Genomic DNA, 144179 nt, shown 5'->3' on the forward strand with positions numbered 1-144179 from the left:
TTCCTTGCACCTTGAATACACGTGAGTGAACACAACTTAATTTATTATTATTAATTACATTTATTAATTTCAATAATTTTTTGTCATGAATCATGTCATGAATTTTTGAGTTACGAATATCAAGACGTTTTCTGAGAGTTACTCCAGTTGACATGAACGAAGTGTGCCTTTTCATAAAAATATCAGATATATTTTTTTCTGGAGACAAGAAAAAGTCATGAGGTTGTTGTTGTTTTTATTTTTTTAATTTTTTTGGGTCACTTGGCATAACAGAATAGCTACCAGTTTTTTGGTTATAAACACTTTGGAAAAACATAAGTTTTAATTGATTTCTTTTTTTTATTAATAATAGTTTTAAATAAAATTATTTCACTGCTTATTTTTTTTAAGAAATAATAAAATATTTTTCCAAACTACTTATGCTAACATTTCTTTCTTTTTTTCAGCTTTTAATGAGACTTTTATTTATTGTATTTATGTATTTATTATTATTATTATTATTATTATTATTATTATTATTATTATACATTTTTTACTGTTTTTGGACTATTACACCACTTCAACTTTTTATTTTAAGCCCCACAAAAAAATGTAAACATGACTTTGATCCCAGAAATTGAAAGCATGTTCAAAGGTGTATTCAAGTAATTGTTTTGTGTGAATTTTAATGTGTTTTTAATCATGTAATATCCAGACAAAAAAATAAAAATGAGCATCACGTCATTGGCCCATATATTTTTCACCAGGATGAAATTTGTGCATTTGTCATTTAGTTTAGCTTTGTTTTTATCTAACATAACATGTTTACATAAGCAATATAATAAACAATATCAGGGAGCCATCTCATACATTTCCTAACCTTTGGATAGTGTTATGGCTGCACTGTTGACAGCAATAAATGAACAAAATAATTGAGTCAGGCAAAGCTAAAAGACCTATTACTGATTAACTAAACAATGCTCATGTTTATAACCTGTGGCAGGTTGTATTGCAAAAAGATATGTTATTACTCTGAACATTATGACATGTCCTGTATAAAGTGAATTCACTTCCCAGTGTAATTACAAAATTTGCATATCATTAAAGACTTGACTTTCAATGTGCATCTGAGACATAATGATTGTTGAGCCTCACCTCTTTCTCATTGCATGCAAACTCTTGAAAGTCATAAACCAAAGTCTAAGCAGATAAGATAAATGGTGGCCAGGACAGATCTGAGTTCAGGGAATGATTTTAGATTTATGACAGATTTATGACAGTGTCATTTTATGTACTGTTTTAACACACCCATTTACATTGTGTTTAATACATTTACTGAATGTTTTGGGGAGGCCCCTCTCTCTCTCTCTTATCCATCCATCCAAATTGAAATATTTTTATAAAGAAGGTAAATTAACAGTCAATTTAGGGTTAATGGCATCACGTTATAATAGCAATGAAGTTGTAAAATCTTATATATCCTTACACAGAAAATGTTAGTAAGTGATTGTATCACACTATAATCATATTATGTTTTGTGGCTATGCTTTTGAAAGTGAATATTTTGACGACTACAGATTGGCCCCATTCATTCCAGAATTTTGCTTATTTTAAAGAAAAGGAGGGGCAAGTCAATATAATTTTTTGTGGTAATCAATATTATGCCACAAGTGCTGTCGACTGAGCTTAACTGGTATTGAACCCAAAACATTCCTTAAAGTAAATTAATATATTTAAATCGTAATCTGTTTCAAATCCAGGGCTGGACTGGTAATCTGGCATACCGGGCATTTTCCCGGTGGGCCAACGCACTTTGGGGTCGATCAGGGGCGGACTGGCCATAGGGAGAACCGAGCGGGCCAGTGGGTCGGCCGCGAAACGTGCCGAATGGGCCGTAACAAGGACAGTGAACCTCAACAGTTGGGCCAGTTGCCATGTAAAATCCCAGGCTAATTTCTCTTCCCAGTCCAGCCCTTGGCAAGTCTTTAATAATATAAAGTCAAAACAGAGTACATCGTGCTTTTATAGCTGCTTAACAGTATTTATAATGGGATTAGTTGATCTTTAGGTGTGCGGTGGGTTTAGTTTGATCCCTCATCCCACAGCATGGTCGTTGTAGTACACACCAAACAATTCTAGACAAACAAACATGAGTTCTTTCTGTCTCAGGATGAAATTCAACCATTATTTTTGTTTGGTGGCAGTAAAGATTCACCCCAGGGCAGCAAAATCCTTTGTCCCTCATTAATTATGAAGGCCTTTGGGTGGAAGTGGACTTAATGTGTAAGAGCTCATTAGAGTCGAGCCGAGGGTAGGTGGGATTTTGAATGGCAAAAGAATTCATTTGCTCTATGGAATCTCTCCCTCCACATTATGTCCACCTCACTGGGGTGATGTCAGAAAAGAAACTCTTGAACTATTATGAAATGCAGGACACATGGTTCTATAGTAGAAAGTAGAAGTCTTTGTCCTTTGTTTTCTCGATTGATTTTCTGATCTCATAATATCAGGTGTAATTAACTTTATTTGTTTAAACTTTGATTGTTTTCTATTTCCTTAGTTCTTTCCATGTCATTTCCCCTTTTCCTATTTTAGTCCCTATTAATCTTAAATCTCAGCAGTTGTTGAATCAATCTGTGAATGGGTTTGATTCATTTTGACATAATTTGTTGAGACATTTGTTTGCCTACCTAGATTACATAAACCATTCTCTGAACACTGTTTTAGAATCTACTTTCGTGGTGCCACTAAGCAGCTTGGTCATGTGTCTACAGGGCGAGAAGAAAGCATCAAGCACGCAGCCTTTTCTCCCCTGCGATATTAATGATTTACATTTACAACCGAGGGACCATAATTGTGAGTGATGCACAAGCCAAAGGTCTCGTCTATTACATATTGTCATCTCATTTGAAGAACAACACCTGTTGGAGTAGCATTGAGGGCAGATCTGACACGGTAAGTCTTGTAACTCATTTTTAATTATGCTTTAAATTGTTTTCTCCAAGAATTCCCTAGGAGGCATAAAAATAAATGAGACAATTTGTAACAAACAAAAAGAGTATCATAAAACTGATGTTGATTGCGAAGCTCAGATAACTTGGTCTTCGAAGAATTGGAAAATAAATGTTTGAGATCATATTTAAATCTTTAAAACTTTGCTCAGATTAGCCGAAATACCAATCAAAAGTCAGAGATTCTTGAGATCTCTTCTGAAACTCCTGAAAAAAGTTCTGTGTCCTTTTTCTCAGGAGAAAAGTATGAGAACTCATATTTTAGGACTCATTGCGCAATTCAATCTTATTTGTGATTTTATTTCTTGTTTTATGTGGGTATTTTGAATAAAAAATTAAAAATCACAAATAAGATTGAATTGCGCAATGAGTTCTCATACCTTTTTCCTGAGAAAAAGACCCAGATTCTCAATGGATGTGATTCAACCATCCCAGTCAAGTAACCATCCTGGAGAATCCAAAAAGCAAGAATATTTGTTTTTACTTAAGTAAAAGTACTGCTACTGAAGAAATAATTCACTTGAGTACAAGTAGAAGTACTGAGAAATATTATGACTCAAGTAAGAGTAAATAAGTAGTTTGCCAAAAAACTACTCAAGTAATTACGTTACAAGTTACTTAATGAAAACTATATTATATATACGCTTAAATGTTTTAGAATACAAAGACGAGGATTCCTTTCACCCTGAACACATTAAATTGATAAAATACTGCCAAAATCATTCATTACAAATTATTATTACGGTTTGAAATAATTATTTTAAGTGGTATTAATTCCATTTTTTCTTAACCTGTGATGGCAAACATATACTGTCAGCTATTCCTTACAAATTCTAAAGTGCTAATTTGGTACTCAAAATGTTTTTCTTTTAATTAGAAGAATTGAAAATGGTTGCACTACCATAATCACAATACAGTGTTTTTTTCCCCCTCCATTTGCTGAGATATTGAGTTCTTACAAGTTGCTTTACACTTCCAAGTCAAATGTTGTTTTTAAAAATAGGTCAAAATAAATTTTCTCATGAAGTTTATTTTTTTAGAGAGATCAAGGTTATTCCATGCTTTACTGTTTTGAAAAATGAATCTCTAACCAGGATAGAGAGGGTAGTGGACGGCCCATATGCACAATAAAAAGACAAGTAAATCACAGTCTCTAGTATGAGAAACAGACTCCTCACAGGTCCTAAACTAGCAGCTTCGAAATGCCAAAGACCTGCATTGCTGCAAGAGGATTATTGGACAAACAGAACAATTTAAGAATACAACATTACTTAGGGGGGCCTGGGAAGCTCAGCATATTGATGCTGACTACCACCCCTGGAGTCGTGAGTTCGAATCCAGGGTGTGCTGAGAGACTCCAGCAAGGTCTCCTAAGCAGCCAAATTGGCCCGTTGCTAGGGAGGGTAGAGTCACATGGGGTAACCTCCTTGTGGTCGTGATTAGGGGTTCTCGTTCTCAATGGGGCACATGGTAAGTTGTGCGTGGATTGAGGAGAGTAGCATGAGTCTCCACGGTGTCATGCACAACGAGCCACGTGATAAGATGCACGGATTGATGGTCTTAGAAGCGAAGGCAACTGAGACTTGTCCTCTTCCACCGGTATTGAGGTGAGTAACTGCACCACCACGAGGACCTACTAAGTAGTGGGAATTGGGCATTACAATTTTGGGAGCAAAGGGGATACATTTTTTTTTTTTTTAAAGAATACAACATTACAATATTTATTTTAATTAGAAATTGCCATTTGTAACATTCTAAATGACTCTAAATCGTCTCTAAACTACATAATGTGCATTGTGACTGAAACACATTCATATTTCAGGTTTATTCTCATTCACGTAGTCCAAGTATGTCTGAGTATTTTGGCTAAGTTAACCTACTGTATAAAACTAATGTAATGCAATATCACAGAGAAGGAAATGTATCCACTATATTGCAGCAATTATCCAGATATGGAATGAGATTATTATGCAAACTGTTATCAACTCCTTCATGCCAAATGAATAAGGCAAAAATAAACATTTCGCACAGTGTTTAGCGAGAGATATGATTGATTTAAACACTAAAAGTGGTTGTTCTGTGTATGTATTATTTTTATAAAAAAAAATGTCCTCCCCTTTTTCTCCCCAATTTGGAATACCCAATTCCCATTGCACTCTAAGTGCTTGTGGTGGCATAGTGGATGAATCACAGTTGCCTTCACGTCATCCACCGCGGCATCGGACCATATTATATCGACCACAAGCAGGTTACCCCATGTGACTCAACCCTCCCTAGCAACCGGGACAATTTGGTTGCTTAGGAGACCTGGCTGAAGTCACTCAGCACACCCTGGATTTTAACTTGTGAACTCCAGGGGTGGTAGTCAGCATCAATACTCACTGAGCTACCCAGGCTCCCCTGTATATGTATTATTGTATTACAGTTGTGGTAATAAAGTCTTAATTAACATTATGGTTTTGTAACATATTGAGATATTACTATTAAGTAAACTGTAGCATTTGGTTACATTGTTTTTGATTTCTCATACCTTCTTATATAACTTCCATCCCTTGCACACTTTCGGTCTCAAGCGAGGCTTTTCAGACAGATAAACAACAGCACAGGGTAGGGAAGTACAGTACAGTACCGTGAGTGAGAGTGTTACCTGCTTGGACAGTTTTGTTTGAACAAGAGGGGGAAACGGTTACAGAATTTAACGTGGGAGTACAATACTGAACTGTGCGTGTGATGATGCAAGGAACCAGATGGTGGGGGAAAAAAATTATGTTCAATAAAAAGGTCACATGTTATGCCCTGTGGACTATCATGCTGCGCACAGCACGTTTTAGTTTATAAAATCATTTAGCGCTTATGACTTTCTTCTTCCCCAAAATTCAGAAATATTATGCATTTATTTTTGTACTTTGTAATTGTGGTGAAAAACCATCGTGAAGTTGAGTACTTCATTTTTAATCAACTCAAGTAAAAGTACAATTATTTATTTATACTTATAGTAGAAAAATATGAAAAATTTACTCAATTACTGTAACGAGAGTAGTTGTAATTTGTTACTTTCCACCTTTGGTTACAACTAATGTCACACAATGTTATTGGCTTGGATGGTAACACTGAACACATCATTTTTCATTTCAAGAATTTATTTTCTGATATTGTTTTGGACACACTTTACAATACAATTGTATTCGTTAACATTAGTTAACTAATTTACATTAGTTATTATGAATTGACAAATAACATAACTTTTAAAGCATTTATTCGTGTTGGTCAATGTAAATTTCTACATATAGCCTACTAATGCATTTTTACATTCAAAGTAATTCACAGTACATTGACATAAGTTAATGCATTATGAACTAACATGAATAAACAGTGAACAACAGTATTTTAAAAAATTAACATTGATTTTAATACTGTCAAATGTCATTGTTCGCTGTTAGTTCACGTTAACAAATGCATTTACTAATGTTAACAAAAAGAGCCTTATTGTAAAGTGTTAACATTTGGACATATTTGCTGCTATAGCAAATGTATAAATCTGCTTTCTGGAGTTGGTGAACAGAATGGTGTGACATCTGTTTCTTTTTGTCTTACATTACAGCCTTAAAGACAGACATGGGGAGGATGGAGAAATCTTTACTTCTCCTTTTTGCCTTCATAGCTTCTTGTGAGTATCTCACCAATTAGTCAGTGTTACACTGCACTAGCACAAAGTCCGAATGCAATTCATTATAATGTGATGTCCAAGTTTTATTGTCATTTACAGAAGTAATTAACAATTATTGTTCTTTTCAATAAATTATGCTTCTGTTTTCATTTTAACTCAAATACTGGGTTCTGTATGTGTTTTCTTCAGTTTACTGTCAATCTGTACCTGTGATTGACATGAATGTGGTAGAGGTGAGAGAGGATGTTCCAGTAGGTCTGTACATTTTGTGTCCTAACAGTTCTGCTTTGCAAAATATCAGTTTGCATTTACTTATTGTGAAAATAACATTTCATAAATGTTTATTTGACAGGTGAATTTGCGTTTCAAATCATTGCGAATGATGCAGACAATGACCCCCTAACATATGATATCACAGGACCAAATGCTATTTATTTTGATGTCAACAAAGTGACGGGGGAAGTCAAGATCAAGAGACAGCTGGACAGAGAGGTAGTTGGTTAAGACTGCTTAACCTTCTATTCCTGTATTATGATTAAGATGAAGGACAAGATTTGGTGGGAATTCTGAATTCTACATAATTTCTACAAAATTTTCCTTACAGTATTTTTTATTTTCTTTCATCAGGCAAATGATCTCGTGAGCATTAATGTTGTAGTGAATGATGGCGTTTATGCAGATGTAAGTTGAATCCACTAAAAGTGTTTCATATGACAGTTGTATAATGTTCCGAAATGTCCCTTTCCTGAGTCCCAGTGTGTCCTTTTGCCCTTTCAGGAGACAAAACTTGTATATGTTACTGTTAAAGATGCAAATGACAACGCACCAGTTTTCCTTGATCTGCCATACAACAGGGAGGTTGCAGAGGTGAGGTTATCATGCAATTGTAATTGTAATTGGCCGTGGCTGCTCAACATTTGACGTTACTTGAGGCATTAAGATCTACAAGCTCTGATGGTGTTAATCCAGTGTGAATGTGAACTTGGCTAATTCAGTCAGTAATCTGCTCTGATTTAACCTTACTCTCTCAGTCTGTGAGGCTGCAAGAAGTTATATCGTGAACTTCACAATACCTGTCAAGAATACGTATGGGTCATATTTCATCCCAAAATCGAAAGAAAGAAATTAGAAATTGTATTTAGCTTGAAGAAAATTAAGCATGATCTTTATATATTGTGACATTATTTTCATGACAATAAAGCCCCCAATTTCTCATTGCCGTATTGAAAATATTATTTAAAAATGTTTGTTGTACTGTCTCATTTTGCCATAATTTAAAACTCTATTGATAATCTACTGTGAATCATAATGTAGAATTGAGAATTACAGGAATGACAAAAAAAAAATACAAATAGAAAATAACATTACACATTACGGTAATGAGAATCAGGGGGAAAATGTGCTGAATTGCCAGAAAAATATTGTCACAAACAGTGTTGGGTGTAATCGGATTACAAAGTAGTTATTTACTGTAATAGAATGAGTTTTAGGTATAAAAAGTAGTGTAATACATTCAATTTAAAATGTTTGTAATCAGATTACAGTTTAGGGGCGGCTGTGGCTCAGGTGGTCTTGCTCAAGTGTCCTTGGGCAAGACAATGAACCCCAGGTTGCTCCCAATGGCAGGCTAGCACCTAGCATAGCAGATCTGCCGCCAGTGTGTGAATGGGTGAATGGGACGCAGTGTAAAGCGCTTTGGTAACCTCTAAGGTTAAAAAAAGGTGCTACATAAGTGCAGACCATTTACAAATTACCAATTACCATTTACAGTTACTGACTCTCAATGAAAGTAATTTCTTTTAAGTACACTACTTGAGTTACAAATATTTCCAAAAAACAAATATTTATGTGTAATACAGTTAAAATGTGAATTTATATGTTCATATGTACATCCATCCATAATTTTTGAGCAGTAGTTAGTAATTTGTAGTGGATTACTTTTTAAGTAACTTACCCCACACTGGTCAGAGTGGAAAAAAAAACCTTTATGGTGCTAAAAATAGGCTTTTATTTATTTTGCCCTTTTCATATTGTGGTGAAATGTGATTTTAAGATGTTTTTGTGAGATTGACCCTATAAAGTGTTTCTGTATGGTGTTTTTTCAGGGTATTTTAAAGGATATTTCATCATTTGAACACAGTTTATATTGTGTCTTTCATATTTAGGATTCACCTGTGGGCAGTACACTTTTTACAGCAAAGGCCATAGATGCTGATTCTGGCACGGCTTCCATTGTGTCCTACAATATTGATGAAGTATGTTTCCACTCCATGCCATGAATTGTCTTTTCATCCACGCATCTCACTTCAGTTGTATTCACAGTGTGTTTGTCTCAGGTAGTGCCGAATGACGGGGCTAGTCTATTTTCAGTATCTACGAAGGATGGACATGTTGTCTTGCAAGATTCTTTGAGCTATACTGATAAAAGTCCTTTCTATCAAATACGAATCAGTGCATCTGTGAGTAGGCCTATTCATTCTCATAAAATAATCATATTCAGATAAACCATAAACATTACTTAATGAGTTACCTCTTTTCATTAATAAGGAAATATGGACATAAATCTGTGTATAAAGTCCCTTGTCTTTTATACTGTATATATATATATATATATATATATATATATATATATATATACGTATAAATATAAAAAATCTATTTAAAATGATTTTCTGTCTTATATATACTGACTGATTTTTTTTTTTTTGTCAGGATGGTGGTGGGGATCTTGGTGATGAATATGTGTTTCAGTCCTCCACTGCAATTGCATTCATAACAATTAAAGATATGCCAGACCTCGACCCACAGTTTCTGAATTTACCTAACATCGCCACTATTGATGAGAATTCTAATGTGGTGAGCAATATACTTTATTTTCTTGTCAAGAAATGTATTTATTTATGTATTGGTTCTCAACTGGTTTTAGACTCAGGACCCAGATTTTAGATTGAACATCAAGTAATGTTGGCTATCATACAAAAGTATGCAAAAATGCCTTTAAAATCAAACATTAATTTTTTTTAAGATTACTATGAACTGCATATGCCCAGCAATGTGCAAAATGATTAACATTGCATATGCTTATGAGCTTCTGATAGCTAGCAGTCAATAATTCACGGCTCAAAAATATATTGAGGTTGACGCAAACATTTATATCCTTGTTGTAAATATGTCTTTTGCCTTGAATAGTTTTGTTCATGGTTTTCAAGGTTGAAAGGATGTCCTGTCCATGTCGGCATCTGCGTAATTTGGCTAACTTACATTAAAAATACTGTTGAGTTTGTCTGGATGCATTGCAGTTTTTTTTAAATCAACAACATGAAACATGAAATATGGAAAGTGTCCTCTTTTTAAAAGTTAATTAAAAAAATGTCTTTCCTAATTATGCACAATTATATTGTTAGTGGCATTTTTTATTTGCCTTTAGCATTATTTTTTCCTTGTTTTCCATGACTCTATCTGAAAATTCACTTTGAAATCTCTCACCACATCATCTATTTCAGGGCATGTCAGTCTTTACTGTGAGAGCAAGAGATCCTGATACTGGAGTCAATGATGCCATCCTCTACAGCATTGAAAGTGAGTGAGATGGAGATCTTTTAAAGGAGTAATTTGTGTTATGTGTTGTTGGCTCTCATTCATCCTCCTAAACAACTGACGAATCAGTGGTTGAGGACCTGGATACAGTATCACACAAAAGCAAACGTTTTCGGTTACTGATGTCATTAAAATGGCTTATTCACTATTTGTAACTCAGGAATAATTTATTTGGCAACTGAAAGTGTCTAGAAAATTCTAAGAAACTGTCTTATGAGTGGTTTGCATCTCCCATTTTAATTACAACTGTTCTTGTTTTTATTTACAGATACAAATGCTCCAGACTTGTTCCAAATCAATGAGAATGATGGTCAAATAACTGTCAAAACGGTATTTGACCGTGAGGAGTTATTAGATATAGGTGCTGTTGTAGAACTGCAAATAAAGGTCAGTTTTTTTTTTTAATCTTTTTAAAATGAGAAGTTAAATTCAGTACAAATGTGTATCTATTGTTATGCTTGTAGATTGATTAGAGGAATTTAACTGGATGACATTAAATTTGAACAATGCCACAACATACAATGGCCACAAAAATTGTATGCACATGCCACACTTCATGTCATTACATTAGATAACAACATATCAAAACAAGTGGCATCGAAAGAATGACTTTTCAAAAGACTTTTCAAGCAAAATTCTTCACACCTTTTGTGCGTTTGAGGGGAAATTTCTTCATGCATCCACTAAAAATCACCTTGACACCAGTTTGGAAAAAGTCTTTGCATGAATTGCTCAGAATAAGTTACTTCTGAAAACAGTGTCCAAATAATTTTTGGGGCCATAAGTAATATTGATTCATTATCCATGATACATTCTTTTTAACATGAATATATATTACAATATGTGATTTCTCTGAACAACGCTTGATTTGCCTTAAATGTCTACATATTTTTTAGGCAAGAGAAACAAAAGTTAATGTCCATGGAGTTATAGCCAGCACGGTACAAGATCTACAGATTGCTATTGGAGATGTGAATGACAATGGGCCTGATTTTTATGAATGTAAAGATGGTACCTGCTCGATGAAAACCAGTTTCAATGGTGATGTCGATGAGAACTCATCCACGGGAGTTGCTGTAACTGGTCTGAATATCAGAGTCAAAGATCCAGACCAGGTCTGTAATAATAATGTTTGCATGGAATTCTTTTAGACAGGAATCAGAATTAACCTTTTGCCACACCTACCACTCACCGGTGAATTGAGAAAATGTACTGGCCATTATTGGCCATGAAACTTTTATGTTTGTTTAATTTTTCCATTATTTTTATTTAAATATAAAGGCCTATCTTTGACGCTATGACAGTGTGATTAATTAGCTTTTTTTCTTGTGACAAGAGGTCAGACTCATTTTTACAATCCAATTCAAGTCATGAACACAGTTGTATTATGTTGCAGTTCCTAATGAAGTTACAGCCAACTGGTGTTTAATTTACTTACTGAATCCCATTTTTATTTGCATTTGGTGCTTTTGCAAGTGTTGATGTTTGACCCTGTTTTTAGGAGATTCTGTCCTTTTCAAGTTTTCACTAAAACGATGACAATGATGATGATTGGTGTTGTCTCATGGACTGATGGTGAGTTTTTTCTGTTACAGGGAGCAAACAGTAGTTTCAATCTCCATGTTGAGGGTCCAGATAAGGAGGCATTCTCTGTCATTCCCAGCTCTGGGGTGGGAGACGCTGTTGTACAACTGACAATAAAAAATCCCACTGCTGTTGATTTTGAGGAAAAGACTGTAATGTCTGTGGAGGTACTGTATGAGTGTCTCTTGAGATTAGCTGCGTAAGCTAACAGGTCTGGGACTTTGTCCGATGCCAGAAATATCCCTGGTTTTAGAGTGAATGGACTTTGGGTGGATAGGGCAGGTTAGAGTTTGCCGTGATTTCTCGACACAATTAACATTTATAACCTAAACAATAGGTTACTAATGAGTCATCATCACCTGGAGCAAACATTCGCGCCAAATTACCTTTTTCAAGTCAAGTGTTTTTATTGTCGTTCAACCATATACAGTTAGTACAGTACACAGTGAAACGAGACAATGTTCCTCCAGGACCATGGTGCTACATAAAACAACATAGGACACACCCAGAATCACATGAGACTACACAGACTAAATAACATACCTAATAATGTGCACGTGCAAACGTGTGCAAAAAGTACGGAACAGTACAATAAATTACTAACAATGAACAGGACAATAGACACAGTGAGAGACAGTGCAGCGCTGACCAGTACACAGTAGTGCAAAAAGATGACAGTTTCTAAAAATGCCAAATGTAAACATAACATACTAAGAGATAGTGTTCAATGCACATAGCAGTTATTGAGGTAGCAGCCAGTTATAAAGTGACAATAATTTAATAATTTGCACACAAAACAGCTTTAAGAACAATTTCATTTAAATTGAGGAAAGAGCATGCCAAGCACAAAACACAGGATTTATTTGTCCCTTACGGTCCAATTTTGGGTATGACGTTTATAACCACCCATAAAAATAACAACAATGCACTTTATACAAGCAATATGATGTATTGTATAAAAATGTTTTTTATTTCATCAAAACATGCAACAAGTCTTCCAAAAGTAAGAAGATTGGACTACTTATATTATATTATATTATTTATTTATTTATTGAACTGTTGTATAAAGGCAATATCACACTGGCAGAATACATATATGCAATAAAGTTAAACTATACTGTTTTTATATACACAATCACTACAATCAGTGTTGGTCAAAAAAGTAATTATTTACTAACTACTAATTACATATTCAACAGTGTAATTAGATTACTGTACTAATTACTCTGTCTGAAAATTAACTGCATTACTTATTACTAATTACTTTCTAACACCCTTATCAACCACGACCAGATGAAAAATACAAGGATAGACATGAAATTGTTATTTAATTCTTTCAAATAAATAATATAAAATCAAATAAATTATTAATGAACTGGCCAAAGAATTTAACATATATTTTAACATTAGACGTTAAATTTCGATTTTAAATTCACTATTGTTTTATATAGAATTATTCTATAGTCTATACAGTATTTAACACAATTACATCAGAAGTAACTGTAATTAAATTACAGAAAAATTAAGAGTAATCCCTTACTTTTCTTTTCTCAATGAAAAAGTATTTTATTTACAGTAATTAATTAATTAGTAATGCATTACACCCAACACTGACTATAATTTAATAATGTAGCCCCTACAGTAAACTCTGAATAAATTACATCATTCAAAATAGTTCATAGGAGTGAAACAAAGTGCCAAATCAAAGTTTGTACTTTGGTTTGGTTCATGGTTTTAAACTCTTTACTGAAGTTTTTTCTCCCTATGGAGTAAAAATTAATTGGAAAAATATTTCTGCAAAGAAGGTTGCTGAAATAGTTGTCTCTACATGTATCTGTCATTGTTGTGCTCTCTATCTGAAGAACTGCAGTATCAAAATGTGATGTGCACTTACATTTTAAAGCTTTATTTAATCTACCCAGATTGTTGCTACAGATGCCAGTGCTGGCTTCTCTTCTACAGCCACTATCACCATTAACATCAATGATGTAAACGACAACTTCCCTGAGTTTGAGAAGGAATTTTTTGACATCGATGTGTATGAGCACTGTAAAGATGGAACTGCTGTGGCTACCATTACAGTAATTACATCTTCTTCGCTTTACAGTGAAGTTTCAGTTTTTCCATGTTGTGGTGGCTTAGACTGATTGATCATACCCTCTTTTATGTTTCTGTTTGACAGGCAATAGATAAAGATGCCTTGGATGATGGCAAGATCACTTACAAACTGGTGCCGGACAGCATGTATGTTGCTGAACACTTTGCTGAATAATTTAGCTTGTTATAATTTGGTTAGGCTTGGTTAATTTGAATATCTAGCAACTGCATTGCACAAAGCACAAAGCACAAAGCAGCTGTTAAGACCATCTCCAGATGCAAAATGTTTGTATCTGATCTGAGCTTCGGCTGCATTTAAATATTTCAACTTGTGCGACAAGACAATCAGCGCGATGTCAACTGCACTAGTGTCAAATAACATTCGTGCATGATGTTTCCCGCAACTGTTGCTGTGAAAATCCATTTATACATTTATTATATAGTTGGAGTAAATAAGGACAGCTCTCAATAAGCATTTGAGTCATGTCCACATCAGACAAATAAAGAACTGTTGAGAAACAGCAGTTATTATCATCGATAATATTATGAATATGTACAATATGGGAGAAAGTACCGCAAAGACTGAAAGAGTGGAAAAGACGAAGTAGATCATTATCCAAAAGATGACAGAAAAACCTTGTATAAATAACTACTTTAAAATGTGTGATTTATAGATGTATGGGAGGCTAGTTCATTGTGAAATGTATTGTAACATTCTGGCATAATAATATTTATATCTTTAAAAAAACATCTCATAAAAATATAAAACAACAATATAACAAAACATAACATAACAAAATGAAACATAACATAAAAAACAAAACAAAGCAGAACATAACATAACATATAACATATAACACATAACATAACATAAAAAACAAAGTAAAGCAAAACTTAACATAACATATAACACATAACATAACATAACACGTAACACAACACATAACATAACACATAACATATAACACATAACATAACATAACACGTAACACAACACATAACATAACACATAACATAACACATAACATAACATAACATAACACATAACATATAACACATAACATAACACAACACATAACATAACACATAACATATAACACATAACATATAACACATAACATAACACATAACATAACACATAACATAACACATAACATAACATAACACATAACATAACATAACACATGACATAACATAACATAACATAACATAACACATAAACATAACATAACATATAACATATAACACTTAACATAACACATAACACAACACAACATAACACATGACATATAACACATAACACATAACATAACACATAACATAACATAACACATAACATAACATACAAAAACAAAACAAAGCAAAACATAACATAACATATAACACATAACATATAACATAACATAACACATAACATAACATACAAAGCAAAACATAACATAACATATAACACATAACATAACATAACATAACATAACATAACATAACATAACATAACATAACACATAACACATAACACATAGCATAACACATAACATAACATAACATATAACATATAACACTTAACATAACACATAACACAACACAACATAACACATGACATATAACACATAACACATAACATAACACATAACATAACATAACACATAACATAACATACAAAAACAAAACAAAGCAAAACATAACATAACATATAACACATAACATATAACATAACATAACACATAACATAACATACAAAGCAAAACATAACATAACATATAACACATAACATAACATACAAAAACAAAACAAAGCAAAACATAATATAACATATAACACATAACATAACACATAACATAACATACAAAGCAAAACATAACATAACATATAACACATAACATAACATAACATAACATAACATAACATAACATAACACATAACACATAGCATAACACATAACATAACATAACATAACACATAACATAACATACAAAAACAAAACAAAGCAAAACATAATATAACATATAACACATAACATAACACATAACATAACATACAAAAACAAAACAAAGCAAAACATAATATAACATATAACACATAACATAACACAAAAAAACCAAAGCAAAATAAAACAAAACAAAGGATGAGTAAAATAATAAAAATCACCCAAAAATAAGTGTTGGTAAAAAAAAGAGATAGAACATAAAAATAATATATAGGCCTTAATATGGAAATATGCAAGCCAAGCCTAGTTATAATCATTAATCTACTGCATTGTTGTCACATGATTTTATTTAATTTCTCCACATAGCATCCAGTTATCATCTTGAAAATAAATATGGTTTATTTGCATTTCTGATTTATCTACATAAATCTAATTTAGTGTCAAAATGAATTATTCTTTGTCAGTCCAATCATATAATGGGTTAAGAAAAAGATTAACATGTTGTTAAATTATTACAATATTGTAGTTGACCACAAACTGCCTTCTGTTTGTCTTCTGCCTCCCATATTAACTTTAAAGAAAGCTTTTCAGATTCACTTAGATTATTTAAAAGTGGATATGTAGCAGTTCAGGTAAAGATAATAATGACAAATCACACGTAATTCTTCCAATTGCGCCTTGCCTTTAAAAAACATATTCTAAAGTATTCTTGTATTCTGAATACTTAAATGAATACATTTAAGAAAGAGTATTTAGTAATCATCCCAGAATTCTTTTTAAAAATAATCCTCCCAACCCTGGATGTCACACTGTGGTAGACATTTGCATCTGACCACCTTCACAACAACATATCAATGCATGCTATACCTTCCGTAGCACGCCCAATAGAGGTGAACAGTGAGGTGGCAAGTAGAGATTGCAGGTCAGTCAAGAGCAGAGAAACAATCATGAAAGTGGCTGTTTACTGTCAAGTATAAAAGGAGAAGCAGCACCAAAACTGAGCTTTCTGACAGAGGGTCAAAATTAGGGTGGAAAATGATCATGTGTTACAAACATGTGACTGCTTTTGTGCATAAAACTTTACTAAAATTATAAGTGAACCTCAAGGAACACCTTCAAATACTTTAAATTGTCAGTTTTCAGTTATGCTTTCTTCAAGTATCAACTTTGTCTCAGATGTTTCTCCTAAAATATCTTGGGAGGAATAAAAATAGACACAAATGAGACTTGTTGACATACAGTAAGAGAGCTATACAATTATTGTTGATTGCACAGCTCAGATCATTTGATCTCAGAAGATTTTTATTGGAGATGTTCTAACTGACTTTTGATTGCAGACTTTGATATCTTGACAAATTAGAGCACAGTTTGAGACACTGTTGAGATGACTTCTATACAGATGTTTTGAGTGCATTTTAATCATACAAGCCATAACAAGAGATGCTGACAGCTTCAGATAATATTTTCTTTCATTTCTCAAATGTTTAATTTTCCAGCCTGACACTCTTTGACGTCTATGAGAAAAACGGAAGTGTCTATGTTAAAAATGGATCTCTTCTTGACTGGGAGGGCATCAATTCCTACTCGCCAACACTGCAAGCCAGAGATTCAGATGGCAAGATTGGTTCCACTGTTTTGGTGATCAACATTAAGGACATTAATGACCAGAAACCAGAGATAAACAGAGAAGTTTACAATGAATTTGTGCAAGAAGATCAAAACCTGGAGCTTCAAATTCAGGTGATTTGATAGGTGTAAAAATTGTGAGTGACTGAGAATGTGGGTCAGATATCTCAAGTGATGAGCTGAGATTGTGTGAATGTCTTTCAATGTTTTGGAATGGATGTGATATTTATTCTTTAGCTTCTGTATCTCTTCTGGAGCTAGTAGAGCATTGGACTTGAAACACCAAGGTCAAGGGTTCGATTCCCAGTGAAGAGATAAAATGTATACCTTAGATGCACTGATAATTGCTTTAGAGTAAAGTGTCTACCAAGTGAATACATTTAATTTGTAGTTCTATTGAGCTGTTCAGACTGAATGGCATTCCTCTGCTAAAAAAAGCTAGACACAAAGCATCAAATATAACATAACTCAGGTGTCTGAAGTCGTACTTTTAAAAGTTGATGCTCTTTTTAACTTGACCCGGCATCTAAAAAACGTACCTCTCCTGTGCTAGACACTGAAAAGACAGCTGGATGCAGCACAGTGGCCAAAGACATCCATCTAGCATAAGTTTACATAGAAATAAATATTGAAAAACAGCTTAGATGGATTCAAAGACACATTTGGTGTGAATGGCCCATAAGTCATCATGGAAGACTTGCTCTAAGACCTGGTTTCAGAATGCATGATTTCATTTTTCATAGGCTAGAGATGGAGATGAACCAGGAACACCAAACAGCCAAATCCAGTATCGCATTGAGGACAACCCTTTGAGAAGCAACTTCACCATAGACCTGGAATCAGGGTTGCTTAAGAACAATGGCCCATTGGACCGTGAAGCCATTGACCCTGAGATGAATGGTGTGATTGAGTTGAAAGTGATCGCTTTAGACATGGGCACGCCATCCCTGTCATCATCAGCCACAGTCAGCATCAACGTTGGGGTGAGAATGCCGCATATATGTGTTATTTTTAATGTTCTATACAAGTTAAGCTTAATCGACAGCATTTTTAAAATAATGTTTATAGCAACAAAAATTAATCACTACTTGTCCCTCCTTTAAAAAAAAAAAAAGCAAAAATCTGTGTGCCTGGGTACAACTACAAATGAGAAAACACAACAACAAATCAGAAAACCCAACTGCAATTTAGAAAACACAACAGTTCTTTTTTATACACAACAGCAGTCATAGTCAGCAATCACACCTTCACTTTACAATAGCTTTATTTGATGACCAAACATTCTAATTGTTATTCACTGAAAATCAGTTGGAGGTCAGTGACCTCATCAAGGTCATTGGTTCTCACTTGTGTTGTGACCAAACATCACTGACCTCAAACCAGCCACCATATTTTGTTTGAGCACTATGCCGCAGGAGACAATTTTCAGTGAATAACAACTCAAATTGAGAAAATGACTTTCATAGTTTTAAACTTTTATTTTTTTTCAGGATGTCAATGACAACTCTCCAGGATACCTTGATCCTGACTATACTTTTAAAGTGAAGGAAAATGAAACCGGCAAGTATCTTGTGCTTTTCATGTACTGAAATTAGTTTAATTTTGACATTAAACAATTACAAGAGCCTACATGATATCACTGACATCATTTCATCATCCCCTCTTCAGGCATATTGGTTGGCTCTGTCCACGCTCACGATGCCGACCAAACAGACTTCAATAACCGCATCGTCTTCAACATCGTTGATGGTAGTTTTGGAAGCTTCATATTATTTTCTGAGCCTTTCAGTGAAGGCTACAGGGGTAACATAACGGTGGATCCCTCCATAGTGCTGGATTATGATAAGGGCTACAAGACTTATACTTTAAAGGTTGAGGCCTCAGATTTAGGTCAGAAAAAAGCTGTGACCACAGTGGAAGTGGTGGTGGAGGATGTTAACGACACTCCGCCTGATTTCCCAACCGACATGATGCTGAATGTTAATGAGAATACCAGCCTTCCAGATGCACTGAGCACAATCACTGGCACTGATGTAGACACTAACTTTTCTCTTCAATATGAGCTCATTTCTTCTGAATGCCAATGCAGTGCCACCAGAGGGCCGTGTCCCGAAGAGTGGTTTAAAGTTGAGAAAAATGGTGAGGTGAAAGCAAATCCTGACTACGTTATCGACTACGAGAAATGCGATCAAGTGTTCTTGACTGCTATTGTGGTAGATATTTACACTGAGAAGGGAAGAAACAGCAGTGAAGGTAAGTTCTGTTGCTCCTTATGGTCCAGCGTTAAAAAGGTATGTTTCAGGTTTACTGCAACTTAAGATCAATCGAAAGCATTTTTGGCATAATGTTGATTACCATAAAAAATCATTTCAACTCGTCCCTTGATTATTTTACAAGACAATTGCGGTTACAGTAAGGCACTTATAATTGAAGTGAAGGGCTAGTCAGTAAACAATAAAATACACTTTCAAAAGTATAGCCACAAGACATAAACATTACACTTGTTAACATCATTTTAGTGTGATAAAATCAGGGATTTACCAGTTTACAGAGTTTACCACCATTACATCCTCATGGTAACAGAGTTGTACTATTGGATATAACTTTGCACTGATAATGTTAGTAAGTGATGTTTCACACTAAAATCATGTTACAATGTATAATGTTTATGTTTTGTGGCTTTTTGTGGTTTAGGTTTTGTGTGTTGTGATTAAGGATCAACCCCATTCACATTCACAATTTATTATAATTATTTTTTTTTTTTCAATAAATGAGGGTTAGGAAAGTCAAAAATATTTTTGGTGGCAGGCTAATTAATATAATGGCACAAATGTTGTTGATTAAGCTTAACTTGTATTGAACCTGGAACATTCCTCAAATTAATTGTGCTGCAGCTTGATTTTCTTGAGTATGTTTTGTTGTAAAAAGTGAAGAGTGTAAAATCTGCACTATTCACCAAACAGAATTGCCAAAATAATGTCAAAAACATTCCCAAAACTCTCCCTTTTCTATCACTGGCTGAGCAAACCGATTGTCCCGGCTCATACTCATGCCATTGTTTGAGCCAATGTTGCTATGTTGGGCTAGGGTGCATTTCCCAAAACCATCGTTAGTGAACTATAGTTGCAAGTTTCATCATTACCAACATAGTTTAACGATTTGGTGTTTCCCGAAACTGTAGTTCCAATGAACATTGGTAAACAGCATCGTAAAGTTGTGTGTTTAGAACTACAGCACTTTTACCTGTCTTTAGAAGCATAGTTCTAGTTAGTGTGCTGTGTGGACATCTTTTCACTTCACCGAGGATTCTTTGTCTTGTATTCCATAAATATATTTTATTCTGTCAAGACTTTGACCACATTTACATGCACTTTAGTAAACGGCTTATCTGAGATTTTGCAGAAAGCGGCATTCTGAAACACCACAAACGTGTATGCAGTCGTTTAAGGGATTAAAAGGCTGTTAAGAGAAAGCACGTTAACACTCATGGTTTCTTTGTAGACGGTGTCTGTGAAGACAGCTTATGTGTCCATGTATACGCATAAGTGGCGTTCTTCTACGTTTTTAAAGAGTGAGTGTGCGTATGTGCTCGAGTTCGTGGGGGGAATCCAGAAGTCTGGTGTAAAGGGAAACCCCACTATTGCACTGCAATTTGTCTGTAGAATAACACAGTGTACGCCACTTTCTTCTCTTCAGCAACTTTTGCACATTAAACAGCTTTGTGGTGTACATGCAAATTAACTATTATAATTAAATTTATGCACAAATGATTAATTCTCCCACTGTATAACGCCATAAATGACAGCTCTATATTGGCAATTGAACATCGGATGTGCGACATAGTTACTTCGATTTCGGGAAACAGTCGTGATTAGCTAGTTAATTATTGTTAAATAGTGACTACCTAATGCTGTATCATACAGTGAGTTACATTGTTGTACGGAAGCACACCCCTGGTTGGGATGCTCAAACCATCTGAGCAATGTTCTGTTAATGCCACAGAGCTACTGTGTTTACACTATTCAGTGGAATCAATCTACAAATGACTTACAGTTGCCTTATATATTAAACTGGGATAGTAGAAAGTATTTTAACATTAAAAAAATGACACACTTCACCTTTAAGAGTAGGGTTTCACAAAATTATTTTACATATTTTCATATAGACTGGTTCAGTTACGTTCCTTTAGTCATTGAGGTCTGTGTTAATGAAGTGCATTCAAATATTGTTTACCCTTTTGTAGGAGTTGTCTCTATTATTATTGAGGATATCAATGACAACGCACCAGAGTTCATCACACTTCAGGAATTCTATGGTAAACAAAAATAGGATTTTTTTTTTTTTATTTAATCAATGAGATCCCTGAAAATGTTAAATGTTTTTTAAATAGATTTATATTACATGCTTTTTAAATCAACAAACTTTAATTGCACTTAAACTACTGCACACATCAGTACGCATATTTCTGTTTCTCTAGTTGTACTACTTGAAAGGGTTGAGAAGGGCTCATCAGTCGCCAAAGTTTATGTGAGTATAAAAGTTTATTTTCTGAAAATTGTGAAGGTAATTTAACTGTTTATGTACACTTTGTACTGTAATATAATTTTTTTCCACTATGAAGTACTTATCAGAATGCTCATATTCTCATTGGGTTTGTTTCCATGTATCCTTTTAAGGCCACAGACAGAGACAAAGGAGTTAACAGAAAAACTGACTTTAAAGTTTTAAAGGTGGAGTATGTCAGCGGTGATCAGACCGTCCCACAGGATTTGTTTTTCACCGCTGACTCTGAAGTTCAGGAAGATTCTACAGGAATGTTTATTACAGATATACGGTGAGAAATGTATATACAGTATTAAAGCTGATGTGTGTAATTTCAAACAGCCTTTTCGAACACTCCCTTGTCTTCCCTTGATCAAACAAACAGATAGTACCGGCCCAAACTCACACAATTGGTTGAGTCATTGTTGTTGTGTGGGGCTGGATGGGTCGCTCAAAACAGATGGAGGATTTTTGTAGCAAAACAAAGACACAGTGTTTACAGTTTTTGAGAAAACTAACCTACAAATGGCTTACTGATAGTTGACTCTGCATATTAAGCTGGGATAGGAGAAAATATTTTAACACCTTTATAATATTCAGATCCCAGAAGTCACTGGCCAGTATCCAGGAGGGAAAGTATTTGGTGGAGGTGCAAGCATGTAACCCTAATGCTGAGGTGAAGCTCTGTTCCACTTCTGTGATTGAGGTAGGACCTTTCATTCATTCATTCATTCATTCATTCCACGTTTCATTTGTTAATTTTCTCCTTTCTAATATCCTTATTTTGCAGCTTCTCACAGTTGACAGATCCTTCAGAGTGAGTCTCAGGTTCAGGTCATCAGTATCAGAAGTCAATGACAATTTACCCCAGATCAGAGGGTAAGAAACACTTTAAGATTCATTTTAATGTGTCCTTATATTCAGAAATGAAAATACATTAAAAAAAGCAGTGTCCTTTTCAAAAGAAAGTTATTAAGTGTACTTATCTAATTCAGGGTTCTGGCAGGTGCTACAAAAGCAACGGTTCACATCTTTAATGTGTTTAGTGAGTCGGAAAATCAAAGGTAAGCATCACAAACACACATGCATATACACACATACTCTCACAAGTAAACATATAATATCTGGATTTTCCATAGAATTGGAAAAGAAAAGCATTGTTGAATATTCATTCATTGTTGTGAGTTGTATGATCCAGCAGGTGGCGTGTACATCATAATGTAGGATCCATGTCAGTCTGTATTCTCTCACTCATGAATCTTGTTTCTTTTCAGTGCTGGAGTGATTAGACAAATTGCTTCCATATTATGGCACAATTATAGAAATTTCCCTTCCATCTGAGATAGACTTGATTTTGAGACAGATAGCAAAGGGTCAACAAAGGCCACGATGTTCTGATTGGGGTCTTAAAAATTAAGGCCATTGAATAGTTCGAAAAACAGACTTTATATTGAAGTGTCACATTGATGCTTTGATTACTCTTTCTATTCAACAGTCCTCCATGATAAGTGCTACATTATATCATGTTTTTGGTCTCATAGACCACAGATATAAAACATGTATTAATGTGTTTAATTTCCAGTTACAGCTATAGCTTTTATAATATCTGTCTACTGGGGTTTTATAAGTTCAGAACAACATATTACAATTATTTGAAGGAAAAATGGAGGTTAAGTTCAAAATGGCTTTCATTTTATTATTATTTTACCCTTTAATCATTGGGGTCTCTGGGACTCCAAACATAAAAAGTAAATCTTGACAGAACTTAACTTGTGTTTAACCATAATTATTATTACTTTATTTTGTCAACAGTTACTCACCCTCCTGTTATTCCAAACCTGTATATCTTTCTTTCTTCCTTGGAACATGAAGATTTTAGGCAGAATATTCCCTATTCACTCAATGCATTTTTTTTTTCCATACAGTGAATTTAAAAGGTTAAAGAGTGTCATCTTCCCTAACGTCTCATTTTGTGTACCTCTGAAGTAAACATGTCATTTTGAGTGAACTGTGCCTTTAAGTAGCATCAGTTCAATGTTTTTAAATGTTTTGGATTTTTTTCCAGAGCTGATGAGATTACAGTTTTGGAGGCTTACTTTGTATTTTCAAATGGCACAGCTCTTGGATATGATGAAGTAAATAAAATTCTGAATTCAGAGGAGGTTTATTCGGAATATGGAGTCATGCTATCTCAGTTTGGATTTACTGGCATTGTAAGTCCTTAACAAATGTGTCCTTTTCAAAGAATTTGATTATTTTGTTCCAAAAAGTAGGCATGAAGATCTTTGTATTCATTCTGTTTCGAAACAGTCAACAACCGGTGGCGATCAAAAAGAGGTCAAGATTGAAGTATTCATCATGATTGGTTTGGTGGCCGCACTGGGGATCGTTCTGGTCGTAACAACCACATCACTTGTGTGCATCAGAAGAAAGTAAGAACTATTAAAATACAGAGTAAAATCATCTGGTTTCTGTCAGGGTAAACAAATACTTGCCATTTGGTTTTTATTGGTTTCCATGGTGCTGTTGGTTTGCCATTTTAATCTCTGTTATTGTACCGCTCATTATACAAGACCTGTTGAGTCATTATTAAGGCAGATTGTGATATTTGAATGGCTTAACATTGTTATCAGGCCTCTGCGGAGTAAAGCTGGGCTCGGATTGAGTGGGAAGGTGAAGCAGATCTTGTGAATGTGGTGTAAGGAAATATATATACAGAATACTCCATTCAGTGCAGCAGTGTTTGAGAAGCTACTTTAAAACTGTTCTTTGCCAAGCTACGAGCTACTCATGATTTAAAGTAGTTCACCTATACTCTTTTAAAAAACTATTTAGCTACACTACAAGCTGCTAACTAAATGATGACAGCATTAAACTTAAACAGATATATTTACACTAAATAAAACTATTTCATAGTAGTATCACTAAATAAAAATAATTCATACTATTGATTACTACATTTGTCCAATATCTGCCAAAAATGTTAAACATCATCTGCAGCCTGAAACTGAACTTTTGGTCAGATTTTAGGAGTGAATGCATTTAGCTGCATAGAGAGTTATAGGATGCTCCCTTGTTTCCTATTTATCAAGTGGCATAACCTCCAGTGTGCTGTCTATCTGCACTGGTCTGAGAACAGTTAGAAATTCACCTTATTTGCCTTTGACTCCACATAAAGCCTTTGGAAGCAACATGTCAGCTTTTGGATTCTCAATGTGATAATGTACAATAAATGCAGAATTTCTAAGGAAAAATACGCTAAAATACACAATAGTGTACATTGTGTTTAGAAGTGTGGCGTTTCGCGATAAATCAGTCAAATTGTAAAAATGGCATATTGGATGAAACTAGAAACTCTAGTAATTTGACTCAAACAGGTTTCAATGTAAAAACGTAATTAAGTTTCTTGCCAGATGCAGTTTTGTTGCCATTTTTCCCAAATACAATCTCCGCTGTGGTCGGCGCCATGTTGTTTTGTCTCATGACTCCATTCATCTAAAGTTTAACCATTTACTGACAGCACAGAGTCTCTTGAACTGAGATCAGTCTGTTTAAATTAATTTAAATTAAGCGTTGCATATTGCAAAGACAAAAAACGATGTACACATGTATGCGAGGTTGCACAAGGTTAAAGCAGAACCTCTCAGCTCTGTTTGGATCCCAAACACACACAACACAAATATTTGCAGAAGATTCAACAGATTTAAAATAAATGTTCTTGATGTGCACCCAAACACTAATGCGTACATACAAGTTACTCCATCCTGTTTGCAATGGTGATGGATTTACAAGTAAACACCATCTGAAAAGGTTAGTTTAGGATGAAAGAAAATCAGGATTTTAACGATGCAATGATGAATAAATGATGACAGAATTTTCATTTTTGTGTGAACTATCCCTATATAACTGTTGGTTTCTTTCATTCTCAAGCTACAAGAGGAAACTCAAGGCATCCAAAGCCATGAACTCTGCATCCGCAGTGGTGATAGAGAACCAGAAGGGTGGGCCTGTTGTACCTGGAACCAACAAATACACCAAAGAAGGGTGAGATAGACATTGCTAGTTAACTTAGTGCCACAACAAAAATGCTGGCCAAATCTCAGATCATTCTGGATAGGTATTCTGTCTCACTTCTGGTGTGTAATATTCTATGATATGTATTCCACAGAGCAAACCCAGTGCTGAATATGAATATTGACACAGCCACAGACCTTGGCTTTGATGAAGATGACTCCAGCACAGACAGAGAGAGGTACAGTGCACCATTTTATTTTATTCTAGACATCGACATAAAATTTGATATTCATAATAAAAAGCTTTGAGTTGGAACTGAAATGCATTTAACATGAAATAGAGTATGACAAATGATTTTCACAGTTCTTTCATACCGCTGTAATGAAGTCTTTGTCAGTGGTTCTTAGCTGGTTTTGCTTAAGGTCATTATTTTTCAGTGGTGACCCAATACAGTTCCAAATTTGAAAAATGTTGTATAAAATTTTACTTTAGTCTTAAAAATCAATTTTATAGTTTATTATTATTAATTTATTATATTTGCCAAGCCAGTAATACTCAAAACACAAACTATGTTAAAACTTGTTTGCTAAAGTGAGGTCATATTTGATGTGGTCTAGGCCATATTTCTGTATAGATTTGTTCATGGTTTTCAGGGATGAGGGCACATAACACAGCCTGTATATGTTGCCATTTGTCTAATTTAGCTATACCAAGACAGATAAAGTGCACCAGTAGAGTTTGATTAAACATGCAGACTTTGACGTCAACAAAAAAAGATATCTCTGTATATGAAGTGTTTTCTCCCTTTTAAAACTCCATACATTAGGCAACTAAATAATGTATGATTATATAGATTGTTAAATTTCATTATTTGCATTTAGCATAGTTTTTTCCCCGTTCTGTCTGAGGCTGTATCACAACCCACCAGTTAAACACTGATCTATGCTATACTGTATCAAAAGCTATTCATTTTATCTCTGTGTTATTCGGTTGTCAGTTTGCTGCATTAGCTAAAACAGTCAGGCTCATGTCAGTTATTTATTACGTAACGTATCATAATTGTCTGGTCTCTCAGCAGTGTGTGATTGCACATAATTACAGCCTGTGGACAATGAGAAATAACAATTGATCTTCCATGAGCACCTGCTCTGAACTGCTCTGAACAATGCAATATAATATCATATATTAAAAAACGGACTCGCCGTCTGATCCAGGATTGTTTATCAGATTTCAGTGGTAAACAGCGGTAAAAGAGGGAAATGTGGCGACTATACATCTGAGTACAGTTCTGTGGTCATCCATTACAGTTGTTTATGTTGTCTTGTGAATAATAGCATCTAGATTATTGGTTTTACATTAAGCATTAGTTTTAGATGAACATATTGTTCCTGTGATATGGGTGAACCCATGTTTCTCAGAATTACACTAAGCTATACTGCATGCTAAATGGAGCATATATTTTGATGTTCTTTCAAGCAAGCAAACTTGTCCAAAATGTCTCTTTTGGTAATGTTTTTTTTTATATAATGACCTCTTGTCATTATACAGAAGATGTTTTTGAAAGATTGCTTTGTGAGATTCTGATTTTGTGTGTGTTCTGTTTTAGCCTTAATTCCCTGGACTACAACATTGATATGACAGAAAAAGACACTATGCCAATGAAGGTAAATGTTTTATAAAAATCTATACTATATTTCAAGCATATTTTCATGCCCACTTTAAATGCAAAAGCACGCTTGTTTAGACACTGCAAAAACGTTCTTAATCAGTATTTCTGTTTTGTTTATCAGTAGCCTATGAATATCTAAACATACTTAAAACAAGATACATTTTCATGAGAAGTAAGTAAACATTAAGTAGGAATGTCCTGGTATCTGGTATCAGAATCCGGTTAGATACCACCCTCATGTACTCGGACTCGTAAAAATGCTCAAATACCAAAAACCAATACCATCTGACCTACGAAATTCATTATGTAAACAATCAGCACATCAATTCTATTCACATTATGTCTTAGTGAGATTCTTTTTTGTGATGCAGATGACAGCGAACAGAGCGCAGATTCACTTTGTAGCACGAGGCACATACAGAGTACATACTTATTTTGTTAAATAGCAGGCTTTTATCAGTTTAATATTCACTTTGAGTCACAAAGCACTTTTTCGGACTGAAAAGCTACGGTGATCACACAGAAACACTTCAAAATAAAAGCTCTGTCAAAATAAAAGCTCAATTTAAATGAAAAAAATAAATAAATTGTATGACAGAAATATATACTACTACTACTACTACTTATAATAATAATAATAATAATACTGACTAAGTCAATGGTAATTGTATTATATTTCATCAATATCTCACATCTGTGATGCTCTATTATGCTCTTTATTTGACAAAATATAGTATTTTATAATAATGCTGTATTTTGGATTGTGCTGTGAAGTTCTGAATATAAGTACTTCATTTAATAAAAAAACAATACAACATTATTTTAAATTGTATTGTTATATTTTCATTTGATTAAAGTTTAAAAAAATATGTTTATTTGAAATTGAAATAATCTGTTGAAAAAACAAGTATCAAACTCGGTATCAACGAATATCAAAAATATTGTATCATTACTCTTACTCATTCTAAAAAAATGTTTCGGGACATGAAAATTTTTTCGAAGAGAAATAGAACAAAATGTATTTTACTTACTTCAATATGCCAAAGGGGTGAAAAAATAAATAAACCTATTTTCCCTTAGAATTACGTTTATTTTTCTTACCAATTGGCACTTACTGTAGTTTTTTAAGATTAAACCTTTCTAAATTGTGTTAGAATTTTCTGAAAACAATATTTTAATATCTTATGTCATTATGCTTCTCAAAGTGGATGTGTCTTAAATGAATATTCCAGGTTCAATACAAGAAAAGTTCAATCAACATAATTTATGACATAATATTGATTATCACAAAAAATAATTTTGACGCATGCCTCCTTTTCATAAAAAAAAAAGCAAAAATCTGGGTTACAATGATGCACTTACAATGGAAGTTAATGGGGGCCAATCCATAAACGTTAAAATACTCACTTTTTCAAAAGTATAGCCACAATACATAAACAATATGCACAATACATTAACAATATAAGTTGAAATTATTTTTGCGGTAATCATAATTATGCCGCATATGCTGTCGTTTGAGCTTAAATTGTATTGAACCTGGAATATTCCTTCAAGGAAATTGTTTTATTTTTCCTGATAAATAAGATGAAAATACTGGTAAAATGATTTTCTGCCATGCAAATGTTGAGGACTTTGTTCACATCTGCATTTGCATAACTTTAAGCTTATAACATTAATTGGTTAATTTGTGTTATTGAGTGATGTTTTTGTTGCTTTGGTAGGCAATTGAAGAAGAAGATGAGGAATATGAGAATGAATCTCTTTACATTGAGCCTCTGGGTGCTGCATTAGCCCAGCGAGAGAGAAAGAGAGATTCAGAGAGCCCCAGTCTTACTTTTGAAAACCCTTCTGTGAGCACCACAGACCTCTAACATGCACCTGCATGCCATTTGTTTATTTGGCCTGTCAAAAAGAAAAAAGACTCCATTAACTTTCACAAATTACCTCAATACCTTTAGAGTTGACCAATGACTTTAATCAATCAATCAATAAATATAAATGTGGTTGATCAATTCCAATGTGCTTTGGAGAGCCAATAATGCACTTTGAATTATACAAGTTTTGTAAAGAAACAAAAAAAAAAAGACAGGGAAAAAATATTGTGATGGAAAATGTATTATTTTCATGGCACTCACTACTAGAAGCTGTAATTCAAACATGTTTGAAGACCAATGTTTACTTTGCTTTATTCTTTTTCATTTTCTATCATATCTTTTTCATATTAATGATGGAAATCTTTGAATCTTCAATAAATGAAACCCAATCCTTCTCACATACAGAAGAATGGAACTCAAGTTGCCACCCTTAAATTTTCTGTCATTGAACAAAATGACACAAGCAGAAACAGTTAGGCAAAACATGAATTGCATCAACAGAAACCAATTTACAGCAAATCTACAGCATGACACTGCTTGTGAACCCTGCCAAATATTACCTGGGGCTATCCTGGTAGGCTTAGTTTTGAGACAAATCAAAGCAAGCAAATAAAGACCTCAGATCTTGCTAAGCCTGTTTGGTGGCCAGGTTGTAGATATCGTATATTGTCTGTATATGGTATATTGTTATGAATATGTGGTAATTGTAATCATTTGATAGAATGTTCTCTACATTTTGCTAAATTATTAAAATAAAGTCATGTCATCTGATGGCCAACGTCAGTGTCCATTTTCTCAATAACAGCCGAGTGGTTGCTTTAGCCTTTTAGATGTGGTTTAATTTAAAAACTTTTCACTTTACATCCATCACAGTAGTCACAAAACATCACAAGGAATGTAAGGCTTAAAAGGTATGTTTGTTACTGGTGTGCTGAGATTACTTTACAATACAAGACAGATCCATTGAAAATTACAGGATTGTACAAAAGCAATTAGAAAAGGAATGCTTTTAAATGTAAGAAAAACATCAAATATTTCAGTGTCTCAGAATCAGAGACCTCATCATTTTCTTGTTGATTGAAACACAAGGAATTGTTTAGGGTAATTTTTGCAAATCATAGTACTTGTTACAAATCTACTCTACTGCTCCAATATATATATATATTATGAATTTATATTTACATGTTGAATACTAGAAATGTTAAAGGTATAATTACCTGTGTGTAACTTTTGTATGTAAAAGGGCACTTTAAAAGTGATCCTTGCTGACCATAACATCTGTGTAACATCTTGACAGAAGAGAGGAGAAAAACACTCAAAGCAACAAAGCTGGTTATTGCCATTTCAAAATAACCTTCTGCTTGCTTTTAAAAAAAGCAAGCAGAAATCAAAATATCTATACTGTATTTGTTCTAAGTGTTTGAAACCAAACCTAACTAAAATGATAAATATGGGTGATCATCATTATCCATATGGAGAGCTTTCTGTGGTGCAATGTCCATTTGAGTCATTACAGAGGCCTTAAAGTGCTCTGTAAAGAAAAAAACTCCTAGTTTGGAATGTTAAAGGGCCTTATCATTGAACAAAACCCAACCATGCAATGGGCCATCACTGAAGCCAAATCTGGGAAAGACTGTCTGATTAGGGCCATCATCATGGTTTGGTCATATTCAGCCTTGCATGGCGAAATATCATTGGCGAAGAAGGCATTTGCGAAGGAGAAGTGCTTGTGAAACCTGAATTTGCTTTATAAGAGGACTGACCATAGAGCTCATTAGCAACTTTCTATTGTTCAATATTGCAAATTTGCTTGCCAAAGTCCACCAAATTTGAACCACACACAAAATATGCATTGAAAAATTTATTTGCCACTGAAAGTCTATCAGGTGAAATTCCTGATTGTGCAGAATCCCCTTGACACTATTTCTTCTGCAGAATTTCACTGTGCGAGGGTGAATGTGACTGAGCCTTTTGAATGTGTGTCATGTGTTCCTTAGTTTTCCTCATCTTGACGGGGTCTGGAGCAACAGCTTGGCCGCCGGACATTCCTAAACCACTGTTGAACAAAATTCTGTTGACGCCTGCCCCTTGGACCTTTCTTGACCTCTTTATTATTGCTCTGTTCTTTTGCTGGGCTTGTTTCGTTGGGTTCTGATGTAGGGGGAGGACTAGAAGGCGGCGGCACAGGTGTTTCTGTTGGGTCCATGTGTGGAGCATCTGTCGGAGTTGGCAAGTCTGAAGGTTGATTCTTCTGTTTTTTCACTTGTTTCTCCAGGTGTTTCTGGATGGCTGTACCCAACACTGCCCCCTCAACCACTGCACCATACACCTCCCAAGTCATCCCCTTTTCATCCCAGCTCAGTTCCTGCACAGGTTCTGGCACTTCATCTAGGGCCACCCCTGGTCGTGGCTCTGGCTCTGGGATCACCTCAGGTGCAGTCAGAATGATTGGGCTCATAGGAGCTGTGGCAACTGAACGAAATTCCACCTTCAAGCCCACCTGCAACTCAGCATCTTTTGTCTCTATGGTCTGTGGTCTGTATGTACTGCACTTCTTGGCCAGTTTCCCGAACGAAGAGGGAAAAAGGAACACAGCAGAACCCACAGGAGGGGTCATTGGGCTAGTGGCCACGGACTGATACATAACCTCCAGACTAACCTGGGTTTGCACGTGCTCTTGGCGTCCAGGCGAGCGACTCAAGGCCGCCTCTTGTGAAAGCAGTCCAGCATCCCTGGATTCTGAAGATTCCGTTTTCTTCAATCTTGTGTTGACCTCTACTGCCTCAGACTGCGTAGGCTGACTATTCAGACCAGCAACACTCACATTTACAGAAGTCCTCGGTTCAGCATTTGTGTTAGCTTGTGTGCTGCTTGAGTCTGTGTTTGGTGGGGGACTTGAGCCTGTGCTTTGCTTGTTTTCCTGCTGAGTTTGTTCCATGTTTATCCCATTGCTGCTCTCACTCTTACAGTTATTATTCTCCTCTTGTCCCTGACCTCCTGGAAAATTTGTCTCATCAACATTACTGTTACTAAGACTAATACTAGTCTTCTGGACTTGGCTGACCTCAATCATATTCACCAGTATGATGGAACCATCCAGACTCTCATCCTCAGTTTGTCCTCCTCCCTCAATTGATGTCTTAAATTCAGTAGGGGAGCTGGAAGTCTTCTGTTCCACAAAATCTTCATCTTCCTCGGATTCCAAAGTAGAGTCATGATTGGTTACCAGTATGGTGATTTCCTGGTTAATCTCCAGCTTGAGGTCTTGTTGGTCAGTCTTAGCTGCAGGTTTTTCTCCTTGGTTAGCACAATTCTCTTGTTGCGACGTTGGTTCCAGTGGTTCATCGCTCTTGACTGCTGTTTGAGTGGAGGATAAATCCTCTTCTAATCGTAGCTCATGTGAAATTACTGTCTTAATCTGATCTGGTGTAACCTCTGGTTCGGACTGCTCCTGGACGGTGCTGCTTATATCCTCTTGAACCATGATCCCAGGGTTTCCAGATGCTTTTGTCAGGTTTTTATCACTAACTATGTCACTCATGAGGGGTGAACAGTCTGTACGTCTGTCATCAGTGTTTAAACTTGAGTTGGTCCCTGAACCAACTTTCCAAACTTCACATTCTGTCAGAACAGGACCCTCCATGGGTTGCGATATGGGCTTGTGTTGATTTGGGAGAGGGGTTGGAAAATATCAGAGCTTGACTGTCTCACACCAGTGATGGTTTTGCTAAAAGATGAGAAAAAATAGGGGGGAAATCCCATAAATGCATTTTGTTAATTAATTTAAGTGCAATATGAAAATGAACATTTGTCATGCATTAATAATGACACAAAAATGGCTTTAACAGAAGATAATGGGTTAGAAAACATGTTACAGATCAAATTGCCACCATAGTGAGTGCTATGAGATAAATTAAGCACATGATGGATGTTTTGCAAGAATCACAGACACTCACAAAATTCATCCATTCTATTCTTGAAATAAAAATAAATAAAACTTCAGCCTCATAATACTTAAAATTACAGTAGTTGTCAATACGTTGATTCATTTTGAGAGAGATCAAATTATGTCCCTGTTTTTGGAAATCAGCTATCTGATTCGATTAATAAAAAAAACTAAAAAAAACTTGCACAGTAAACAGTAAACAGTGACAAACAAAAAACAAAAAAAAAAAAAATAATATGATGATCCACATTGAGACTGTCGTAGTAAAAATAAGCCCCAATAACACATACCTCAACTGTAAGACCAACCGAGAACTGTATCCATATTTTCAAAGATTTCACAGCTAAGTCATATTTTCAGATTCCAAGCTCCTCTTTTAGTTGCTCATGATGATAAGAAGCAGACTGTAGATTGTTTGTTTTCCAGAAGAATCTTATTGGATGGTGGTCTTTGGATTTCACTGTGGCTGAGAGTACTGAAAGCTTCTGATTTTTAGTTTCCCTGGAAACCAGACTCAACCTGGCAGAGTGAGTGGTAATGAAATAACAAGTCTCTCTAGCTCTTTAATCAGAAAAAACCCAATTATGATTAATGTTCTGTTATGTTTTAGAAAAAGAAAGACAAGGCTCTTTTGTAATAAAAACCTCAAATTAAATGCATTTACATTGACAGACAAGACACTAAATGGATAAACCAGTAATTAATGGCTCTGTGATCACTGCTTTTTCCCTTCTAAAGTACAATGAAAATAAAAATGTCATAAGAGACACTTACTGTGTGTCATTTGGTTTACTACAAGACAATGAAAGTCACTAGATTGCTTATATGTACAATACATCATCTGGATATTTGCCATAATAACTGTGCCTGAATGTCAACTACAGGATCATTTGCATATCAATAAACAACCGATGCAAGATTCTTTTTGTATGTGCGCAAGTGTGCACTTGCATACTGGCCATGGAAGTGCGTACTGGAGAGGTGTGTTTTATGTTCTCACCACTGAAATGAAGGCTTTTGCCAATCACACGATCCCACAGAATACCTGTTGCCTAGTAACCAGCCATGTACATGGGGGGCTGTGCTTATGGAACACATGCCATATTCAAAAAACAAGATGATCCAGCCTGTCATTGCAGAAAAACAAGGAGGAAGTAAATAGGGATGTAAAAATTATGGGGATGTGGAGGACAATAGAAAGATCAACTGTGAATTTAGTCACAGTGAGAAGCATTTCCTAAGGTCGGAACTGTTTGACATTTGTGTCTACTGTAGACATGAACACTAATTGTTTCATTTGCCTGCTAGTGGAATTAATTATTTATAACATATTTAATAAACAATTCAGGATAGTTTATTTTGCTGTAATAGCTGATATACAGCTGTACAATCTTCATATTTCTGCATTTCCCAACCTTTGTAGGAGCACAACCTTTGCCCCATCAGTAAGGCTAAATTGCCCCTTCATTGACACCAAACCTGAAATGTGTTCCCTAAACTGGAAATAATTTATTATTTTCAGTAAAATAATTATTAGGCCTGTTGTTAAAATATTATTGTTATTACCATTAAAATGTACTTTGTATGACTTTTAAACTAAACATAACTTAACTAAAAACAATTGATTCTGTGGGGAAAATACAGACTTACTGTAACAATCTTTAAGGGTTTGGGTATGGAAGGAGGAGATGAGGAGCAGTGACACACTTCAGGTAGGCTTTTATTAGAGTAGATTAATGTACAGTAGCAAACATTTTTTATAATAAATATTAATTTATATACATATTTTACAGCCGCTAATCCCACACCTACTCCTAAACCTAATCACAACCACTCATTAAGTATAAAAAACACATAACATTTAATAAAAAATAATTCTCTGAAAAATAGCAAAAGTAGCCCAAAGGTCCATGCGCTGCATCTGATGTGCTCCCTGATGGCATTCAATAGCTTTGTGCGAGTTAAAGAGTGGAATTTAAATTATGAATTGCTGTAAATCTTCTCCTGATGCACTCCATACCGGTGCTGTGATACCTCATTCAAACATATACATCGCAGAATACAGCATTTCGCAAACATTCATGAGACACTTCAGAAACAATAAGCATTCGACATCACTGCCATAAAACTGCTGATCGTAAAGCTTGAGTTGGCAATTTTTTCATTTAGAAAACAAAGGGGCCTGAGTAGCTCAGCGAGAATTGATGCAGACTACCACCCCTGGAGTTGCAAGTTCAAATGCAGGATGTGCTGAGAGACTCCAGCCAGGTCTCCTAAGCAATCAAATTTGCCCGGTTGCTAGGGAGGGTAGAGTCACATGGGGTAACCTCCTAGTGGTTGTGATTAGGGGTTCTCGCTCTCAATGGGGTGCGTGGTAAATTGTGTGTGGATTGTGAAGAGTAAAATAAGCCTTCACATGCTGCAAGTCTCCACGGTGTCATTCACAGTGAGCCACGTGATCAGATGTGTGGATTGACTGTCTCAGAAGCGGAGGCAAATGAGACTTGTCCTCCGCCACATGGATTGAGGTGAGTAACCGCACCACCATGAGGACCAACTAAGTAGTGGGAATTGGGCATTCCAAAATTGGGAGAAAAGGGATTAAAAAATGTAATTAAAATACATTTAAAACAAAACCAACGGGTTGACGGTTACAGTAGGTGCAACGGCACAGCAGTGGATGGAGTTGGATATCATTGAATAAAAGGCTTGAATTTGGGTCTGTTCTTTACAGAAAACAGTCTGAAGATTTGGATTATAGCTAACAAATGTATGGATACATTTTATTATTGTTTAATGGTGCTTTTTGTGGTTTATATATATATTTTACATATTATGAAAAGTCTTTTGTGTCCCACGACAAACAAAAATAAAATTATATGCTTTATGAATGATTAAATGATTACAGAGTTTTTATTCATTTGAATTACATTTTAATATTTTGACGTGTAGTCTTGGTTAAAGTGATGTAATCCTTTAAAACTTTGTATAGGGCAGCAGAAATCACACAGAACTGAATGAAATTATAATGTCAACTGCATTAAATAAATGTGACAGCATTTAACTAATATCATTGATTATAAATTAAACTGAATTAACTGATTAAATCTATGAATTATTCAATGTTAATCATTTCAAACAGTACCTGTAAACATTTGTACGTTTCTAAAGGTGTTAATACGTAAACTGATGACGTTTAGATGCTGTCAATACCAGTAGTGATTTCTCATGCCTAGCAAAGCCTTCTCTGCTGGCCTAACATGCCGAATAAATACATATTGTATTTTTGATCGGCTGTCATCACTGCTGCTATCACCATTGAGAAAGAGATTCTTATGGATTTAAAAACACAAGAGGTTCTGGGTGACCATGTGATTGCTTAATTTATTAAACAGGAAAGGAGGACTGATTTTCTCTTCAAGTAAATTGGTAAGTGCTTTTTGTATTTTTATAGCAACATCAGTAGTTTTCTAAGTGTAATTTAGGCTGCTTGAGCATTTGGTGTCGGATCAAGTTTTGAAAAGTAGAGCTGTGTTCCATTCAACTTTTTACAATATATTTTACTTTTTAACAATTAGGAAAAGTGCAATGATATGCATCTTGATGTCAGAACTACAACTTGTAGGCTCGTGCAGAAATTCTCAACTCTGATTTCGCCGAGATACAGGTGCATGATGTCACACAAACATGTCGACACACACATCATCCCGTCCACACCTGCACTCAGCAATCAAAACTTGTCCAGCACCACACTGTTGTGGGATGCGTGCTGCTGTTCCATCCATCCATCCATCCATCCATCCATCCATCCATCCATCCATCCATCCATCCATCCATCCATCCAAATACCGGTGTTCTTAAAATGACTTTACACATAGTTTCACTGGTAAAAATATAACGTCTAGGTTACGTATGTAACCTCCGTTCCCTGATGGAGGGAACGAGACGTTGTGTCAGAGAAGGGACACTAGGGGTCGAGAAGGGACACAGAGAAGGGACACCAATGAGAGTTGGCAACCAGTATTTGCATGTCCCGCCCCCGGACATACGGGTATTTAAGCGGCGCAAATACGGGAGTTCATTCAGGATTTTTCTGAGGAGCCAGAAATGGTCCGGCCACAACAGTGGCTCGGCTCAGCGACGTGGCAGGGGAGACACAACGTCTCGTTCCCTCCATCAGGGAACGGAGGTTACATACGTAACCTAGACGTTCCCCTTCTGTCGCTCTCTCCACGTTGTGTCAGAGAAGCGACACTAGGGGTCCACTTATAAAAGCGCCACGGCTGAGCCGTGTCACGTGAACTGCTGATACAGGAGCGAGCAGGTATTCTTACGTGCAGGACGACCAACTGTATCAGGCTGCACGTACCCTTCCCCAATGCCCCATTTAAGCCATCAGGATTCCTTATCATTACCCTGGAGGGGGGAACAAGGTGCTGGCCGCCAACCTGGGAACGGGCCAAGCCTGGCCGGGCCTCTTTTCTCTCTATGTTTCTCGCACAGAGCAACTTAGGCCGGGGCCCTTACACGCATCGAGGGAAGGGGGTCTTAGCCCTTATTCAGGGCGGAGAAGACCCTGTGGAGGCCACGCCTACCCGAGAGGGGAGGCAAGTTTAAGTGGCAAAACCATCAGAGGCCTGCCTTTGTGGAAAAGTCGGTGCGGTGGTGGATCCAGCCTATAGAGGGGGGAACATACAGCACGGCAACCGAGGCAGCCGTGACTGCCTAAGGGAAGCACAGGAGTCCGCTCGCCAGAGGGGAAAGAACCGTGGCGTTACACACAGGGGGAGTCCGAAGGAGGCCTTACCTTTGGAGCACCTATACCAGTGCAGGGTAGCTTGCGGTACCTGCAGTGGCTTGGGTCGGTGAGTTCCTCCACTGAACTGCGACCCACGAGGGCTAGGGAGGAATCAACCAGTGTCCCAAACCTGAGATCTCCTGGGAATGAAGGCGCACTGTTTCCCCTGGTTAGGGGGAAGGGCGCTAGATGCAAGCGATTCACCCGGTCAGATTGTGGGCGTGCCACCGAGTTCTACGGACTCGGTACCTGAGAGAACACGGGACGATACTGACTCAACTCGGAGATTGTAGAATCTCGCGAAAGTGTTTGGTGTTGCCCAGCCCGCTGCTCTACAAATGTCTGCTAGGGCAGTGCCCCTAGCCAGTGCCCATGAGGACGCAACACTCCTGGTGGAGTGGGCTCGGACCCGCAAAGGGGGGGGGCACGGCCTGGGTGTGATAAGCCAGGGAAATGGCGTCGACAACCCAGTGGGCGAGTCTCTGCTTGGAGACAGCATTCCCTTTCTGCTGTCCCCCAAAGCAGACGAAGAGCTGCTCAGAGCGTCTAGTGCTCTGTGTGCGGTCCAGGTAGATACGTAAGGCACGTACTGGACACAGCAGTGAAAGGGCTGGATCTGCCTCCTCCCTCTACCTGATCCCTGAAGGGTGTGGTAGGAACCTTGGGCACATAGCCCGGTCGCGGTCTTAGGATCACGAAAGTGTCTGCCGGACCGAACTCCAGGCAAGCGTCGCTAACAGAGAATGCATGCAGGTCCCCGACCCTCTTGATGGAAGCGAGCGCAATCAGCAGGGTGGTCTTGAGAGAGAGGGCCCTGAGTCCAACTGAGTCAAGCGGCTCGAAGGGGGGTCTCTGGAGTCCCGTAAGGATGACCGAGAGATCCCAGGAGGGGAACAGGTTAGGCCGGGAGGGAGCTATCCTCCGGGCACCTTTTAGGAACCTGACAATTAAGTCGTGCTTACCAAGAGACTTTCTTTCTACCGTGTCATGGTGGGCCATAAACCTTGAGGGTGGAGGGGGACAGCCTCCTCTCCAGCCTCTCCTGAAGAAACACGAGCACTGACCTAACTGCGCACTTCTGTGGGTCTTCGGCTCGGGAAGAACACCAGTCCGCGAACAGACGCCACTTTAGGGCGTAAAGATGCCTGGTAGAGGGGGCTCTGGCTTGATTGATTACATCTACGACGGCAGATGGTAGACTGGCTAGATCTTCCGAATCCCGTCCAGGGGCCAGACATGGAGGTTCCAGAGGTCCGGGTGCGGGTGCCAGAGCGTGCCCCGTCCCTGAGAAAGAAGGTCCTTCCTCAGGGGAATTCGCCAGGGAGGGGCTGTCGTGAGGAGTGTGAGGTCCGAAAACCAAGTCCGTGTAGGCCAGTAGGGGGCTACCAGAGTGACTTGCTCCTCGTCCTCCCTGACCTTGCATAGCACCTGTGCAAGAAGGCTCACTGGGGGAAATGCGTACTTGCGCAGCCCCGTGGGCCAGCTGTGTGCCAGCGCATCTGCCCCGAGGGGAGCCTCTGTCCGGGCATACCAGAGCGGGCAGTGGGAGGTTTCTTGGGAGGCAAACAGGGCTACCTGGGCCTTGCCGAACCGGTCCCAAATCAGCTGGACCGACTGGGGGTGGAGTCTCCACTCTCTGCCGGGCAAGCTTTGTCTGGACAGCGCGTCCGCCATCACATTGAGGTTGCCGGGGATGTGAGTGGCGCGCAGTGACTCCAGTCGCTGCTGACTCCATAGGAGGAGACGACGGGCAAGCTGTGACATGTGGAGGGAGCGTACTCCGCCTTGGCGGTTTATGTAGGCTACGACCGTGGTGCTGTCTGTCCTGACTAAGACGTGTTTGTGCCGAATTAACGGAAGAAACTTCTGCAGGGCCAGAAAAACAGCCAGCAGCTCTGTGCCAGCGCAGCGGGCCTCGGTTCCACCGGCCTGCAGCTGCGCTGCCCGTTACACGGCGCCCCAACCCAATTTGAGGCGTCGGTTGTGACCAGAACGCCGGGACACCTGCTGCAAGGGTACTCCATCCCTTAGAAAGCAAAGGTCTGTCCAGGGTTTGAAGGTCTGGCGGCAGGCAGAAGTAACTTTACGCTAGCGTGCCGCGGCACCATGCTCGTCTCGGGACTCGAGTCCGGAGCCAGTGCTGAAGTGGTCTCATATGCATCAACCCCAGCGGCGTGGCCGCCGTGGAGGATGCCATATGCCCCAGGAGCTGTTGGAAACGTTTTAGCGGGACCACGGCGCCTGGCTTGAAGGAAGCGAGGCATTTCAGCACTGACTGAGCAAGCTCGTTGGAGAGACGTGCTGTCATCGAGACTGAGTCTAACTCCAGACCGAGAAAAGAGATGCTCTGGACCGGGGAGAGCTTGCTCTTTTCCCAGTTGACCTGAGACCCCAAACGGCTGAGGTGGCTGAGCACCTGGTCTCTGTGTGCGCATAGTAGCTCTCGGGAGTGGGCCAGTATGAGCCAGTCGTCGAGGTAATTGAGTATGCGTATGCCGGAGTGGGGCAAGAGCTGCCTCTGCGACTTTCGTGAAGACGCGAGGGGACAGAGACAGGCCGAAGGGGAGGACTTTGTACTGATACACCTGGCCGTCGAACGCGAACCGTAGGAAGGGGCAGTGTCGAGGGCGAATTGAGACGTGGAAGTACGCGTCCTTCAGGTCTACCGCTGTGAACCAATCTAGATGCCGGACGCCAGATATAATTTGTTTCTGGGTGAGCATTTTGAACGGGAGTTTGGACAAGGTCCGATTGAAAACTCGCAGGTCCAAGATCGGTCGTAAGCCGCCGCCTTTCTTGGGTACAACAAAGTAAGGGCTGTAGAAACCCTTCTTCGTTTCGGTTGGAGGGACAGGCTCTATCGCGTCCTTTAATAGAAGGGAGGCCATTTCTTTGCTCAGGGAATGGTCAAGTTGGCCGTGTACTGCGGAAAAATGTACGCCCACGAAGGGGGGCGGAGACCTGGCAAACTGAATTGCATAACCGAGTCGAATGGTCCGGTGCAGCCAGCGTGACGGGTTGGGCAGTGAAAGCCACGCCTCTAAACTCCGTGCTAGGGGCACCAAAGGGACGGGTTTTTTGGACGTACCCAGCGGGGCTTTGCAGCGGTGCGGAACAGGTAACGTGGCGTCGGGAGGCAACGTGGCGTCCCGAGGCTCTGGTGCTGAGAATAAACTCAAAGCACTTACCTTGCTCCGTGCACCCGGCAGGGGGCGGGTTCGTGACTGAGGAGGAGGTCTGATGTTGGCGTCCTCTGGACTCGTCTGAACCGGCCGGCCGGGGAACAGTCGTGGGGCTGAAGGCAGGGACACCGCGTCCATGGAGCCGGGACTGTTGAGGCCTGAAAGCAGAGAGCCGTGAGAACGGCACATGCGGGCCATATGCTCCAGAGACAAAGGAAATAGCTCTTTTATTGAGAATTTGGGTACCGCAGCCCCCGTTAAGGGGAGCGGCAAATGAAAAAACAAAGGATTCTCCTCCCGGCCCTCCACCGGGGGACGGAGCGGTCTTACCGCCTCCGGAGCTAACTTCTTGGACTCTGGGTGCGTTGTCTCAGGAGTGCCTGGGAGCCTTCCGGGTCCTCGAGGGGGTCCGTGAGACAGGGGGCGTGCGCTTCCCGCGGTTTGCTCGATGCTGGGGCTGAGAGCTGGGCCCGGGTTGAGGCGGAGCAGGAGCTTGTCTTCTGGCCGCAGGAGGAGGCCCTCGGCAAGCAGACGGGGCATGGGTTGTGGCGGCAGGCTTGCGGCGAGGCATGATGTGAGAGATGGCCTCCGTCTGCTTCTTTACCATGGAGAACTGCTGGGCAAAGTCCTTGACGGTGTCGCCGAAGAGGCCGAACTGAGAGACAGGGGCGTTGAGGAAGCGAGTCTTGTCGGTTTCACGCATCTCGACCATGTTCAGCCACAGTTGACGTTCCTGGACCACTAGCGTGGCCATCGCCTGCCCGAGCGCTTGCGCTGTGACCTTCGTCGCTCTTAGGGCGAGGTCGGTCGCTGAGCGCAGTTCCTGCAGGATCAGGGCCACCCCCGTGCATGTTGCGAAGTGCCTTGGCTTGGTGGACCTGCAGGAGAGCCATGGCATGCAGGGCGGAAGCGGCGCGTCCGGTGGCGCTGTAGGCCTTCGCTGTCAGCGAGGAGGTTGCTCTACAGGTCCGGGAAGGGAGTACGGGGCGACCTCGCCAGGTGGTAGGGGTACCGGGCATAGATGGATCGCAACCGCCCTATCCACCTGGGGAATCGCCAGCGTACTGCGTGGCGCTCCGCCGTTGAGGGTGGCGAGGGCGGACGAGCCTGTGGCGGTGTGACGAGTGGAGAGGGGTGCTCTCCACGAAGACGTCAGCTCGTCATGCACTTCCGGAAAAACGGAACCGGGGCGAGGCTGTGAGCGGCGCCAGAGACCCCAGGAACCAGTCATCCAGCTGTGATGGCTGTGGGGAGGATGGAGGGTTCCAATCCAAGCCCACGCTGTTGGCTGCCCGGGAAAGCATGTCGGACATCTGTGCGTCAGCCTCAGCCTGGGCGTGCAAGCCCGAAGGCGGCAGCCCAGGGTAGTCCTCTGCATCAGATGCCGCGCCCTCCGATGTCGATATGATTTAAATATTTATGTTTCTTCTTATTTTTTATATCAGTTACTGTATGTACATTGGGGTGTTTTATGTTACATAAATGTCGTTTAGTTGATGTTTGTTGCATTATTTTAGTGTTGTGTGTTTTCTTGATCTTGTTTTGTGTTTGTGTCTTTACATAATGGCCATAGAATGATATATACAGTAGAGAACTGAAAAATGCACAGGCATCAAAATGACATGCCTGAAACATTGTCACTGTATTCTTAACTGTGAATTTCTGGCAACCACAGCTGCCAGTTTTTTACTTAAAATATTTAACAGGATTCAGTGCATTAGTTATACAATTTGTAAATCAAAACATAGTTCAGTAAAACAAAATAAAAGCAAATGATGTGCATTTTAAAAGGAATGACCCTGAAATACATTCCTCCCTCCATCTTTCTAAAATCATGCTGTCTAAAGTCTTTTCAGCACCGTGGACAGCACATGTAATAAGATATTATGGGCTAAGTAGCTGGCCCTCATGGCAGGTTTAACATAAAGAACATGATCCTTACCACCTACTCAACTCTGCAAGAACATTCTCCACATTATTTTTAAAGGTGAGTGCTCCAGATCTTTTGACAACTCAGCTTGATATAGAGCTGACTGCTAGCATTGCCCTTTGATGAGGAAGTTAATCTTTATGGCGAATGCATGCATAATGAATATGTTAGCTATGTTCTTCAGATCCTTAGTTTGTGTAATTCTACATTTCAACAATATGACTGATGAATGGGAAATGGTAACCAAAAAGCATCCGAATAATGTCAGCAATGTTACAAAATCGGTACTATGCTGCTACATTTATTAAAATTGATTTGATGAACATTATTAGATTCAAGGTGTCCTGTGTAACACATTTGAATAAAAATGCTAAAGAGATTACTCAATCTTATGTTGTTCCACACCCATATGACTTTTATTTTCCATCGAATACAAAATGATATGGTATGCCAGATGTTAGTGTCTGACAGCCTCAGTCACAATTAACTTTCATTAAATTATTTTTCCAAACAAAGAAAGTGAATGGTGACTTAGGCTTAGTTTATTCTGCCTAACATCTCCTTTTGTGTTCAATGAAGTAAATGAAAGAGTAAATGACATTTTTTTCACTATCCCTTTAAGGGATTATTATTCATAATCAAAAGGATCATCTCTTGACATCCACAGCAGGGATACTAAATAGCAGGATCTGCCATAAGTTTCTTTTGAAAGAAATGTCTTTCACTCTGTGTTATGTTGCTATAGCAACATGTCATCACCCCCTCCTCAGACACTTCCTCTAGTGATGTGGGAACAGAGACAAAAAATAAAGGGGTTTGGTAGTGGACATTGTATATATCCTCAGTGAATATCTCATTTCACTGAAATTATTTTGTTATTAGTCTTCAAATGAGTCTTTATTAATTTCATGTATTTCATGAAGAAATGGATGAATGAATATGCTGATCACAGCAGCTAGAATAGCGTCCAACTCCAGAAGAACAGGAATGTACTTGAAGGATGTATATAAGGAGACAAAGTGACAGAGAAATGGAATGTAAATTGTATTTTCAAAGCATTTGCATCTTTTAACAGCTGTCGGAATTTATAAATATGAACACTTATACTAAAATTAAATCTTAATGTAATAACCTGCAAAGCAACTGCATAAAGTGTAAACATTTTGTATACATGTGTATACAAGTTTTTGCCATTTTGTTAAAAAAAAAAATACATTAAAAAAAAGTAATGTCGGATTGTTCGGGCAGTGCAGAATTTATTTAGAACTCATTTTGTGTCCAAACTCCTTTATGGTGTCTGAAGCTTTGTCTGCAGTTGTGCCTATTGCAGACTGCGTTTGTCTGGACGCCTCCTCAGCAACTGTGTATATATACAAACGCCCACACACAGACACACACAGAAGGAGAGAGATATTTTAAGGTATCATTTGCATATTAGTGTGCAAAACATGGTACAAAAACATATATATTAATAAATATATGTTTTAAAATTAATTTTTTTAATTTGAATTCAAAATCTAAATTCAAATGTTTTATTTTTCATTATGGAAATGTATGAAATATGAAACATGCAGATGTTTATCTTTATCTGTACATATTCACAGTATATACAACACAGACACAGTTAGCAGCTTTTTCTTACCTTTACTGGTAGTTTCTTTGGAGGATTCTGCCACCTGGTGCACAGCATCTTGTGCTGCCTGCACTAAAATAACATGATCAAACATGTTGTTTTCCCACACACATTGACAAAGGTCTCTAAATTACAGCAACAAAATCCCCCCAAAATTCTAAAATAATCAAAACTTAATGCATCATGGTAAAATTGCAAACATACAGTCATCTTTTAAATATTTTCTTAATAATAATATAAAACATTCTGTATATATGCTGTTATTATTTTGCTACATGAAAAAAAAAAAAAAAATCTTTCTTCTATTCCAATATCTAATTTGTTTGTACTTATAACCATTTGCATTAAACATTTATGATTAAATAATTAAATCTCTTAAAATCCCTTTTGATGTTCAAATTTCTTCTCAATCACTCAGTAGCACTATAAAACCACATACGAGGTAAAAACTGCTTTTCTTTCCTAAACTGGAAATAAAAGTTACCAAATATTTAAGTCACAGTCCAAATGGACCTTGTATAATCATCAGTACCTGCACTGTCAGTGACGCCTTTAGTGGCTGACTGTGTGGTGCTCTTCAGACCCTCCAGAGACTTCTTAAAGGAAGCCATGACACTGACCACATATAATTACAGTCCTTCTGGCTTGGCGTAAGTGGGACATTGGCAGTGGGGGCCCTTAAATACCCTCTGCTGCCAGAGGGCACCACATTCCTCTGTGATTACACATGATACTCCATCAATGGTGCCCGGCTTATGCAGGTATTCCAGCTATGAGAGAACTGCCATGGCACAACACCCATTCTGCTTGGCTCAGCATGAGTTTTGAACACTATGTTCTGTTCTGGAGACACAGCCAGACATCCTGTTGATAAGGGAGGGAAAAGAGGGGAGGAATGGGGTGACGCTCCTTCTGTTTGTCTCTCTGGGTCTAATGTCTGTCCGCAAGCCTAACAACTCATTAAATCTATTATACTACCAGTCAAAAGATTCTCATGACCTTTTGACCTATAGACATATGCTGACATGCTTAGAATTATTTTGGAAACAAAACTAAATTTAGCAGATGTGTAAATTGTTTAGTTGTTATAGCAATGTCGACAACATCATATATGATGATATGTGAAGGAAACAGGCTTTACATTTGGTGGAAGAAATAAAAAGAATAAAGTGGATGGAGGCTTTTTTTTTTTCTTTTTTTTATTTACAGAGGATTCACTTGTCTTGAATGACACAGAAATCTTAATATTGACATTTCCAGCATTGTAAAGCACATATTGACCTGACATCCATAAACATTTCAAGACACATTTACACTTACTTCTCCAGTAGGCAAACGCATACATACACAAACAGATGCAAATTGCCCAATTCGAACAAATAATCCACTGGAATGATATCACAAGCAACTCTAAAGTTACTACGTATAAAACTCTTACTTCAAAAACTTTAAATAACTTGCTTCATATTAAATAAAATATAAGAAAATAAAATCCCACAAACAGGCATTGCACAGAGCTATATATAATATCATATTTACCCGAAGACTTTTTAACCCCCAATTTGCTATTGGAAGATTTGAAACATCTATAATACATATAGAAATGCAGGTACACAAATACAAAGAGTCACGATGGGGGGCAGGTCTCGTTTCATTGGGAGGGAGTCAAGGAAACGAGACGGAGTTCCCCCCGGCAGTCAGCATAGAGCTACATCCAACACATTACAGTCAGAACGTGACATTTACAATATATCATAATAAAAGTATATATCTGATAGGAAGAACATTTTTCGGCAGGATAAACTGGAATATATATTTGTGTTTTAGTACTTTTTTTTCTTTTTGCAACAGGGGTTATTGTGATTTTAGGGTTAGTACTTGTTATTGATAGAAACTTTTTGTGCTGCTGGCTGGTCTTGGGCTTGGAATGTGATGTTTATGCCTCTGGCTCATAATCTTGGTTCTCCTGTAAGCAGAAAGAGAAATATTACATTTTTGAAGAGGTCATAACATGCAGGAAAATCTTCCTGGATGCAGCTATAATGCTTTTTAAATCCTTGGACTTATAACAACATGCATAACAAGGGTGACTTTTATGCAATACCTGCCAATTATTAAGCCATTTTACAACATGCATTTCGTTACTGCTGTTATAACTGCATATAAATCATTTATAATGCATTTGTAAATGAATTAATAGTGGACTTAATGAACCTCTTTAAAGACCCTTAACAAAGGGAGCATATATGTAAAGGGTAACATTTTACAATAAGGTTCAATTTGTTAACATTAGTTAATGCATTAGTTATCATGAACTAACAATTAACTATATATATTTTACAACATTTATTAGGCTTTGTTAATGCTAGTTAATAAAATTATATTTTTTTATATATATATATCATATTAGTTCAAAGTGCAGTGGTCTTGATTTTGTGGTCTTGGTCTCAAGATGTCTTGAGACCATATAAATGCGGTCTTGGTCTGGATCTGGGTCTCGTTACTCAGGGTCTAGGTCCCAACACTTAAATCTTAAGATGAACACAAATTAAGATTTTTAGAAGAATATTTCAGCTCTGTAGGTCCATACAATGCAAGTGAATGGGTGCCAAATTTCTCAAGCTCGAAAAAGCACATATAGCCATCATAAAAGTAATCCATTTGACTCCAGTGGATTTATTAATGTCTTCTGAAGTAAAACGCTAAGTGTGTGTAAGAAACAGATAAATATTTTAAACTTTTTTACTAAAGAATTTAGCTTTCGTCCAGCTCATTGAAGAGGGTTCAAACTGCCTCTCGCGTGACACAAACACATAAGCCTCCTCTGCATAGACATTCATACATAGATACCTTATTAGCAACTGTTCCTACGGACTGTGATACTGTTTCCACACAAAAGCAGTTTATGCAGCGATATGAGCAAGGAGCTCGGTCTGAGGCATATCCTCTATTCATTTGAATTTAAACCAATTCAAACAGTTCTCCTTGTTGACCATTCCAAAATGGCGCCACAGTTGGCATATCCAAACCAGCTGAATGAGGCATCTATGTATGAATATTAGTTTAGATTATTACTTTTATGATGGCTATATGAGCTTTTTGGAGCTTAAAAAAGTTGCAAACCATTCTCGTGCATTTTATGGACCTACAGAGTTGAAAATTCTTCCGAAAACCTTTGTTTGTGTTCTGCTGAAGAAAGACACATGGGATGGCATGAGGTAAATGATGAGAGAATCTTTTTTTGGGTGAACTAATCCTTTAAATTTAAACACCTCTGATTGACTGTTACTGTCATGCGCTCAACAGACATGTCTGTGATTTTGAAAAATAAATGTTATTTTTTTATATTAATAATGCATATGAAACACAATTCTCAGTTACCCATGGCTTTAGGATGTTCGAATTAACTCTTTCAAACTGTTCTTTTCAATTACTGCCATTGTTTTACATCAGCATTTGTCTTTATTTTGATCAGAGATGGTCAGTGTTATTGTCATTAAGAACATTCTGTTTATGCATTGTTGTTATAATAGTTTACTTTTACAACAATAGTTTTCAATTATGTTTACATCTCTCTGTTTAACTTAGATTGAATAGCAAAAATGAATTAGGCATTTAACGTTACATGTGAAGCAGCCATCTGTGTTTTGAGTGTTCATTTATGATGCAAAAAGAATTAATTTTTTACATAATTTTAAACCAACCCTAAAGGAATCAGATACTGTAAGTATCTACTAAGAATACATTACGATCAATAAATAACTATTTAATTAACAATCTATTAGAATTCCTTCAGGATTTTTTCTTCTTTTTAAAAATGATGCCTGCAATAAAGAGCCATACATACATTTGTATTATTACAGTAGAAGAATAAACAGCTTTGTGACACCTAGGGGGTGGTGGGGAAATAAAAAGAATGGGTGGACAACTACAGCAGAAGAAGAAGATTCTTTAAATATAAATTCAGCATCTTGGTTCATTAAAATGTATTGTATGGACCGAAAGGTCTGGGTCTTTGTCTGGATCTGGGTCTCGAGGGGTCTAGTCTTGTTCTGGGTCTGGGTCTTGGTGGGTCTGGTATTGGTCTGGGTCTCGAGGGGTCTAGTCTTGTTCTGGGTCTGGGTCTTGGTGGGTCTGGTATTGGTCTGGGTCTCGAGGGGTCTAGTCTTGTTCTGGGTCTGGGTCTTGGTCTTGGTGGGTCTGGTATTGGTCTGGGTCTCGAGGGGTCTAGTCTTGTTCTGGGTCTTGGAGGGTCTGGTCTTGACAACACCTCTGGCATTAACTAATGTTAACAACTTTTGTTTTTAAAAATGTATTACTAGATCTTGAAAATATCATGAACTAAAATTAATAACTGCTGTAAAAGTATTGTTCATTGTTAGTTCATGTTAACTAATGTTGATAAATAATGTTAACAAACGGAACCTTATTTTAAAGTGTCATCATGTAAATTGTTTAATTTGCTTTTGTGCCTTTTTTCATTTCATAGGATTTTACAAGCTAGAATAATTAAAATCTTTAGATCATAAGCTTTTTTTCTAATTAAAATATATTTTGTGTTTGAAAAGTGAAAAGCAATTATATAGATTTTTTATATTGATATAATGTCAATAAAAATATGATAGAAATTATATATTTATATATCAAGTCTTTTATAATTTGATTCAGTGTAGTTGACTATTATTTGTCTTCCTTTATAAACGATTTGTCTTTTTTGACACATCTAAAGCAAAGGTTTTCCATTACTGCTGCCACTGATGCCATTCATAAATTAATCAGTCAACCATGATTAATTTATTCAGAAACTCAAACTATCCAATAATAGCAGTGGTTACCGAGACAAAGTCAGTAGTATTCAGATGCTGATGGGGGGGCCACCCTTATTTAGAATAAAATACACTTTTCTCTGCCACTAAAATTACTGGGGTCTTTCATATGAGTGTTCATTGTTTTAAACATGTCTGTCAAGATTACTAGTCATTTATTTGGGAGTAAAACTTTTTTAAGCCCACCTATTAATTAGTGCACCTTAAACTGCATCACATGACACTTCCTACATCAAATAATGCTCAAATATATTTTTGTCCTCTGCTGCAGTATCTTTCTTCCCCAGCAGAGGACAGCTGATTCAGATCAATTTATTCAATGAATATAATAATCACAATATGCTGGACTTCTATTCGTTAAGCCTTTACTAAAATCTCATAATACTCTATGCTTTAATGTCAGTATAATTATCAGATTGCCCTGTTTCCCTGTGTACTAGATTGCAGACTTTGATAATTATCTGGAAGAGCTCATCTCCTCAACAGGGCAGGGGGAGCCACCATCAATACCCATTGTGACGTAGGCAGGCAGAGGTTGTGGATCTATGTGCAGCTTTATTAACAAAACAGGGGAAAACTCAGGACAAAGGGGAAAAAAACAAGGAAACCTAGTACAGAGCATAACACATGCAAGAACTAACAAGGAAACAAAGAAACTAAAAGGGCTTATATACAAAAAGGAACAAACAAGGGAATAAGGAACACCTGGGGAAATAATCAGGGAAGGAGAACTAATCAGGGGAAAACCAATCATAAAATGAAACTACAAAGGACTACAAAAACCAAACAGGAAACAGGAACTAAACTAAACTTCAAAATAACAGCACAAAAACAAAAGACAGAGAACATGACACCCATAGTGCAACGGTGTTTATGACATCACAACCACTCCCATGCAGGCAGATCCATCATGAGAGTGAGGTAATGAACAGGCAAAAAGAAGGGGGCTTAACAGAAAGACACCACACAGGGAATCCCACCATATCTGTGTGCACCGATAACACATTTAAGTAATAAATGTCTGGGGTTATAGTTGATATTATAATGCTGGGGGGAATATACATAATTGAAAATTGTATCAAAATAATTTCAAATGTATATTAATTATTATGAAAGGAATAATGTTACACAGCTGTGGAATTAACATAAAATGACCTCTATATCACCCTAATGGGGTGTATTATTTGATAATAACTGGCTGACTGTGCATTATCCTGTTTATTACATGACTACTTGAAATATTGATTTGAGTTGAAATTATTATATTATGTTAGTATATAGTAAAGAGACTGTGGAGTGATACAAGAAATATGAAACTAGCACTTTTATGTAGAAATTAATTTGCCTGGGATAATGGTCAGTTATACAGTCAACTGGTCCTTATCTGAAAAAATTTACCATATAATGCTGCAATTTACAAATCAGAATGAAGTATTTTAGAGAGCAGCGGACTAAAATATATATAAAATGCTGCTAATATTAAATACAAATATTGCAAATATTTAATAATGAGTCTGAGCTCCTCCCCATCAGGTCTTCAGAATTTATACTGAATCCCACAACAGTGCAAGTGAATAGGCATCTAATGTCAGATTGTCAGATTTATCAGCCAATCAGACTGATTTATTAGTTCTTGGTGGGTGTGGTCTTTAGGACATGTCCCGGTCGAGGACTTCTTGCTGGCCTTGAGTGACGCAATCACGCTTTAATTGATGTACATAATTCGAAATCGAAGATTGCTAGATCTTGCTGACGAGATGGCTGTCATCACTGCCACATCACCACTGAGAAAGAGATCCTTAATGATTTAAAAACACGAGATGTTCTGAATCAACGTGTGATTGCTTAATTTATTAATCAGGAAAGGAGGACTTTACTTAAATTGGTAAGTGCTTTTTGCATTGTTATAGCAACATCAGGAGTTTTATAAGTGTAAATTAGGATGCTGGAGCGTTCAGTGTCGGATCAAGTTTTGAAAAGTAACCTTGTACCCCGACGAAACAAAATTTATTGCAAATTTAAATTGCAAATATTATTGATAGATTTTTCCAGGTATTATAGACCTACCTGGTAGATTCAGATGAAAACTTATGATTGTGGAATGTTTGGTTTCACAAAACAGTCATGTTGTAGTTCAAATTAGGCTTGATTGAGCATTAAGTGTCATTTCAGGTTCTGGCTTTCGTGCGTGGACGTGTTTTTAAAATGTTAATTGGTATTATAAGTTAACTGCAACATAGTGTATGATGCCCAAAGGCATAGAGAGTCTTATTCATTGTGAAACTGTGTTTTCTTAATGGCATGAATCACACTGAAGGCCTAGACTGTAAATGAATGAGCCGCCACTGAGTATTAGTATATAGTATAGTATGGTATAGTATAGTTATAATATAGTATGGTATAGTATAGTAATTATATAGTATAGTGTGGTATAGCATAGTTATAATATAGTATAGTATGGTATAGCACAGTTATAATATATTATGGTATAGTATAGTCATTATATAGTATAGTATGGTATGGTATAGTTATAATATAGTATAGTATAGTTATAATATAGTATGGTATAGTATAGTCATTATATAGTATAGTGTGGTATAGTATAGTTATAATATAATATGGTATAGTATAGTCATTATAGTATAGTGTGGTATAACATAGTTATAATATAGTATAGTGTGGTATAGTATAGTTATAATATAATATGGTATAGTATAGTCATTATATAGTATAGTGTGGTATAGCATCAGTGGCGGCTGCTGGTCTTTCAAAGAGGGGAAGCTCATTTTCGGCCTACATTATAAACTTATTTACCCTATTTTTTGCACTAAATCAATCTTAGGTGTTGATCTGCCCTGCTGTTTAATTCTAATTTTTTCCTCGTAAGGAAGACTTTCAAATGGCTTCGCCAAAATCAGGTCGACAATATTAGCACCGTCTGCCATCGTAGCGCAGTTTCACCCGTACGACGCTAGCCTAGCCTACTGTATGAATGAATGAATGAACGAACGAACGAACGAACGCTCTAAAACAAAATATATTAAACTTGGTAAAACTGAAACAAGGAATGTGGTGTATAATTGTGTGAAATGTATTATGCAAATTGACCAGAAATTTCGCCAAACAAATATAAAGAAATAGGTTGCAGCAGTTTGTCTTTCGACTACACTTGAGAAATCCGCGATGGGACTGAGCCTGAAATAGCTTCAGTGACTTCTTATAGTACAGATTCGCTGTCAATCAAAAGGAGATGCAGTCTTTCGACAGATCCTCCAATCATCACGCTGAAGCCCGGAGTCCGGGCCAGCCCACTCTCATTCACTCCCCAGAGACGCTGAGCGTCCGTGGGAGGGACATAATCGCAGCATTTATCCAATGACCGCCTATTTTCGAGCACTGAAAAAAACTGTTCAGAGCAGCCCCATTGAAGTCAATGGACGCTCGGCTTCAACAGGGAAATGCACTGACGCTACGGGAATGTATGAGAAATAAATCAAGTCAGCCGACCTGCTATATGTAATGTAGCTGATTCTGAACGAACTCGTCTTCGAGATGAACGTGTTCTAACGCATTTTTAGTCAATAAATTGTTTACACAATAGTACATATTTGACCATTATTTTTTTGACATTATAGGGGAAGCTGAGCTTCCCTTGCAGTCTTAAAGAAATCCCCACTGTATAGCATAGTTATAATATAGTGTAGTATGGTATAGTATAGTTATAATATAGTATGGTATAGTATAGTCATTATATAGTATAGTATGGTATAGTATAGTTATAGTATAGTGTAGTATGGTATAGTATAGTTATAATATAGTATGGTATAGTATAGTCATTATATAGTATAGTATGGTATAGTATAGTTATAATATAGTATAGTATGGTATAGTATAGTTATAATATAGTATGGTATAGTATAGTCATTATATAGTATAGTATGGTATAGTATAGTTATAATATAGTGTAGTATGGTATAGTATAGTTATAATATAGTATGGTATAGTATAGTCATTATATAGTATAGTATGGTATAGCATAGTTATAATATAGTATAGTATGGTATAGTATAGTTATAATATAGTATGGTATAGTATAGTCATTATAAAGTATAGTATGGTATAGTATAGTTATAATATAGTATGGTATAGTATAGTTATAATATAGTATAGTATGGTATAGTATAGTCATTATATAGTATAGTATGGTATAGTATAGTTATAATATAGTATGGTATAGTATAGTTATAATATAGTATGGTATAGTATAGTCATTATATAGTATAGTATGTTATAGTATAGTTATAATATAGTATGGTATAGTATAGTCATTATATAGTATAGTATGGTATAGCATAGTTATAATATAGTATAGTATGGTATAGTATAGTTATAATATAGTATGGTATAGTATAGTCATTATATAGTATAGTATGGTATAGTATAGTTATAATATAGTATGGTATAATATAGTTATAATATAGTATGGTATAGTATAGTCATTATATAGTATAGTATGTTATAGTATAGTTATAATATAGTATGGTATAGTATAGTCATTATATAGTATAGTATGGTATAGTATATTTATAATATAGTATAGTATGGTATAGTATAGTTATAATATAGTATGGTATAGTATAGTCATTATAAAGTATAGTATGGTATAGTATAGTTATAATATAGTATGGTATAGTATAGTCATTATATAGTATAGTATGGTATAGTATAGTTATAATATAGTATGGTATAGTATAGTCATTATATAGTATAGTATGGTATAGTATAGTTATAATATAGTATAGTATGGTATAGTATAGTCATTATATAGTATAGTATGGTATAGTATAGTTATAATATAGTATGGTATAGTATAGTTATAATATAGTATGGTATAGTATAGTCATTATATAGTATAGTATGTTATAGTATAGTTATAATATAGTATGGTATAGTATAGTCATTATATAGTATAGTATGGTATAGTATAGTTATAATATAGTATAGTATGGTATAGTATAGTTATAATATAGTATGGTATAGTATAGTCATTATAAAGTATAGTATGGAATAGTATAGTTATAATATAGTATGGTATAGTATAGTCATTATATAGTATAGTATGGTATAGTATAGTTATAATATAGTATGGTATAGTATAGTTATAATATAGTATAGTATGGTATAGTATAGTTATAATATAGTATGGTATAGTATAGTTATAGTATAGTATGGTATAGTATAGTTATAATATAGTATGGTACAGTATAGTTTAGTTTTAATATTGGGTGTCTGTGTTTTTGTATCTTGTAGATGGTTACTGTTAGTCTGATCAATTTAATTAATTTGACCATTTTGAGATTATCGTATTGGCCTATAAAATGTTATTATAACTAATGCATTGTTAGACTTTATAGTCACTAATAAACCCCTTTATAAATACATAATAAAGGGAACATTCATGTAAAGTGTTTTATTTGCTTTTTCACCTTTTTCTAGTTTTATAGGATCTTATCATCTATACTAATAAAAATCTTCTGATCATAAAATTCTGCCATCATTCTACAATGGCACTTATTTAAGTTTTAAAATGTAAGTTTAGTGACGTAAACAAAAATGTATTAAATGCAATTAAAAATAAGCTGTCACAAAAACTAATAGAGGAGACAATTTCATTACACATGAAAGGTCATGGCTAAAAGTACATTTCCAAGGCACTTCAATTTCTGATAGACAAAGTTGGCAGCACCATGCATACATTTTTTTAATATGGTGGTGGGTCAGTCCTGTTATGGGGGTGTTTTGCAACTGCAGGTAATGGCTATCCTGATTATGTGACCGGCGCCATGGATTCTATCATGTATCAGGCCAATTTGGCAAAAATGTGATGACTTTAGTGTGTAAACTGAAGCTCTGTGATCACTGGACTTTGGGTAAACTCCTGAAAGGTGGCATTAATGGTAAATAGTACAGTATTGTTATAATAGAGTTGTAGTATTGGACATGTTCTGTCAAAAAATAATGGGTGTTGGGTGTGTATGCGTGTGTGTGTGTGTGTTTGCATCTTGTAGATAGTGACTGTTAGGCTTATTTATTTAATCAATTTGATCATTTTGGGATTTCGGCATTGGCCAAAAGAAGTCTACTCGGCCAATTAACAGAAGAGATAAATATATAATCGGTATGCTTTATGTAAAGTGACAAAAGCATTGTCTTTTTTTAAACATCTATAAGATATTTTTAAGTGGTTATAAGACATAACAAATCATACAAATCATAAGACATTACAAATCATACTGCTCAAATCAGTTACATACATTACATATGCACAAAATACAAAATAACACCCATTCAATGTCAATTTTGAGATATTGCAAAAAACACTTGTAAAGCTACATAGTTCAAATATATCAGAATGAAAAAAAAATGATGTATGTTGATCACACTTTAATGTTTGTGCATCTTATTTGAAGACTTATTTTCTAAATAATTCAGTTTGACTTGTTATGTTTTGTATGTTGTACATTTATGTTATGACTGTTAATAAGAAGATATTGCTTTTGTAACTTTACTTAAAGCAGGTAAAGACCACTTATAATATGATCATGTCTTAAAGCCTTACATCACTTTTAAACATATGATTATCTTAACATCAGCTGCGTTAAAAATGAATGTTGCTTGTGTTATAATGCATTATCCTCTAAAGTATAACTATGAATAGGGGAAGTCTTGTAATGTGTTATAACTGTAGTTATATTATTATTTATGAGAAGTAATAACTTATTATAATGTGTATTATGAGACATTGTAAATGCAGTATAATGCATTTATAATGCCTTTACAATACATTGTACATATGGGCTTCATAGAAAGTGTTACCCCAATTTTTTATTTCAAATTTGTAATGAATTTTGAGCAAATATTGTGTACAAATAACTGTTTTAATTTGTTTCAAATTTCAATTCACGAGTTTTGTGCACGTTTATTTTTCTGTTTCAGTATTATAGGCATTACATAAGCGACCTTGCACTCTTGTTATGAGAATTAGCATTGACCATTAAAAACCCATATGGGTTGACCACTTTCATAAAGCGCTGTTTGCTGTGAGCGGTGATGATCTCACCTGCTGAGTTTCATCATATGTGTGTCCCTCTTGATCCATCAGAGCTTCTCCCATCTGCTCCTCAGTGGCCTCCTGACCAAACTCAGGCTGTGGGTGCACAAATGAAAGCACATATTGTTGAAACAATGTAGAAACATTTTGCCACCTGCATAAATACTACAAAACAAAATTAAGCATGAATTGCACTGAAAGCATCACAATTATTTAGATCAGATCATGGAGAGGGTAAATATTGGCACCTGTCTGGTTATGCTGTTTACTGTCTATACAGTACATTAGTAATGCATCTGCTAGTGCGCTTCTGTTACACGTTATATGGTCATATGTGCATTCTAAATATTTTATCAACCTCCATTGTATGTCATGCCACAGAGAGAGAGAGAGAGAGAGAGAGAGAGAGAGAGAGAGAGAGAGAGAGAGAGAGGTTCTCATTACCTACATAGATTTTCTTTACAGTTCTGGGTCACTGAAATTGAAATTTTTAAACTGGGCTATCAGAGTCAATTAGGTCATATTTCAATGATCTATAATTGTAATATCACAACCCTTCATGTTAATCAAACCCTACTAACAGCCACATAGGACATTTTTAAGAAACTGTGCCATTTGTGCCTGAACATTGTGTAATTGTTTTTATCTTTTTAAGGGGGGCACACCAATTGCACCCCTATGCATCGCATATATTGCATACATGGTTTATATATACACTGATCAGCCACAACATTAAAACCACCTGCCTAATATTGTGTAGGTCCCCCTCGTGCTGCCAAAACAATCTTATTGTCGTTTCAACCATATACAGTTAGTACAGTACACAACGAAACGAGACAATGTTCCTTCAGGACCATGGTGCTACATAAAACAACATAGGACAAACACAGAACCACATGAGACTACACAGACTAAATAACATACCTAATAAAGTGCACGTGCAAACGTGTGCAAAAAGTACGGAACAGTACAATAAATTACTAACAATGAACAGGACAATAGACAAAGTAAGGGACAGTGCAGCGCCGACCTGTACACAGTAGTGCAAAAAGATGACAGTTTCTAAAAACGGCAAATGTAAACATAACATACTAAGAGATAGTGTTCAATGCACATAGCAGTTGTTGAGGTAGCAGCCAGTTATAAAGTGACAAAAATTAAAGTGCAACTCATCTCTGACCCGTCGAGCCATGGACTCCATAAGACCTCTGAATGTGTCCTGTGGTATCTGGCACCAAGACATTAGCAGCAAATCCTTCAAGTCTAATAGATGCTCAATCAGATTGAGATCTGGGGAATTTGGAGGCCAAGTCAACACCTTGAACTATTTGTCATGTTCCTCAAACAATTGCTGAACAATTTCTGCAGTATGTCAGGGTGCATTATCCTGCTAAAAGAGGCCAATGCCATCAGAGCATACCGTTGCCATGAAGGTGTGTACCTGGTCTGCAACAATATTTAGGTAGGTGGTACATGCCAAAGTAACATCCAGATGTATGCCAGGACCCAAGGTTTCCCAGCAGAACATTGCCCATAGCCTCCACCGGCCTGCCTTCTTCCCATAGTGCATTCTGCTGCCATCTCTTTCCCTGGTTAATGACACACATGCACCCGGCCGTCCACATAATCTAAAAGAAAACATGATTCATCAGACTAGGCCACCTTCATCCATTGCTATATGGTCTAGTTCTGATGCTCACATGCTCATTGTAGGTGCTTTCGGCAGTGGACAGTGGTCAACATGGGCACTCTGACCAGTATGCGACTACGCAGCCCTATATTTAGCAAGCTGCGATGCACGGCGTGTCCTGACACCTTTCTATCATGGCCAGCATTACGTTTTTTAGCAATTTGTGCTACATTAGCTCTTCTGTGGGATCGGAATAGACAGGCTAGCTTTCGCTCCCCATGCACATCAATGAGCCTTGGGTGCCCATAACTCTATTGCCGTTTCATTGGTTGTCCTTCCTTGGACCTCTTTGTTAGGAACTAACCACTGCATACAGGGAACACCCCACAAGACCTGCCATATTGGAGATGCACTGACCCAGTGGTCAAGACATCACAATTTGACCCATGCCAAAGTCGCTCAGATCCTTACGCTTGCCCACTTTTCCTGCTTCCAACACATGAAATTCAAGAACTGACTGTTCAATTTCTGCCTAATATATATCCCACCCCTGGGAGATGGGAAGTCTGGGAAGTTTGTCGTTTGGGGGATTCGTGAGCTACCTGTCTCATAGGGTTAATTGGATCAAGCCTGACTATGGGCAGCCCACCAAGAGAGACCATTCCAGCATACCCCCATCCAGTCAAACTCACAGATCTCTAATGACTCCGAAGTGGAGGGGGAGAAGGAAGAATTGTTCAGCTGCAGCCCCCCTTGTTGAGCCTGTTCCTAGCCGCCGGGAGGCAGAGGAGGGCCCCTGCTCTTGGCCGCGGAGGTCGTTCCCCAGTCACTGCCAGCGTCCCTGGCCGTGGAGGCCATTCCCCAGTCTTTGCCAGCACACCTGACCATGGAGGCCATTCCCTGACCACGATCCTGACCACGGTGGTCGCCGCACAGCCTGTCCAGTTCCCTGTGGTAATTGAGTCTGTCCAGTTCCCTGTGGTCATTGAGGATGTCCAGTTCATATGGCCGTCAACGAGTCTGTCCAATTCCTGTGGCCGTCAACGAGTCTGTCCAATTCCTGTGGCCATCAACGAGTCTGTCCAGGTCTCAGTGGCCGTCAACGAGACTGTCCAGTTGTCTGTGGCTGTTGACGAGACTGTCCAGTTGTCTGTGGCTGTTGACGAGACTGTCCAGTTCCCTGTGTCCATCGACAAGTCTATCCTGTTCCCTGTGGTCGTCAAGAGCCTGACCAGTTCCCTGTGGCCGTAGACGAGTTTTTCCAGCCCCCAATGACTGTCGAAAAGCCTGTTTAGCCCCTGAGACGGGGCTCACACGTGAGGCTGTAGTGTGTATGCGTCTCAACCCCCATAGATGTAAAAGAAAAGATCTGGAAAAGTGGAAAAGGTCAAATGTGTGGCTACATTTCACCAGGCTCGATGCCAACAGCGATGCAATATTTGCGACAAGATAATTGCTGCTAAGACCAGCAACACCACAAAGCTGATGAAGCACTTGACAGTGCACGGAATAAACTTAAGTGCAGAAAGTTGCTCCATCTTCGACTTCAGATCTGCGCTCATGTGCAGAAAATAACTCACGCATGTGTTCAGATCTGCGCACGCATGTGGGACCAGTCATGACTCACGGTTTTGTTATTTCTGCTCGCGACTTTTGTGTGCACAATCATATTTGTTTGTGCTTGAGTTTGGGATTTGCATGTTCTGCAGGTTTACATTTTATGTTTGAGCTTTGTCATGGTGCTAACACTGTTGTATGTGTTTGCGCTGTTTTGTCCAACATTAAACGGCATAAGAAATGCTCCGTCTTCGACTGCAAGAAGACCGAGGCGATGCAGTCATCCTCTCAGTGTCCTGCCACAGAGCTTCCTTGAACATGCCATCACACGAGTCCTCCTCCAAAACTACTGATGAATGAAGCAGCGCTATGACTGGCACACCAACAGGTAAGATTAACGTTTAGCAAACAAACCAACAAACAAAATCGGCTAACTTGTAGTGGTACATGCTTGTGTACATGTTAAATTAAAGTTTCTGTGCACAGTGACATAGTCCTATAAACTGGGACCTACGTAATGTTAGATATTGTTTGGATGTATGGATTAATCGATGCTAAAAATGCTTTAAGGTTGATAGTAACTGATCAAGTTTAATGTACATTAACGTTATCTTATTAAACCGTACTTATCCTTAGGGTTGGCTGAATAAACAGTTTAGCTCTCTTGTTTTTTGTTTTTTTCCTCTTCACATTAATGTTACAGCCTCTGCCCCTGCTGACCCTGGCATGAGGAGACGAGAAGGCTCAGGAGTCTTTGAGTCTCTAAAAAACAAACTGAAAAAAATAAAACCAAAGTTTTTTTGATGTAATATGTAATGTTTGTAGTCTTGTTAAAATGGATTTCATAAAATTGGTATCGAAAATCAAGGTATCGATGTCAAAATTTTTGAACGATACCCAGCCCTACCCATCAGACACCAGTGGCCAGTCTGTTGCTCAGTTCAGTGGCCAGCACCCATCAGATACCAATTACTTATCTGTTACTCATCTTAGTAACCAGCACCCACCAGACACCAGTGACCAGTCTGTTGCTCAACCCAGTGGCCAGCATATATCAGACACAATCGACCAGTCTGTTGTTTAGTCCAGTGGCCAACACTCATCAGATACAGCTACCAGTCTTTTGCTCAGTCTAATGGCCAGCACCTGTCTGACACAAACTACCAGTCTGTAGCTCAGCCCAATAGCCAGCACTTGTCAAGGCATCAGACACCAGTCTGTTACTCAGCCCAGTAACCAGCACCCATCAGACCTCAGTTACCAATCTCTTGCTCAGTCTGTTCAGTGCCCAGTGGCTGCCCACTTCCAGTCTGACCACTGCCCAACGGACACCCATGTCCAATCTGATCCCATTCCTGCAGACATGTCTGACCTCACCCTCTGTCCTATGGCCATGTCTGACCTCACCCTCTGTCCTGCTGCCATATCTGACCTCACCCTCTGTCCTGCTGCCTAATCTGACCTCACCCTATGTCCTAGTGTCCATCAACCAGCCCTTTGCCCATTTCAGTGGCCAGCACCCATCACACATCAGTTACCAGTCTGTTACTCATTCCAGTAACCAGCACCCATCAGACACCAGCTACCAGTCTGTTACACAGCCCAGTAACCAGCACCCATCAGACACCAGTGACCAGTCTGTTGCTCAGCCCAGTGGCCAGCATCTGTCAGACACAATCGACCAGTCTGTTGCTCAGTTCAGTGACCAGCATTCATCAGACACTTGCTACCAGTCTGTTGCTTAGCTCAATAACCATCACCTGTCAGACACCAGCCACCAGTCTGTTTCTTAGCCCAGTAACCAGCACCAGTCAGACACCAGACTGTTTCTCAGCCCAGTAACCAGCACCTGTCAGTCTATTACCAATCTATTGCTCAGTTTGTTCAGTGCCAAGTGGCTGCCCACTTCCAGTCTGACCCCTGCCCAGCGGACACCCACATCCAGTCTGATGCCAGTTCTGCAGCCATGTCTGATCTCACCCTCTATCCTGCAGCCATGTCTGACCTCACCCTCTGTCCTGCGGCCATGTCTGACCTTACCCTCTGCACAGATATTTACCTCTGCCCAGCAGCCATCACTGATATCTCCCACTACTCAGTTACCACCCAGGCTCTACCTGCCTTCATCACCCTAAATACCACCCTCATCATCTCCCAAGTTCCCACTTGCCCAGCCACTTTCCCTGACCTAAGCACCATTATAGTTCCATCCTGGACCAAACTCCTTTCTGGTCCTTTTGTCATCCCTGGGTCTGATTCCTTGTCTGTTCCCATTTCCTCACACAATCTGTCCTGTTTCCCTTGTCATCTGTCAAAACTATCCTGGTTCCCAAAGTTTCTATCCAGTCTTTCCTGTTTCCCGGGCCATCCTCCTGACCTGTCCTGGCTCTTCAATTGTCCACCCTGTCTGCCCTGGTTCCTTGGTCATCTGCCTATTCTATCCTGTCTCTCTAAGAGTCCACCTAGTCTGTCCAGGTACCCTGGCGACCATCCTAGTGCCCCCACCCTCCCACCTGGTTGTTCCATCTTGTCTGGGCTTGACAGTCCCTCCTGGCTGTCTGTCTTGCCGTGTGTTGGTGTGTCTGTCTGTGTTTCTCTCTCTCTCCCTTTTGTGTTTTGCAGCTGCCATGTGGAGAACATAAGCTCTGTTGCCAGGACGACTGATTATTTCTACACCCAGCTTGTCAGCAGCGGCACCTGTTTCCAATGACCAGCTCCTATATATTCTCTTAATTATTCTGTCTTTGTTGGATTGTCTTGCTGTGTTGCAACTCTGTTAGCTTGTTCTGGTCTGTTTCCTGTCTCCAGTTTCAGTTGGTCTAATTTTTTTTCCCGGTTGTTTATTCCTCTCCCTCGTGAGAGTTTTGATTTGCATTTTATTTGTTTATTTAATAAAAGCCATATTCTGCCTTCCTGCATTTGGGTCCTTCTCTCAGCACCACACACCCTGACATTATATATATTTATGGATGTTAATATAAAGTATTTTTTATATCTTATATGATTGTGGTGATCAATGGAGAGCAAAAGGTCTAATATTCAGATGAAAACAAAAATGTGAAATAAAGTTAAACCTTTAAATACTTTCAGTATTCTGTTAATTATATCTTAATAGTATGTCATAGGGACATGCATAACATGAACAAACCATTTCCTCATAGAAATTACCCACATAGAAATCTGACTATAGACCATGTTCTGAAACAAAAACACACAAACAAATCACACAGTGCAGGCAGCAACACACTAGCACTGACCACCCACACACTGTTTAGTCACATACTCCAAAACCACTAAACCCCACACCTCAGCTGGACATCTACACTCACTGATAGCTTAACTGAATGACTAGAGCTTTCAAATTGATGACAGTGATGTCACGTTTCTTAGCTCAAAATGTACAACAGACTACATACATACAACTGTAAACACTGCAAGCACATATGCCTCAAGCGTCTTATGCTGATATTCTCTCTAAGTGATTAATGAGATTATTGAGTAGCCACGAGGTACTCATTTTTAAGCCTGGTGGAGAAAATCAGAGAAAGACCACACCTGAAAATCTGTCACTACTACTATAACAACTACTGATCAAATTGTACTAACTCCAAGTGCTCAATCTCAAAGGGAAAGTCCACTCAAAAATGAAAATTCTGCATCATTTTCGTGTTGCATATGTAAATGATGACAGATTTTTTTTTGGGGGGCAAATTATCATTTTAGCTAGAACTGCCTAAGTTTGAAGACTGCCTGACTTCTCATCCCATAGTTCCTTTTTAAGTACTGTGCAAAGTGTGACCTTAGGGAAGGTCGAGAGAGCGCTACAGAGAGTGAGAGAGGGATGGGGTATGCTTAGCAGATAGAAATATAAACTAAGACATGATATTCCATCTGGGATGAGCAGCTCTCCATTATATGAGATTTAACTTCAATGTAAAAGTGCTTTTAAATTACAGGTAACTGTTTAAGTCAAGTCAGATACATTTTGTATATGATTGAATCAGCCTGGTTTGGTTAGACCATCAAAAGAAACTTAAAAGAGTCAGATCATGTAGAAATACCTCCTTAAGGTAACAAAAGCATGTGGACACTTTTACAGATATTTTAACAAGCTTTTGAAAAAAGTCAAATAAAATTATTATTTTCAGATAAAAGGACATACGTTCATGTCACTGGGGAACTCGTCCTTTTTCATCAGGCCAGTGGCTGCAGCGATATTTCCTGCCCCAGACATCACAGCTCCACCCAGCTGAGAGGCCTGTTCCTTTGTCCTCTCCGCCACTTACCAGAGATAAATCATGACACATTTTAAACACTGACACAACCAATTTCAACACAGACACATCAATCATGGATTCAATGTTTAAAAAAGAAACAAGAACTTCATGCTTTACATGGTGATTATATACTGTATACAATGCATTATTAAGCTATTCTTGTTGTAGTATAATGCATTCACAGCCTTATAATATACATTGCAATTTATTGTAATTGTGTATTTTTTGGATGGTTAAATCAATTAGAAATAGATCCTTGAGGTATCAATTGCAGGTTACCACTTTCTTCAGTGTATTGTAAATGTGGTTACATTTATTTCCAGTGCTGGGTGTAATTTGATTACAAAGTAATTCTTTACTGTAATCTAAATACTTTTAGGTAACTAAAAGTAGTGTAACACATTAGATTTTAAATTCATGCAATCAGATTATAGTTACTGATTATAGTTAATTATTTTTAACTGCATGACCTAGGATAAAAATATTTCAAAAACAATTAAATGTTAATAAACATGTTAAAATGTGCATCTGTTTGCATTTCTATGACAGCTGAAAATTGTACAGCGATGAACAAAGAGAAAATAGACATTATTTAGTGTTTTAGAAAGTAACATAAAAGTAATTAGTAATGTGAATACTTTTCAATAAATTAATCAGTGAAGTAATTACAATTTTAGATAAGTATTCATAGTCATTTGTAGTGGATTACTATTTTTTAGTAACTTACCCAACACTATTTATTTATAAGAAAAATGTATTATAAGTAGGGTAGTCGTAAAACATCGATATAATGATTATTGATCTGCACATTATTTAATAATATATTTAAGGAATCTATACATTAAAATTAGACACCATTTAAATTAGAAGCCACATTTGCATGCTTTCCAATTTACTAATTTGGCCTCTGTTTAAAAGTCTGGAGAAATAGTGTTGGGAGACCACAAGGGGGTGATATAACATTTACTGAAGCCGGTCATAGATGTTGCATACACACACACAGTATGCTGATGTACTTCTTGAAAAATTTACAAAGTGACATTGTTGAGTTTGCAGGTTAGTTTATGAAACTGGTGTATCTGCGCAAACTGTACAATTAGAAATTGTGACGTTTATGCAATATCTCTGTATGTAGCCTTGAATAGGTCTTTCATTCAAGCTGTCAAACCACAAAATGACATACTTGTGACTGAAAATACATTGTATAGGCTATATAAAAGATACATATATACAATATATCATCCAGCAATGCTAGAGTAAATAATATTTGTCCTTTGAGAATTAGTTGGGTCGAATTTAATGGAAAACTATGCGAGTTGCGCTCCGTAGGACTTTTTGATGCAGAGCATTGGTAGTGTGTGGCCCTTTGTAGAAAATAATTGTTTCTAATTTCGACCATTGTGTGACCCCCTTTTCATTTTCTCAAGATGTATTGAGAAATATGTTTAAAATATGTTTGAAAAGACAGACTATGTGCAACAAACAGCCTTTTTATATAGAAAACAGCTTTGATCCCAAGCCTAATTATAAGCCATTATGAATGCATTAAAGCACATTAAGAATCTCTTTACAATGCATTAAACAGTATATACAGTCTTCAAGTACAATGTTACTGAATTTGGTATTGTGATCATAATACAGCAGGGCAGCAGCAGAAATATGCTCTATGAATTTTACATTTTCCTGTTTCACATTACAGCAAATGATAGGGTGGCCAGACATCCTATTTTTCCCGGGACAGTTTCGTAATTAAGCACTTTTTCCTAGTGTCCTGACTTATTCTGAAAAAATTGTTTTTGTCATGTATTTCCCCTCTCCTAAAATGTCTCTATCATCTATGTGGCTTTCTCAGTCACGTGAGTATTCTAATCAAAGGTAGTCAAGGATGCGGCTTGTCAAACCAATAAAATCACATTATTGTTATTTGAAGAACATGATTGGATTAAACCATCCAATCACAATCCCCTATCAATAGACGTCCAGTTAGTGAACTGATTAAAGAGTAAGTTTGAAAGAGCACACAGATGAAATTGCGGCTGGACAAATGGCAAGGAAGCGTGCATGTACATTTAATGAGGATCTTCAAAAAGTGTTTACATTTTTAAAAAGTAGTCACAGACAGAGCCTAGTAAAGTGAGGTGTAAGAATTGTGGAGCTTGCCTTTCCATCGCCCATGGAGGACGCACCGACATCGTGCAGCATGTTCATACAAAAAAGCATGTGGATGCTGCTAGAAGTGAGTGTACCACACCAAGTGTTAGTGAATTTTTTGTGAAGCAAAATTCTGAATCTGACAAGGTGCACACAAGTGAAGGACCTTTTGCTTATCATTCTGTTGTGCACGACCATAGCTTTGCACATTTATGACCTAAGAAATGTCTTGCAGGCCAGGCTGGACGAATCATTCATATCCTCTGACATTTAAAAGCAGTTGGATGCCGTGATTGAAGCTGGTGACATGTGAGCAGATGATTTATTTTGTGCAGAAGCTAAACTTTTATTCAGCATCGGTGGATTACCTCCAAAATTGGAGCTGCTCATTGAAGAACACTTGAGTGGGCCCTACTGAGAGACATCCCAGAGTAGAAAAACATTCAGAGCAGCCTCAAACACTTCTACTCCAGAATCCCCACTCTCAGTTTGATTGACAAAACTATGCTCTTTGATGAGTGGGCTTGCATGAAAGCATTGTCACTCATCGCATAACTGAGTGTAACATGTACAAGACGACCGTGTCTGAGAGATGGAGAGATGTTTTTCGTGAGCTGGAGAGCAAGACCATCAACATCTGAGTTTTTTTTTATGCCTACCTGGGACATCTGCATCTGTGGAGCGTGTGTTCTCATTAATGAATGCAGTATGGACACCGGATAAATCTCAAATCAGTGTAACAGTTATGAAGGCAATGCTGTTCGTACGTCTTAATTTTGGACTGCTCTGCATTTTATGATAAACTCTTGAAAGATAAGCACATACTAATAAAAATGTCTGCCAGTGAAAAGTACAAGGTGACAACAGTTACAGATGCGGATGCACCCTCTACTTCACATTGATCTGCGCCTATGTAGGATAGGTCAATATTATTTTTGCTGGGAGAGGGCTGTCCCATTTTCTACAAGCTGGAATCTGGTCACCCTAGCAAATGAAGACACATGATATTACACATGAACTTGGGTGATGATCATGTGTTTAACGCTTACACTATAATGCTAACATATACAAAGGTATAACTATGAACAGAACAAGGCAATGTGAATGCATTAAAGTGCATTAATAAGCTCCTTACAATGCATTACATGGGTCTACACATAATTAAAGAACAGTGATAAAGAATTGAGTAATAATTGTGACAATGTTTAGAGATATTGAGATGAAAGGACAGGAGCTAATCCTAGAGAAATACACTCTATTCATTTTCTAGCTTTCCATCTGTTCAAAACAGTTTATTTTTATTTTTTATGTCCTACTGAAATATCAGCTAGCCTCAGAACTATTTGTCTCGGTTCCACTTTGTGGATGACCACATGCCCTTAGAACACTTTAAATGAGACGTTTTTATTATTTACAAGACAAGACTGAAGTCCTTTAGTAGAATCACCTTACCGTTTGCAACACTGTCTTTGGTCTTGTTGCCTGAAAGCAAAATAAAGAATAAAGTAAAATCATTTGCACAGCCTAAGACAATACTGAAACACACATTAAATGTCTTCTGAAGGAATCTTGACAAAGCAGGTACATGATACAGACAGGGAGAAAGAGTAAAGACAATGTGAAATTCAAGTAGCTTCATTTAAAGGTTCACTGAGAAATCATTAGAGCTAATAGAAACAGAAACCGTAGCTCAGACCTGTCACTGTAACCGCTCTGCATAAGTGAATTAAAACTCACAAGTTTCTACAAGGATGAGGGTTACTATCAGTCTGTGTATGCTTGTCTTCTTAGAAGAGAAAAGAATGATTGAACGTGTGTGCAGATGTTTTAACTAGAGTCATTCATCTATGGCTCATTTATTACTGGTGATGTTTGTTATCTACAATACTTGAGTCATTAAATCACAAAGTTACTTTTTGAAAGCAGTACGGATTGGTAAATCACGCACAATGTACCAGAAGAATATTTTTTATTAAAATGGGTGATTACATTTGCTTTATTTGGTTATAGCAACTACTGCCCAACCGATATATCGGTCGGCCGATATTAGCCTGTCACCAATATAACGTATCGGCGTATATGTTTGCCAATATGCGCAGATATGACAACTTGTTTTCAGAACATATAATGCAGAAAACAATGCTTGAATTGTTGTCATTACATAGTTTGTCCAGCAGAGCATGCTCCAACTCTGAAGTGATGGTGGCTCTGCAGACAGGGTGGAGTTAAGCGGTGCATAGTTAAGTGGTGTCTTCTTGGTAAGTTGCTAACTAGTTTGTGAAATACATACTAGAAAGTTAATAAACAATGACCCCATCATTTTCTCTTTTAAATATAACTAATTAACCCTCTCCCTGACAACCATGTCACTCATGTTTATCACATCTGTTTGCTATGTTAGCCAGCTATATTTTATCAGAGCAGTAATGTAGCAGATTGAAAGGTAAACATCAGAGCATCATTTTGCAGCTCAGCAGACAACGGTGCAGTGGTGGATTGTGTCTGTTCAGTGTTGATTTCAAGCTACGTTGTTACCTAGTTGGTGAGACACAATGCTGGAAAGTAAATAAAGTCCATAATTTACCCTCCGTGACAACAAGCTCATAGCTAACTAGCAAACAACATAGCTACATTCATAAAGCTAATGTGTAAACATGTATTCACCAAACTGATTTGTTCAGGATTCACAGTTTGGTACCCCCTTCAACCGAACAATTCTAGTCATTGAATTTATAAAATGTAATATTTAAAAGTGTGGTTTTCCACCGTTGAAAGTTTCCCCATAACTTGTAAAGCAGAATATGGTGTTTCAACGCTGCCGCTGTTTATCTCTTGACTCAGAAGGTGTAAATGCTTCTTGTTTTACAACCAGCCCCTAACTGACTGGAAGTATTAATATAGTCAGCATTTGACTGATACTAAACTGTACTGATGTTTATTTATCTATTTATTTTATTTATTCTTTATTTTAATGGGCAGCACTTGACTGATAATAAACATACAGTCCTGATGTTTATTTAGCTATTTATTTATTTATTTTTTATTTATTCTTTATTTTATTGGTCAGCAATTGACTGATACTAAACATACTGTACTGATTTTTATTTAGCTATTTATTGTATTTTTATTTATTCTTTATTTAAATGGTCAGCAACTGACTTATACTAAACAAACAGTACTGATGTTTTTTAAGCTATTTATTGTGTTTTTATTTATTCTTTATTTTCTCAGTGTTCATTTCTAGAATTTGTTGACAAAGTATAATAATAATAATAATGTCAAATATTCTTTGATAAAAATATTTGTTTAAGAAAGCAGCCTTCTGAGTACCTTTTTATAGTCATATCGGTGCAAAATCCACTCAGAAAAGGTCTGTTTTCATTCCATCTAAAAAATGTACTATATCAGCCACCATATTGGTAATCTGTGAAATTCCCCCTCTAAAATAAGTAGCGGTTGGGCTCTAATAGCAACATGATCATGCAGGAAATTGACATGGTGATTCTGATTTTCAAGTACTCTGAAATCAACAACATTCTCCCAAATTACTGACAAGCCTCAACCCCATAAGACATTTTTGCATGAATTCAAATGTGTTCACCTCACTCCATGGTGCTACTTATAGCTTGTTGTGCACAACCCTGTGTATCACCCTGGGATGCTTTTTAAACAGTATTGCAGGAGTTCCCATCTATGTTGGACACTTTTTTGGCAGCTTTTCTATATTATTTGGTCCAAGTCATCCATTTCAAAAACTTTTATAATGTTTTATAATGAAATTAATATGGTGGCACAATTATATTTGTATCTACAAAACTAATTTCAAACATTTAAGCATATGCCTTCAGATCATAAGATTTTTAAGATCACAAGAAACATTTCAGTCAAGTTTTTCAAAACTTTTGACTGGTAGCATAGGTTCTGGTCCCATGGAAACCCGGAAGTAAATTACGTTCACATGAATAATGGTAACCACAATTCTGTGGTTTCCTTTTTGATCTAAGATTACATTTTAACTCCACTGATGGTTAGGTTTAGGTTTGGGGTTTGAGTGTAGGGTTAATAAAATATGCATTTGTGTGCACACACCTGAAGACGTTTTGAAAACTGTTTTGAAATCTGTTATAGCGTCTGGGACTTGTCTTGGCCTGTCGTAGGAGTGTGCACACATCCAAACCATTCGTCGTGAGATTCGAGACTTCTCGTCGCACACCCAGTCGCTGACTCAAAACATCAATGGAGACGAGCTTGAGTCATGTAGTGTAAACTAGGCTTTACTAGCACAATTTACTGGCCCCAAGTCTCTTTGATATTCTGATCCCCAAATAAATCTTGGGCCCCTTCTTCATTGTAAGTCTTTAGAATATTTTTCAGCCTGATTTCATAAAAAAAAAATGTCACTGAAATGTTCTCTTAAACAGATGAGGTTTTTAAGGTTAATGCCTAACCTAACCTTAACCCTAACCGATAGTGTTATAAAAAGCAAATTTGACATGTAAAATGCAATTGCTGAAGCAACCACTTCATTTAGTTGTGCTTTTATGACACTTTTGTTTCACATTTTGACTTGTGTGCTTTTCTGGACTTCCTTCATTTTGCAAGTGCAATGCTCCACTAGTTAAGCTACCATGCAACTTGATCGTGCCGAAATAAGTTCATAAATATAACTGGTTGTGAAATGTGAATGATAAAATTAATTTACTTCCAAGTCATGCATTTTAGTAAAACTGTTCTGAATTTGTATAAAATTTTAGAAACGAATTAATCGCACTATTTTCTGTGATTAATCATAGTACATTAAAATAAACATTAAAATGTAATTATAAATATATTAACTTTAAAGAACTTGCAAGAAATTGGTTATTCAACATATATTTTAATTATTTTTTAATTTAAAACATTTTTGTGTGTATATTTAAATTAAATACTTTTTACAGGTATAAATCTTTGATTAAAGGTATTTTTACATGCCATTAAATGAGTGGAATCAAATGGACAGATTTAATTTATGTATATCAAGCTTTATTGACAAGAGAAACTTAAGTGTACACTGCCAATGCATTATTAGATACTATATAAACTAATTCAATGATGAAGTTTAAAATCTTAAAACAATTTTTTACTCTGGCTGCCATTCAGTCTCATGTACACACTGGGCCTCTCTCATTCGGTTTTGCTTCTGACAGAGTTTGACAGTGAGTGAGAGTTTTTTTGCCCAGCCTGGCAATATATCTCCCACACCTTGCTCACTGCTTGTGGGTACAGTCTCCATTTTCTGTACAGTAAATCAGCTCTGGTGTTTGCCGGCAACATGCGTTGCACCTAATAAGCATGCACCGCTTCACAAAATCTGTTTTCTGTTTCTGTGTAAGGATGTGCAGTCGCGTGTGTACCTCATGGAAATGTATATATGGTAGTTTTAGCCACATGAAGAGGGGAAAAACATTAGAGAATTTTTTAGGAAGTGAAAAAAAGATCCTGTCAACTATTAATTGCAGAAATTATTTAGCTACATTACATTTTCCAGCTCTAGACATAAGATTTAAGCAAAAATTAAGAGTTTATGAACTGCTAATCTGATTTTTTTTACTCGTGATTTGTGTGAAAGTAAAAAAAAGTAATTGTTGTTGTAGTACCTCTAGTGTTAATTTCACCAGGAACAGCGGCAATATGTAGAGTGAGCATGTAAAAATATTTTTTCAAAAATCTAGGTATAGATTTTATGAAACCAGGTTGTATTTTTTGGCCCATGTTATTGTTCGCCACATATTTTTTTTTAAGTCCAATTGCTTAGAAATGTATTAGGAAACCTTTCCTCAACAAGCTGCACAACTCAAAGTATCATTAATGTCATGTAAATGTTATTTATCAACACTTTTGACATCGTTTCAAAGCAGCTTTGCATAAAATTATGGTGTTACAGAAAATTAAGTTGTAGTATATGTCTATTAATCCCATATCGAGCAGTCTAAATTAAAAACCTGATTAAAAAATCATGCTTTAAAATATATTTGCCTTTAGGCCCCCAGTGAGCAAGCCAAGAGTCTATAACACAAACAGTGCTGGGCGAGGAAAGCGCCAAAATGTTACACTTATGATTAGGGGTTTGTTCAAATGAGCAATAGTATGTATAGGTGGGAATATTTAGCTAAATATATTGATGAGACCACACAAATTGGAAACCATTTAGGAAATAAACATGAATTGGACCGGAAATGAGAGGGATTTAACAGTGATGGGACAGAAAAGCCCCTGTGACAACTTCTGAGAGGTGTGTCTTCCTCTATCCTCAGCTGGGTTGGTGGCACATGTGCATTTCAGTGTGTGATGGAGCAGCTGCTGTACAAGGTGGAAGGAGAACCTATCAGAAAACTGTCACCCCTCCTCCACACACTAACAAACACTCTCAAGGCCATTCACCTAGCAGTGAACATGAGGTTGCTGTGCTTACGCTGGACAACCACGTCCAGCGTAAGCACAGCAACCTCGTGTTCACTGCAAGAAAACAACAGCAACTGTACAAAGCACAAATACCACAGACAGGAAGATCTGCTATGTGTTTGTAAAGCAACCACAGATGGGCTAGAGATATCTGGGCTAATTGTCTCTCCCTGGGATGCTGGTGGCACAGACGTGAGATTTTTTGTGTGGAGGGATTCTATTATTCATTCATTTCAACACCAAAACAGAAGAGAATGAGTGAATGAATGTTGTTGCTGGGGATGATGTGCGGGGCAGAATGCATGAGCACTTAAAGGGTAAGTTCATTCAAACATTTTTTCATTTTTTATTCACTCTCATGTTGCTTTAAACCTGTAGAACTTTACTTTCCAGTATACACATTTGAAGAATGTTGTCACTGCTTTTTCTCCTAAATAAAAGTGAATGGGGACTGAGGATGTCCCAACATCTTTTGTGTTCCATGAAAGAAAGTATATCAAGTGTGTTTGAAATGACAAGAGATTGAGTAAATGATAACAGAATTTGTATTTTTGAGTAGACTATCCCTTTAAAATCAAGTGACCTCTGAGTCGGCAAAGGCTCAAATATGGTCAACAAACAATATCAACTTCTCATCTTATTGATGAGAAGTTGATATCGCGCGGACATCAAGAAGACCTACCAACAATCATTTCAGATTTCACATCTGTAAGCTCCACAATGAAAGAATTTGGTCTGTCATTGTTTTCGGTTTACATTCTGAGAGCTCTTTGTCATCTGCACTATACACATAGAGTTCTGTGAGCTCATGGAATTGTGTGACGTGGTCTGTAAGGCTTTTTTCCAGCCTGACAGGAGATCAGAGAGATGTTGGATCTGCTCCAGAAGTCAATGATGTCATGGTGGTGCTATAGTTTCTCTTTTAAATAACGAGTACATTAAAAAGATAAAGTTACATTAGGTGTATTTTCTCTATGTATAATTCCCAGTACAGTATCTTGAATTATTTTAATTTTGCAGATGTAAAATCCATAGATGAATAAGCAGTGTTGGGACATGTATTGATAAGAGTTAAAAGGCAGTATATTTCATTAGGTCTGCTATGATCATATGTATTGTACTGTGAAAATATTGGCAATAACGTCCAGTGATTGAGAGCGATCGTACACCACATAAATGTGCCCAATAGATCACTGCCAATGGTGCTAATGATATGAGTAGATGGCAAATAACATGGACATGAACTTTTTTTACAACATCAAGATTTTAAAGGAAAATTTATATGAATGTACAAGGGAAAGCGTACATTTTTGGTGCTGTGACTAGTCCTTAAAGGGATAGTTTACCCAAAAATAAAAATGCGTGAACTATCCCTTTAAGCTTTTTACAGTTAATACGGTGTTGTTTTGAAATAAATTCTGTTTGAGGTCATGAAAACTGCATGGCTAAGAATTAAACAAGCAATAGAAAAATGTGTTTAAAATAGCTCTTGATGAAGTATAGTATGTCACATAACTTTGCGATTAATTATGTAGTATAGTATATCACCTCACTTTATTGTGATTATTTATATGAAAAATAACAAGTTAAAAAATCAACGCAATTAATCATGCCCATGACCCTTAAGTAAATTCCATAATAAGGTATATTCCTACCATTTAAATAATTCTTGCTTATGTACCACCTTGATGTTTTTGCTAATCTGTGGCAGTTGGGGGCAGTTAGCTCAACTCCAGCTGTACAGGCAATATGCCTAATCAAACCAGCAAGAGCTTTTGTGTTGTCTTGGACTGGGCTCAACAGATTTATTCAATCTTTGAAACCATGTTTAACTTGACACATCGTCCTAAAAACACAGCACTTATGACTAGAGATGCTGAAAACTAGTGAGGCATGAGTACATGTACAACTGAGTACATAGTCCAACAATTAAAAATAGTGCAGACTGAATAGGCCAATAATAGGGAACAAATCAATGATATGGAAAAAACAAACAAAAAAACAACCTTTAGATTTTAAAACCACTTTTTGTATTGTCTAAATGCTGGATACTGGATACCCCAACCGCTTGGAGCGAGGGAGCCGCTGCCGGGAGCGGAGGAGTGCCCTGCCGTCCCCAGAGACACGGAGGGGTCGAGGGAGACCGCCGTCCATGAGGGGAGGAGGGAAGAAATTCCCCGACCGCCCGGAGCGGTAGGGCCGCTGCCAGGGGCGGAGGAGTGTCCCCATTTGCCCCGTATCTGGGCGGTCGGGCTACTCCGTCACCCGGCAGATGGCAGTGGCGCTCCCCTGGGTGGACGGCAGTGTCGAGGGCTCCTGCAACGGGCCCCGCCCCCCTCCGCTCCACAGTATATTAGGGATGCACCAGTACCGATACTTTTATTATTATCAGTTTCGATACCGCACACATGTACTTGTACTCGTACTCGTAAAAATGCACCGATACCAAAAACCGATACCATCTGATATAAGAATGTCATTAAGTAAACATTCAGCGCACAGATTAAAATCACATCATGTCCTAGTAAGATTATTAACAGCAAAAGCTGTGATTTAATTAAATAAATATAAAGTTTGCACAGCATTGTAAATGTGAGTGCTTGTGAATGTGCAGAGCCGGTGTTGTGCAGGCAGAGAGACACAAACTGCACATACCTTTAGAGATCCTTGGCTCATCCATGGAAAACACTATTATGAGCATCGCACACTCTGTTTGTAGCAGATGACAGCATGCAGAGTGCAAATTAATTTTTTAGCATGAGTCATAAAGCGACTACATATTAAATAGTAGCCTTTTGCGGTTTAATAATCAATGTGATTCACCTAGTGACCTGCTTTCCCGGATTGTGAATCTGCCATGATTATAACAGAGCTCCTTGGTCTAACAACACAGAAACACTTCAATATAAAGCTCTGCCAAAATAAAAGCTCAATTTAATGGAAAAAAAGTATGACAGAAATAAATCACTACTGTAAAGTTATGTAATATTCACTGTTATACTACAAAAACTACAACATCTACTACTACTACTAATAATAAATCAATAGTAACTGTATTATATTTAGCAATATCTAACATCTGTGATGCTCTATTATGCAGCACTTTATTTGACAAAATATAACTCCTATATTGTATTTAGGATTGTGGTGTGAGGTTCTGTATAAAACCATTCCATTTGATAAATATAATACAATTTCCTGTTGATGATAAAATTTAAATAAACGGCCGATATTGAGTTCAGAAAAAAAATACAGGTTTCAGACACTGTACTAAAAACAAAAAAGTATCGGTACTCGTGCTCGTTCTAAAAAAAAATTATATACACTGTATAATTATTATTTATATAGTAAAATATTTTTATTCAATGGCCTTTATCTGTAAATATTGACATGTGATTTATTGTGATTAATATTTTTTTTCAATTGACAGACCTAGTTTAAATAACTAAAGAAATACTGAATAAAAAGAGCCAACACTAAACTAAAGCAGGCTTTCAAAGTAAATTCAAGATCAGTGGTTCTCAACTGGTGGGTTGCAGGTCTGTTTTGATCAGTTCAAGGACAGCAGGGGAAATTAATGTGAATAATAAAATGCAACTATACGTATAATTTTGCATAGCTATGATAACAAAATAAATTGGATTTATTTACTCAGCTCAAATAACACTCATTATGTTGTATATTGTTGGGCCTATGCAGTTCATGGTAATTACCGATTAATATGTCAATTTAAGGACATTTTGATTTACTTTTGTACAGTTTTGGTGCTGTGTTGGTTGCCCCTTGATGTACAATCCTGAAGCAAAACCAGCTGAGAACTACTGCTCAAGATTCAATGACTCTGGGAAAATATGATGAAAGTAAGAGGCCTTGAAAGCCCCACCCAGTTTCTCAGCCAGTCACAAAATTACACATTAGTGCCTGAACCTATAGCGATGCTCTAAGGAAAACTAGTGAAACAGAGAGCAACCCCCCTGCTGGCCCGCAGGCTTTAAGATTTGTGGTCCCCTCCCACTCGCACCGAACCTGCGCTTGAATCGTGATATGCATGCATTAAAAAAAAAGAGTATTATATGCTCCGTGTCTTACCCATAAACATCACGCCTTCCTTGGTCTTCTCAGCAGCGACCGCAACGCCTTCCTTGGTTTTCTCTGCGGCCGCTGCCATGCCCTCTTTAGCTTTAGAAAGCCCCTTCATAAAAACATCCATCTTGACCCCTCTGCGTCCAAGAGAGCAGTGTGAAAGCAAATAAAAAATGGTGTTACACTATACAATAAATGTGGAATAAAATGAAATTGAAAGCAATATAGAGACGTTGTGTGTGCGCGCTTGTGTGTGTGTGTGCACGCGCTGAGTGTGTTCTTACCAGCCTGTCAGTGGAACAATAAGGAGTCTAATTTCCCTGAAGATAAAACCCGTTATTCGTCCATACATGCACAGAACGAGACGAGAGCATTTACATCATTTCTGTCTGTTAACAACACGGTTTCGAATGTGTTCATGATCAAAAACTCATTATTCATTACTTAACTCAAAATAGTGAAAATGCTTATTTCATGGAAAGTATTTGATAGTAGTAGTCGCGAGAGACATATTTTAGTAAATTAAAAAAGGCACATTACTTTTTGGATTTATAGTAGGCCTACTGTTAATTAAAACACAAACTAACAAACGCATTTATGCATTAAAAGCACTACAATGTGTGCCGACACATCACTGACAATGTTTAAGAAGAAAACACAGATCATGCACTTCTCACATGCAATATGGTGTCACCTCTCCTATGTCCTCACACAGGAGAATTGCTCGACACGACTTGGTTTAATTAAATCACAAAAACGCAACAATTGCCTGTTTAAGCATCAGGTTGTATATACATTTATCAAGCAATGTTTTAATTTTATCACACCAGTACGAAAATGCTCATTTCCATCGACAGATCGCGTATAGTTTTTTTTCTGATGTCCTAACACGAGCTCTACGTCAGTATTTTCACACGTCGTGAGGAGATATCATAGCACGTACACACTGAACGCATTCTTAGATGTATTGATAATTAAAAACGTACCTTTAAAAGCACCTTCTTCGTCCTCAATTGCGTAGTAGATTGCAATATCGCTGAAGGAAATGTTACACTACGATCTGAAGGTGGGCCTTCCTCTATATGTGCTCAGCCAATCAGGAGGAGAGGATGAGACTATATCGACGCAGGTCATGGTATTGATCATGATGGGGGTGTCAGACCCCAGCCATAATGGCAACGACCAGTGCCATAGAAATACTAATACTGCATCCTCGTATAATGTCTTTAACTTTGTTTAAAACTGTAAATTTGAGAACGCCAATAGGGAAAATCTGATTCATACTGTAGGCTACTCTCTCAAGTATATATATTATATATATTTTTTCTAAACACCATAAGTGACAGAAGAACATATCTGTCTTGTCTGCCTGCCTGTCTGTCTGTCTATCTATGAAATCATAGAAGACAGCAGTGTGTAATGTGAGACACTACAAATATATGGATTGGCATTAAGAACATGAATATTATCAATCCATATGTTTTTGCGATCATGTCCATTTACTCTGGTGTCAACAATCGGAGCTTCATATCATCCACAGATATTATTGGAAATGTTTAAGAACTGACAAGCCTAACGCTTAACCTTGGATTGTAGCTATTGTATAATTCATGACTGAATGCTGTCAGTTTAATGTAGATCATGAAGGGAGAGTGAACATTTAAGCTTGATGCTCCATGCATATCTTGTGCTGATTTACTGCAGGCGATTCCAGTTGTCTGCCCTGTCAATCAGGTTGAAGTGGGCGCATTTAGACATCTGTCACTGCAAGGCAATCGAATGGCTCCTCTGACCAATTGATTTTGTCCTAAAAGACAAGCATGCCTGATGCTGAAAGCTGGCAATTCAAAAGTTCCCATTATCAATAATTGCTGTTGTCAAGGATTATATATTCTATCTCTTTTAAGTAAAAGTATATCGAAAAAATGAAAACACAGACCCGTGATTGTTATTGTCTATAGGTGAGTGCTCCAATTTCACATGATTATAGCTCTCACACCAATAATATTATCTACAGACCAGCACTTGACATCATAAAGGTTATTAAGAATAATTCAGGTTTCTAAGTCTCTTGTGCCATCTGCTGTTTTAATACTAGTATAGCATCATTTTGGTTATTCAAGCGTTTTTCATCGGTAGGACAAAAGGCGACCGCAACAAACAGCATCAGCGGCAGACTGAAGCGGAGGCAAAAAAAAAAAAAAAAAAAGTTCAGCACCATGGACAGCAACAGCCAAACACATACCAGGTTAAATGACATGAAGCTCTTTTTTATACGGATCAAAACACCTTTACTATGATGAACACGTTTTCATGAGTTCAAAGTTTTTTTTCTTTTTTTTTTTTCTTTCTGGGGCTCAATATAAAAATATGAAAAATATTAAAGTAAAAATATATTTTATTAATTTTTCCCAAAAAATAAATAAAAATGAAACAATTTGAAAGTATTATTCATATTTGAAAAGAGATAGTCCACCAAACCATAGTCAAGTGCTGCATCCGATATGCAGATTGTATTGTCATTTGTTTCATTTAATATTTAGTCTATTCAGTTAGAAAACATCCATATAAATGATATGATCCAAAGAGGCGAAACCCTTAAGATGCGTTACTTACGAGAAGACAGAGAAGTTTGAATTAAGTTTAGGGCAGCAGAAATAGAAATAAACCTTGTGTATATTGTCATGTGAACATTTAGCTTTATGCTAAGCTAAAATGCTATTTCTAGACATTGTACAGTACATGCACCTGCTACCAGGCACGATCAGATAATAATAATAATAAAAAACACATTAGATTAATTTTTCTCTAGTAAGACCTTTGATATTATGGCAAAAATCCTATTCTTTTTATATTTGGGGGGATATTCTCCCTTTCCTCTTCAATTTTGGCATGCCCAATTCCCGATGCGCTCCAAGTCCTCATGGTGGTGTAGTGACTCACCTCAATCTGCGTGGTGGAGGATGAATCTCAGTCCGTCCATGCATCTTATCACTTGGCTTGTTGAGTGCATTACCACGGAGACTTAGTGCATGTGGAGGCTTCACGCTATTCTCCGCAGCATCCACACACAATTCACCACATGCCCCACCGAGAGTGAGAACCAAATTATAGCGACCATGAGGAATTTAACACAATGTGACTCTACCCTGGGTCTTTTTAAGCTAATACCAACTATATGATAAGGGGGATCTATAGAACTTTATGTAAGAAAAAACAAACATGCAAGAAATAGGAATGCCAAATGAATGAATGACCAGATCTTTTATGTAGAATTTGAATAAGAAAAATAAACAAAATAAACATAAAAATCAATGGTATAAACAATACATCTCAACGCAAACAAAGCGTACATGAAATCAAAACCTGACAAAATTCAAAAATTCAAATGTCCAGCCTATTGAATCAGTATGAAACAGTTCAGTGATAGCAGATAGTGAATGATGAGTGATTCAGTGAGTGCTATAGTCTTATTTGATGCCAATTGAAGTATTGAAATGATGTAATGTCCCAAGTGGCAGATATCCTCAAACAAAAATGAATCCTCTTAATCCAGATGATTCCATGCATCTTAACCAAAGCTCAGGTCAGTATGGAACTCAAGACATGAGTAGCAGTAGAAGGCAAATTTTATGCAGTTTGTACATAACTTGAAAACATACATTGAAAAGTCATTTTACAAAAAAAAAATACAAAACAATCCATACTAAATAAACAATCCAAGTACAAATCATAATGTGCACTACAAACAAACACTTCACACAATAAACTCAACAAACTTAGACATATCAACATCCACAGTATACATTTCGAGAATTCTTTATATTTTTTTATTTTGAGCATAAAACAGTTGTTTCTCAACAAGGACTCCTGAAGTATTTGAGCACAGCAAGCAAGCCATGCTTCCAACACCACAGGACATATCTTAAAGATCACACCCACCATGAACAAATAAATCAATCTGATTAGTTGATGAATCTGACAATCTGACTTCAGTTGCTCATTCATTTGCACTGTTGAGGGATTCTGTGTAAATTCTGAAGGCCTGAGGGGTGGAGCTCAGACTCATGAGACTTCATTGCTTGGCTTTCATGGGCAGCTTACCATGGTGTCATATATACCTGCAAAAGGAAAAGCGGTACTGGCGCTGTCCTCCATGCACCATGATACGAAGGTTGAAGGCAAGAAGCAGAAACCAGAGGTCATACTACACTACAATGCAACTGTGGCAGGTTACAGACATGTCCGTCAACTATTTCTCTCTCCCGCACAATCCTCCGCAGTCGGCCTTAATCCCTCTCGGAGGCTTGATTAGCCTGATAAGGGACCGCCTCCGCCATGCCACAGCAACCAAAAGTGGTGTGGATAAACTGGATCATCTAGACAAAATGTTCACAACCAGAAGAAAAATAAACAGATGGCTGATGCTGTTTATGAACATGGTGGATGTTGCTGCCATCGCTGCCTTCATCATCTGGATGGGGATCTTCCCAGATTGGAAGTTTTTAGAATGTGGCCTACATCAACAAATCTACCTGAGACAGGTGGGGCATGTCCTGGCCATGCCACACATGAAGAGGAGAGCTGATACTGCCATGCTCCAAGCGCCAATCCAAACAGCAATGACCATCATGGGAGTGAGGAAAACTCCACCTGCTGCTGTGGACGTCCAATGATCGGCTGGAAAATCTGCTCGAAAAAGGTTAAGCCTTTGCTCCCGAAACACAGACAGGAAGGTAGCAAATGTTTGCTCCTCCTGTCACATGCCAGTATGCCCTGAGCATAGCATTAGCCAAATAGTGTGCTATAACTGCCTGTAGCATGTGGTGTTCATAGTTTATTTTACATTATGTACAAATTTAAAAATCTAAATTTGAATTACATTTATTCAACCTTTATTTTGACAAGGTGTCATACTGAGACCAAGGCCTCTATCTACATTTGTATTGAAAGACAAATAAAATAAAAAAACTGTTGAAGTTTGAATGACTGTGGGTTTATTTCAATTATTTTATGTTGGGGTCAAAATGTCCCCGGTTTGTATCACCATATAAATATAACACAAATAATGTTTACTTGAAAATACTGAAAACTAAATTATATCAGAATCAAAGGATGGAAAATAAGATTTAAGTACTAATGTGGATTGTACTTGGTATACAATCTGCAATTTATATTAAAGAAAAGTATATATTTTCGTTTTACACAATATGCAAATTAACTGTAACTTTCCTAAAATAGTAATAATCTGTTTATTTTTCCTTCGGATAACATTAATTACATAACTAATAATGTTTTAAGAAGAAGCAAGTTAACATTTTGCTATGATGGTTGTTTTTTAAAGTTTTTGTTTATTTTTGGGGTCTTTTATGTTAAATATGTTGGTAGGATAAGGGTTAACCATTATGTTGAAAAGCAATGGACTAATGACACCACCTTGAGCCATGAAACTACCTGTACCACAAATGTTCTATCAAATAAAAACTGTAATAACCAATTATAAATGTTTCCTTCTATTCCTAGTCTTTATGCTTTAATTAGCAGGCCATCTCTCCATATCAAATCAAATGCCTTCTCAATATCAAAATAAACCACTGCCATAACTTCTTTCATAATAATAAACTTGATATCATTACAAATCTTAATTAGCACAACCATTGTTGATCTTCTGCATCTGAATCAATGTTGATATTAAGAATATTTACCCTTTCTTTCTAGATCACAACATCTTCTCTGAACTATCCTTTTTCCATTAATTTACATACATTTGAAGTTAATGCTGTTGGATGGTAACGTCCTAACTTGTTTGGATCTTTCCCTGGTTTCACAAAAGGAAGTATTACTGCCTGCTTCCAGACATTTCTTCCTCCCATATCTTCCCCCCCATATCTTATTAAGTAATTTTAGTATCAGTGATAACACATTGTTTGATAAATGTTTAAACATTGTATCGCTTAAACTATCTAGACCAGGAGCATTATTTGAACAGTTTTGCAATGCATTTTTCTATTATGTAATTGTATATTCCATATCTACAAAACTATTATTACTTTTTTTTCTTCATAATATCTGATTTTTTTTTCCTGAGTTGTTTAAATGCTCTGTTCCATTCTCTAATTGCTCGGTTACACTCTTCTGTTCACCATGTTCTTTGAGGTATATATATAATGTTGCTGCTTCTAATATAATTTTAGAAAGAGATCTGCAGAAGGTTTCCACAGAGTCTTTTATCACTTTATCTCTATTTATCTCACAATAATTATTAAATGAAGACCAGTCCACTTTATCATACATCCATTTTCGGGCTGCGAGCTGCTGAGCGCTTACGGCCACACCCCCCACTGGTTCCTTTCTTTCTGGAGGTGTATGATGAACTCACAAGGTCATGGAGGGCACATTTCTCTGCCCGAAACAGACTTCTGGGTTTGTTCGCTCTCACTACATTCGACGGCGGGGTAGCCCATGGGTACACGGAGGTCACGGAGGTGGCGGGATCATCCACCGCTCCCCTACAGTGCCTATAGGGCTATGCCTCGCCCTCCGGGTGGCAAAGGTCACGGCGTGTGCACTCGGACAGGCGATGTCCATCTTGGTGGTCCAGGAGTGCCACCTGTGGCTGAATCTGGTCGAGATGAGGGACGCTGACAAAGCCCCTACAAGTCCCTACACTTCCGTGTTTGTTATTGTTCATCGTGAAAAGAGACTGAAAGAGCCTTTTGTTAAAAAACATTTTTATAAAGTTGATGTTTTGAAAATGTTTCTACAAGAGCATGAAAAAAAAATCAGCAATACATCCCTCTGTCTGAAGGACACTAGCACTATTTAATATAAGCAGTGCTCACTGAGACTGAATGTGTTCTCTGTGAACGCATACTCATGGCACTCTGCTCTCAGCTCTGAAATCCGAAGCCATTCCTCTCTCTGCCCGCTATACTCCTCCTGCGTCTTCAAAGAACCACACAAGAGAGGCCATGAGGAAGAGGAATAAAGCACAGATATTTGAGGAATTTTTGATGCCAGCCCAGACTTGCGTGCCTCCTCTTCTCCATATCAAGCACCTTCACCCATTCCGTATGAGCACTGTTATTGTCTGGGTTGATCCCATGCTGACACAGTGCTGACGGAGATTGATTGTGTTCTTTGTGAGCTCATGAAACTCTAAATGCTTCGCTCTTCGCTCACTTTCGTTCTGAAAGCCAAAGCTATTCTTCTTCTTTGGCACTCGAGGGACCACATGAGGGAGGCATAAAAGGTTGGGATGTAGAGCAAGGAGAGGAGATTATGATGAGGGGGGTACTATATTCCTTATGTTTATCCTTGTAAGGCACGCAGTGCTTGTTGAGATTGATTGTGTTCATTGTGAATGCATGACATTTAAAGTCACCACAAGTTTGTGGCATGACACAGGTCGCTTTCAGTGCCTTTTTTACTGTTGTTGGCAATGTGACAGAACACTGCTTTGTCACAACAATAGGATTTAAGGTGTATGCAGTGCATTTTTTCTAGCCTCAAGAAGGTCCGGTTAACACCTAAATCTGTGATTTAATGGGGGGGCCCTCTCACTTCCCCACCAACGATGAGAGAGTAGTGAGTTGTGGAAAAGCCGTACAGCCGCAATTTGTCTGGTTGCCATAGGGATTTAAGTGCTTTCTTCCAGCCTCAAGAAGGCCAGGTTAACCTCTTAATCTGTGATTTCATGGGGGAGGCCCCGCTCTGCCTCAGTGACCACATCAGCTCAAGGGAAATACTTAAAAAGCGCACAGCCCCTATTTATAGGGGCCCTCTCACTTACCCGCCAACGATGAACCAGGAATGTGTTGTGGAAAGTCTTCAACAGCAAATATTTTTCTGGTCACATTTCTTTTCTCATGTTAGTCCTCCAGACTGGTTTGTGTCGATCGACCTGAAGGACACATACTTTCATGTTCTTTTCAAGTCTTTCCCTTAAGCTTGTCCTTAGCTCCTCGCACATTCACTAAATGAGATAATGTGGCCATTGAGGTGGAGCGGCGTCTGTGTTTTGATTGATTTCAATGACTTGTTGCTTTTAGTGCAGTCAGAGCACAAGCATACGAGCACAGGGACCTGTTGCTCAAAAAAATGTAACATTTTGGTCTCAAAATCAATTCGGTGAAGAATGTGTTGGTGCCCAGTCTGCAAGTTTCCTTTTTGGGAAAGAACCTCGACTCAGTGACCATGTTGGGAAGAGTTGGACCTGTTTACACCAAACTGTTGCATCTGGTACTCCATGACTCAGGATTCCACTGGTCTTAGATACTCTAGCCCGCTAATTGCCAGCGTTCATTTGCTTCACCAAGTGTTGTGCAAAATTCTGGAAAACAGAGACACCATGCTGTTGCTTGCACCAGAGTCGCCCCTTTCCGCCTTGGTTCCCAGAGCTGGTAGAGCTATTAGATGCCCACCCCCAGTGAGGATTCCACAGGGGAGAGATCTGCTCTTGCAGGTGCGAGGCATAATCTGGAATCAGTGGCAGGAGCTGTGAAAATTTCATGTCTGGCCCCTAAATGGGGCTCATCTGACACAGATGAATTCGCAGCCAGTGCTTGACAACATATTACAGGCCAGAATCCCCTACAAGAGGTGGTTGTATGTCTTGAAATGGCAAGTGTTCACTGACTGGTGTTCTTCACAAGGTACTGACCCAGCGAATTGCCCTGTGCAGACAGTGGTATACTTTTTGCAGGACTCAATCTATCCAAGCTTAAAGTGTATAGCCACTTTTCCACCATCAGGCTGAATGGTTATTATTTAGAAACTGTGTCATTCTGTGCTGATCTGGGCCAGTTGTCATCAGGGCTGGACTGGACTTCGCTGTCCTTTTCTGCAAATCGTGGCCCATTCAGTTTTTAGGACTGCTATCTCCCTTGGTTTTATTATGCTAAAGCACAAGAAAGACATGTCCCATGTCACAAAAAGGAAAGCAAAAAAAAAAAAGGTGAGAGGTTAAGCATCATTTGCTGTTGGGTTGTGCATTCCACCAGACCCGAACCGATAGAAAGATAAAAGTTCCCAGACTAGCTAAAAAGGACATTTGTTGATGAAATATTATACAAGTAATATGATTAAATATTATATGATTATTAATGAGCAAACTAGCGTATTCTACCAAACATAAAAAGTGTGTACAAAAATAATGCTCTACACTAGTTAAACCATCATAATAAAATCATGAAGATACACCAAACAAAAATTATATATATAAAAAAAGTTTTACTCAATCATAGCAAACTTTGCCAGATATCTAGACAATCGTGAGTTGCCACATACTAAAGCCAAGATGGATCAGGCACTCTTGCCCTGCTACTGTCTAGTCTGGGACTTAGCGCTTATACTGAATGCCCATTCGAGTCCCTTGTTTTAGACACTTGAGTAAGCTTGCACATACTCTCTACTAAGACCACGCTCTTACTCACTTTTTCTTTGGTTAAACATAGGGTGGAGGATTGTGGTAGGGTGGACGGCAGGGCCAGGTCGTGATTCCGCACACGCTGACCGAAGACGGCAGTGCGACAGAGAGAGAGATTTACGGGCAGCTGTCCAACACCTGTGTGTGTGTTTGTCTTTTTGGTTCAGTTTTATATTAAAATATTATTTAAATTGTCACGCCGGTTCTCGCCCCCTCCTTTCCATTAATCCCTTTACACTGGTGCCGAAACCCAGGAAGGAGAAGTGATGCGCCATAGTAGAGTCCTTGCCACTACCATCCACCCCAATGGAGCAGCCGTGGCCACCTGCCAGGGGACGGAGGAGCCTGGCCGTCTGAGAGTGGATGAATGGCCACTGACCGTGGAACGGTCAGGGCCACTGTCAGGGGCAGGGGGAGACCCCTTCTATTTCCAGAGAACACAGCAGGGCGTTCTATCCGCCAGGGGCTGGAAGACTGCCTTCGATCCACCTGGGGAGGCGTGGCTGTTTAGAGGGTGGAGGAGTGGCCGGGGACTTTGGAGAACTGGCAAGTAAGTGGTTTTTCTTTCTCTCTCTCTCCTCGCTCTCTCCCACTGCTGCGCCGTGCTGGCCTTTCCCTCTCTTTTAAAAAAAAAAAGTTTTATTAATTTGGCATGACCGCCGTTACGGCGTGTAGGTGCCAAATGTTTTGGTTTCCCTCCCCTTGTCCCCTACCCTGATCCAGGTAGACAGAGATGACCTACCAGAAGATGGGGCAGAAGGCACACCCCCACCAGGGAAAGGGGGTGGGATGTACGTCATGCCGGGGGCAATGGGGGAGGAATGTGGCAGGGTGGAGGGCATGCCTGGTTGTGATTCCGCACTCACGGTCCCTAATCAGGCTAATTAGCCCTCGAGAGGGATAAAGGCCAACCGAAGATGGCAGTACGACAGAGAGAGAGAGATTTACGAGCAGCTGTCCGACACCTGTGTGTGTGTGTGTGTTTGTGTATATTAAACTATTATAAACTATTATATTTTCAAGCTGGTTCTCGCCTCCTCCTTTCCATTAATCCCTTTACAAGGATCTTCAGGACTTGTCGGTCCATGTTTTCTTGTTTAGAATTCGAACTGGGCTTGTCTAAAGACATTCTCTTTGACTCTTTCCAGTTTTCCAGTCTTTCTTTGGTTATTGGAATTCTGTTTATTTGTTGGTTATTGACCATTCTGATATTTTTCTCCACCATAGTGTATATGGCTGTGGTTGAACAGTGCTTAACTACCTGGCATGGCTAGTGTCACAGTTACAGAAAATTATCTTCCTTGAATGGTTTTAGTTTTCTCTCTCTTTTCCTTCTTTTGTCAATACGAAGCGGAGACTTTAAGTTAAATGTTCTGTCCACAGTTAATGCATTTAATGTTCATTTAAAGGTAATTTTGGCAACATCACCAGTCTTAGATTTGCATTATTATGGGTTAAATTTTAACTATAGCAGCAATTAGTGATACGACAATTAAGCTTTCTGAAGATATGCACTGAAACTTTGGGTCACTGCTCTTTGGTACATGATTCAATTTACTGCCATCTGCTGGTCAAAAACATAAAATGGCTCCTAATGAATGTTTCTACAACGTGTGCTTTGACAATTTGATAATAGTTAAGAAAAAGGCATTTGTGTTACTGTATTAGCATCAAACATGTGCTGGGATTAGCAATTCTTTTGAATCAGATACTGGAACAAAGCTTCAGATGTCATGGATCATGTGTTTTGACAAAACTAATCATGCTCTGATATGTGCTGCAATACGAAATATGTTATTTGTTTTTGACACAAGATTTGAAGCTTTGGTCTAAAACATTGCGTTACTACTTGAATTCATATGACTGACCTCTTGATCTGTATCTTGTTGCATTCATAAAATTTGATAGATTCCTCATTTCAGAAGGTATCATACAATCTATGCTCACCTTTTTAAAAGGCTCAAATACATTGCAAGGCATTATTTATCTTTGTAGGGGTATTGCACGAACAATGCTCACCCTTCTCAAGGGTTCATACAAGTGACAAAGCATTGTTTATCCTTCCCAAGGGTTCTGTATGAACAATGCTCACCCTTCTCAAGGGTTCATTCAAGTCTCAAATCATTATTTATTAACATTGCTGAAGAGGTAATCTCCTCTCTCTTGCCATCAGGGGCTTACATCAAAGGAAACTATTCTATTACAAACTATTCTTATTTATTAAGAGCCTTTTTGGTAGAATTATTGTTATATGTTAGTTAAAATACATGTAATGGAATGATGAACTGGTAAAACATAACAGAATACATTATAGTATTGAGAATCTAAAAGTGACTATGTATGTATGTGTTCTGTTGCAAATATCCATTTACACAAGAAAAATTTGGGAAAATGTAAATGTTTTGTTATTCAAGAACAGAAACAGACTCTAACCCACACAGAAATTACGTTTCACAATAAAAATGTTCTTCTGTGGTTTCTACAATAAACCTGTTGTTTAGATTTTAAAAAGATAAGCTCAGAGCTTGATAAAAGTGCAATATCATGGCAACAGGAAATGACAACATTCACCTAAAATTGTTGGTTATGACAAAACTATATTGAAGTGTCTCCCTGCCAATACATTAAAAATGTAATTTAGGGCTTTAAATTTAGTTTTTCCTTCCATTAGTACTGTGTTGGATCGCAACTAGATGCACAATGCAGCAAAACCAGTTAAGAACCACTGCTGTACATACTGTAACAGAGTTCTGGCACACAAGGTCACTAATAATGCAAGTTTGCCTTCTGAGTCATTAGCATTAGCATAATAAATGTTTGTTACCATGGTGAAACACTACACTTCGATGATTCTCTCTCACTACACTGAAAAAAATCATACTGTTCTTGTCTGCAATGACGCCAAAGGTCTTATATTTGTAATCCTTGCAACCGATTTACACAGCTTGCGCAAGCAATCTTTGTTTCCATTCTAAACTGAAATCTGAACCAAATGACCAGCACAAACAGTTGTTTGGAGTAGTTGGAGCTGTTGCATGATGTTCACTGATGTGATTTTGACTGAAAGATTAGCAAAATTAGCATTAGCTCATTTGATTAAAAAAATAAATAAATAGGACTTTTTTATAGAATAATTCTTATTGTAATAATGCTAAGGTAAATATATTTAGCCAAGTACTTTTGAACAGAACGTGGCTTTATTGTATAAGATCCATGCATCCAATTTCTATATTTGATAGCAGGGTTGCAGGTGGTGTGGAGCCTATCCCAGCTACCTCAGGCTAAATGCAGGGAAACTCACTGGGTGTCCAAGATGATTCAAGAGACATTTTAAATATCTCCATTACATGGTGTTTTTTTAGAACGTTGCATGGCTATTTTAAGTTGAGTTCATTCTACTGAACAATTTTTAACTATTTTAACTATTTAACTGTTTTAAGTAAATGTCTTGACTAAACTTAAATTGCCATGACTTCTTTCCTTTATTTACATAACTTAAAACCTCTTAAACTATTGACAGTAGCTCATTACTCGCCACAGAAAACTCACAAGACACAAATTAACCATAAAAAAACCAGCCAAATGCCCCACACACACTGAAGAAAAGAACCTGCAATGTTTACCTCAAGGATCAATTTCTACTTGATCTATCAATTTCTACTTGATCTATCACTGAAAATTAGTTTTGTTTGGTGAAACCCAGTGTATTCGGGTTGATTTATTTGCATGAAATATTTTTTTTTTTTACTTTAATTAAACCAGTTAATTTAGATGTTACCACATGAAGCACATTTTTAGGTGACCACACATTTCTTTTCTTCAGTGCAGAGATCTTGCTAGATGAAAAATTACAACAAGGGTAACAATAAACAAACTGATCATTTTAAAAGAGAAACAAATTCATCCTTAAATCAAGTATATTTGACATCAAGACAACAAGTAACTAAATGTGACCACAAAATCATCATCATCAACAACAATGTAAATAAAACTGATAAATGCTACAACAATGCAACCATATTATTTATGCCCCAGGCTATGCTGGAAAAGAGTGAATGGAACAGAACCACAAAGCCAATTCTTTCAGCCTATTTAAAAAAATCAATGCCATAGTCCAACTCACCTGCTATGGTTGTTGGTAGGTTTGACTTGAACAAACAATATCCTAACAGAAAACCTACCTCTAGATGACTACTTCCTGTTTAAATGGCTAGAACTTCGGAATAGTTTTGCTGTGCATATGATAAAATGAGTATTTCAGCATTATCACCACTGGATGGTGGCAGAGACCAAGTTTTTAATGCAATAATGACCAATTTTCTCTTTTTTTCAGCTGTTACAAATGTGAAATGCAAACCCTGAAAAATGCATAATATTAAACAGAAAAATAACAATATTTTTTGTACAATTTAGTTTCAAGGTTACAATTCAGGCTAGACTTTATTCATACCAGTTTCATTAGAATGTAAATTAAAATCTGCCAACCAAATAGGCAGCATAAACTGCTGTTTTTGAACAAGAGGTATTCATCATTGTAATTATTGCACCCAAGTACAAAATATGTTTTATTTCACTAATCTTTTCGGTTATGTAAACTCATTACTGTTGGCTGGGAGCCAAAGCAATTGGCCACTATTAATGTTAATATTAGTCCACAATTATCTTACATAATATGCTTATGGAATGGCATAAAGGGGGAGCAAACACAATTATCCCAGTTTGCTCTCACTCTTTTTGTCTACTTCCTTGCAAAGCAAAACAAATAGTCTTTAAATGCTTGTGACTTGGCACTGCAGCATTATCATTGTACACCACCTCCTGGCATTCCATTATCTCTTTCACTATAAATATAGGTAAATATACAGAACAGCTGCCATTTATCTGGGGACCTTGGGCGGCAGTAAACTGAAAAGCTATAAACTGCCATCAGTCAACAGTGTATCACTATTAGTGTGCACATGTTATGCATACGTGCTCGATTGACAGCTCTGCCTCGGTGAAGCACTTCTTATGAACTTGGGATGCATCGAGAGATGAGCTTCCCAAGGATTTCAACAGACTGCGGTTGACAAATTGGAGCTACTTAAGACATCTGCTTGCAGTGATTGAGACTTCGACTCTGTGTTCAGAAACAAGGCTGCATAATGAATGCAAACTCGGGACTCCAAGTGAGAAAGTGTTCGCTATTTGTGAATTCTGTTACCATGCTAATCACAAACTGACCTTTTTCCTTGAGGAAAAATTACCGTACCAAAAAAATGACTTTGCACTGGTTTATGAAATTACTGGTGCCTCTTCACATCCCTTGGACTTTAACAGGAAGTGCCACTTGAGGGCACTCTATCTACTCATTGTTATTCTGAGGCAGTATAACGCAAGATCATAGCTGCCAAATGTATTAATGCAGAATCCATGTTTTTATCTAAAGGGAAAGTATTTAACACGGAGATGCTTTGTGATCACTGCTGCAAATCAACAACTCAACCAATAGCTTAGCTGTATAACTGTGAGAAATGGTGAAGAGGAGTAAAAGAGATAATAAATAGATGGAGTGGGAGGTTTAAGCAGACACAGGCAGCTGTCGTCGCAAATAATTAGTGAAGTAATTTTCACTAACAGATTAGACATCCTCTGTGTGGTCACAGTTAAGTTGAAAACTAGCAAAAGCGCACTAGGTTGGAGTAAGAGGACAATCTGTTCTGCTGTGATAAGTCAAAAGGGAATTTGTGAACAAGGGCATAATTTGCACTACAAAGAATATTTTCTCCCTAGAAAGCATGTATGCATAAGTCACTTTGTGGTAATAGGTCTTCAAAAAATTTTCTCAGGACTTTTTTTTGGAGTGATCAAAAGCATACTGGGCCTTTTTCCGGCTAAATGCACCAAAACCAATCAAACCCAATTATGAAACAAGTAAAAAGTTCAAAGCGTCACATCTTTCTGTTCTGTAATGTAGAATAACCCTGTCATTTGCTTTGCAGTGCTCAATAGGTGAATGCTTTCTTGGGGTCATGACTGCATGTATCAAACTCCCAGTCAGTATTCATGCATATATTTTGGGCTCTCTCATAACTACTTTTCACAAGAAAACTCACAAGACACAAATGAATCATAAAAAACCCACCAAATGCCACACTGAAGAAAATAACCTGCAATTGTTACCTCAAGGAAAATTAGTTTTGTTTGGTGAAATCCAGTTTATTCAGGTGGATTTAGTCACATTTTGCACTTCTGCACTTGTTTGGGTGAGTTGAGCCACAATTCATGATTTTCAAGTAGAGGGAGTACTTTAAACAAGCGATATCTCTTCAGCCAGCAGGACGTAGTATTTAGAATGACTCCTGGAGACAGCTGTGGCTTTGAAGTATGACAAATAAGTGCTATCAGGCGACCGGTGAGCAGAGAATTGCTCACCATATTATGTTCCTCGACTGGGGGCCGCTAAGCTAATGAGTTTGTGAGTCTATCTTCTTAGGCTTGTTCCCTCTTCTGTGTCGAGGCCTTTGAGGATCTAGTGTGCTAAGCATTGTAATACTGTTCTCATTGCCATTTCTTCCTTCCCTATTTTCTTCTCATATTTAGGGAATCCTAACACATAATTTTTCACATGGGAAAGACAGTCAGGCCTGAAAGAAGCTAATTATGGCTATTACTGTTTAAAAAGCGGATAGAAAATAGCACATTTTACAATTTTTACACTTAGCAATATTAAGTCAACACTGAAATTCTGGGAGATTTTTTAATTCAAACCTGAAAGTTAACAGAAATTATGTTGTGACAAAAATTGTTGACTTAAAATGCAGAAGAAATCTTCAAGATTCTGTACAGTAAGACTTCTTGCACATTTATTAGGTGTAATAAAATTTGGCACATGTTGCTCCCGAGTGTTCTAGTACCCTGATATCGACCCTATTATTACAAGTTACTGAAAAGTGCCATCTCTTATCAGACATATTTGCAATATTTAAAACATATTTGCCTTTTCCTTTAGTGCTACTGATAGCAAGTTGTGTGAACAACCTCCAAGACACAGGTTCTGGTCCTGCAGCAACCAGGAAGTAATCATGTTCACAATATCAATGAAGAGTGCAATTCTCAGGTTGCATTATTCCTCTAAGATTACATTTTTACTGACCCTCCACTGATGGTTAGGTTTAGGGTTGGGGTTTATGTTTGGGTGTATGGTTAACATATGCATTTCTGTTGACAGTATTACACAATTTACAACTAAAAAAAAAACTTGCTTTAGCTTCACTCTGTGGACATTTCACCTGGAAACTGAAGTGCAGACATGCTGAACTTAAGTTCAGCAACACTTCCAGCTTCAGCCACTGGGGGCAGTGGTTTGAATTTCCATAAGCACAGACTGATTTCAGATGAAGAAATTTTGACATACTGCTTCTACTGAATTATCAGTGAGATCAGTCTGGTTACTGCAGATTTTCTTACTTCCTTTCATGCACTCAAGATGCTGTTTGGAACATCCTCAAATCATGCTGGTATAACATAGATCATTAGGATTTGCATAAACTTGTGGAGTTCATGCCAGCTTGAGCACATGCTATGATTAAAAGAAAAGGGGGATGTATCAAATATTTAAAACATCTGAAATCCTTTTCACTCAAATTGTTCTGTTGATAATAAGTAATTTGTAATGCCCTGAAAATTGGCCGCACTGTGCCTGTGACGTCACATCCCTTCGAACATTTGCAAAGTAGTAAGTGAAATATCATTATAGTTCTGTTAGAGTTAGGTTTGGAGTTAGAAGTATATGAATGTAATTACTACTGAAATGTTCATTTGAATAATGTTTGTTCATGTCTTGCGCTGTGTGCCAAGCTAAGATGTGTGTGTGTTCAACTGTAGTTCTAACTTCATCCACAGGGGGGCAGTTTGTAAATTTAGATATAAGAGACCAGTTTTAGCAGACAAAAGATTCAACATCCTGTTGCTGATTACCTTCAAGATAACAAGGGTTTAACATTTAGCTCCAAAAGCACTTTTCCACTATCGGGCCGAACGGTTGTGAGCACAGTGAGTAACGGTTCACATAGCATTTCCACTTAAGCATGGTTCAGTACGGTTCAATTAAAAACTGTTTCTGGCCTGTAATTCTCAGCATGGTTAGTTAACTGTACTCAAAACAGAGAAATATTCTAGTGAAATGCCTGAAGAGGCTTGGCGACTCATGATTGGTCACTTGCACAGTCAGTCTATGCTAATCCTGATTTTGCAGGACCACAGTGGAAAAAGAAACCATAACTATACAAATGAGCCTGATTTGGTATGGAATGGCATGGTTCTGCAACGAGGACCATTCGGCCCGATGATGGAAAAGTGCTACAAGTCATGAAACTTGCAGAGAATCGTACACAAACAAACAGAAAAAAACACTTTGCTCCTACAATTACTCTCCAATGCTAACTCTGTGCCGAACTCTGTGCCTCCTTACCTTGTCCTAAACTCCTTTATTAGTTTATTATGCCTTTCTGCATCCATGGTATCATAATCCTGAAAATGACAGCTATTTTCAAAGCTGCCTTGCTAAAGCAATGCACTCAAAATCACTTAATGTGATCAGATACATCTGAAGGGATTTAGTGGAGTGATCACAGAATGTTGAAGGACTCGAGAGGAGATCTTCTGGCAGCGTGAACCTTCAGGCACAATGGTTACACTGATTCAGTTTTTACAAAATGAGAAACTATGTTTTTTTCTCTATGAGATTGCATTACTTTCTTGTTTACATTTGTGTCTGTATACTGTACATGTGTGTGATTTAGATATGCCACAGAATGATTTTCGCACAATTTACAGTAACTGTTTGACCGAACTCCATCTGGGCCATTTTACTATATGATGTACAGTGGGTGCCAAAAGTCTGAGATCAGTAGTAAAATGCTTCTATTTAGCATTTTTGTGACTTAATGCAAACTATTTCTTCCCAAATTACAATGAGCATGTTTACATGCTTGTTCTTAAACCAGTTATGTTTAAAAATCCGACAACGGTCGTGTTGCAGCACTTGAGCCTGAGCCCAAAATTCTGAAAATTCCATTCTCTGCCATAATATGATATTCATATGCATTTTCATATTACATTCATATTCATATAACATTACACACCTGAAATGTATATACCATATTGAAGAGAAGAACTAGGGCTTTCAAATGATATAAATATATGTATGATTATTTAAGGCTAATCATCCTTTATCAATAAGATTTCACACAGCAATTTTTACAAAAATCTTCATATTTCACATGACCACTCCTCAAATATTACTTTTGAGCACCTGTAATAATAAATTGAGATTGCATCTGAAATTGAAGGACATAAACACTGAAATATATATTTTATGTGTTCAATAAAACACGCTTTGTTTAATTTGAACATTTTCAGCGAATTACACACGAATTACACAGCAAAACATGCAAAATCAAACTTACAAACTATCTACAGTAAATCATTTTTAATAAAGAGTGCAGGAACAGAATATATATAAATTCATAAATACTCAACAACTGCAATACCTGTGGAGAGAAAAGAGGGAGAAAAGAGGGGAGGGGGAGAACAACACCAGTAAACATAGCCCAACCTAGGCCTCTTCGCGAAACTGGTCACACTCAGCTGAGTGCCAAGACTGAAAACGGTTCCTATCGTGAACCAAGCAAAGTCTTTTGCCATTACATTCCTGTGCACAACAAGCTACTTTAGTTTAATATTCATTTCTACTTTTCCAATAGCAAAACCAACATCACTTAGCGGACTCTTCAAATTTAGGGTCATGGGCTGTGTGGAGTAATGAGGAAGGAGGGACTACAGTCTTTAGGCAAAGGAAAACTTGCGTGAATATCGATACCTCCCAGTTGACGAGCCAGGTTTCTGACCTATCAACACCATCCATGTTTTTGTTATAATCGCAGATGACAGTGAGCTGGAGTTCTATATCTTTTGTCCAGTCTCCATAATTTTTTAAAAATCTAATAATTTCAGTTGAGCCATTCACATTGTGGAAATTGGAAAGGCATGTAACGGCACGTGTGTCCTTCCACTGAATTACAAGTATATTCCCCTCAGTCCCACACCACCTCACTGGACTCAAGATGGCACCTAGTATAGCTGCTGCGGCGTTGCTAGCTCCGACACAACACTACAGTTTATTGTTTATTTTGTTTACAGTTTTTAGTTTTTTTGTCTTGGATGTTGTCTGCCTTATTGTATTCGACAGACAAATGCTTATGGACATTGTTTCTGCAATTACACACCGAAAACCGGACTTCAAATTCCTCAGTGCCGACCCAATGTTTACAAACGCGTCAGCGGAGCCCTTTGTCTGGGCAGTCTGGCCACGGAAACGCAGAAGGAAAAGGGGAAAAAGAGCCAGCATTCTCATCAGAGTAAGACGTCAGGCAAATCGACCCCCGCTACCTAGTATTCTACTGGCAAATGTTCCTTCTCTGACAACAAGCTCTGCGAGTTGAGAGGAGGGATCTCTTTCCAACGAGAGACGAGGGACTGCTGCATTATCTGCCTTACAGAAACTTGGATGTCTGCGGAGATTCCAGACTCGAACCCGCAGGGTTCTCCATGCACCGAGCGGACAGAGCGAAAGACGTCTCAGGTAAAAGCAGAGTTGGTGGTGTATGTTTTATGACCAACAAATCATGGTGTGATCAGAGGAACGTACATTTTATCAAGTCTTTCTGCTCTCCTGATCAGGAATTTGTCATGCTTCTGTGTCGACCATTCTGGCTACCAAGGGAATTCACAGCGGTCATTATCACAGCTGTGTACATGCCGACAAAGAACGGGCACTCAAGGAACTGTATGGGAGTATAAGTGAGGAGGAAACCGCGTACCCTGAGGGCGCGTTCATTGTGACCGGGGACTTTAACAAAGCCAATTTTAAAACAATCACACCAAAATACCAACAACATATCAGCTTCAACACACGAGGGGACGGGGTTTTGGACCATAACTATTCTCCTTTCCGGGATGGCTACAAATCCCTCCCCTGCCCACCATTTGGCAAAACAGACCACTCTTCCATTCTGCTTCTGTCCACTTACAGGCAGAAACTGAAACAGGAATCACCCACCCTCAGAATGATCCAGTGCTGGTCGGACCAATCAGACTCTATGCTACAAGACTGTTTTGATCACGTGGACTGAGATATGTTCCGGTCTGCCTCTGATGACGACATCGAGGTTTATGCTGATAGCGTAACGTGTTTCATCAGGAAGTGCGTAGAGCACATTGTTCTGACCAAAACAATACGGATCTTCCCCAACCAGAAACCATGGATTAACAGCGATGTTAACGCAGACCTCCGCTTTTAATTCCAGGAATGTGGAGGAGCATAAACAAGCCAGTTATGCCCTCCGTAAAAATCAGATCAGCCAAACGCCAGTACAGGCACAAAATTGAAGGACAGTTGAACACCACCGACTCTAGAAGTATGTGGTGGGGTGGTACGGTGTATGATCATTGACAATGATGAAACAGCCTACAGAGAGGAGGTGCACACTCTGACACACTGGTGTCAGGAGCACAACCTCTCCGTCAACGTCAGTAAGACCAAGGAGCTTGTAGTGGACTTCAGGAGGAAAGACAGAGGACACAGCCCCATCACCATTAATGGAGCACCAGTGGAGAGATTCAGCAGCTTCAAGTTCCTCTGTGTCCACATTACTGAGGAACTTACATGGTCCGTCCACACTGAGGCCGTTGTGAAGAAGGCTCACCAGCACCTCTTCTTCCAGAGACGGCTGAGGAAGTTTGGAATGAACCACCACATCCTCATACGGTTCTACACCAGTACTGTAGAGAGCATCATGACTGGCTGCATCATCGCCTGGTAAGGAAATAGCATCGCCCACAACTGCAAAACCCTGCAAAGGATGGTGCGAACTGCCAGACACATCTTGAGCTTCCCTCCCTCCAGCACATCTATATCAGGCAGTGTGTGAAAAAAGCTTGGGGGATCAACAGAGACTCCAGCCACCAGAGCCAGGTGCTGCTCTCACTGCTACCATCAGGCAGGCAGTATCACAGCATCAGGACCCGCACCAGGCAACTACATGACAGCTTCTTCCCCCAAGCAATCAGACTTTTGAACACTTAATCTCTCACGATCAATATATCAGCACTGCACTTTATTAATCTTATTATCTCACACTGGACTGTCATAGTTATATTCTCCACAATAAAACTACTGTATACATATTTTTTATATACTTTTTATTTCTATTGTATGTGTATTCTATATTGTGTGCATTGTTTACTGTACATTGTATATTATTTTTGTGTTGTGTAAATATGTGTACATTTGATATGTAAATTGTGTTGTGTAAATATGTTGTTTATTGTAAATTGGTATATGTCTCATCACTGTCATGACTGCTATGTTGCTCGGAACTGCACACAAGACTTTCACCACTGTTGCACTTGTGTATATGGTCGTGTTACAATAAAGTGATTTGATTTGATTTGATTTGATTTTGACCTCATATCCCCACGAGCTGTCTTGTGTTCCCATCTTTTGATGCCTTTAAATTCTGAAGGAAACTGTTTACGATTCACTCTGGATATTCCACAGGAATTAGTTCCCATTTCTAACAACTTAACCATAAGAGCTGGGGACGTGTAAGAGGTTTTGGTGCCTGTGAATCAATGTCAGAGTACAAGGGATAAGAAACAGAGTCAGGGAAGTATTTACGCTTTCTAGCTGACTTGGGACCTGTGCGAGAATGGCTAGCCACACCCAAAATAATAAGAGTAACAGTGTTTGTGTTACTGTGAGTATCAGTTATATGAGAAATAGAAACAAACAATACATACACATTCATACATATCCAGTTGATGGTCAAGGCTGGGGATCAGGTTCCATCTCATCCTCCATCTCCTTATGGTCCGGGTCTTCCTGCAGTAGTTCATGGTCCAGCAGATCTTCCTTTTGTTTGCTCATGCCCTCATGAGCCACGTCCTCCTTTGCTATGAACCTAAGCTCATCAACAGTCAGCTGCATCCTCCTCTTGAGGGTGCTGAGCAGGGAGCTATAGTCTCTATCCATCTCTAAAACAGAAAAAAGTACAACAATTGGTAGCCAGCAGTGTGTTCTTCACAAATCTGTACACTGAATAGTCTAACCAGAATGTCCAACTGCAGACAACCCTCTCACACATTCCTTGTGAACAGGAAGCTACACACAATCTAAAACCATGTCTGTATGATGGATGGGTAAGGCTATCTGCAAAATGATAGAAAGATATCTACCATTTTCTTTATTACATCAGAAAATCAACAAGCTAGATCACTTATCTAACTAGCAGGCCAGTTTCCAGGCAGGTCTGAACAGCAAACTGCTCTCTGCCTCACATTACTTCAGGCTGATTTTTCACATGCGACAAAATTGGCCAAAAAAGATATTAATATTTAGCTACAATGTAACATAGTATTGCTAGCTAATGTTTATTTAGCAAGTTTCACAGACACTGCCAAAAAAGTTTGATATAAAAAGAATAGGCTCACTGATGATGGTCACATACATTTTTCCAGAAAAAAACTAGCTACAAATAAATCTTTCGTAACTAAAAAGGTTTGACTATCATCCAGAAGTGACAAAATTGACCAAAAAAGTTAGTGATATTTAGCTAAAATGTAACATAGTATTGCTAGCTAATGGTTATTTAGAAAGTTTCACAGAAACTGCCAAAAAAAGGTTTATAGAAAAAGAAGAGGCTCACTGATGATGGTCACATAAATGTTTCCAGAAAAAAACTAGCTACAATAAATATGTACTAAAGGTTGACTATCATCCAGAGTGACAAACTGCAAAATATTGACATTTAGCTAAAATGTACATAGTATTGCTAGCTAGCTAATGTTAATTTAGCAAGTTTCACAGACATTTGCTTAAAAATAGAGGCTAGCAGTCTGTCCGATGAACTTTTGAATTTTTTCCAGAAATTACTAGCGTTACTCATTCAAATAAATGCTTCATAACTAAAAGGTTTTGACTTTCAATTGACAATATTGACAACACATGTTAAATAATTTGTCTTACCTTGAAAGATCACCTCTGTTTTCTATTTGAAGCAGTAAATCCATCACTTGATGTAATTTACCGGGGCATCCTCTCTGGGTCCGTCCAGGCAAATGGCTTATTGTCATAAGTATCTGACAGCTTTCAGAAATAAAATTGGTGATTGGATGGTGAAGATATTGAGACAGGAACCATGGGAATAATTGTTCCCAAATTTAGGTGCAGTTTAAGATAAAAACAATCAGCACACATATGTTTTTGTACATTACCCATTACGCTCAGCATGCTTACACCTTTACTGATATTTACTGACTTTTCTTATGTGTGCAGGTTTTTCTGTTAATTTTTAGCCATGAAATGGAGGTAATAATTTGATCATTTCAAATCTCATGTTAACACAGGTTTCTTAAACTGCTGGTAGTTTTGAATAAGCTGTGGATTCAAAAGCACTCAATTTGAGTTAAAAGTTGGCTTGCAAATGTATACGATTTCCTAAAATTCATACCCTTTCTCTTTTTTTTTGCTTTAATGACAGCATGTACACGAGATGGCATGAACTAATAAGCCATGCTATTCCAGTATGATTTTATCTTGTGTGCTTGAATGGAAGCAGAGATATCTGACCTTTCTACATGGTCAGTGTCTTAAATTTGATTAGTGACCTAGAAATAGTGCAGAAACTTTTTTTCTGTTAATTTTATTCTATTTATTTGTTATTTGAAATTTGGTAAAACTATTTTATATATGTCCAGGTTTGAAAATCACAGATTCATCCAATGTAGTCTTTCAAAAGCTGCTGTATGTGCTTGTTAATGACAATCCTAACAAACATGGTTGTGTAAATATGTTTGGCTCACATATCAGAGCTTTTCCGTTTTCATTTTCCTCCATTCACGTGTATCCACAGAGATTGTGGAACTGCACACAGATGCTTCTGCACAGCCTCCCCTCTATGCATGCAGCACAGCTGTTTGATGAGTTTGTGCTTGATGATAAGAGGGTATTACACTTACAGCTGTAACAAAAGCTTTTACCACCATGCATCAGCAAAAGCAGAGATGGTCAACATGAGTGAGGCGATGCAGCGTGCTTCGCTTGCGGCTGCATCCTGGTTTAAACTTCAGTCTTGTCCATTCCTATTTATTTAACCATTAATGCTTTAGAAGGGACCACAGGGAAATAAAATAAAAACTTCAATCTACATAGTCATGTTGGGGCTTTTTGTGTCTTTTTGCTGCACTGATCAGCAGTATTTACACAACCTCAGTGCAACCTCGAGATTAGACCCACCAAAAACAAATTTGCCTGTTTTCCTCTACTTTAACTCATGTATCACTGACATTTTAAAGGCTCTTGAGACTACTTCTACTTTCGCTGACACTGGTACTAGTGTGCTAGCACATTTTTTGCTATTCTATATGGCAGTACAATAATAGATTTTTTATAACTGAAATGTATCATTCAAGCATAATTTTAGGGTTATTTTAGGTGAACGAGAAAAGTATGGCCCTGCTTTGGATAGGAAACCAAGCAAATCTTCTGTCCTAGTGTACACAGACACACACTCTCCCACACACAACACGTCAGACAATACATATGCAATCAAGGTCCAAGGTGGCCTGGCTTATCAAACATATCAAGTTAACCACTGATGTCATTGATCAGAAAGTCAATTCCCGTTCTATAATTGTGACAGAGAAGAGAAAGATTGCAAAATGACTTTGAGAGGTTTACCCACTTGGTAAACATACATATGATCCATTAGGCTGAGAGGAGATTATCAAGACTGAATGCAACAATTTCGGGGGATTATTCAAAACGACCTTGTGCTGCACTTGAAAGACAATGGGAAACATGGCAATGAGCCATTTCGCTCACATTCACTTTGATTATACCCCTGAATATGCTGGAAGTACCTTGTTCCATGTGACAGTGTCTTAAAGAATAATTTATCCTTATCCATATAAGGTCGTCTGATAAAGTCCAGCTGTAGCACAACACTAATGGCCCCCCAGACATTGCTCCCAGCTCTTAATCATGCCATCTCCACTCCATTAAAGAGATGCAGTACCATGCCCCATCCTCATCAATAATAAGAGGGAAGATTTGACAAAGTTCCCTTATTCTGTCTGCCAGAGTAGGGCCTCAAGAGGATTGGTGACCTCTGTTGAAATATTCACAGATTTTTCAATGCTCATCCAAAAGCCCAGAGCATATTGGCTAATGAGCTCATCTCTGTGGTTCAAATATTAATGTTGTTTAGTTACATATGAACAGATATATGTTGGTTAAAGAAAAGCACAAATAATTGAAATAACAGACAGGGTTATTAATGCCTACAATTTTATATTTTGCCATTATCTAGTTGAGTGTCAAGACAGTGTCAAACTTGCAATAAGGGCATTTAACTAATATGTGATATTATAACATGGTGCTCATGACTATTAAACTGTATTGTTGATCATTGTCCAAGGTAACCGATTTTCTACATAGCTTTGCTTGTTTAATGTGTTTCATATCAGTTCATAGTCTATTTCTTCTCACATAAAACAATAATTTATCAAATCAATATTTCGTGCCCATTTATTTATTTATTTAATGACAATTAGCAATGTAGCCATATAAAAGGTTATCTGTAGTCTTTGATTTAATTTATTAAAAAATTAAGTAAAGCAGTGTAGCCATCAAGTAAAAGTACTTTCCTTGCACCTTGAATACATGTGAGTCTATACAAACTTTAAATGCACAATTCAGAAATAATAATATCCACAGAATTGTATTATTTATAAGAGGAAATGTATTTTCACATTAATGTGGAAACAGATGTTACAAACAGTGACAGCAATGAATGGTAGCATTTACTGTATAGTAAGGGAAAAACCACTCTGGAACCTGCAGAGTTTGACCCCTGAGATATAGGCATGGTATCCATCAAGGCTACACAATTGACTGTCCTTGCACAGTAGCGCTTCACTGCAGAAAAATATAGCTTCTCCTTCAGTGTTTGAATCAGAGATGCAAACAAGCTGAATTCCATTAATTTAGCTATGCTGATGAAAGTGGTTAGGAATTTTTTCAATTGGTATAGTTTACTTGGCTTGCTCTGTAATGCACATTAATATCCACCGGTGATTAAAACTGACTTTAACTACCTGTGCATTCAACGGTTTGAACGGCTCATCTTCCAACCAGTCAGAATCATTAGAAGAGACAATGGTGTGTGTGTGTGTGTGTGTGTGCATATCTATCTATCTATCTATCTATCTATCTATCTATCTATCTATCTATCTATCTATCTATCTATCTATCTATCTATCTATAGTGTATAAACACGACACACACACACACACACACACACACACACACACACACACACACACACACACACACACACACACACACACCATGGTCTAAACTCAGGAAAAATGAATCTTCCCTTTTTCAGGACACTGTATTTTAAAGATATTTTTGTAAAAATTAAAATAACTTTACAGATCTTTATTGTAAACAATGTTTTCCATGCTTGTTCAATTACAGAACCATAAACAATAAATGAACATGCATTACAGTTTTTTTTATTCGCTTTGGTACTATTTTCACAAGTAAGGTGTACATTTTCAAAACTCTTAGTACAAAAATCCAAACTGATCACACTTGTAACACAGCTAGTCATTCTTTCAAAACATGATCCCATGCTTTCATTACAGTTATACATTTTTTAGTCCACATAATCATTGTTTCAAAAGCAAGATTATTGTAATATGTAATGAGAACATTTGGTTTAATCACAGAAACACAACAGTATGATCTTCTTTCAACTTAGTACTTTTAACAATCAGTTCATCCAAAAGCAAAGAATAATAATAATAATAATACATTTTATTTAACAGCGCCTTTCTAAGCACTCAAGGTCGCTTTACAGATAATAAAACAGGTACAGGGAACAGAAAAGTATAAACAAACAATTATAAAAAAGGACAAGAACAGTGCATTTACAAATAAGCAAGCTGGAACAGGTGGGTTTTGAGTCTGGTTTTGAACAGAGGGAGAGAGTCGATACTGCGAAGGTCCGGTGGGAGTGAGTTCCAGAGCTGTATGAATGCAAGATATATGTTTCAAATCGGCCTTAGAAGTGCTGAAATTAATATGCTACAGTACTATAAAAGACAGATTACACAGTTTTCACATTAGGCAATACACTCACATTACCCAACATTTACATAATCTATAATTTCCAAAATATCCATCATATGTGTAATCAAGTGAAGGATCAATGAAGACACCCTCTACAATCATTTGGGCAAATTACTGTAGTTTTTATTTTTCAGATATAATTGTAACATAGGTATACTTTCTATAATGAAATGTAACTAAATAAGAACAAAACATAACATTTAATGCAAACATTACATTAATTTGGATCAAGCCTGTCTTGAGCATTTGGCCATAGATTCTCGTCCACATCACAATGAATGTTATCATTGTTCATGCACCTTGGGAAAAACATTTTGGCGTGACGAATCCATGCTTGACATTGGTCTACACTGATGTCATCACATGCATCATCCATGGCCTGAAGGAGGGTGGCACGCTCAAGGGGTTGGTGATCATAGACCTTCCACCTCCATGCTGAAAAACATTCCTCAATAGGGTTGAGGAAAGGAGAGTATGGAGGCAGGTAGAGGGTCATGAATCGGGGATGGGCCTGAAACCATGCTTGAACTACCTCTGCGTGGTGGAACCTCACATTGTCCCACACAATTACATAGGTGACCCCTTCACCTTGACAGGCCGGCTCAATTTCATTGAGAAACTCAATAAGATGTGCAGCAATTATAGGAACCAAGTAATGGCCTACGTCCTACGACACCATCTTCAGAGATAGCTGCGCACATGGAGATGTTTCCTCCACGTTGTCCAGGCACTTGGACAGTGGCACGTTGGCCGATGATGTTCCGTCCACGGCGACGAATTTTGGCCAGGTTAAAGCCCGCTTCATCAACAAAAGTGTACTTGTGATGGTTCACATCAGCGTCAAGCACCATAACCCTCTAAAAAATATATTTTGGTTAGTTCTTTTTACAGTGTTGTTCCAATATACATATGACGTAAGTGATGCATCAAATAGTAACAGTAATACAATATATAGTGCTGTACCTGAACATACTCAGCTCTTAGTTGTTTCACCCGGTCATTGTTTCTCTCAAAAGGCACCAGGTAAACTTGTTTCATTGATACCTGGTGCCTCTTTAAAAGGTGGCCTACTGTTGATAGGCTGATGGATGCCACATGGGCAAAGGTGTCATTGTTCTCCTCAATTGCCTGCTTTATTTCTGACAGCCGTATATAATTCCTGGCCCTCACCATTTCCACCACTGCCCTCTCTTGCTGGTCGGTCAGCACACGGCCATGGCCACCACTATGGGGTTTTCTGTCAATTCTAAGCATAAAAGAGTATACTGTCAATAAATCATACTGTATCAATACTGTAACATGTCTGATGAATTTACATGCATTACAATTTACTGTAAATTTAATATAGTATACATCCTCCACACTTACCGGTTTTCTTGGTGAAAAGTTCGGATGATAGAATTGACAATTGATCTTTTTAGATTTGGATCAACTAATCTGGCAGCCACTGCCATAGTAAGGCCTCGGTTCACCACCTGATCAACGATGATGGCCCGGACTTCATTAGAGACAACAGTTCTGCCTCCCTCTCTCTGATGACCAACCCTTTGACGGGCCCCATGCCCACCTCTCTGACCTCTCTGACCTAGCCCATGCCCACCTCTCTGACAGATCCCTTGTCCACGAGCTCTTCCTATTCCTTGCTGTCTATCCTGCTCCATGTTGAAAGAAAATGGCAGTGTTTACACCCCCACTTTTATGTTACTAGTATTAGTAACACCATACTAATACTGTGTTTGACCCCCTTTCGCCTTCAGAACTGCCTTAATTCTACGTGGCATTGATTCATCAAGGTGCTGAAAGCATTCTTTAGAAATGTTGGCCCATATTGATAGGATAGCATCTTGCAGTTGATGGAGATTTGTTGGATGCACATCCAGGGCACGAAGCTCCCGTTCCACCACATCCCAAAGATGCTCTATTGGGTTGAGATCTGGTGACTGTGGGGGCCATTTTAGTACAGTGAACTCATTGTCATGTTTAAGAAACCAGTTTGAAATGATTCAAGCTTTGTGACATGGTGCATTATCCTGCTGGAAGTAGCCATCAGAGGATGGGTACATGGTGGCCATAAAGGGATGGACATGGTCAGAAACAATGCTCAGGTAGGCCGTGGCATTTAAACAATGCCCAATTGGCACTAAGGGGCCTAAAGTGTGCCAAGAAAACATCCCCCACACTATTACACCACCACCAGCAGCCTGCACAGTGGTAACAAGGCATGATGGATCCATGTTCTCATTCTGTTTACGCCAAATTGTGACTCTACCATCTGAATGTCTCAACAGAAATCGAGACTCATCAGACCAGGCAACATTTTTCCAGTCTTCAACTGTCCAATTTTGGTGAGCTCTTGCAAATTGTAGCATCTTTTTCCTATTTGTAGTGGAGATGAGTGGTACCCGGTGGGGTCTTCTGCTGTTGTAGCCCATCCGCCTCAAGGTTGTGCATGTTGTGGCTTCACAAATGCTTTGCTGCATACCTCGGTTGTAACGAGTGGTTATTTCAGGCAAAGTTGCTCTTCTATCAGCTTGAATCAGTCGGCCCATTCTCCTCTGTCCTCTAGCATCAACAAGGCATTTTCAGCCCACAGGACTGCCGCATACTGGATGTTTTTCCCTTTTCACACCATTGTTTGTAAACCCTAGAAATGGTTGTGCGTGAAAATCCCAGTAACTGAGCAGATTGTGAAATACTCAGACCGGCCCGTCTGGCACCAACAACCATGCCACGCTCAAAATTGCTTAAATCACCTTTCTTTCCCATTCTGACATTCAGTTTGGAGTTCAGGAGATTGTCTTGACCAGGACCACACCCCTAAATGCATTGAAGCAACTGCCATGTGATTGGTTGATTAGATAATTGCATTAATGAGAAATTGAACAGGTGTTCCTAATAATCCTTTAGGTGAGTGTATATAGTGGCCAATTGTGGTTACCACTATGTGAAATCAATTAGCAATAACTAGTATTCATCATGTGTGGTTACACGTAATTTACGTAAATGTTCATACAAACACACATTTTATTTCTGTAGTTCTCAAAATCCATATACTGTATATTGCTGAAATGAAAATCTATAGGTTTACCAAATGATTAATTGATTAACCATTAAGATCAGTTGGATTAAATAATAGACAAATGTATTAAACTGAAAATCAAAGTTTAATAGTAAGAGCTATATGAAAGGCAGTTACTGTGAATGAAACAATAATGTAGATGGAACAGTTATTTTGTGTTGTGAAAAGGATACTTTGTGATTTTGTGAATTGTACTAACACAATTGAAAACATGATGAAATATTTGACAAAAGTGCACTTTTGATGATCTGTTGTGATATTAGCACTAAGAGTTTTGAAAATGTACACCTTACTTGTGAAAATAGTACCAAAGCGAATAAAAAAAACTGTAAGACACTAACAGCTTACAGACAGTAGGCAATTAAGGTCACAGTTATACAAACGTAAAGACTCCAAAGACACCTTTCTACAGACTCTGAAAAACACCAAAAGAAAGATGCCCAGGGTCCCTGTTCATCTGCGTGAATGTGCCTTAGGCGTGCTGCATGGAGGCATGAGGACTGCAGATGTGGCCAGGGCAATAAATTGCAACGTCTGTACTGTGAGACGCATAAGACAGCGCTACAGGGAGACAGGAAGGACAGCTGATCATTCTCGCAGTGGCAGATCATGTGTAACAACACCTTCACAGGTCCTTATAACTTTGCGGTGACACACCGGGGAAAAGTGTATGAACATTTTGGGGGAAAGTTTATTTGAGAAAACTGGTTTGTCACAACAGCCCCAGCATTTTTTATGGGAGTACAACATGTGATGCTTATGTTCACTGTGTGTTTCGTGTACAATTGAATTCTGTTATGCATATCTCGAGACTCTTGGTCATGGAGACAGAGGCTGAATTCGGGAAGCATTTAAAAAAAGCTGCAGGGAAAAACTGTAACATATTCTGGTTGACTGACGTCCGAGGCACGTACGACGGCAAACTAATTCTGATACAGACAGATGGGCAAACAGGAGAGAAACAGATATGTTTATATGGTCCAATTTAATTCACTGAATGGGGACTCATCCTTCTTTACACAGCAAGTCCATCAGGCTCATGTGTAGACATATTTTTATTGGACATTGGATTATATTTCTTGTGCTCTGAGACCCTTGGTCATGGAGGCAGAGGCCAAGCTCAAGCTGAAAATAGTCAATGCTCATTCGCCAGTGTAAATTATGGGGGAAACTGAGCTAAATTTGTGAACTTAAAAACAGGTCAGACACTAAACCAATCCCAGCATATAATGGGTGAACAACATGTAGTACCCGGATAGCACTAAACACCCTCATAAACAAAAGCATCACCTTGACCAACTCGTTTCCCAGCGTGAGCCATAGGGGGAAACCATGAGGAAAATTCCAAATGGAGCTGATCTTATCTCAAAGTCATTTCTTAATGTGGTGCATTTGTTGGACTGCAAAACCATTGTGTGTAGATCCAACAGCTGATTGAATAGAGCGACATCCATGCCGCTACCAAAAAATCGTGTAGAGATAGCGGTGCACATCTCTTGTCTTGCCAGAACGAAATGAAACAAGTGGGAATACTGCCTTGTGGTGAGAAATTTTGAGTCTTGAAAAGCGCAGCTGTCCGTGTCAGACCCTTGAAATGTAAAAAAATAAAATAATAAAAATTGCTCTGAAATTTACGCTGTATAAACGACGTCTTATGTGTTTGCCACTTAAAAGGGATGATTAATGACGTGAGTCATTGGAACAAACACGGGCTTAGACAAAATCGTTCACTGAAGAACAGAAAATCTGACTTGATGGGACAAAAGCGAGTGCCTTTATGGAGCATGTGACATAGCTCACTAGGGGCATTGCTTAAGCGCCATCAGCCAATAAATTGGTGTAATGGTATAAGAGCTTTAGACCACGTGACAGAGGGCATGTCCCAATGTGATTATAGCTCATGGTCCTACGAAAGGGAACCCCTTTGTGGGACCTTTTTTAAAATCCCCAACATTACTAATTAAGTTCTTTCACAACAAATAATATTGCTCCATCAATATTCAATCTTTCAGTCTTGATACACTTTGTGACCAGACAAAAAATACCCTACTTTAACTTAGTTCCAAAATCTGAATTTACTTTGCAAACTGCATGAAAGAAATACAATAATTCAAATCAGAAATCAAAGCTGTCAATCAATACAGAAATGCATAAGCGTTATTTGTGAAAAGGAATCTGTTTTGCAAGCAGATAAGAATCTCATTTCCAAGTCTAGTTGGACCACGGAGTTTGTCCTCCACAGAGGGATTGTGTTAGTGGGTTGCTGGATTGATTTTCTGACCACAGCTCTACTCTTAGTACACACACACACACACACACACACACACACACACACACACACACACACACACACACACACACACACACACACTGTGACTTGCCAAGCACTGCAAAACTCAGTGTAATAATAATAATCCTCTGCCCTGAGCTTGGCTGTGCATGAAGATGAGGAGAACCCCAGTGCCGTGTGTCTTCATTTTTATCAGATCTCTGGCAGTCCCAGAGCAGTTGGACTGGAGGAGAGGCACACACACAGTCTCCCTTGGTGTCATCTGCTCAGGCACAGATCCAGGGATGCGTTCTTCATGAACACCGCCAACTCTCACCCTCAGAATGTGGCAGCACTTCTCTGCTGATGGTTGAAGATATTCTGATGTCTGTTGTGTGTCACACAAAACCACAGAGCAGTGGTACAGCAAGAGAAGCAGAAAGCTTGTTTGCTGAAATGCTTTATTCAGGCAATATATATATAAACCAGTGGAACCAAAACTAGGCATTAGCTTGTTCGTTTCAGTTGCATTTAATGTTTACACTGAATAACAAGCAATTTATTAAACTGTAACTATCCTGCAATATTTTTGGAGATGATCATACAAAGAAACAAACCTCTAATCTAACTAGTGAATTACCAAGAAATGAGGATAATATTTGCAGAAAAAGTGTAAATATGTAATCTGTGTTTCATAATACACTTAAAGCTGATGTGTGTCATTTTGTTTTTATTTTAAAATACTTTCTCCTATCTCAGCTGAACCCTTAAATGCATGGCAATTTCACAAACATTATTTGGGTTTTTAGAGACCCGGAACTTACAGTACTGTATATCTATCAAAAATAGATGTACAAATTGTTTAAAATGTAAAAAATATTTTTAAGACAATTAGAAAACAATATATATTTTTTAATATAATTTGAGGTTTTATTTTTAATAAATTAAAGAGACAATTCAACAAATCAGGACAAATCAAAAACAGGATTCGTTATTTTAACACTGAAATTTCATGAGATTGAATTGGCTGTCAAACACATATTGAGCTACACATAACACATATTCTACAAGTGTAATGTATGTGTAATTTATCTGTAGCTTATGTGCATCTTGTGTATTTTCTCAGGCACTTGTTGAGTCTAATTAGATGCAACTTACAATGCTAATTATTTCAGTAATACACCCAAAATGAGAGTAGTCATATCACACTTTTCATATGTTGTATTTGCTAAAAGTTTACTTCGATGTTGTTTCTTCATCAAATAGCAATACCAAATGTAAATCAAGTCAACCACCTTGCCACCTTGAGTAAGACACTTTATGTATGTGTATACGCATATAACATACTGATAATTCACGATTGTTGATTGTGCATAGTTGCACAGAAAGTCAACGTGATAAAGTGTTTATTTGTATGAATATAGTACTAATTTCTCTTGCAATACATAAAGAAATAGATATCATGTGATAGTAAACTTAAATGGATATTAAATAATCATAAAAAAAGTATAATTTATGGAAGTAAAAAAAGCAAAAAACAACTCAGTTCTCTAGAGACCCAAACCATAATACATTTTTGGAATTTTTTGTGTGTCACAATATTTATAAGAGATATATTGAGGAACACTAAAGAGGTGTGGGCACAACTCCAAAAAAATGGATGAGGTACAGGAGGTGGAATGATGTCTCTAAAAGACCCGAGGTATGCGTTTAAGGGTTAATAAGCAGAGACAACTTTAAGTAAACGTTGGAAGACTTCCCTGGAAAGTGTAAACACTGTGGCGCTTTTAGGACATTACTCTGTCTAACTCATTGCTCTGGCACAACAAAACTGTCTCAACCAATGATGTGAGTTGGGGAATGGACTCAGTGGTTCCCATCACAGTTCCTGGAGGCCCCCCAACAATACACATTTTGGATATCTCCCTATCAAACACACCTGATTCAACTCATCAGCTCAATAGTGGAGAATCCAAGATATGAATTTGGTTGTATCAGAAAAGGTAGATATACAAATTTGCAGTGTCGGGGGCCTCCAGGAACAGGTTGGGGAACCACTGGAATATCTGTTTGTTCGACTTATGGTTAGGGATGTTGAGTTTGTGAAAGAATCCTTCTGGTGATATCTGCTTTTGCCAACTCTTCTTTGCAATTAACTGCTCCAACTAGTTCACAAATCGGACTTAAGGCTTGGGTCGCAACGGCTCTCGAGTCAACAGTACACTGAACAGAGAATCGCCTTATATATGACTTTATTGAATGTGTTTGTGCATGTATTCTACAATTCCGGTGTATAGGCATTATATATAGTGACATCATTACATGATGATGTAAATTAACTGGTGAATCGTTTTTTTGAACCAGTTCATTGAAATGAACCATCTGAAAGAACAGGTTCCCATCACTACTTATGGTGGATGAAGGGAGTTTTTGGGAAAGCAGTTTGAAAACAATGCTAATTTTTCAGTTATATTTGGTGACGCTACATTGGAAAAAAATATTTTACCCTTAGTAAATTGTATGTTATCAAATTTACGTCTTTTAATTATATGTAATTTAGGCTACCATGTTGGAATCACATGAGCTGAAAACTACTTGCTTAATCTCAGTAACCACTCTGTTATTGGACACTTTCACACGTGGATTAAATTCATCATGGCTTACTATGACTAGTGATTTTTTTTCAATGGCATTAGTAGCTGAATGATAATGTGTATGAATGATGCTACATCCATGCCCCTAGGTGTCAGTGAAAGTGCTAGACAACATTAACAAAAACGTATTCAGTGCACCTTTAAAACTAGTAATTTCTGTAGGCATATACTGATCTGTATTTGCTAGCAGGAAGTTTGCAGAATATGGAGTTAACCTTACAAAGGTTAATTAAGACTTTATGTATATTTTGATTAAGTAGAATGATCTGGTTCGAATGACTCACTTTACATAATATAATTGAGCTGTTATAAAAAAGTAAGTTCAACTCAAAATATATCATTTTAAATGTAGATTAAATAAATTCTGTGCAAATCCTAACCTTAAAAAAAATAGTAAAATCAAAATAGCAATTTTATTATGGTGCAAAAATTACACACTTTAGTTTAAAACTTTATAAATGTCAGTTTTGCAAAGATTAAAGTCATGCTAAAATTCTGTCAATATGTCTCAAATGTGTGCAAACATTTAGTTGCAATAATCATAGCAAAAATGTAATAAGTGTAATAAGTTTCAGGAGGGGTGAAGTCCACAACTGACTAATACTCTATTATGGTTTGTCCACTTTTTACCATTCACTCAATTCCTGATGGATAAATCAAGTCCCGCACAACTTAATTTTCTTGTTTTACTCTGACATTACATTATGGAAGTAAAATAGGTTGCAAATGTCATTTCATGTTGACATTAAAAGTAACTGCATCCATTTCAGGTTATTTTCCATGCATATTTCTGTACACTAGTAGTTGGTAGTTTCAGCATCATGATACCAATCTGTTAAGTGGCCTTGTCTCTCTGAGCCTGGGCTCAACATCCTCTTAGTGAAGTGTTAGAGGTGAATTGACACTCATTATATGAACACCATCATGGGAGTCCATACTTCACCCTGTGCAGTTCTACAAGGGACTTCACAAAGTCTGCCCCTGTGATGATTTTGAAGCATCCCAATTTTATTGTGATCTTTGTGTGGACTTGATAATATAACCCATGTTTCTGTTTGAAACTTGCTGACGCCACTTACTCTTTGTAGTGCAGCCTGGGCATGACATGGTAAATGAGTTGGTTTCAAAGGAAACAATAAGCTGTTTGTTAGAACAAAGTGTATTTATCGGTCATATTTTCTCTCTTGTTTTGTTGTTATTTTTGTCATTGTCATCATCTGTTTGAACTAACAAGCCACTGCAAACAAGCATGCAGTTTGAAGTTGATCTTCTTTGTTGACCTGTGGTAAATTTCAGCTGTCTGGATAAGGGTGTATGCATCAGAGCTTTCAACATTTTCTTTTCTGTCGAGGCATGATTGACAGGTGGAATATATGCATCATTATGATCTGCATCACTGTGACAGGCTTCCAGTAGAAGTTCTCAAATGACCTTTCCTTTAGTCTCTGATCAAACTCTGGCTAGATTCTTCATGTACAGCAGCTCTTTTCATAGTGAAAACAGAGGGGACACATTTCTTATCATCTAAGACACTGACACTGCCAAACAGCAAATAAGCCAGATCAGTGGCCCCAATTCATTCTTAATAAATTTCTCCAGTGTTTTTTATTTACATGCACTGTCTGTGCCTAGAAACTTCAACCTGGTCTCATAGAATTAACATTTACTGCAGTTTCCTTGTGAAATTAACACCTGAGGCACTAAAACAACTGTGCGTTTTATTTACTATTACAAAAATCAGCTGCTGATTATGACTATATTAACACTTATTTTTCACACTATTACTCACACACTGCTATGCGATGATATCGAAACACTTTTACTGAAACAAATAATTTGAAAAACTATAAATTTTAACGCTTGTACATGTACACACGTATTCCAACATGATTAGCTTCCGCGGTAGCCAAAGGCAAGTCAGTTCACTTGACGACCATCTTTGGAATGCTCCCGGGCAGGCTAGGCAGCTATTTTCTATGTAAAAAAGTGGCATAATGGTACAGTTCCTATCTACTTGAATGGGAAAAGAACAAAATCTCCAAAATGTCATGGTTACTGTCATAACCTCCGTTCCCTGGTGGAGGGAACAAAGCGTTGTGTCGATGTAGTGACTCTAGGGGTTGCTCTCGAGAGCCCCAAACACCTCCCATTCTTTGAGAAAAGGCCAATGAGAATTGGCGAGTGGAATTTGCACTCCCCCGGACATAGGGGTATAAAAGGAGCTGGGATGCAATTCCAGGTTTTGTGCTGATGAGCCGAGACAAGGTCCGGCCATTTCAATGGCTTGTGCAGTGTTGTAAGAGGGACAGAACATCTCGTTCCCTCCATCAGGGAATGGAGGTTACGACAGTAACCATGATGTTCCCCTTCTGTCAATCACTCAATGTTGTGTCAATGTAGTGACCCTAGAGGTCCTTATAGAAAAACACCACGACAGCTGAACCGTTACGTGAACTACTTATGCAGGTGCAAGCAGACTGCTGCGTGCATAATAGCTGATGCATCAGACTGCATGTAACCTCCCCCAATGCCCCAAAAGACGTCATGTAGTTCCCCTGAGGGGGGATGCAACGTAACTAGTATGGGAGCAGGCCATGCCAGCCACAGCCTTTTCTCTCTATGATTATTCTCCACAGAGTATTAGATTTGGCTGGGGCCATCTAACACTATCATACACATTGGGGATTGTGTTCTTTTCCTTTCCTGTTATTTCAGGGGGAAAGACCCTGCATAGTCCACATCCTGCCCAAAAGGGGAGGTCAACATGTGGCAATATGATATAGGGGCTCATCAGGAAGAGGCGCGGTGGTAGGTCCCACCACGAGGGGGAGGACTCTACAAACACAGCGGCCAGGGAGAGCTCTGTGCATCATGGAATATACATCACAGGGGTTACCAGAGTAATCAGCACCTGTGGAGCACCTATCCCAGTACAGGGCATATTAGACCCCATAGTGGGACTGGCTGCAAAATCCTCCACAGAGTTTGCGAACCATAGGGCTAGGGAGGAAGAACATCCGGGGTCCACGACTTTGTGAACTCGGCTGGGGGTAAAAGCACATGTTTTCACCTCAGGGGAGGGGAAAGGCACTATACACAAGCAATACACCCAGCCAGCTGTTCTGTATTAATGAACTCTACCTGTTCATACCTGAAGAAACACGGGACACAACCGGCTCAACGCTGAGATTTTAAAATCTTGCTAGGGCATTGGGTGTTGCCCAGCCCACTGCTCTGCAGATGTCTTCTAGAAAGGTGCCATTGGCCAGCTCCCACGAGGACGCCACACTCCTTGTAGAGTGTGCTTGAACCTGCAAGGGGGTAGGCATGGCCTGTGTCTGGTAAGTCAATGCAATGGTATCCATGATCCCGTGGGCAAGCCTCTGTTTAGAGACAGCGTTCCCTTTCCGCTGTCCACCAAAGCAGACAAAGAGCTGCTCAGAGAATCTAAAGCTCTGCGTGAAATCCAAGTAGTTGCCCAAAGCACGCACTGGACACAGCAACGACAGGGCTGGGTCTGCCTCCTCCTGGGGCAGTGCTTGCAGGTTCACCACCTGATCCCTGAAGGGGGTTGTGGGAACCTTGTGCACATAGCCCGATCGGGTTTGTGGCTATAGTGGCTACATATACCTTCAAGATGGAGGGGGCTGCCCACATCCTGCCCAAAAGGATGTGGGCGGCCACATCCTTTTGTACAAGGAGGTTCCAGAGGTCTGGGCGCAGGTTCCAGATTGTGCCCCATCCCTGAGAAAGAAGGTCCTTCCTCAGAGGAATCTGCCAGGAAGGTGCTGTCCCGAGGAGCGTGAGGTCCGAGAACCAAGTCTGGGTGGGCCAGTATGGGGCCACGAGGGTGACAGCAAGAAGGCTCACATGGGGGAATGTGTATTTGTGCAGCCCCCGGTGCCAGCTGTGTGCCAGAGTGTAGGTCCAAAGGGGGGCTCCCATCAGGGAATACCAGAGCGGGCAGTGGGAGGATTCCCGGGAAGCTAACAGGTCTACCTGTGCTTTGCCAAATCGACTCCAAATCAGCTGGTCCACCTAGGGGTGGTGTCTCCACTCTCGTGTTCACTGTGGCTTTGAGTCTGCCCAGTATATGACCTCAGCCACTGCTAACTCTAGAGGAGGAGATGGCGGGCGAGTTACGACTTGCAATATATATATGCTACTGTCGCTGTGTTGTCAGACTGGACCAACACATGCTTGCCTTGGATCAACAGAAATAGCCTCCGCAGGGCGAGTAGTACTCTAGGCAGTTGATGTGCCAACCCAGTCGCGGTCCTACCCATTGCACATGGCACCCCAGCACAGTTTGGAGGTGTCTGTGGTGACCACAACACATCTGGATACTTGCTGTAGGGGAATTCCTGCCCATAGAAACGCAAGGTCTGTACAAGGGCTGAATAAGTGGTGGCAGAGCAGCGTGATAACTATTCGATGTGTGCCGTGCTGCCATGCCCATCTCGGGACTCGATTCTGAAGCCAGTGCTTAAGCGGTCTCATCTGCATCAACCCGAGAGGCTGCTGCTGAGGAAGCCATATGACCCATGAGCCTCTGAAAGTGTTTCAGTGGTACCGCTGTCCTCCGTCTGAATGACTTCAAAATTCCAAAAATTCCATTCTGTGCCAGAATATGGTATTCATATCATAATTTATATAAAAATTAATCTTATATTCATTTGAAGAGAATAACTAGGGCTTTCAAATGATATAAATATATGTATGATTATTTAATGCTAATCATCCTTTATCAATAAGATTTCACAAAGCAATTTTTACAAAAATCTTCTCTGACCACCATACTTCATCAGATAACTGCATTTTCAACCATTTTAATTACCAGCTAGAGGTAAACTTAGAGTGTATGAAATATACATAATTTTGTGGGCAATGTAGAATAGCAGACATATAATATATATAATATTTTGTTTAAAAATTATGACCATTCTAGTGATTAGGGGGGAAAAAGAGATACATTTCACATGACCACTCCTCAAATACTCCTTTTGAGCACCTGTAATAATAAATTGAGATTGGATAGATTGGAGGCCCACGAGCCCTGAAGTGACTTGGTTCCCCAATGACGATGGGAATCAGGGAGAATTGAAAACCCCATGTAAATGAGCAACCCAAGAAATTTGATAAAATTAATTGGGGGTCACCTCCATCCAAGCTCCTTGGTAGCTAGAATATGATGGACAGTTAAGTACGAGCTCCCACCCCTTACAGTTTGTAAAGTTGCATATCTCAGCAACTACAGCCGAGTACAAAATAGCATGAAAAATGCATTTTCTCGCAACATCATATTGGATGTTGACCGCACAGCCTGATGCACGCTACCTAAGTCAATACCGAATGGATGGCTAGGCTTAAATGGGAGAGGTTTTGGTGCCAGTGAATCAATGTCAGAGTACGAGGGATAAGAATCAGAGTCAGTGAAGCTTTTACGCTTTCTAGCTGACTTGGGACCCATGTGAGAATGGCTAGCCATACCCAAAATAATAAGAGTATAACAGTGTTAGTGTTACTGTGAGTATCAGTCATATGAGAAATAGAAACAAACAACACATACACATACATGCATATCTAGTTGATGGTCTTGGCTGGGGATTCCATCTCATTCTCCATATTCTAGTGGTCCGGGTGTTCCTGCAGTTGTTCCAGGTCCAGCAGATCTTCCTCCTGTGTGCTCATGCCCTCATGAGCCTCATGAGCATCTGCCCTCTGCCTCACATTACTTCAGGTGGATTTTTCACAAGCGACAAAATTGGCCAAAAAAGTTATTGATATTTTGTAAAAAATTTACATATAATTGCTAGCTAATGTTTATTTACCAAGTTTCACAGAAACGGCCAAAAAAAGTTATAAATATAAAAAAGAGGCTCGTCGATGACGGTCACGTTTGATTCCAGAAACAAAACTAGCTAGCAGCAATACTACAAATAAATGCTTCGTTACTAAAATGGTTTGAATCTCTTCCAAAGCGACAAAATTGTTAAAAAAAGTTATTGATATTTAGCAAAGAACTGACATAGAATTTCTAGCTAATGTTTATTTAGCAAGTTTCATAGAAATGTGCTTAAAAATAGAGGCTAACTGCCTGTCCGATGAATGCTGTAATTTTTTCCAGAAAAAAACTAGTGTTACTCCTACAAATAAATGCTTCATAAATAAAACGTTTTGACTTTCAATAGGCAATATTGACAACACATGTTAAATAACTTGTCTTACTTTAAAATATCACCTCAGTTTTCAATTTGAAGCAGTAAATCCAACACTGGAGGTAATCCCTGTGGTGTCCTCTCTGGCTCCTCTAATGCAAATGGAGGATGATGCAGATGACGATACATTCATTGTTCATGCCCAGTAACCCCTTATCCAATCATATGTGCCTTTAACTAATATTGTCAAGAGTATCTGGCAGTTTTCAGAAATAAAATCGGTGATTGGACGGCGAAGATATTGAGACAGGAACCATGGGAATAATTGTTCCCAAATTTGAACGCTCCAGCTGGAAAGGTTTAACGGGTCAAGAGCTGCCTCTGCAAAGTTTGTGAAGACGTGAGGGGACAGGGACAGGCCGAAGGGGAGGACCTTGTACTTATATGCCTGGTCGTTGAAGGGTCTTTGTCAAGGTAGAACCGAGATGTGAAAGTAAGCATCCTTCAGGTCTACCGCTGCGAACCAATCTTGATGCCTGATGCATGTCAAAATGTGTTTCTGTGTCAGCATCTTGAATGTGAGTCTATTTTCTATTTAGGCTCTGTTCAGAACTCGCAGGTTCAAGATTGGCCGCAACCCACCGCCTTTCTTTGGCATGATGAAGTAAGGACCATAGAACTATTTCCACATTTCGGCTGGAGGGACAGGCTCTATTGCGCACTTGCGAAAAAGGGTAGCGATCCCACTGGGTGGCGATGTTCTCGCCCTGCACCGAAGTGAAGCAGATGCCGTTGAACCAGGGTGGGTGCCTGGAGAACTGAATTGCTTAGTATGTTAAGAATTCAGCAGAATACCGCAATCTCAACACTTTACTGGGACTGTAAAGCATCACTCTACCATTGTGATCCAAACAAATGATTTGGCTTTTTTAAATGCAAAATGTGCACTTGTCTACACAGCACATTTGGATATATGCACTGTTATACAGCTCTTTTCCATCATTTGATCAACACTTCATCAATTACTGCTGCCATCATTGATTGAGCACAACGTTGATTTAACCATGCAGTGGTGGAGATAGGGGGTGGCCATGGTTGGCCGTGGCCACCATGGACCGAAGCCTGGCCACCCCATTGGCCACCCCACTCGCTATTTCTGTTTAAGTCATTTCTTTTGTCACAATTTAGTTATTTAGAGGTGAAATAATCTCTGTACAAATGTACAAACTTTACATGTGCGCACAGAAGTTTGACAAACCTCTCACCAACCCCGCCCCCAAACAGTCTGATGATATAAAAATGCTGCCTGAACATTTTTGTGCCACAGACTTATCGCTTGCCCCTGCCTGGCCACCCTTTTGAAAAACTCCTGGCTCCGCCCCATGCACCCATGCAAGTAGTGCTGAGTTTTGTGAACAACCCCTGAGCATTTCACCTGCAGTGAAATAATTATGAAGTGCTGTCTCCCTCCTATAACATACATAGGAGATAACGGCATATATTTATAGCCTTCTGTGAAAGTAGAACAGCTTGCATCAAGGCTAAAAGAGAGCGTTTATCATTCTTTTCAAATCTATAGACTCTATAGCTCTGTATAAAAGCTTATATCACACTGATTGTGTATGGAGCCCTCTCCATACACAGTATGTATACCAAATGCTACATTTATTACATAGATTTAAACGTTTCTTTTATAGCTGGTGTTCTTACCAAAGTGGCAAATGGTGCATATGGTATGTTACGACGATTATTATGGGTAGCAAGGTTTAGTTAGTCAGCATGGCTAGATTTAAGGTAAAGAAAACCATTGCTCTTTTCAGATTGTAACTTTTAAATGCATATTTCAGAAAGTGATGGATGGATGGATGGATGATATACATTCACAAAATACCCTAAGATATGTATAGTGCACAGATGATTTCAAAATAAAATAACCCTGAACTGAAATGTTGAGAGTGCTTTGCAAGTTTTACCTGTGTTTATACTGTAATGTGGATCAGGCATTTGGAGATATTGCAGGCCAAAAACAGTGTTATGAATTTGATTTTATCAGGTACAGCACAAAAATAAAAGAGATCTAAGAAAAACAAAAAGGTGCAATATGAGCATTTCTGAAGCATAAGCTCGAATCAATGGTCATCTTTGACAACTCCCAGGCCTTGTACACTCTGTGATTATCAGCAGAAAATGTGCACTGGAGATTTTGGCCAGGAGGAAAAGGAGTTTAGTCTTGTTAAGTTTATGTAAGGTCCAGACTACCAGACAAAAGGTTGGACATACCTCCTTATATTCTCATACTATATTACTTTATTACTATTTTCCACATTTTAGAATAATAGTATAATCATCACAACAATGAAATAGTACAAATGGAAGTTTGGAAATAATGTAGTGACTAAAACATTTTCAACAAATCAAAATTATCTTATATTTGAGCTTCTTCAAAGTAGTAATTTGTATTTGTCTAGATTACAGCTCTGAACACTAGGCATTCACCTAACCAACTTCATTAGCTATCCACCTGGGATACCTTTTTTACCCTTAAATGCATTGGTGTTTCAACAAACATTATTACATACTTTGGGTCTTTTGAGATTCGGAAACTATGTCTATCACAAATGCCCAGAAAGTGCAAATGTGTTGTTCTTGCTATAGTTTACTTCCACATTGCTGCTTCGTCAAATAGCAATGTTGTCAAATGTAAATGAACCCAGTCACTAAAATAACAGTGCCACCTTGCCAAATAGCATGTATAATAATGTATGTAGCCTATGTGTACAAATATGGGATACTGATAATTCACCATCATTGCACAGAAAATCGACGTGATATAGTAGTCATTTAAATGGATATAGTACTCAAATTATATAAATATGAAATAATAATAACAACAAAATGTATGGATGGGCAAATATATATTACGTCACTATTTGCATATCTTAGGGCATTATTGACCTTATACACTTTTGGTAATTAAGTAATTAGAAAAAATATAGTTTTTTGCTATTTGGGCATTTTTTTGTTTTGTAATTACACTATGTATTTATCCAAAGAATTAAGGAATTCTAAAGAGGTAGGGGCATAAATAAAAAAAATGGATGAGGTAAAGTGGATGGAATAAGGTCATGGGTCACTAAAGACCCAAGGCATGCATTTAAGAGTTAAACAGCATTGAATAATTTTCCATGTATGCTTAGCGTTTGTTATGTATAAACATTTTAGATTTGTAAAGAAATTAAAATGTAGGCACAATTTATATTTTATATCATCATTAAGTGACTTGACCCAGAAACACATTTTGAGTTTCATGCATGTGGCGGCAATTTTGCAAAATGATATTACTTGCACATATCGTCACAGTTCCAAGGTTAAATGTCCACTCTGTGTGAATAAAAATGTTTTCCAAACAGATTTAGGGTTAATGTTAAAGTTTCTGGACATTTCTGGGGGGAATGGCCCTAGCCCTCACCTTCTGATCCAACAGATCCCAAACACGCTCAGTGGGATTGAGATCCGGGCTCTTCGCTGGCCATGGCATAACACTGACATGCTTGTCTTGCAGGAAATCACGCACTGAATGAGCAGTATGGCTGGTGACATTTTCATGTCAGGAGGAGCCTGCAGGAAGGGTACCACATGAGGGAGGAGGATCTCCGCATACTCTGAGATTATCTGCAATGACAACAAGCTCAGTCCGATGATGCTGTGATATACCACCCCGACGATGATGGACCCTCCGACCCCAAATCGATCCCACTCCATAGTACAGGCCTCGGTGTAATGCTCATTCCTTCGACGATAAACGAGAGTCCTGTCTGGTCCAGCGAAGGTGGGTTTGTGCCATATGCAACGTAGCACTGATTGTGCATTCCTGGTGTAACAAGGGCAGTTCTGTACCTGTCCCGCAGGTGTGATATTCGGATGTACCGATCCTTTGCAGGTGTTGTTACACATGGTCTGCCACTGCAAGGATGATCAGCTGTCCTTCCTGTATCCCTTTATTGTCCTAGCCACTTCTGCAGTCCTCATACCTCCATGCAGCATGCCTAAGGCACATTCATGCAGATGAACAGGGACCCTGGGCATCTTTCTTTTGGTTTTTTTTTTTAGAGTCAGTAGAAAGTTCTCTTTAGTGTTCTAAGTTTTTATAACTGTGACCTTAATTGCCTTCCATCTGTAAGCTGTTAGTGTCTTAATGACCGTTCCACAGATGCATGCTCATTAATTGTTAATGGTTCAATGAACAAGCATGGAAAACATAGTTTAAAGCCCTTACAATAAAAATCTGTTATGATTTTTACAAAATTATCTTTAAAATACAGTGTCCTGAAAAAGGGAGGTTTTTTTTTTTTGATGAGTTTACAAGGGAGCACGTAAAAATGCATTTTTAATGTATTGTAACTTGATTCTCTGAGACCAAGTAGATAAAATTAGAAAAAAAAACATTGTACTCAAAACCATTGCAGATATATAATAATTTACATTTTGGCTGAGACATTCCTTTTTAGCTGTTGTAAAAATGTGTTTCTTTGTCAATGTGATTTGAAATGATGACTAACTGATTAATGACTATTAACTGTAAAATATACAGTATTTTTTTTATAAGACAATACAGCAGTTTTGGCAATAAAATATAAATTAAATTTTTTAGATGTAAAAAGTATGATTTTCCAGGGTAATTAATGGTAAAAAACATTGTTTATCAAGAGAGTGCATGTACTTTTTACGGTAAATTATTGTTAAAATTACAGTCAAAAACTGAGCATTGAGGTGATAAGTAGGAGGTAGTGGACTGAAACAATAACAGTAACGACACAATTATTAAGGTAAAGAATGAAAATATTTATATGAGTAGTGTAACGGCCACCTATGTTAAGTACTGTTATGACATGAATGTTGATGTGCCTTTAAGATGACGTCTCCAAAGGTGTATGCTGTTGTTATGAGAGCGTGCATGCACTGAGAGGAGAGCATAATTGCTTGTGTGTAGAGAGAGATGGCCGCTCTACCGCTGAGTGCTGTTACTATATGCGCTCACCCCTACTTTTGTTTGTAGCGTTTAACAGAGTATTTCTTTCCCCTGTTTATACTCACTCTTTGACATGTATGAGAAGAGTGTGTTCATGTCAACATCTATAAAGCCTTGTGGGACTACCTGATCCTCTGCCTCGGAGTTTTCCTTATTGCATTTCACTATTTTTCCCTGATTCATCTGGGCAAGCTCAAAAATCCTTTGACAGACGTTACAGTAGGCATGAATAGTATACAGCATAAATGTAAAATCCTAGGGTGCACCCTCTAAGTAGCCTAAGATTTCTATACAATGTATACAATGAAAATAAAATAAATAAAATACAATATTCAAAAGTGCTTCTTTACAAAGATCTTGGTCTTGTCTTTAGTCCATGAATGTAAAATAAAATACCGTCCTCTAAGATTCTGTAGTTCTAGTTGGGTGGCTCGCCATCAAACTCCAAATCTTTCCAAGGAACCAAGTTTCACGTCGGATAAAACACAAAGAAAATCCCACAAAACGAAAATCCCTCAATGCTCTCTGGCAGCGGTGCAGTTCCCAACGTACTCTTCAAAGTGTTTAGTTAACATATGTAATTATATTTGAACGCTTTTTATGTTAATGTCTCTGATATGTCTCGCATAGGCCGCTAACAGGCTGGCTGTGTGCTGTCTGCATGGCAGAGAAGCTTCTGCTGTCATATCAATCAAGGCAGGATCAACTCTTAAACTGATGTTTTAATTGGTTCATAATAACTATATGCATTTATAATAGGTTAACTAAGTTTTTATATTTTATTATATACATATTTTATTATATAATAATAATATAATATATTCATATTTATTTCCATACATTTTTTATATTTATTTCCATAATTTTTCTAGTGGGCTACATTTACTCCATTATTTAAATTTCACATGTGTTACCCTGACGGTGTCTAGCGTTTGTGAGAGTGCAATGGAGCACTGTCTTTATGTGTTTATTAGTCATTGCTCCTGGAAGGGCCTCTTCAATCAAAATCATATGAAATCACTTTATTGTCACACTACTATGTACACTGGTGCAACAGTAGGTGAAAGTCTTGTGTGCAGTTCCGAGCAACATAGCAGTCATGACAGTGACGAGACATATACCAATTACAGTAAACAACATATTTACACAACACAATTTATATATCAAATGTACATATACTTACACAACACAATACTAATATACAATGTACAGTAAACAATACACACAATATAGAATACACATACAATAGAAATAAAAAATAAGAGTATATAAAAATATATATGCTGTAGTTTTATTGTGGAGAATATATTTGACAGTCCAGTGTGAGATAATAAGATGAAGATTAATAAAGTGCAGTGCTGGTGTATATTGATCATGAGAGATCAAGTGTTCAAAAGTCTGATTGCTTGGGGGAAGAAGCTGTCATGTAGTCGGCTGGTGCGGGTCCTGATGCTGTGATACCGCCTGCCTGATGGTAGAAGTGAGAGCAGACCATGACTCGGGTGGCTGGAGTCTCTGATGATCCTCCAAGCTTTTTTCACACACCGCCTGATATAGATGGCCTGGGAGGGAGGGAAGCTCACCTCCAATGATGTTTCTGGCAGTTGTCACGGCCGGCTCACAAGCCGCGACAAAGAAGGAGATGACACGTTAAAGTTGCGTGCAAAAAGGAATAACATTTATTAAAGTAAGAGAATAGACCAAAACGGAAATAAAACAATAACAAAATGGCACGAGAGGAGAGCGCGCCCCGTCACGACCGAAGGGAGCTGTTTTTGTTTGCCGGCATCCGCTCTAGCACAGGTGTACTCGATCAGTCATCATGATGTCACTCACTCCAACTCCAACCTACAAAACAAGTGACAAGACAACCGAACCCACACAATACGACCCACACTGGGGTCGTAACACCCCTCCATAAAAAAAGGGTGGACATTTATGAAAACCCCTCACCCGATAACTCCCAAAACTGGAAAGACCCACCACTCTGTAAAACTCTCCAATATCCTCAGCAACCACGGGCCCTGTGGAAGCAATTTAAGACAGACAAGTAGAGCAAAACATAGTTAGTCAATCAGTTAAAAGCAGATTATGGGGGTAGGGTGTAGTTAGAAGGAATAAGGAGCTCTAGACAATGCGTCAGCTACCACATTGTCAGTCCCCTTGATGTGTCGGATGTCAAGTGCATACGATTGCAAAAAGAGGCACCAACGAGTCAACCGTTGGTTTGGGCACCGCAAAGAATGTAAATAGACAAGCGGATTGTGGTCCGTATACACAACCAATGGGTCTGACACAGATCCCACATACACTTCAAAGTGTTGCAAAGCCCAAATCAAAGCTAATGCCTCCTTTTCAACCACCGAATAATTCAACTGATAAGAGTTAAACTTTTTTGAAAAGTAGCTAACTGGACGATAAATTCCTTCCTCACCAGCCTGTAACAACACTGCTCCAGCACCCACATTGCTAGCATCCACACATACCTGAAAAGAACGATCAAAACGAGGTGCTGCCAACACAGGAGTGGATGTAAGCAGTGATTTAGCTGCCTCAAAGGCATCCTGACAGGTAGATGTCCAAACAAAAGCTGCTTTTGCTTTCAACAGATCAGTGAGGGGGCTACCACGGTAGAAAAATTCCTGCAAAATCCCCGATAGTAACCTACTAACCCCAAAAACCGCATCAACTCCTTCTTAGTAGTAGGAGAAGGAAAGTGATCAATGGCCTCAACCTTGGCCCGAACTGGTCGCACACATCCTTGTCCAACTACCTTACCCAAGTAAGTCACAGTGCCCTTGGCAAACTCGCATTTAGCCAAATTGACGGTCAGGCCAGCCTCTTCAAGATGAGAGAACAGGGCTGCGATATGCTTCAAGTGCTGCTCCCATGAATCACTGAAAACTACTACATCGTCCAGATAGACGGCCACTCCCTCTAACCCAGAAACAACCCTATTCATGAGCAGCTGAAAGGTTGCAGGCGCATTTCTAAGGCCAAAACTCATAACATTGTAAGAGAATAACCCCTGCGATGTAATAAAAGTGGAAATCTCTTGAGCTCTTTTGGTCAATGGAACTTGCCAATAGCCTTTAAGCAGATCGAACTTGCTTACAAATTTCGCCGACCCAACCCGGTCAACACAATCCTCAATACGAGGCAGTGGAAATGAGTCTGGTTTTGTTACTCTATTTATTTTACGATAGTCTGTACAAAACCGATAAGTACCATCAGGTTTATTCACAAGCAAGCAGGGAGATGCCCAACTAGAAAATGAAGGTCGGTGCAATATCATGATCCAGCATATACTGAACTTCAGCGTTAAAATGCAGGAGTTTATTTGGGGACACCCGATAAAAATTCTGGCGAATGGGCTTCGAATCCCCAACATCAATATCGTGCTCCAGCCAATGTGTACGTGAAGGTATATCACCAAATAAGGAAACATGATGATTAATAATATCAATCAAATCACCACATTTATCCTCAGGCAAATGGGCCAGCATTTTATACAAATTTTTAAGAGTCTCTGAATTTTTAGGCGTCCCAATAGTACGGCATCATCTGGAAAAGAAACTCCCTCATCTATTTCCTCCCCCACAAGCGAAATTCTCTCAACTACTAATGCAGGCTTCACCTCATCGTCTGACATCTTGTGAGAACGGCAATAATAGGGCTTCAACAAATTAACATGACACAACTGGGTGGACTTTCTTCTCTCTGGAGTGGCAATCAGATAGTTTAAGTCAGTAACTTGTTTTTCTACCACATACGGACCTGTAAACTGAGCTTGAAATGGGGAGCCCTCAACAGGTAACAGAGCCAACACCTGATCGCCAGGCATAAATTTCCGTTCCTCAGTTCGTCGATCGAAAATCGTCTTCATACGCTTCTGTGAAAAATGCAATTGTTCCTTAGCCACCTTACCTGCTTCATATAACCTACGCTTAAAATCATTCACATAACTTATCAAGTTTTTTGGTGGTGCACTTTCAACCCACTGATCTCTGAGTACTGCCAGTGGCCCCCGAACTGTGTGCCCAAACACCAAATCATTGGGACTAAACCCAGTACTCTCCTGACATACCTCACGCGCTGATAACATCAACCACGGCAATCCTTGTTCCCAATCACCTTCCATCTCAGTACAATAAGAACGCAATAAAGACTTCAGCGTCTGATGGAAACGCTCCAAAGCCCCCTGGCTTTGAGCATGATAAGCACTAGCTTTATTGTGCTTAATGTGCAGCAATTTCAAGACCTGAGAAAACAAATGAGAAGTGAAATTAGAACCTTGATCACTTTGCACAATCTTCGGAATGCCAAAAATGGAAATGAACTGAGTCAAAGCCTTCACCACTGATTTGGCAGTGATAGTACGGAGAGGATACGCTGCAGGGTACCGAGTAGAGGCACACATCACCGTGAGCAAATAAATGTAACCTGACTTTGATCTAGGCAGCGGGCCTACACAATCAATAATTAGATGCTCAAATGGCGGACTGACAGCAGGAATGGGAAACAATGGAGCAGGTTTGATCTTCTGATTTGGCTTGCCTGTTAATTGACAAGTATGACATGTCTTTATATATTGTGACACAGCCTTCTTCAATTTTGGCCAAAAAAAATTACGAAGGATTCTGTGATAGGTCTTTTTTACCCCTAAATGACCTGCAAGTTTATCATGGGAAATCTGCAATACCAGTGAGTGATACTTCTCTGGAACTACCACCTGCATGATAGGATCTCCAGCAAAATTACTACCATGAGGAATCCATTTTCTCACCAATATGCCGTCCTGCAAAAAATACCCATGAGCAACATTTCTAATTTCATCCAAAGACATCACATTCTCAAACAATTGATGGAGAGAAGAATCATGTTGCTGCTCCTGGAGCAACTCAGAAGCAGAAACAGAAAAGTCATCAGGCAAAGAGAATGGTTTTACTACAGCAGAATCAGGAGTTACCCTTGGCTGTACAGAGGTCATGGAACGAGTTACGGCACATGCAGTAAACACTTCCGGATAATTCTTGTGACTCTCGTCAGGACCTGGAAGAGGAACAGATAAAACCACAGGAGGTGAAAAGGTATCAGGCCACACCCTACACCCTGCCAAATTATTCCCCATGATTATATCCACCCCATCCACGGGCAGTGACGGACGTACTCCAATCACCACTTCACCACTCACAAGCTCAGATGACAACGTTACTCTGTGTAAAGGAACAGACACCACATCCAACCCAATTCCTCTAACAAGAACACTAGTACCAGTGTCACTCAAAAATGAAAATGGCAACACATCCTCCAATATAAAAGATTCCGAAGCTCCCGTATCTCTTAATATCGTTACTGGAATTTGTATCTCTGTACCAATCATCGACACATGTCCGTGGGTGATAAAAGCGCATAATCACCCTCTCCTAAAAGGTCACCCAGTTTGGGAAATCCTTCACACAATGATTTAACAGGACTTAACACGGGTGCCACAAGAGCAGCTGGTTTAACGCGAGGAAACTTTCCCCCTTTACTCTTGGCTTTAAGCACAGGGCACTCACTTTTCCAGTGGCCTTTACCATGGCAGTAATTACAGACAAGAGATGAATTTCTAGACATACGATCTCCTTTATCTTCGAAAAATTCGTCCCTTTTCCGAAACTCAAAATTCTTGTGTGTTAACACATAATCATCGGCTAATTCAGCAGCTTTAGCAGCCGTGTCTGCTTTCTGCTCATTTATATATGTTGCAATACGAGCGGGTACAGAATTCTTAAACTGTTCCAAAACTATTAAGTCGGTCAACTCCTCAAATGTGGTTACCTCAGATGCCATACACCAGCGACTAAATGCTGTACTTAGTTCTCTAGCAAACTCAACATGAGCAACATTGACACCTCTGGACAACGTTCTAAATTTTTGTCTGTACGCTTCTGGTACTAACTCGTACGATTTCAAAACTGCTGCTTTTACGAGGTCATAATCGTTACAGTCCGAAACTGGAAGAGAAGAATAGACCTCCTGAGCCCTACCAGTAAGCACGCACTGTAAAAGTAGTGTACGTTCCTTACTGGGCCAACCTCTCGCTTCAGCGATCCGTTCAAACAAGGTAAAAAATGTATCCGGATCTCGTTCACTAAATTTAGGCATCAAACGCAAGTTTCCGCAGTGTCAAACATTTTAGAAGCACCCTGAAAAGCATCTTCTGAACCATCATCTATTCTGCCTTCTCTTAACATATCCAAGCGATATTTCTGCAGCTCTATATCTGTCTGTTTAGTTTTATTTCTCTCACGCTCCATTTCTAATTTTACACGCTCCTGTTCAAGCTGTAACAGCAATAACCTCTCTTGTTGTTCAAAAGTTAACAAGCCAACAGGTGGTTTAATTTGACTAACAGTAGCTGTATCAGACATTTCAATCAATATAGCTTGTTCTATCAGTTTTGTTTTAATTGCTTCTCTAATTTTACTCTCTTTTAATCTCCTATCTTCAAGTTCGATTTCATAATGATCCGCAATATTAAACAACTGATCTTTTGTAAACGCCTCAAGTAATGCTTCAGAGGGAGAAATAATAAAATCTTCTACAAGATTAGACATACTTCCTCTAAAATATACGTTACAATAAATATTGTAATTCACAAACTTCACGTGGTAGGAATAAAAGGTTCCCTTTCCCTATCTATAAGAAAAACAACTACCTAACTCATCCCTAATCTTCGTGTGGTTACTGGCGAGGGGTATTTAAGCACCAACTACCGCTGGTACAAGAAAAGCAACCAGCACGCTGGCGACTAACTCATACCACGGAAATGCTCCCGAGACAACTGCTGTACTCACGGTCACCACACAAAAATAACAAAAATTACATTACCTACTTGTTCCAAAAGGGACCAAGCAGCTACACCTAACAAGGGAACAATCAACAATATTCTCCCCACGGATTTGCAAAGTCACTTACCTCTTAGAAACAGTATAGAACAGCTAACGAAGGATACAGCAACATGTCCTCAAAATAAGTTCAACGCGCATTTCCTTCCAAACGACGAATAAGACATCTCAAACAATAGCGTTAACCAAACAACATTCTTCCGGTTTTACGATCAGTTAATGAACGTGCCAAGTTCATTACAAAATAACCGAACGCAACAAAAACGCTTCCCAAATCACGTCGGCAAATAACAGGAAATTTCAAAAGTTACAAACGAGCGGACGAGCCCCCATTTGTCACGGCTGGCTCACAAGCCGCGACAAAGAAGGAGATGACACGTTAAAGTTGCGTGCAAAAAGGAATAACATTTATTAAAGTAAGAGAATAGACCAAAACGGAAATAAAACAATAACAAAATGGCACGAGAGGAGAGCGCGCCCCGTCACGACCGAAGGGAGCTGTTTTTGTTTGCCGGCATCCGCTCTAGCACAGGTGTACTCGATCAGTCATCATGATGTCACTCACTCCAACTCCAACCTACAAAACAAGTGACAAGACAACCGAACCCACACAATACGACCCACACTGCGGTCGTAACACAGTCCGCATCACCTCTTTTGGTAAACGTCATGTCATCCAGGGGCGGGTCTACGGGGTGGCCAGGGGTGGCCAGGGGGGGCACCCCCCCCCCTGAAATTCGATTGGCCACCCCAGGTGCCCCCCCCATAAGATGTCTTGTGATTGGTTCATTTTACGGCCAATCAGTTTATAGACTCTACTGAAGTTCGTGATTCAAATAAGTTTTTTTTTTTTTTTTAAAGCTTAATAAAGTCATCTTTATTGCCAAAAAAAAAGGATACAAATAACAAGTGACTTATCAAAATATACATAACAATTTTCTCAAATAACTACTGTCTACAATTGCCGTAAATTGTTTCGACATACTTTTTTTTGAAATTTTATTATCCTTCAACAACACAAACAAACAAGGTACATCAACAAATCTCTGAATATAACCTCAATTGTTCAGCCATAGTTTGAGCATAGCTAGTACAAAGAACAGAAAACACACTATGAACAAACCAATAATTAAATAGAAAAAAAAAACTAAAATAAATAAAAAGGGACTTTTTAAATTAATTTAAACGTATCCAAAAGAGAAATCAGTTTAAGGGCTTTCTGATTTTTAACAAATTTTAAAGATTTGCACAAGAGATTAACTTCATTCATCCAGTGATTAAAGTTGGGTTTAGATTTAAACCATCTGCATTTATGAATGAAAAACTTTCCAAAACATAACAAGAAATTATAATAAAATCACAATCTTTGTTTTCCAGACAAACACCAAACCTAATTAACTTCCACGTGAGAGGTGGGAGTTCAACCCTCCTAGACCTTAACCAGTTCTGCACCTCACTCCAAAAGGGTTGCACCAGATCACAATCAAAGAAGACATGCTCTAGATTTTCAATATTTGTTTCACAAAAAACACAATTATTCACATCAAAATTAAATTTAGATCTTAAAAATTCTTTAGTAGGATAAATCTCATTTAAAATTTTGAAGTTCACCTCCTTAGCTTTAGGAGGGAGAGGAAAAGACAAATCATTTTTCCTAATTTTTTATATTTCAACCTTATCATAATCTTTGAGCACGTATTCCAGTCTAATTGGGTTTGGGTAATAAGCCTGTAAAAAAAAAAATTCTAATGACTCTATTTGTAAATTTTTTATCACAAAAATCATAACCTTCTAAGGAGAGCTGTCTCTGTTACGGATAAGATGAAGGCAGACATGGAGTGAGGATCTATTTGCAGGTTTTATTGAAAAACCGTGAAAACAGACAAAACAGGAACAAAGGAAATACCCGCAATGGGGAAATAAAACAAAAACACGGAAAACATAGAAAGGTCGTACAGGCAGGCGAAACATAGAATGAGCACGGAAACAGGCGTCCACAAACATCAACAATTGACAGGGAATGGAGAAACAGCAGGGTTTAAATACACAGGAGACATGATGATGACAAACGATGATCAGGTGAGCACAGTGACAGGGCTGGCAGTGATGAGGGCCGGGAATCATGGGAAGTGTAGTTTTTACAAACGGAATAGGAGTTTGAGACAAAGACTTGTGAAACACAGGGCAGACAACAAGGGAATCGTGACAGTCTCAGTACTGGGGAGCCAAACTAATTAAAAGAAAATAGTTGACATCGTTTCTGCTTCTGGGTTTTTAAAATTGCTCATTATTAAAATTGCTTTTATTTTATAAACTTGTTAGTTTTATGAAAACACTAAAAATAATAAACACTGGCTCTCAAATTTAACTTAATGGATATATACAGGGATGACAAAAAACTAAATTAATAAAAAATGTGCTTTATAACTACATTTGTTTACAAGTAACTTTATTCAAGTTAAAAAAATAAATAAAATCAATAGGATTTACGTAATATACTGTAGAATTTAGCTTTTTTTTTTTGGTCACTGGCGGCCACCCCATTTGGAGGCAGTGCCCCAGCATGGCCCCCCCACTGAAAATGCTCTAGACACGCCCCTGATGTCATCATGTGCCCTTTTGTAATTTTTACAGTGGTGATTAACAATATATTATAAAGTGAAAAGCAGATTTTTACCATTTCAGAAGGTTAAAGTTTAATTTTTTTTTTACTGTAATAATTTTTTTTATAGTGCCAACGTGTTCATATAAATTACAACTATTTTAAACTGTAAAATGTACAGGTTGTTCTGTAAAGTTTTTAAATTTTTACAGAATTATTCTGGCAATCACAGCAATTTTTTTTGTAATAACAACAGGATTTTTTTTACAGTGTACATAAAACTTGAGATACAACTATAGCACCATGGAGTTTCTATAGATGGCAATCTAACACCAATAACCAAGCTGCTATTTCTACAACTCGTACTACAGAAACCTGGCAGATTTGCCTGCCACTCAACATTGCCGCATCCATCTTGGCCCCAGGCCGACCCAAAGAGCTTGCGTTCAACACGTTTCACAATACAAAATGGTTGTGTATATGTAAAGAAAGAGATGAGCAGCAAGTGTTGCTGTGAATTTCTAAAACACCTTCACTGCTTCAGTTTGTCTAACTAGCAGAGCATTTGTGAAACTGCCAACTGGTTACAGAAAAAAAATTGCTCTCAATGAATAAGTGATGAAAGGGAGAGTGGCATGCAGCATTCATTTTAAAATGAAGAAATTTCACACTTTATTTTTCACCCTCGCTGTGTTTTATTCCCTCATATTCCTCAGGGCTGGTCATTGCAGCTCCAAATAAAGCAACACTTTTGGAGGGAAAACTGTGCGGAACACTTTAAAAATGTGACGCACTAGCACATATTTGAACTTTTGACTAAAGTGCTCTTTCACTTATTTTTTCTCACCTCAGTTTTTGGGCAGACATTCAGAATCTTATATGGGGTTTTAAAATACACCAAAAACCTGTTTACATTGCAGACATGACACATGGAGTATTTGATCCAAGATGACAAATATGGAATAAATATGCATTTAATTTGAAATAATTATGATGCCCTTAAATCGAATTAAATCTGAAACCATTTTACATTTTTTTTTATATATATTTGTAAGGTTGACATGTCATGCGGTGTGACATGCTGTACTCCATCTAAAACTATTTAAACAGCATTTTTCTAATTCTTTTATAATGAAAGTTTACAATTATTACACATGCTGCTTTATGACCTCATATTAATTAAGAGACTACATGGATTATTTGTACTTATAAAATATCATTAATAATGTCACAATGCAGTGCTATTTAGTGAAGACAAAAAGGCTGATGTCACCTGATCTTTATTTTTAAGTCCTCCCCTCCAACTGCCTGTCATATACAAACTATTCACATTTCAGTTTTCATTGTTTTCCTAATGAATATCCTGTTAAGCTCAGAAATCATTCACATTTCAGAAGCAAAATGTGTTGTGAATGTCTTACATGTTTACTTTACGATCAAGTGGATTTTCAAGCACAGCTACCTGCACATGTTTTAATATGAAGTACTCACTCACCTTAACCTTGTCTATGTGTCAGCCAATCAATGAGATAGAATCTGTGAGGAAGAGATCTAATTGGAGGAGCCATCCTAACTAAAATGTCAGATAGTCTGTTGGAAGAAAAACAGAAAAATAATAGAGATTTTTTTTGGTGCAGAGTAGAAACAGATGCTTTTTGAAGTGTGAATTTTCCTGAATGTGAGCAGAAAATGGGACAGTTAATTAAAAATGCCAATTCCAAACCCCGATGAGTCAAGTCAAGCATTTTTATTTGTATAGCGCCTTTCACTACACACATAGTTTCAAAGCAGCAAGAAAATCATATATTAACAGAAAATAAAAACTGTAATATTTATAATGTCTTCGAGTCATCATTGTGTAGTTTGATAAAATACGATTGATAATTGTGTTTAAAAATAAGTAATTAAATAATAATTGTATTAATAACCCCAGTGAGCAAGCCGAAGGCAACTGTGGCATGGAACACAAAACTCCATAAGATGTAGATTAATAGAGAAAAATAACCTTGGGAGAAACCAGAATCACAGTGGGAGCCAGTTCCCCTCTGACTAACATCATGAATATAATGCCAATATTACTTTATTATAGTGCAAGTCATGGTTTAAAATTAAAAAATTTAAAAAGTGTTAAGGGTCAGTGTTTAAACAAAGATTTGTATGAACTGTAAGATTAATGACTAATGTCTTTGAAGTCCATTCTGGATTAACTGCAGAAGTTCACATAGATGCATTGTCCTTTGTTAGTTGGCTGATGAAGGGTTTTGTTGGCAATTAATTGATAGTCTATGTATTCAGTTATAAGAGTGTAGTCCATCATTAGACCGAGGTAATGCAAGCAAAGATCAGTGAGGTGCCTCACAGTTCAACCGGCCGGTAATTAGGTGAGTGTCTTTCTTGAATGAAAAACAAAGGAGATGTTAGTCATGAGAGTGACTAAATGATGACCAATTTTCAGATTTTATTGATCTGTCCCTTTTAGAGAAAGGACGCATAATGAAGCTTCTTGAGATGCGACAGGCTAATTTTAAAGTCAGGGCCGGTCGGTCTGCCTCGAGAGCCCCTAATCACACTGAACGTCACAGTGCATCTGCAGAGGGTTGGCAGGAGGAGGCAGCATAGCGATGAATGTATTATTTACAGCACAGAGGCTGCGTGTACCACTCACAGAGGCAGAAACGTGGCAAGCTGGACACAGCTCCACTGCTGCTGTCTACTGAGAGCTGAATGATTGCATTGAAAGTCCTAGATTTGACACATTCTCCTGTATAATGATACCAGAAATGGGCAGAGAGGGGCAAAGAAAAGCCATATATAAAACAAACAAACCAACCAAACAAACAAACAAACAAAAAAAAATAATAATAAAAAAAATACTGCAGACATACAATGCAAGATTGCCACATCCCAAATGTATACATTTGTAACAGCAATGGTCAGATTTGTTTTCCTTTTTGTGCCTTTCCTTTGCTCAAATGACCCATCTTGCTTTTAATACAGTATATCATATAGCAATGAAGTGATTTGTATTTTGAAGTTACTCCATTAACATGCACTGCTCAGAAGCATTAAAATGTTAAGACAATAATTTATTCATTCCAAATGTGTCTAAGCTCAAAGGTCTGCTGCGACGTTTGTCGCATATAAAGGTACAATAAAAAAACAGGTATCACATCTGATAGAATGTCATCATAACATTAAGTGTAATCGAAATATTTCCTTTCTGGTTACCTGGATTTACAACAGTGACCAACATATATACTGTACACACATTCCTCCCCATTTATCTCTCTTTATGGGTAGTTATTTTTCCCATTCTCAATCTTATTCTCTTCTTATTCCCCTCTTTCATGTTTCTATCTCCTTTCTCTCAATGCTGAAAAAAGGTGGATTGCTGATTTTAGCTGGATTAAGCTGATCTCTTATTCTGGCCAGTTTACAAGTGCCACAAAACCATCTAAAACCAGCAATGAGACCAGCCTAACCAGGTTTGTGGCCAGCTAAGACCAAGAAACCACCTCAAGCTGGTGTAGTTGGTCTACAAGCTGGTCTACATGCCTGACCAACTGACAAGTGCCCATATCCCCTTTAAATTCAGCTTAATAGCTAAATAAGGTCTTCAAACCACCTTAGGCTGGTTAAGTTGGTTTGCCAGCTGGTCTCCCAGCTTGACCAGTTGACAAGTGCCCAAAACCTTTGTAAAACCAGCTTAACCAGCTTTGTAGCCAGCTCAGACCAACAAACCACTGGTTATTAGGTTAAAATTAGGCTGGTGAAGCTTGTTGGAAAGCTGGTCTCCCAGTGTGACAAGTGACAAAACCTATCTAGACCAGTAAATAAGACCAGCCAGATTTTTAGCCGACTAAGACCAACCAACCAACCTTAGGCCAGCTTATTTGGTGAACCAGCAGGCCTCTCAGCCTGACATTTGCCTTAAATCCCTCTTAAACCAGCAAACTTAACCAGTCTAACCTGATTGATAGCTAAATAACAACTTAGGTTGGTTTAGTTGGTCAGCCTGCTGGTCTCCCAGCCTGACAATTTACTTAAACCCCTCTTAAACATGCAAACTAGACCAGCCTAACCAGCTTGATGGCCTTATTTGGCTAACAAACCAACATAGGCTGGTTTAGATGGTCAGCCAGCTGGTCACCCCGTCTGATATGCTGAGAAGTTCCCAAAACGCTCTAAATCCAGCATACTATACTAGCCTAACCAGCTTGAATAAGGTCAACAAACCACCTTAGGCTGGTAGAGTTAGTCGACCAGCTGGTCTCTCAGTCTAGAAAATTACTAAAAATATCTAAACCAGCAAAAACGATCAGGTTAACCATATTTATAGCCAGCTAAGACAAAACAACCTTAAGCCGGCTTAGTTGGTCAGCCAGCTGGTCTCTCAGTTTGACAATGGCCTCAAACCCCTCTGTGGTGATAGGGGCATGGTCGTGTGTCTGTTTGTTGGAGACGCCTGCCGGAAATGGTTGCTGGCGGGGGAACCTCCTCAGTGCCCAGGACATCATGAACAAGGTGGTGCTGGGGCAGTTCATCGCCCAGCTGTCCTGTGGGATGGCTGACTGGGTCCAGTGCCACCGTCCGGTGTTGCTGGAGGAAGCGATCCAGCTGGCCGAGGACTACTTGAAGGAGTTTCCGGGAAGCAGTGATCCGGAATCTCTCTCTCTGTCTTCTCTCTCCTACCCTCAAACCTCACTTCTGCCCCTCCTCTTCCCATCCTGTTCCTGCCCCCAGGAGGCTGAGCAGTCCTGTGCCCAGGTTTCCTCCCTGCTTAGGTGGGTCTTCTTGCATACCTCTCTCCTGCTAACTCTGCCTCTCTCTGCTATCCCTTCCAGGTTGGTTGTAGGGGGCGGTCCTGGGCCGGTCTGTTGGAGCTGTGATGGTCCAGGGCATTTCCAGGACTGTTGCCCTGTAATGGAGGTGGGTAAGCTGGTCCGGATTCCCGACGCTATACAGGCCGCCCCCAATCAAGCTGGGGTGTATCGGATATCGGTGAGTAACCAGGAGGATACATATCAAGCTCTGGTTGATTGAGGCTGTTCTCAAACCACCAACATTTGGTACAAGACAGGGCAATGGGCATAAGTAGTTGAGTGAACGTGGGGTGTGTGCATGGGGATATCCACACATCAGTAATTGATAGTAAACAGCTCCAGACTGGCATCGTGCTCACAAATCCGTATTTTTAAATTATCAAAGATTTACATTAAAATGTATGCATTTGGCAGACGCTTTAATCAAAAGGGGACAATCCCTCCGGAGCAACCTAGAGTTAAGTGCCTTGCTCAAGGACACAAAGGTGGTGGATGTGGGGATTTATCCGACAACCTTCTGCTTAAGTGCTTTAGCCCACTACGCTACCACCATTCCACAAAGATAGTTTGTATCGAGTGATGCAGGACACTCAAATAAAATAAAATACAACCCAGTTATTAGTTCAGAAGAGCCATTAGGTAGCTCTCTTCCAGGCAGCTCTCAATAATCCAATGGCTGGCCATTTAGGACAGGAAAGAAAAATGATCTGAATAATAGCCTGTTTTTTTTGGCCGGGCATTCAGAGGAACGTTCGCAGGTGGTGTGTGGCATGTCGTGAATGTCAGTTGGTGAATCCATGAGCCACCCCAAAAGCGCCATTGTCTCTACTGTTAATCAAGTTTCCCTTCGAAAAGAAATGGTAGGGACCTCATCAGGCCCTTGGAACGGACCGCATGCTGGCATCGCTTTGCACTAGTTCTGGTGGACTATGCAACACGATATCCGGAAGTGCCCCTGTGCTACATCTTAGCATGTAGTGTTGTGGAAGCATTCTTCAGAATAATCTCCCGAGTGGGGATTCCAAAAGAAATCCTCACTGATCAAGGCACTAAATTGATGTCACGAATACTACATGAACTGTAGGAATTATTAGGTATTAAATAGATTCAGTGTTTACCATTCACAAACGTATGGGTTAGTTGAACGATTTAATAAAACCCTGAAAAATATGATTCGTAAGTTTTTACACGAGGATGCTAGAAATTGGCATAAGTGGCTCAACCCCCCACATCAACTGCCTAGAGTTGCTGGCTGTATTTCTTGCCCTGCGCAGATTCCTGCTGCTGATCCGCGGCAAGCATGTGTTGATCCACTCAGACAACACAGCGACTGTTGAATATATAAATCGTCCAGGCAGCGTTCGCTCTTGTTGCATGTCACATCTCGCCTGCCTTGTCCTCCTTTGGAGTCAGCAGTGGCTGAGGTCGCTGCATGCCACTCATGTCAGCCTCAACGCCACAGTGGACGTGCTGTCACTGAACGTAACGCTCAGCGGAGAGTGGAGACTCCACCCTCAGATGGTCCAGCTAATTTGGGGTCCAGCTGATTCGGCTGTCCCCCTCCACCTTGAAGGTTTATGTAGCCACCATAGTGGCTCACCTCGACGCATTGGACTGTAAGTCGATTGGGAAGCACAACCTAATCATCAGGTTCCTTAGAAGCGCCCGGAGGCTGAACCCTCCTAGGCCATGCCTATTCCCCTCATGGGATCTCTCCATGGTCGTCTCGGGCCTTTTGAGAACCGTGTTTGAGCTGCTAGAGTCAGTCGAACTAAATGCCCTCTCCTTGAAGACAGCACTCCTGATTGCGCACACTTCCAACAAGAGGGTTGGGGACCTGCAAGCGTTCTCTGTCAGTGACACTTGCCTGAAGTTCGGTCCAGCAGATTCTCATGTCTTCCTGAGACCCCGACTGGGCTATGTGCCCAAGGTTCTTACGACCCCTTTCAGGGCTCATGTAGTGAACCTGCAAGCGCTGCCCAGGGAGGAGGCAGACCCAGCCTTAGCGTTGCTGTGTCTGGTGCGTGCTTTGCGCACCTATTTGAATTGCATGCAGAGCTTTAGATACTCTGAGAAGCTCTTTGTCTGCTTTGGTGGACAGCGGAAAGGGAATGCTGTCTCCAAACAGAGGCTTTCCCACTGGATCGTGGACACCATTGCGTTGGCCTACCAGACCCAGGCTGTGCCCACCCCCTTGCGGGTTCGAGCACACTCTACAAGGAGTGAGGCATCCTCATGGGCACTGTCCAATGGCACCTCTCTAGCAGACATCTGCAGAGCGGCAGGCTGGGCAACACCCATTACCTTCACGAGATTTTACAATCACCGGGTTGAGCTGGTGTTACTATCATAACCTCCGTTCCCTGATGGAGGGAACGAGATGTTGTGTCCCTCTTGCCACAACACTGTACCAGCCGCTGACATGGCCGGGACCTTACTCTCGGCTCCTCAAAACCTGAACAGACGCACGCTTCCCTCCTTTTATACCTGTGTATCTGGGGGAGGGGCAAGAAAATTCTGTTTGCCAATTCTTATTGGCCTTTTCTCAAAGATAAGAGGCAACCGAGGCTCTCAAGGGAGACCCCTAATGTCACTACATTGACACACCATCTCGTTCCCTCCATCAGGAGGTTACGACAGTAAACAAGACGTTCCCATACCTGAAGTGTTACACCCTCTTTAACCAGCAAACTAAACTAGCCTAGCCAGCTTAATAGCAAAATAAGACCAACAAAACACCTTAGGCTGATATAGTTGGTCAGCTGGTCCGACAGTCTAACCTGCTGAGAAGTGCCCAAAACCCTCTAAAAACAGCAATCTATTTGATCTCACAGCGATTATTTAAGATAACCATGATTATTGTGTACTTCATAATTCCAATCAAATTTTATTGTCTAAATAAGGGAATTTTCAGCAAATAGAAAAATGTCATGCTCTTGGTCACTGCTGGTTCATACACAGGGTGTTAATGACATGCAGTGACACAGAGGAGACACCCCCATAATCTATTTCTGTGGAGATGATAGAATGAATAAACATTTTATGATGCACATAGTATCTCAAAGGTCTTCCTTCATGCAACATAAGGGATCATGCATTTAATGAAAAAGCCTTAAAATAACGTGTGAAAGTAAAGAACTTAGGACAGAAATATTGTACTATTGCATAATCCAATACAATATAATTAGAGCTGTTAGAATTAATGCTCTAACACATGCAATTAATTAAAAAAGTTTAACGTGTACATTATGTAATATGTCCATCCAGAGTCATTACACTGACGCACACATCACAACACACACCAGAGAAGGGCTCTACCAAGGAGCCAACAAACTTAATACAAAATAGCATAATGCTGGGGTCCCATAAACATTCTATGGGCAGCAGTTGCAATTTCTCAGGGAAATGCCTGATAAATAAATATTCTTTCATCCTTTCATTCTTATTCACCTTTTTGTCTATGTATTTTCAATTGCTTTCCTCTCCTAATTCATCTACAAATGAATATCAACAAAAAAAGGTTTATCCAATCAGAATTGATTTCTCGATGCTTACAAGCAAAGTGTGACAACTGTTTCACAAATCACATGCCCGAAGCCTGCTGCTTAGCCAAAAGAGCATGTGAGTCTGAGCTCCACCCCGTCAGGCCTTCAGAATTTCTGCAGAATCTCTCAACACTGCAGTTAATAGGCATCTAAAGTCAGATTGTCAGATTTATCAGCCAATCAGATTGATTTATTTGTTCTTGGAGGGTGTGGTCTTTAGTACATGTCCCAGTCCAGGCCTTCTAGCTGGCCTTGAGTAACACAATCATGCTTTAAGTGGTGTTTGTAATTTCAAGGCAAAGAGTGCAACATCTTGCTGACAAGTTGGCTGGAGCTGGAGCATTTAGTGTCTGTTGAAGTTTTGAAAAGAAACAAAATTTACCCCCCCCACAAAAAAAAAAACAACTAATATTTGCGATTTAAATACCTTTTTCTTGGTATTAGACCTCCTTGGTACTGGATCCGTGCATGGCCAGGTTTTTAAAATGTCAGTTGGTATTATTAGTTGACTGCCACTTAATGTACAGTGCCTTATTCATTGTGAAACTGTTTTCTTAAATGGCACAAATCGCACTGAAGGCCTAGACTTAAAATGCATGGGCTGCTGTTGATGGTGGTATTGTTGTAACATGCTAGTTGACCTTTATGCTCTCTACTTTTGTAGAGCTGCAGAGGTTGTTATCTCAGTAAATAAAATAATCTCTGCACACACACACACACACACACACAACAGCGCTTCTGTGATAAAATAATGGAAAAAGGACCTATTAATGCTATTTGATGTACAAGCCAACTGTAAGGCCCACTTTAATTACACAGAAGCACATCAAGTCTTAACTATCACCAAAACACAGAATGAGGCATTTTTGTCTGCAAGCACTCTTCATGTGAAGTTCAAAGCCGCACTGACATTGATGCTCGGATGCGAATCATGAACATGGCTTCATGATTGCAGTAGGAAAGCAGATAGCCACAGTCTTGAGTAATCATATCACTCCAATTCTAGATTCTCTTCATTGGCTTCCGGTCTTTTATAGAATTCAATTCAAGATTTTGCTGATTGTTTTTAAAGCTCTTAATTGACAAGCCCCATCTTATATTTTTGACCTTATTTATTAGCATTCATCTCCTAAGTCTCCCAGTTCTGACAATAAAGCTCTTATTTATGTCCTACGGTTACATCTTAAATTAAAAGGTGACAGAGCCTTTGCATTTGCTGCTCCACGTGTTACGATGAAGCAGCAAGGCAGGCAAGGAGAGAGGATCTAAATGCAGGCTTCTTTATTAGGTAAACAAACACAAAGGAAAAACCCTCGATGGTGAAACAAACATAAACTAGAAGACTCGGACAGGGGAAACATTCCAGGCTTGACAACATACAACGATAGACAAGGACTGGACAAAGAACCAGGGTATAAATACATAAACATAGGACAAAGGGGCCAATGAACAAACAGAACTCAAACAAGATAACAAGGTGATTAACAGAAGCAAAATGGCAAATTAACGAGGGCAGGTGCAAACAATGAACGTTGAACACGAAAGCTAACAAAGAGACTATGGAGTTACACAAGGGACAAAAGTGAAATCTAAGGAATGCAAAAGTGACAAAAATGGCAAACAAAAGGGCAACAGTGAAACAAGACAAGGTAATACATAACACCACGCTTATGGAATCAATTGCCACCTGACATTAAATGTGCTCCTTCAATCTCTATCTTTAAATCTGAATTTAAGACACATTTTTACTCTTTGGCCTTCCCTGGCTTTTTACTTGGTGATTAGTAATTGTTATCTTTTATTAGGGCCCAAGCACAAAGTGCGTAGGACCCTATTGTTTTCGTTAGGATTATTATTATTATTATTAGGGCCCAAGCACAAAGTGCATAGGACCCTATTGTTTTCGTTAGGATTATTATTATTATTATTATTATTATTATTATTAGGGCCCAAGCACAAAGTGCGTAGGACCCTATTGTTTTCGTTAGGATTATTATTATTATTATTATTATTATTATTATTATTTTTTTTTTTACGACTTACGGGCACTTTTGGGGCTCTTAACATGCTCAAAAACTCTTGAAACTTTGCACACGGGTCAGAACCTCGCGGTCATTAGGGCCGGCCTGAAGCTGGTACCCGGGCGTGGCAGGGGCTGACAGCGCCCTGGAACAGGGGCCGAAAACTTGGTCTATAACTCAAACACGCTTGCATGTAATAATATGAAACTCGGTACACATATAGATCTCATCATTTCATATATCCTTCATACTTTTACTTTTTACCCCAGACCAACAGGAAACCGCT

The 144179-nt window shown here is 38.5% G+C and overlaps 3 protein-coding genes across 3 annotated transcripts; 1 reads left to right on the forward strand and 2 right to left on the reverse strand.

The window, feature by feature from the left end:
* The first annotated feature begins 2888 nt into the window (after window positions 1–2888).
* LOC127660009 (cadherin-related family member 2-like) lies at window positions 2889–30651 on the forward strand. Its single transcript, XM_052150046.1, has 31 exons — window positions 2889–2934; window positions 6592–6657; window positions 6847–6912; window positions 7010–7149; window positions 7285–7338; window positions 7435–7524; window positions 8823–8912; window positions 8994–9116; window positions 9370–9513; window positions 10161–10236; window positions 10523–10641; window positions 11151–11369; window positions 11850–12005; window positions 13761–13919; window positions 14021–14082; window positions 17359–17602; window positions 18232–18471; window positions 18979–19048; window positions 19157–19741; window positions 21732–21803; window positions 21966–22015; window positions 22165–22322; window positions 22631–22736; window positions 22821–22909; window positions 23026–23094; window positions 24096–24243; window positions 24341–24462; window positions 25961–26074; window positions 26199–26282; window positions 27651–27708; window positions 29435–30651. The coding sequence occupies exons 2-31, from the start codon at window positions 6606–6608 to the stop codon at window positions 29582–29584; spliced, it is 3909 nt and encodes a 1302-aa protein (XP_052006006.1). The 5' UTR covers window positions 2889–2934; window positions 6592–6605; the 3' UTR covers window positions 29585–30651.
* A 206-nt stretch (window positions 30652–30857) lies between these two features.
* Window positions 30858–33961, reverse strand: LOC127660210 (G protein-regulated inducer of neurite outgrowth 3-like). Its single transcript, XM_052150334.1, has 2 exons — window positions 33824–33961; window positions 30858–33314 (listed from the first exon to the last, which is right to left on the reverse strand). The coding sequence occupies exon 2, from the start codon at window positions 33228–33230 to the stop codon at window positions 31581–31583; it is 1650 nt and encodes a 549-aa protein (XP_052006294.1). The 5' UTR covers window positions 33231–33314; window positions 33824–33961; the 3' UTR covers window positions 30858–31580.
* A 12313-nt stretch (window positions 33962–46274) lies between these two features.
* Window positions 46275–78275, reverse strand: LOC127659982 (beta-synuclein-like). The gene is made up of 6 exons (XM_052150007.1): window positions 78139–78275; window positions 77159–77289; window positions 68081–68110; window positions 64363–64481; window positions 57023–57109; window positions 46275–47042 (listed from the first exon to the last, which is right to left on the reverse strand). The coding sequence occupies exons 2-6, from the start codon at window positions 77277–77279 to the stop codon at window positions 47013–47015; spliced, it is 387 nt and encodes a 128-aa protein (XP_052005967.1). The 5' UTR covers window positions 77280–77289; window positions 78139–78275; the 3' UTR covers window positions 46275–47012.
* Between the last annotated feature and the right edge of the window lie 65904 nt (window positions 78276–144179).

This window comes from Xyrauchen texanus, chromosome 19, assembly GCF_025860055.1.
Source record: "Xyrauchen texanus isolate HMW12.3.18 chromosome 19, RBS_HiC_50CHRs, whole genome shotgun sequence".
Lineage (NCBI taxonomy): Eukaryota > Metazoa > Chordata > Actinopteri > Cypriniformes > Catostomidae > Xyrauchen > Xyrauchen texanus.

Coding starts and splice junctions, on each gene's coding strand:
- LOC127660210 (XM_052150334.1), bottom strand. CDS start 33,230: ATGGAGGGTCCTGTTCTGACAGAATGTGAAGTTTGGAAAGTTGGTTCA.
- LOC127660009 (XM_052150046.1), top strand. CDS start 6,606: ATGGGGAGGATGGAGAAATCTTTACTTCTCCTTTTTGCCTTCATAGCT. Junction 7,150..7,284: donor AGAGACAGCTGGACAGAGAG/GTAGTTGGTTAA, acceptor TTCTTTCATCAG/GCAAATGATCTCGTGAGCAT. Junction 27,709..29,434: donor AAGACACTATGCCAATGAAG/GTAAATGTTTTA, acceptor TTGCTTTGGTAG/GCAATTGAAGAAGAAGATGA.
- LOC127659982 (XM_052150007.1), bottom strand. CDS start 77,279: ATGGATGTTTTTATGAAGGGGCTTTCTAAAGCTAAAGAGGGCATGGCA. Junction 64,482..68,080: donor CAAAGACAGTGTTGCAAACG/GTAAGGTGATTC, acceptor ATCTCTGGTAAG/TGGCGGAGAGGACAAAGGAA. Junction 47,043..57,022: donor CATATGATGAAACTCAGCAG/GTGAGATCATCA, acceptor TTCTGCTTACAG/GAGAACCAAGATTATGAGCC.